At 42.5% G+C, this 124,767-nt stretch overlaps 8 protein-coding genes and 3 long non-coding RNA genes across 12 annotated transcripts in view; 4 read left to right on the top strand and 7 right to left on the bottom strand.

Moving 5' to 3' along the window:
* Positions 1 to 4,666: 4,666 nt before the first annotated feature.
* On the bottom strand, positions 4,667 to 5,955 carry LOC121399074. Its single transcript, XR_005964735.1, has 4 exons — positions 5,923 to 5,955; positions 5,506 to 5,587; positions 5,118 to 5,282; positions 4,667 to 5,003 (listed from the first exon to the last, which is right to left on the bottom strand). It is a non-coding gene; the product is annotated as an uncharacterized LOC121399074 (long non-coding RNA).
* Positions 5,956 to 5,998: 43 nt separating this feature from the next.
* Positions 5,999 to 15,654, bottom strand: LOC121393126 (probable serine/threonine-protein kinase mkcD). Its single transcript, XM_041578899.1, has 17 exons — positions 15,548 to 15,654; positions 14,553 to 14,618; positions 14,070 to 14,132; positions 13,143 to 13,202; positions 12,027 to 12,083; positions 11,814 to 11,843; positions 11,384 to 11,455; positions 10,792 to 10,872; positions 10,472 to 10,507; positions 10,004 to 10,051; positions 9,427 to 9,453; positions 8,947 to 9,012; positions 8,665 to 8,721; positions 8,022 to 8,147; positions 7,619 to 7,729; positions 6,950 to 7,040; positions 5,999 to 6,263 (listed from the first exon to the last, which is right to left on the bottom strand). Exons 1-17 carry the CDS (start codon positions 15,617 to 15,619, stop codon positions 6,112 to 6,114), a joined length of 1,215 nt encoding a protein of 404 aa, XP_041434833.1. The 5' UTR covers positions 15,620 to 15,654; the 3' UTR covers positions 5,999 to 6,111.
* A 14,325-nt stretch (positions 15,655 to 29,979) lies between these two features.
* Positions 29,980 to 42,970, bottom strand: LOC108702176 (misshapen-like kinase 1). The gene is made up of 25 exons (XM_041578984.1): positions 42,959 to 42,970; positions 42,713 to 42,775; positions 41,798 to 41,860; positions 41,017 to 41,079; positions 40,293 to 40,355; positions 40,009 to 40,068; positions 38,548 to 38,613; positions 38,264 to 38,323; positions 37,189 to 37,245; positions 36,939 to 36,968; positions 36,500 to 36,580; positions 36,180 to 36,215; positions 35,706 to 35,753; positions 35,136 to 35,162; positions 34,656 to 34,721; positions 34,374 to 34,430; positions 33,732 to 33,857; positions 33,328 to 33,438; positions 32,660 to 32,750; positions 31,841 to 31,971; positions 31,630 to 31,684; positions 31,215 to 31,296; positions 30,827 to 30,991; positions 30,567 to 30,711; positions 29,980 to 30,058 (listed from the first exon to the last, which is right to left on the bottom strand). Exons 1-23 carry the CDS (start codon positions 42,968 to 42,970, stop codon positions 30,832 to 30,834), a joined length of 1,608 nt encoding a protein of 535 aa, XP_041434918.1. The 3' UTR covers positions 29,980 to 30,058; positions 30,567 to 30,711; positions 30,827 to 30,831.
* Positions 42,971 to 43,472: 502 nt separating this feature from the next.
* On the bottom strand, positions 43,473 to 45,082 carry LOC121399191. The gene is made up of 3 exons (XR_005964805.1): positions 44,950 to 45,082; positions 43,958 to 44,023; positions 43,473 to 43,535 (listed from the first exon to the last, which is right to left on the bottom strand). It is a non-coding gene; the product is annotated as an uncharacterized LOC121399191 (long non-coding RNA).
* A 386-nt stretch (positions 45,083 to 45,468) lies between these two features.
* On the bottom strand, positions 45,469 to 48,967 carry LOC121398983. The gene is made up of 3 exons (XR_005964675.1): positions 48,674 to 48,967; positions 46,712 to 46,861; positions 45,469 to 45,793 (listed from the first exon to the last, which is right to left on the bottom strand). It is a non-coding gene; the product is annotated as an uncharacterized LOC121398983 (long non-coding RNA).
* A 3,879-nt stretch (positions 48,968 to 52,846) lies between these two features.
* On the top strand, positions 52,847 to 58,167 carry gip.S (gastric inhibitory polypeptide S homeolog). Its single transcript, NM_001097117.1, is given in 6 exon segments — positions 52,847 to 52,876; positions 53,242 to 53,340; positions 54,788 to 54,934; positions 56,217 to 56,354; positions 57,880 to 57,957; positions 58,043 to 58,167. Coding segments are annotated over 5 exon segments (453 nt in total). The 5' UTR covers positions 52,847 to 52,876; positions 53,242 to 53,260; the 3' UTR covers positions 58,053 to 58,167.
* Positions 58,168 to 62,086: 3,919 nt separating this feature from the next.
* Positions 62,087 to 69,560, top strand: snf8.S (SNF8, ESCRT-II complex subunit S homeolog). 2 transcript variants are annotated; one of them, NM_001193413.1, is given in 8 exon segments: positions 62,087 to 62,179; positions 64,310 to 64,360; positions 65,357 to 65,495; positions 65,579 to 65,683; positions 67,047 to 67,119; positions 67,198 to 67,339; positions 68,622 to 68,696; positions 68,952 to 69,560. In NM_001193413.1, coding segments are annotated over 8 exon segments (774 nt in total). In that variant the 5' UTR covers positions 62,087 to 62,125; the 3' UTR covers positions 69,087 to 69,560.
* A 3,298-nt stretch (positions 69,561 to 72,858) lies between these two features.
* On the bottom strand, positions 72,859 to 81,054 carry ube2z.S (ubiquitin conjugating enzyme E2Z S homeolog). The gene is given in 7 exon segments (NM_001086565.1): positions 72,859 to 74,797; positions 75,297 to 75,387; positions 76,877 to 76,989; positions 77,070 to 77,181; positions 78,097 to 78,284; positions 78,409 to 78,481; positions 80,786 to 81,054. Coding segments are annotated over 7 exon segments (942 nt in total). The 5' UTR covers positions 80,980 to 81,054; the 3' UTR covers positions 72,859 to 74,626.
* Positions 81,055 to 83,257: 2,203 nt separating this feature from the next.
* calcoco2.S (calcium binding and coiled-coil domain 2 S homeolog) lies at positions 83,258 to 100,399 on the bottom strand. The gene is made up of 14 exons (XM_018238035.2): positions 100,094 to 100,399; positions 97,508 to 97,595; positions 97,288 to 97,427; positions 95,494 to 95,535; positions 95,003 to 95,140; positions 93,610 to 93,728; positions 93,128 to 93,218; positions 90,186 to 90,248; positions 88,386 to 88,454; positions 87,811 to 87,888; positions 87,178 to 87,273; positions 86,713 to 86,812; positions 85,845 to 85,873; positions 83,258 to 85,637 (listed from the first exon to the last, which is right to left on the bottom strand). Exons 1-14 carry the CDS (start codon positions 100,265 to 100,267, stop codon positions 85,500 to 85,502), a joined length of 1,365 nt encoding a protein of 454 aa, XP_018093524.1. The 5' UTR covers positions 100,268 to 100,399; the 3' UTR covers positions 83,258 to 85,499.
* Positions 100,400 to 114,762: 14,363 nt separating this feature from the next.
* LOC108705753 (probable serine/threonine-protein kinase kinX) lies at positions 114,763 to 120,239 on the top strand. The gene is made up of 9 exons (XM_041578983.1): positions 114,763 to 114,792; positions 115,886 to 115,951; positions 116,176 to 116,235; positions 117,352 to 117,417; positions 117,642 to 117,701; positions 118,759 to 118,815; positions 119,016 to 119,045; positions 119,404 to 119,475; positions 119,985 to 120,239. The coding sequence occupies exons 1-9, from the start codon at positions 114,763 to 114,765 to the stop codon at positions 120,081 to 120,083; spliced, it is 540 nt and encodes a 179-aa protein (XP_041434917.1). The 3' UTR covers positions 120,084 to 120,239.
* Positions 120,240 to 122,773: 2,534 nt separating this feature from the next.
* LOC121399088 (serine/threonine-protein kinase 3-like) overlaps positions 122,774 to 124,767 on the top strand; it is a 3,943-nt gene continuing 1,949 nt past the window's right edge. The window contains exons 1-4 of the mRNA XM_041578921.1: positions 122,774 to 122,823; positions 123,117 to 123,227; positions 123,854 to 123,944; positions 124,575 to 124,705. Coding sequence (XP_041434855.1) covers positions 123,123 to 123,227; positions 123,854 to 123,944; positions 124,575 to 124,705 — 327 coding nt within the window. The 5' untranslated portion in view covers positions 122,774 to 122,823; positions 123,117 to 123,122. The remainder of the gene's footprint in view (positions 122,824 to 123,116; positions 123,228 to 123,853; positions 123,945 to 124,574; positions 124,706 to 124,767) is intronic.

The following is a 124,767-nucleotide window of genomic DNA, read 5'->3' as shown; positions in this document are numbered from 1 at the left end:
TCTATGGGATAAATATACTTTAGTGTGTCAGATGGGAATAATGCACAATTGTGACCCAGACAGAGGACCTTTCCCTCACATACCTCACAAGGTCGGTGATGTTCATTTCAGAAGTCTGCCACCTAGTGACTATGTCAAAATGAGTGAGGTGGAGCTCAGCGGGGCCCGTCTGGACACTACAACCGGCTATATGCATTTCATTCTGGAAATTAAACGCCTAGGACTTATTTGCTTTGCCAGTAAACCTAATGGCAAACCATAATCCAAAATGTTCCTTTCATTGGGTAAGAAAGAAGTAATTGCTGATTTGTCCCGTATCATTTATTGCCCATGGTGCAGATTTTGCCCGAGTGTTTCATAAATGAGGCCCACCCTGTGGCAAACTGGAACTGCAGAAGCATTGCACGTCGCCTAGGAAACTTTTATTGTTTTTTTATTACCCAATTGTAAAAGAAAAAGAAATGAGTCGGACCATTCCCCAAGAGCATGTAAAAAGTTGCATTGTTTGGTTCTATTACATCGAGGGCAGTGGTCGTGGGAGTTTCCCCAGCGTTTGAGCTAACTGGAGTTATATATTGTTGCTGAAAGAGTTTGTAGTGGATTAGTCTATCTCAATATTAAAGTAAGGGGTTTGTACATATGGCTCGGTGGCTTCATCTCATCGTCCTGGGACAGAGTAGGGAAGAATTCTGTCCATCACACTTGAGGCCAATGTAAAGGGTGAGGATGTTCCTACCGGAATGTTGCGCTAACCAGTTTGCAGTTAGTTTTGTGCGACTGTCCAATTGATCTTCCATGATCGTGGTGTTATTTTCTGAGAGGTGGTGTAGTAGATGAGGATTCCATGTGTGTCCTAAGTTGATGAAGGCGTCTCCATTTGAAAGTATCGGAATAAAGGTAATTGTTGTGTGATGGATCTCTGTTGTAGGGGCAGTATCAGAGGCAAAAGCTGGAGGTTCCTTGAGTATATGGACTCTTACTTAATTCATTGTAGTATTGCCTTTTTGTTAGTGTTATGCTCATGAAGGTTTCCGTTCTTCTATACACGGTATTACGTATTGTTCCAACCATTAGTAGGAAGAGAATCGGTAGAAGAGAGTGATTTTTTATTTTTGTATTACCAGGAGGTGTGGGGGCAGTCATGGTGGGTGGGATTGTCCAGATCTTGCCGAGAAGTGGTATGTGTATATTTCTTCAATAGCCTTCTAGGATCCTATTAGTAGAGATTGGAGAGTACATATTGGGGTATAGGGATCTGGGTGAAACCACAGAATAAGTATATTATATTGATTAGTATATTTGTGATGGCCACAGTATTACAGTATGATTGTTGTATGGTCATTAGCTGAGTCTCCTTCTTGTTTTATCTTTGTGCTTTGTATTCTAGTTCTCTTCCCATGGCCTCTCTAAGGATCTATTTCTTATGTTCCAAATGTTTCGTCAGTTAAGGTGCTTTTTTGGATTTGTAGTGTTCTTGAAACCAAGGTTATTGTTGGGCGTATGTAGATTGGGCATTGTGGAAAGGAGATGATAGGAATCGTCTGGAGGTTTTATCATCTTGATGAGATTAATATCGGCCCCACAGTGTTAATGGGCAGATTCACCCAAAGGTTCTGAGAATCAGACGAGAAGCGAGAGACCGCGGTTTCTAAAGTTGTGTGTTATGAATGGTTCGCGGTTAAGCGTGGATGGAATCTCCCAACTATTTATGTAGAGGAGGCCGAACAGTTAGAGAGTTGAGGGGTGTAGGGGGTCTCCGTCTATGGGAAGAGGATTCATTTGTCCCAGTTTGAATACGGAGGCCTGAGAAATTCTAACCATTTAATTAAGCTTTTAGAAGCATCTAATAAACACGCGTTTCTTAGTATGGTTCTTGTGCTTTTCTGTCTCTGTTTTTTAATGTGGTAGTTTTGATTCTGCATCGGGACGTGTGTAAAAGTCCTCCTCTTCTCACTAAAAGTATCGATATTGTAGGGGGGTGGGTGGTGAGCGACTGGGGCCTTTCATACGAGCGCTGGATCATGATTTGGGGTGAAAGACGCTGACAAGATTGTTGGGAAGTATTCTAATCACTTAACAATCTTATGTCTCTCTGGTGTGTGTGATACTTATTGAATAGCGCTATTCCATGGCTATAATTTGAAATAAAGTGTGAGGTGTGTTACTCTTTATAGTGAACTCCTCTACTTTTCCTGCTGCGATCATTAACCTCTTATTCATGCATTATGTACAGCCATTGTTGATGGATTTTTGATATTGCTAACTGTCATTTATATTGTCACTTTTATTATTTTAGTTTTCCTGTGTTTGTGATCGCTTTGTGATATTCGTTCCCACAAAAAAATAATAATTCACAACATGGACAAAGTAAAAATTTTATGCACTAGATTAGTTTTTGAATATGGAAACAATAATACACATAGTGTGATAGCAGATATATCAATAATTATTATGTTACGACCTGAATTATTTTGTTGGGTACCTGTCTAGACACAGCTTCCCCACTCAAGAGGTTTCGTAGGCTTTGCAGCAAATATCTCATTTGGGCCCTGCACAAACAACATTTCCTTCGGCGGGTGTCCTTCTTCTCCTCTTCTGCAGCCGGCCAGCCCCCAACCCACCGACCCATTTGCGCATGGCCGGGCCCCCATATGTTTGGAACCTGGGTGGGGCCCAAATGCTCCCATCCGACCCTGACAACGCAGAAAGCTTCTTGGAATTCTCCAAAGTGGCTCTTTTGGCAGCACAGCCTCCCCTTTAACCCAGAAATGCTGCTTCCTCCTTCTTCTCTGGAAGCAGGCTTCTTCTGCAGCGCGGCCCCCAACACCCTTTAAACCCCGCCCCGGAGTTGTGGAAAGGCCACCAAGGCCCAGGCCTAGGGTGGCATGGATAATATAGTGAAGTTCAGTTGAAAACCTTAAAGTCTATATTATAACTGCCTAACTGTCAGTTGAATCCAGAGGAAGGCGAAAAACCGCCCATCTGAAGCCTCTCCAATTTGCCTCAGGGGGGAAAAATTCCTTCCTGACTCCCAAAATGGCAATCGGGACAAGTCCCTGGATCAACTCAAACAGTGGGAATTTGAGGGAAATACAATTTCTTTCTTCCAGAACTGATTAAAATAAAGGGAAGGGGGCGCACGAACGACAAGCAGGCCTAGGGGCCCGCGCTATGTAAACCGCCCAAGTTCTAACGCAGAAATCGGCTTCTTTGGTTTTTTCTTACGGTCGCTTTTTCGTTTCTTCTCCGCCAGAGCGGCTCTTCTGCCAGCATGGCGACCCCCCCTCTACCCAGAAATGCCCCAGGCCTATAAGCCACTGTCGCCCCTGTGCCTCCCTGAGTGTAGACCCTTTCCCCACTGAGAACTAGGGTCGGACTTGGCCGGCAGGGCACCGGGAAAAAACCCTGTGGGCCTGCCCCCTTTGTCTGAGGTTGCGGGAAAAAGCGGAAGCGCACAACGCACAGCTCCGCGCGCATGCACACGAACGCAACTGCAACATGCGGCACGGCAGAGGAGGTCGTGGGTGTCCTTCCTTCTCCTCTTCTGCAGCACGCCAGGCCCCCCGCCCCCAACCGCATTCGCGCATGCGCTCGGGCCCCCATATGTTTGGAACCTGGTGGGGCCCAAATGCTCCCGTCCGACCCTGACACCGCAGAAGCTTCTTAGGAATTCTCCAAAGTGGCTTCTTTGGCAGCACAGCCTCCCCCCTTTAACCCAGAAATCTGCTTCCTCCTTCTTCTCTGGAGCAGCTTCTTCTGCAGCGCGGCCCCCAACACTCTTTAACCCCAGGCCCGGAGTTGTGGAAAGGCCACCAAGGCCCAGGCCTAGGGTGGCAGGATAATATAGTAAGTTCAGATGAAAACCTTAAGTCTATATATAACCTGCCTAACTGACAGTTGATCCAGAGGAAGGCGAAAAACCCCATCTGAAGCCTCTCCAATTTGCCTCAGTGGGGGAAAAATTCCTTCCTGACTCCAAAATGGCAATCGGACAAGTCCCTGGATCAACTCAAACAGTGGGAATTTGAGGGAAATACAATTTCTTGTGTGCCAATCCCCAGAACTGATTAAAATAAAGGGAAGGGGGCGACGAACGACAGCAGGCCTAGGGGCACCCGCTATGTAAATCCGCCCAAGTTCTACGCACAAATCGCTTCTTTGTTTTTTCTTCGGTTCGGCTTTTTCGTTTCTTCTCCAGAGCGGCTCCTTCTGCAGCATGGCCGACCCCCCCTTCTACCCAGAAATCCCCCAGGCCTATAACCACTGTCGCCCCTGTGCCTCCCTGACCCTTTCCCCACTGGAACTAGGGTCGGACTGGGCCGGCAGGGCACCGGGAAAAAACCCTGTGGGCCCTGCCTCCCTTTGTCTGAGGTTGCGGGAAAGCGGAAGCGCACAACCACAGCTCCGCGCACATGCACACGAACGCACTGCACACGCCGGTACGGCAAGGGGGTCGGTGGGGGGCCCTGGGGCAGCAGCCCCGATGGGCTCTGGGCCCCCCAGTCCGACCCTGACTGGAACCATCATGGCTGCGGATCGCTAGGATACCATAAAGGATCATCCATGACTGTAGCTGGAAATAACAAAGAAAATTTGTCAGGAAACGTTATTCATAAGAAACCTTATTGCCCCTGCTCCCTATTTAGTAATGAGCCTAGATACTAAAGATATGACTAGATCCCTACATTCTTACAAGATCTAAGTAAGAAATGCGACAAAATGAGTGGCCCCTGGGGATGGTCAGTGACAGGCAGGAGGCGGGGCCAAGTAGTTTTGCCTTGGACACCAACAGATATTACTGAGCCAATTGTAGGGGACTATTATATCAATACTGACACCTGCACTGAAAGCAACTGCCAATGACATGATATAAAGACTTGTCTAAGTGTGAGAAGGGCAATTTCTGGATACTAATTGCCATGTTTTTTTGGTGACTAAAGGTGACTAAAGGCACATCTTTCGATCTTTCCCATTTCTCTAGACTTGATTGTGATTGTCCAGGGCTATAATAGAAGGAGACAAGCGAAAAAAATGTTTTTTTTATCTTCAATAATTCCAATGTGACTGTGATATGTTTAAAACACACATTAAACAGTTGAATTATTAAATACTCTTACCGGGATTATTCAACGGTTTTGGCATATTCTGTTAACGCATATTTGACCTGATCAGCCTCTGGTTGTTCCATTATAAAAGGATGGCCAAGAAGTTGTGTGGCTGTTGGTCTTTTCTTAGGTGATCTAATCAGGCATTGGCCTAAGAAATCCACAAAATCGTAGCTCCTGAAATACAGATACAAATAGAGTAAATATTCATCTTTAATGTTATCAAGAATCTATTGCTTTTCTGATAGATTATAAGCCTTGCCCCTGTGTGTGTAATACTTCTACATACTCTTGCCAATAGCAATCCTTTATCACAATGATGGAATATAATATAATACGTATCAGTCTTTGACAACAGATTCAAGTAAAATGACATAGGGAGGTTTGTAGAATAACTTACCACATGTGTTCACGTTTGAGACGTGGGGGTTCGCCTGTGAAAATGTGTTCCATGGCTTTAGTCCTGCCGAATCTCTCGTAAGCTAAAGGAGGTAAAACAGAGTATTAAAGGCACTGATGATAAAATGTTACTGTATATAGCGGAGAAGCAGAAATACTATTCTGTGTAAAGCTGCTCAAAGTAATACCAACCCTAATACAACCGGCCTGGAACCCTGCCTGCTCCCCAATACCCACCCCCCTCTATAGCTTATTAGAGAGCAGCGGGTGCAAAGCAGCCAGGTGGATAAATAAATGTCATATCTGGAAACAAAGTTGCCGAATATGACGATTTGTAAAAATGTATTTGAATTAGTAGACTCTGAGGCAAAGCAATAGGCAAATAAAGGCATAGCTGCAATATTTGTGGTTTACTTACGTGACTGTCCATCTGCCATCTCTATGAGGGTAATGCAAATGACCAGATGTCGCACTGGAAATAAACAAAGAAAATGGATTGGTGACTTATATACAATCTACAACTGTAGGGGCTGATGAATTAGATATCGCAGTCGTACATGTTCCAGACTAAAGTCAATGAACACTAGGGCCACTGAATGCAAATTATTTACAGAACCAATGAACGTACCTTGAAGTTGTAGGTCTGTCGCCAGTTGTATCTGCAGCCAATGACTTCGGGCGCCATCCAACAGGTAGTTCCGCGGGCACCTATGATTTTCTTGTCTATTCTTTCCAACTGCACGGCCAATCCGAAATCAACTGAAATAGCAGCACACATAACATAGTTCTGTTAGTATGGGAAACATTATAAAGCATATCCTTATCATTTCCCAAGGGAGTTGAGTAGCTCAGCTCTGACTTCCACAGAGCAAGGGCTGAATTTAGAAATCTAGACCCCGGTCTCCTCCTTAACAAGAGTTGGGGATCATTCCATAGAAATATGTTTGTTTGTTGATCAGAAGAAGATGTGGTGTCTTAAGTTGGCCATAGACACAAAGATACGATCGTAACGAATCCTCGATTTCAGACCGTGTGTGGAGAGTCCCAACATTTTTCGTCCCATGGAGTTTTGTCGTTTGGACGATCAGCCAGGTTAAAAGACTTCAGACGGCTGACGTAATATCTCTGCGTGATATCGCTGTGAGCTTCCCAATAGAATCTGTCGCCATACTTTTGCACGATTGCTGTGACGGGCAGGACATCGGCTGGTTTGTTCTCTTTGCTGCTTTATTTTATCTGATTGGTTAGGGGCAGGTCGGGAAATGGCACCGACCAATCATTCGTCCGACATTCTGCTTGTCTATGGCCAGCTTTAGTCTTATTACAACTAGAGTATATAGAACCCCCACTTGATATCCCCCCGCACAGGAAGAGTCAGGATACAAGTGATTTACTATAGCAACACCCACCCTCACTCCACACAAAGAATATAAAATTTTACTTACTGATCTTGAAGGTCCCACGACGGTTTAGTGTGATATTCGGTGATTTGATATCACAGTGGACAACACATTTATGGTGCATGTAGTGCAAGCCCTAAAAAGATAAGTGAGAACAACAATCATGTGATGAGACTCCATTAAGAAATCAATAAACTGTTTAATCTCAAAACAGACATTAAAATGGGGGAACCATATAAATAGGCCCACGTTTGTGTTAAAGGGAGGCGTTCTACCAGTTACAACTTCTGGACTGGGCAAGAGATGCCAAGGGCTGTCCAATTCTTAAAATCCACCCTCATTTTGAATTAAGTGTATGTGTGGGGGCGGGGCACAGACCACTGCCTGTCCCCTGGTTTTGATTTTTAAGATGGCCATACATAGGCCGAAAAAATCTGGTGAAAGACCAAGTCTGGAGCTTATTGGCCCGTGTATGGGGCCCTCAGAAGGGCTTCCCCGATCAAAATCTGGTTGAGAGTCGGGCAGATGTTGATCGGACCAGCCCGATATCACCCAACTCGTATCGTGAGAGATCCGCTCATTTGGTGGCACTGGCCAAGCGACTGGATCTCTCTGTGTACGACCACCAAAATAATTTCTGCACCTCACCATGAATGATTGATATAAATATGAGTGAAAGCAACATTAGGGCTGATGATGGTTAAACAGGCTTACCTCTAGCACTTCTCTAGCGATGTACCGGATACAGACCTCTGAGAGGGAGTTATTAACTGCTCCTTCAATTAGTTTCATCAAAGATCCCCCCCTACAATATTCCATCGTGAACTAGAATAAATAAAAGAATGAAGAACAAATAGAATGTCACCAGCTTGACTACAAATATAATACATCACCTACACACACACCTCTTCCTATTTTGTCTTTAATTTACCCCCTAGTGCTTTACTGGATTTATAGTATTTCCCCTGTCAGTAGCTCAATCAAACTTCATTTACATTGGAGCAAAAGTACAATTTTATTTCTAAATCTGCCAAACCCACTTTTTATACAAATAGACTGTTCTTAGTCGGTTGTACCTTTACTTTGCTAGAACGATGTATTATGAATATTCTCTTACCCATAATTGGCTTCTTTCTGGAGTGACGTAGATCATTGCGCTGAATTGTTTCACAATGTTTTTGTGACCCGAGAGTTTCTTCAAGATCTCAACCTCCTGCAATTCCCAGATCTTCTCGGCGTCTCTCTATAGAACAAGAGAATACGTTTAGAAAAATAAAGATCCTTGTCGCGCATGGGCGTGTTACTTTTTTGGCTGCAGAAATGACTAAATAAAGGAAATGTATTTATTCTGAATAGATAAATATTTCTACAGAAACAGCTGTATGCGAATAAAACATATCAAAAGCCTAATATATATACATATCACTCCAACTCACAGTGCAGCAGTAAAGTGTCAACTGAGGTTTATCAGAGTGCAAGTCACATGACTTGGGGCAGCTGGGAAACTGACAATATGTCTAACCCCATGTCAAATTTCAAAATTAAATATAAAACAATCTGTTTGCTCTTTTGAAAAACGGATTTCAGTGCTGGAAGTCTGCCGGAGCAGCACTATTAACTGATGTGTTTTGAAAATAACATGTTTTCCTATGACAGTATCTCTTTAATAACAATAATAATGATAATTAGTATTAGCAGCTAATTGTTAATGTGTGCAATGCTTCTTCAGATAAACAGTACAATGAATTTAACTTTATTACCTTTTTGATTTCTGTGATTTTTAAGGCCACGGGGATCCGCGACTTTTGTTTCATGACCTGTAACACAATCAGAAACGGTTATTTTTGTCTTCAACTCAGAATTTCAGAGCTGTCAAATGGATCATAGGAAACGGCACGACACCCGTCTATAACTAAACGTTGGATTGGCTCTAATATTAAGGGATTTTGTTATTAAACCACCAGGTTTGAGTAAATTAGGGGTAACTGCATTTTCACAATAAACCATTTGACTTTATTGGAGCTTTCCCACAAGAGACTTACCTTAAACACAGTTCCAAATCCTCCCGCTCCAAGTTTCTTCCAGCCATAAAAATTGATTGATGGATCCTAAAACAAATATCGATATAGAACAGCATAAATATACAGGTGTAGGGATATGATGACTTTCTGTATAATAGTAAACGGAAAAGCAAGGAACGTGGGGATCAATAATACAGGATTTTGGGCTGCTTTTATTTACAATTATTGGCTCACTATTTTCTTAAGCAAAAAAAAAGATCTTACACTACAACTTATATGGATGAAGGAGCATTTTAAGGGTCTAATTATAATAACCCAAACAACCAATCAGATATTTGCTTTCAAACAGGTAAAAAGTAAAATCTGCTTGCTGATTGGTTGTAGGTATGCAATGGGTTAGCAGATCAGGTGCAGTTTGGTACTGCACTACTGATATCACATATAAATAATAATAATAATACACATTCTTTAATTCTAACATATAGGAAACATGTTACTTACTTTAAAAACCACTGGAATTCCTGCCAGCTGTTTATTCAAAAAGAGAAAACAAAACAAATTAGTATTTTTGCACAAAAGAACCACCCACATAATTATAGGGTTCCCGATAAATCTCTGCTGCTCAAACTTTTTATTAACCCATTATATATCCATCTTCTGAGTGAGGCCTGAGCCTTTAGCTACCTGCCTTTCTCATCAATACTGACTGATATGTTATATTTAGAGGCAGGAGGCTCAATCATGGGACTCCATTCATTACTCACTAGGGAATTTACAAGAAAAGTCACCCCAAATCTCTGACCTCTGATTATTCCATTATGAGAATGAGAGGAGCATATTGCTTACATTGGATTTCTAGAATCTGAGCCCTGACTTCCATCCCTACTCCTACAAATATAAACTATAACTAAAGCCATCAGCTGGGCCTCATACAAAAGGCCAATACATTTACATTACCCACTGGGGTTGAAGAGGCTCAGTTGGCAGCTTAAATGGGGCATGGTCAGGTTAAAAGATCTATATAAAATCCATAAGTTCCTATGATCCTGTGTTGGCTGTAGGAGGTTGGAATACTCACATAGTGACGAACTAGAGGTTGTGCCTCTTGCTCTGGAGGATCTTCAGCCTTAAAAGGAAAGGAAAATGCGTTTAGTCAGGTTTGTTACAAACATTAATGAGTAAATTATACATAAATGTACTATCCAAGCCCTTCTTTTATCTAAGCCCATAAAATCATTTGATTGGCCCATAACTTTGTAGTGTGATTAGGGCAGGCAGGGGACATAAGGAGGTTAAACAACAAAATGTCTGGCTTGTGATCATGATACCAAATGAGTATGTTGGGAGTAAACATCCATTTTTCCCATTTGGATCAGTGGCCACGATACTTTATATTTGGGATTAAAGTTGACCTGTGAATAGGCCATTTGCAGTTCTTGGACACATTTATGTGTTTTATTCATATAGTTTTGATCAGTAGATCTGCTTTTGCATTCCACCCTTCCCATCCCCAATGCAAGTTGTAGGGAATCCCTCTTTTACTTACATCTTCAGCTGTTAGAAATATCGAAGATTCGTTGTCCTTAAAGAAAAAGAGAAGTATAATTAGATTTATGCACGACAGGGCCATTTCTCATATAATGATAATGACTGGACGCATGCAACAAGTGATACAAAGGGATTAGTGCATGGCATTAAAGCACTAAGGAACTTGGCGCTATATAAATAAATGATGATTGTTTTACTGTAAGGGTTTGAGTTATAACTCAACTTCAAATAAAATCAAAGAATTGGCCAACAGCAAATCTAAAAAAGACGGTAAAGGATTTGAATGTTGAGATGCACTTTTTACTCTGTGCTACTTACATCATCACCATGTAGATGTTCTGATGTTTCTGATGATTCCGATGTTTCGGCCGATTTTCCGGATTCAGCTGAGCAAAAAACCTGTTGAGATTACAGCACAAAAGGACAGTGAACATCAGCAAAATGCAAATATCATACTGAAGTGATGTGCTATTCAAACTTGTGTCCCAGCACTTACAATACAACTAAACCACCCTCTCCACCCAAACTGAGGCCTGTTCTGGAATGAAGGGCACGAATGGCGCTGTGTAGAACTGAATGTCGGGAGAGGGGGTACTGGCCCGGCGGATGCCCATGAAGGTCAGAGCCCACCGGGTTTTTATCCCGGTGTCCCGCTGGGCCAGTCTGACCCTGGAAGTATAATCAGATTTATGCACGATAAGGCAATTTCTCATAAAAGACTTTACTGTGCTGGATACTAATGGCTGGGTGCGTGCAACAAGTGATACAAAATCATTAGTGCATCGCATTATTTTACTGTAAGGTTTTCACTTATGACTTCAACACAACAAAGAATTGGTCAACACTAAACCTAAAACACACGATAAAGGATTTCAATGTTGAGATGCAATTTTTACTCTGTGCTACTTACATCATCACCATGTAGAGGTTCTGATGTTTCCGATGTTTCCGCCAATTTTCCAGATTCAGCTGAGCAAAAAACCTGTTGAGATTACAGCACAAAAGGACAGTGAACATCAGATAAATGCAAATATCATACTGAATATGATATTATATGTCCCCCCACTAGCTGGACATGCTACTATATGGTTAGGGCAGACAGAGCCAGAGATTGAACTCTAAAACCCATTATTGAGAGTTGTCTTTCTATTGGATTGACCCACCAATGTCCTCCCTAGACCCTGCACTAAGATCTTTTATTCATTTCTTAGGGCATTAGTTATGATTTAGTGACATGAAATTATATTACGCAGGGTCTACTATAATGAATACTTATATAAAAAGCCAATAGGTTGTTGGAAAGCAATTCAGTTATTTTTATGTTACTCTCTTCTACTCACATCATCTTCATTTTCCGATGGTTCTTCTCTCTACAAAAAAAGACAGAGGTTATTAACCTTATGCGTCAAAGTCAACATTCTTGTAAAATTCTATTGTTTTTTAAGGTGCTTAGAATTACAATATACACATCCCCTTAAAAAAGGTGATGAGAGTTTTAGTTTATTACAGCAGTGTGTATTAGAAATACTATTTGCTCTTACGCCTCAACTTACACAATCAACAAACTGAGGTTGTGATGTTTCCTCCGGTGATTCTGAAGGTTTTTCATCCTAAAGAGATAAAGTATCTGATCAGTTTTATGCATAAAAAAAAAGCAGTCACAAAAATGCACAGACAGGGGGTCAAAATATTTGTTAGGCTGAGGCCACACTGGGCTGGTTTTCAGCCTGTGTATAAGATACAGTTGCCGCTATTACTACATGATAAGTCCAGGCAGAAGTGTGCCAATTGGCTTATGGCCGTATCATTTAGCTCAAAATAAAAAAATAAACATTCTAGTGATCCAGGTCAGTGGATCCAGAGCATTGCTCTATCTTTTCATTTAGATTTGTGCCCTGCTTTGGGGAAATGGAACCAAAACTTGCCTACAATCTAACATCGATGTCCAGCCCAACACAAAATGCTATAATTTCCTTCCTGCCCTTCATTCCCATGCCCATAATATATTCTCAAGGAATGAAAATATGTGGTAGCTTTATGTAGAACAGGATAATACCAAACCTAAACTTTCTAACCTAAAGTGAGTCCTAATGGGGTGGTGCTCCCTTCTTTGTTTTCCATCACTTGCTGGACATTCCATTGTTTTATTTACATAGTAACGTAGGAAGTTTGGTTGAAATAAGACACACACCCATCAAGTTCAACCTTTTAAGTCTATATAACCTGCCTAACTGCCAGTTGATCCAGAGGAAGCAAAAAAAAAACCCCAATTTGAAGCCTCTCCAATTTGGGGGAAAAAATTCCTTCCTCCAAGATGCAATGGGACCAGTCCCTGGATCAACTTGTACTATGAGCTATCTCCCATATCCCTGTATTCCCTCACTTGCTAAAAAGCCATCTAGAGCAGGTTCAACTCTAAAGCTACATCTACTCTATTCACATTGTGGCCTTGTCATGGCTTCTATCAATGGGACCTTTGTGGGAATATCACAATGTAAACACTAGGCATGTGGGGTTGATAAAAATGTTCATATATAACATCCCTTGGATTCCTAGATCCCCAGTCCTCCCCACCCATAGAAACAGAACCTTCTAGCAGGATGAGAGGAGCCAATACAAAATGATAGTAAAAGCAATGCAACAGTTCATCGTTTTCTTCAGCAGCTTACCTGAAGATGTTTCTCCGATTCTTCATTGTTCTCTTCTACAATGATTTCTTCAATGGGAATCTAACAAATGAAAGATTGAAATATTAAATCCAATATGGGATTTATTAGGGATACACACTGGCATGTGTGGTTGACAAAAATGTTCATATATAAGATCCAGGGGCAATTCTGGGACTGCTGCTGCCGAGCATGGCACACACAGGCAGAGCATGGCACAAACAGGCAGAGCAGGGCACACACAGGCAGAGCAGGGCAAACACAGGCAGAATATGTCACACACAGGCAGAGCATGGCACACACAGACAGAGAAGGGCATAAACAAGCAGAGCATGGCACACACAGACAGAGCATGGCACACACAGGCAGAGCATGGCACAAACAGGCAGAGCAGGGCACACAGGCAGAGCATGGCACACACAGGCAGCGCAGGGCACACACAGGCAGAGCATGGCACACACAGACAGAGAAGGGCATAAACAAGCAGAGCATGGCACAGACAGACAGAGCATGGCACACACAGGTAGAGTATGTCACACACAGGGAGCATAGGGAAGGCAGAACAGAGCAGGAGACAGGGAAACCTATCAGGACCACTCTAAGATGTACTACATACAGTGACACAGTGCTGGTGCCCCATTAGCATTTTGTATAAAGTGTGAACAGGTGAACAATGTGGGCAGTTTCAGTCTGGGTCTCGGGTGTGAACAGTACAGGGCATTAGAGGTGTCCCAGGTGTGAACAATATAGGGGATTAGTCTGAATTTGAGGTTTAAACAATCCAGGGGCCAGTTAATCTCTGTAGTGATACCATTTAAATTTTACACATGGTAAGCAAACACAGCAGGTAGGTGGGGGCCAAACAAGGGGGGTCGCGGGTCGCCAGTTGGACAGCCCTGCCCCTGTTCATTGTTTTCTTCAGCAGCTTACCTGAAGTTGTTTCTCAGATTCCTCATTGTTTTTCTGTTCTACAACAGGTTCTTCAATGCGAATCTAACAAAGGAAAGTTTCAAATATTAAAGCCAATATGAGATTTATTAGGGATACACTGAGGCATGTGTGATTGATAAAAATGTTCATATATAAGATCCAGGGGCAATTTTGGGGCTGCTGCTGCTTAAAAATAGCGCCAAAGCAGCTCAAAGGGAGGCAGCATCGCTAATCCAGTGAGCACAATACTCTCTGCACTAGCGGAGCCAAATTTCTGGGTTAAAACATAAAAAATCAGCTCTTAACATTACAAGAGGGGGCTTTTTGCTGCTCCTTAAAATAAGGGTCTCACTTTGCCTCATGGCAGGAGCAGCCCTGATAAGATCCCTTAGATTCCTAGATCCAAGAACTTTCTATCAGGATTAAGGAGCCAATACAAACTGATGGTAAAAGTAATGCCCCAGTTCATTGTCAGCAGCTTACCTGAAGATGTTTCTCAGACTCCGCATTGCTCTTCTGCTCTTCGATTACGCGTTCTTCAATGGAAATCTAACAAATTAAAGTTTCAAATATTAAAGCCAATATGGGATTTATTAGGGATACACTGAGGAATCAGCCGAATCCTACAAGTTGCACCAATTCTGCAGGATTTGGATTAGCTGAAGTATTTGGCAAACCATAACCCTTACGCTCATGTCACAACATGCAACAGTTTTTCTACCATTTTATCCAAAAAATCTAAATTTTTTAAAATAATTTCCTTTTTCACTGTAATAATAAAACAGTCGCTTGTATTGATCCCAACTAAGATATAATTAATCCTTATTGGAAGCAAAACCAGCCCATTGGGTTTATTTAATGTGTCCAGGATTTTCTAGTAGAGTTAGGCTATGAAGATCCAAATTACAGAAAGATCTGTTATCTGGAAAGCTCCAGGTCCCAAGCATTCTTGACAACAGGTCCCATACCTGTATTATTTGTAAAAGTAAGGGCAAGAATGGATTGTCCTGTTTTAGCAATTCAAGTGAATGGGAGGCAGCAGTGGTGATTTTTTTGGGTAATTTTCTGACACTTCCCATGTGCCCCCAATTTTTCATACTTTGCCACAGAGGATGATGACTTTTGGTTAAGTTGTACACTTCACAAGCATGTACCCAAATGATGTGATCTCATGGCGGCCACTGTTACCCATGATGCATTGCATTGTCTGCACTGCGAGATCACTAACTGTCAACTGCCGAAATCTTTAGTTATATTTAATGCCAATGAGGCATGATAGAATATCAGTATTATTTCCTACTTCAAGATTTCAAAAACATTCCTCATTTTATTATATTGTGAACTGCCCTCACATCAGTCATTTGCCCGTGTGCTGCTTTAATTATGGGAGGGTTGGGTAAGAACATTCTGCAGAACTTATGTGCACTCACAACATTTCACATTCAAACACAATAAACAAAGCACTGGCACCGCCTTACCTTGTTTTTTCTCTTTCGTCGAAGTCGTGGAAAACAACCACAAAATAAAGATTTTAGTCGTTTTGAAGCCATTCTTTTCTATAATCTCTAGACTGTTGGTTGAAATAATAAGGAGAGGAAAAAAAGTACAATTAATTTTTTGAGTATGCAAATGACTTTCCTGTAATATTACTGATGTTATTTGTAGGCTCGTATTGGTATTTGGCAGCTACCGATCAACTTTTATTCAAAATTAATAAAAATTTTATTTTATATTTAGTCGGTGTTGTTAGTGACTGACTGAATAATAAAATATGGGATAAATGGTATTTATGGCACACGGGCATATCGTACCACCTTCCCAAAATATTGAAGAAAATCTGTTTTTTTTTGTGTTATTTGTTGGCATTTTTCAGTTTAAAGGCAAAATGGAAACCAAATGCCATAATGATCAAAATGTAGGTTTATTGCAAGTTTGTATATAGTACATCCATGTCAAACATAATAAAGCGAGTTCTCTACAGTTATATAATAATGTTTTTTGTGTCATATATCTGTTTGGCTCAGAATATTGAGAAGAGAGAAAGTGATGTGCTTACCTCTCCTGGCTCCAACACGACTAAATAACCATTGGAATAACTGTTGGTCAGATACTAGATTATTAGTACTGTGATGTCATAATGGTTCTCTAGCAACAAGCTTTCCAGTTGGTGATGTCATAATGGTTCTCTAGCAAAAACAGCTGTCCAGTTGGTGATGTCATAATGGCTCTAACAATTTTCCAGTGTTTGTTGTCATAACGGTTTCCTAGCAACATCAGCTTCCCAGTTTTCTCTGATTCTTTTACCTTATAAGGAAATAAATGATAGTAAAGGGCCAATGAGCCGTTCCGCATGCAGAGGATGACATATTAAAGTGGGTAGAGGGTGGGATTAAGAAAGGATTTGTTACTGGGGACATGTATCTCCTCCAGGGCCCCCAGCTACGTCTCCCAAGCAAAACCTGTTTGTATGTGGCAGCCATATTTGTAGGCCAACAAGGAGTAGGCGGTTTATCCCTTATGGGTGGGGGTTTAGCATATCTGGGGGTGTCCTGGAAGGATCAAGGGCACAGCCTACAGTGTCCCAATGTATCAGTTGGGGGTGATGGGAGTTATGGTAAGGCCCAGTGGCTCAGCAGGGAGTTTAATGGCGTCACCCAGCACTGGGATAGTATAATCCAAACATTGCTTCCTGGTCTGATGGTTGGATCATCCTGATGTCACAGGGTTGGCAGATGAGTAGAAAACTGGTTTTACTCATGTCCTACCAGAACCAATGGGAATATAAGGCCAGTGCAGGGTGTAATGTAAAGCAACTGAGAGACCTACAGTAGAAACGGCTGCATAATCTGCTCATATATAACTAATGGGGGAGAAAAACAAGTCTGTTTTGTACCAGCCTCCCCTAAAAAGAACCCGGTGTGTCTCCTCTACTTCTAAACTGATGGAAAAACAGTCATGAAATACATTTTGTCCTGTTTCAAATATTTTATTAAAGTTTTACCATATGAAATACATTTTGTATTCTGAATTCATTCACATACAGAGGCTGGGAATTCTGAATAAATGAATAGCCAGGGGACAGACACGTTACATATTAACTTAATTAAAGTGGATAAAGGCGTCTTTAGATCACCCCCCCCCCCCGCCGCAGATGTTTCAAATGTCCATTGAAGGCAACAAATGGCCAGTAAGTAGAGTTCTCATCACATACAAGAGATCACAGTATCAGTATTACAGTTGGTACAGGGATAAATTCTTGCCCAATTGCCCCATAGTATCAATAAAGAAACACACGCTCTTCTGAGCTTCATTATGTTGATCTACATCTTGATCTACTAGTTCAGCTCGTTCTTATTATGTTGGTTTGAAGAAGCCAACATACTGTTCTACTAGTTCAGCTCGTTCTTATTATTATTAGCGCCCCCCCATTTTCTAAACGCTACTCCTCCTACAGTTTTAGGGGTACAAGCGGCAAACTTTCCACACCTATTCGCCTTATAGCAAAGTACGTAGCTTGTGCTTTAGTAAGTGATCCCACCCACTGCGCCCGTGCGGCGGACCACCGAAGACGCCTTTTTTCGTATTGACTTTGACAGGGAAAATTTTCAAATCGCTGCCGCTCGTACAGTTTTGAAGCGACACTCCCCAAACTCGGACCACATATTGTTGGTGCCACCCCGAATAAAAATATGTATTGTGGGGGGCACCCCAAAGTGGGCGGAGCTACCAACAGCCAATGAAATTTTAGCAATTTTATAAACGCTACTTCTCGCAGAGTTTTAGGAGTACAATTATGAAACGTTCATACCCGAATAGGTTGCTTGTGCTCTGTTAAGCAATCCCACCCTCCGTGGCCCTGTGGCGGCCCCCCAAAGACCCCATTTTTTCCCATTGACTTTTATTGGAAAATGTGAAACTTTTGCCACTCGTACAGCATTAAAGTTACACTCACCAAACTTGGGTCACTTAGTCATGGGGTCAACCTGAAAAGTTCTGTCACATTTTGGGGACTCCAAAAAGTGGGCGGAGCAACAAACAGCCAATCAGATTTTCCCTATTGACTTCAATGAGAAAATGTCAAACACTGTCATTCCCACAGTGTTAAAGCCAGAGACCCAAAACTTGGCACCATGGGTCACTGGGGTTACAATTTGGAAAAGTGGGCGGAGTCTACCACAGCCAATCAAATATAAGCCATTTGTTTCAATGGGAAAAATTAAAACTGTCGCCGCTCTTAGATTGTTCATGGGAGGGTCCTCAAACTTGGCCCAGTTGGTCTCTGGAGGGCCGGGATCAAAATCTGGAAAAGTGGGTGGAGCCAAAAACAACCAATCAGATTTCTTTGATGATTTAAATGGGAAAAATGAAAATTGCTGCCATTTGCACGTTATTGATGTCATGGACCTCGAATATCACAAATGTGCTCACTGGGTGTTTGCACTTCAAAGTTAGGAAAAGTGGGTGGAGCCACCAACAACCAATCAAATGTCATTCATTGATTTTCAATAGAAAAACATAAAATTGCTGCCATTTTTACAGGTTTAATGTCATGATTCCGAAACCTTAAAGTGTTAGACACTTGGTGACTCTGGTTCAGAATTAGGAAAAAAAGGGGACAGGGCAACAACAGCCAATGGGATTTCAGCCATCGACCTTAATGAAAAACGCCAAATTGCTGCTATTATTACGGCGTCAATGCCAAGTGTCCCAAACTCAGCACAATTACTCACTGGGTGACTGTGGTTAAAATTTAGGAAAAGTGGGTGGAGCCAATAACAGCCAATCAGATTTTACCTATTGACTTCAATGTAAAATTTTCAAATACTGCCATTCTCACAGTTTTAAAGCCAGAGGCCCCAAACTTGGTACAGACCATGACTGGGTGACAGGGGTTAAAATTCAGAAAACTGGGTGGAGCTTAAAACAGCCAATCAAATGTTACCTATTGCTAATCAATGTCAATATATAAGTTGCTGCCATTCTTTCACAGTTAATGGCAGGGACATCAAACTTGGCACAGTCGCTCACAGGGGGACTGGGATTCAAATTTTAAAAGTGGGTGGAGCCAAAAACAGCAATCAGGTTTTTTTGATTTTAATGGTACAATTTGATCTGCTTCAATTTTCACAGTTTTAAACCAGATTCTACCAACTTTGTGTACTCTCTATGCACCAGGGGCGACTGGCCCCAACACCTCTTGCGTTTCAAAGCCAACATCTTGTGGTTTCTTCAGAAACGACACCATCTAGTTTTATTTTGCTATTATGTACCCAGAGCTGTTTATATGTCACAATATGGAGTTGATTTTGGGAGAAACTGGATTGAGGGGTTAGAGGGACTGGATGTGAATATAAAGAGCAGTGGAGCAGCTGATAGTTACAGACACTGGGGTAAATGGGACAATATACTCACCGCCGACAACTCTTTCTCTCTGTGGGACCTTCAGAGAAGAGCCGGCACCTCCCTGGACTGTAACTCCAATACATTTGTAGGTCAACATGTTGTTCTGAGCCCATTGGCACCATCTTGTCACTGCTGCTGTGCTTAGATATTAGGCTAAACCTGGGCAGGACATGTATAATTAGCGGGGCTCAATAAAGGACAAAAACATTTTTTTATACTTACAGTGAATATAAGTATCATGTTATAATCAAATCCTAGTCACGATTATAACATGATACCCAGCTTATAGCATTGCTTCTGTATAACCCAAGGGGTAGGGCCTTTTGCAAGGTTATTCATAGATCCAGAAACCCTACCAGACCCGGTAACTGGTTAAACTACACAAACCCCCTACTAGTTGTTGTCCTGTTACCCTGGTTTTTGCTTATTTCTTGGGGTACTTTTGGACAACTCAACAGTATAAATCTGGCTGCTCATTGGAAACATCAGGGATAGTAAAAGAGAGATCGGAACAACAAAGGCAAATGATTGGGGTTGGAGAGAAGAGGACAAAGGAAGACAACGGGGTGGTGGAGAGGGAATGGCAGAAAGGAATTGTGTTTCAAGCCCTAATCTTTGTATAGATGTGTAGTTATTAGTCAGGAGGATTATCAGAGAATCCCAAGGAAATGGAAGAAGCAATAAGGGACATATAAGAGAAAGTAAACAAGCTGATGGGTATTGTGACCCCTTATAGTCTCTGGGAAGGGAGTGTGACTGTGGGATAGCAGGTATAGTAGGGAGAGATGGTGCCTATAGTAACAGTGGATAATAGTCTCTGGGAAGGGAGTGTGACTGTGGGATAGCAGGTATAGTAGGGAGAGATGATGCCTATAGTAACAGTGGATAATAGTCTCTGGGAAGGGAGTGTGACTGTGGGATAGCAGGTATAGTAGGGAGAGATGGTGCCTATAGTAACAGTGGATAATAGTCTCTGGGAAGGGAGTGTGACTGTGGGATATCAGGTATAGTAGGGAGAGATGTGTCTATAGTAACAGTGGATAATAGTCTCTGGGAAGGGAGTGTGACTGTGGGATAGCAGGTATAGTAGGGAGAGATGGTGCCTATAGTAACAGTGGATAATAGTCTCTGGAAGGGAGTGTGACTGTGGGATAGCAGGTATAGTAGGGAGAGATGGTGCCTATAGTAACAGTGGATAATAGTCTCTGGGAAGGGAGTGTGACTGTGGGATAGCAGGTATAGTAGGGAGAGATGGTGTCTATAGTAACAGTGGATAATAGTCTCTGGGAAGGAGTGTGACTGTGGGATAGCAGGTATAGTAGGGAGAGATGGTGCCTATAGTAACAGTGGATAATAGTCTCTGGGAAGGGAGTGTGACTGTGGGATAGCAGGTATAGTAGGGAGAGATGGTGCCTATAGTAACAGTGGATAATAGTCTCTGGGAAGGGAGTGTGACTGTGGGATAGCAGGTATAGTAGGGAGAGATGGTGTCTATAGTAAAACTGGCCATAGACACAAATATTCGATGGGTTGAATCCTCGAACAATCAGACTTCCCCATCTCCAGACCTGCCACTAACCATTCAGATCAAATAAAGTAGTAAAAGAACAGATGAGCCGATGTTCTGCCCCTGACAGTAATCGTATGAAAGTTTATGTCTGACAAAAAGTTGGTGACAGTCTCCCACTGAAGATCGTCAGATCGGCAATACAGACAGAGATATTATCGGGACAGAAATCTTCTAACCTGCCCAATTGTCCAAACGACCGATCTCCATGGGACGAAAAATGTCGGGATTCTCCACACACGGTCCGAAAATCGAGGATTTGTACGTTCGGCTCTTTTTGTCTATGAGATAATTATATACTGTAATGGGAAATGCACAATTGTGACCAGCAGAGGGAGCCCTTTCCTCACATACTCACAAGGTCAGTGATTGTTTTAGAAGATGCCTTAGTGACTGTACAATGAGTGTGAGCTCACGGGCCCCTCTGGACACTACAACCAGCTATAGTGCATTTCATTCTGGAAATTAACCCTTGGACTTATTTGCTTTTGGCCAGTAACCTATGGCAACCAATCAAATGTTTCCTTTCATTGGGTAGAAAGAAGTAAATTGCTGATTTGTCCGTATCATTTATTGCCAAGGTGCAGATTTGCCCAGTGTTCATAAATGAGCCCCCCTGTGGCAAACTGACTGCAGAGCTTGCACTCGCCTGGAAACTTTTTATTGTTTTTATTCCCAATTGTAAAGAAAAAGAAATGGTCGGCCATTCCCAGAGCATGTGGAAAAAGTTGGCTTGTTGGCTATTACATCGAGGGCAGTGGTCGTGGGGAGTTTTCCCCATGCGTTTGAGCTTAACTGGAGTTATATATTGTTGCTGAAAGAGTTTGTAGTGGATTAGTCTATCTCATATTGAAGTAAGGGGTTTGTACATATGCTCGGTGGCTTCATCTCAATCGTCCTGGGACAGAGTAGGTAAGAATTCTGTCCATCACACTTGAGCCAATGTAAAGGGTGAGGATGTTCCTACCGGAATGTTGCGCTACAGGTTTGCAGTTAGTTTTGTGCGACTGTCCATTGATCTTCCAGATTGGTAAGTGAGAGTGGGTGAGAGTGAGCCAAATGGTGTCCTAAAGAGGCGTCTCATTTGAAAGTATCGGAATAAGGGTAATTGTTGTGTGATGGATCTCTGTTGTAGGTATCAGAGGCAAAGCTGGAGTCCTGGATGAGGTCTCTTAGATATGTGATGCCTTGTAGGGCCAGTAGAAAAAGTCCTCTAATACACGGTATTGAGTTGCCCCATAGACGGAGAGACATGGTAAGAAGAGGGTTTTTTTGTAACCAGGAGGTGTGGGGGCAGTCATGGTGGGTGGGAGATTGTCCAGATCTGCCGGAGAGTGGTATGGTATATTTCTCATGCCTTCTAAGGATCCTATTAGTAGAGATTGGAGAGTCATATTGGGGTTATAGGGATCTGGGTGAAACCACCAGAATATGTATATTTGTGATGCCAAACAATACAGGTAGAAGTTAGGCAGAGCTAAGCCTCCCTCGTTGTATGGTGCTGTCAGTTCCTCCCATGCCTCTCTAGGGACTTTCTTGTTCCAAATGAATCGTAGTAGGTGCTGATTGATTTTTGAAACCAAGTTTTGGGGATGTAGATTGGGGCATTGTGGAAGAGATATAGGAATCCTGGAAGGTTTATCATCTTGATGAGATTAATACGGCCCCACAGTGTTAATGGCAGATTCGCCCAAGTTCTGAGATCGGACGAGAAGCGAGAGACCAGCGGTTCTAAGTTGTGGTTTATGAATTGTTCTGGGTTAGCGTGGATTGGAATTCCCAAGTATTTATAGGAGGAGGCCGAACAGAGAGGAGTTGAGGGGTGTAGGGGTCTCCGTCTAATGGGAAGAGGATCCATTTGTCCCAGTTGATACGGAGGCCTGAGAATTCTAACCATTAATTAACTTTTAGTCACTTAATAAACACGTTTTTAGTTGGTTTACTTTGTCTTTTATGTCTGTTTTTTTTAATTGGATTTTTATTCTGAATCGTGTGCCGTGAGTGTGTAAAAGTCTCTTTTTCCACTAAAAGTATCATTTGAGGGGGGTGGGTGGTGACACTGGGGGGCCTCATACAACGCTGGAATTTTGGGGTAAAACCGCTGCATTGTGGGAAGTATTCTCACTTAACATTCTTTGTCCCTTTGTTGGAAGATGCCTATATGGCTATAATTTGAATAAAGTGTGAGTGGTGTTACCATGTGACCCCTATTCCTGCTCATACCCAGCATGCCATTGGATGAATGCAAACTGTCATTTAATGATTTTATTCCCTGTGATGCTTTTCTTTCCACAAAAAATAATTCACAACATGGACAAAGTAAAAATTTTACAACTCTATTTCTTTAATATAAACATATATATAACAATAATACAATATACACATATATATATATACATATATACAATATAATCATAATATAACAATATATACCCTAAGACACTGCTTTCAGCAAATATGATTGGGCCCTGCACAACAACATTTCTGCGGGTGTCCTCTTCCTCCTCTTCTGATCTCTCTCGTGAATCGCTGCTGCTCGTACAGTTTTGAAGCGACACTCCCCAAACTCGGACCACATATTGTTGGTGCCACCCCGAATAAAAATATGTATTTTGGGGGGGCACCCCAAAGTGGGCGGAGCTACCAACAGCCAATGAAATTTTAGCAATTTTCTAAACGCTACTCCTCGCAGAGTTTTAGGATTCCAATTATGAAACTTTCATACCCGAATAGGTTGCTTATGCTCTGTTAAGCAATCCCACCCTCCGTGGCCCTGTGACGGCCCCCCAAAGACCCCATTTTTTCCCATTGACTTTTATTGGAAAATTTGAAACTTTTGCCACTCGTACAGCATTAAAGTTACACTCACCAAACTTGGGTCACTTAGTCATGGAGTCAACCTGAAAAGTTCTGTCACATTTTGGGGACTCCAAAAAGTGGGCGGAGCAACAAACAGCCAATCAGATTTTCCCTATTGACTTCAATGAGAAAATGTCAAACACTGTCATTCCCACAGTGTTAAAGCCAGAGACCCAAAACTTGGCACCATGGGTCACTGGGGTTACAATTTGGAAAAGTGGGCGGAGTCTACCACAGCCAATCAAATATTAGCCATTTGTTTCAATGGGAAAAGTTAAAACTGTCGCCTATTGCTAATTAATGTCAATATATAAGTTGCTGCCATTCTTTCACAGTTAATGGAAGGGACATCAAACTTGGCACAGTCGGTCACAGGGGGACTGGGATTCAAATTTTAAAAGTGGGTGGAGCCAAAAACAGCCAATCAGGTTTTTTGATTGATTTTAATGGTACAATTTGATCTGCTTCAATTTTCACAGTTTTAAACCAGATTCGACCAACTTTGTGTACTCTCTATGCACCAGGGGCGACTGGCCCCAACACCTCTTGCGTTTCAAAGCCAACATCTTGTGGTTTCTTCAGAAACAACACCATCTAGTTTTATTTTGCTATTCTGTACCCAGAGCTCTTTATATGTCACAATATGGAGTTGATTTTGGGAGAAACTGGATTGAGGGGTTAGAGGGACTGGATGTGAATATAAAGAGCAGTGGAGCAGCTGATAGTTACAGACACTGGGGTAAATGGGACAATATACTCACCGCCGACAACTCTTTCTCTCTGTGGGACCTTCAGAGAAGAGCCGGCACCTCCCTGGACTGTAACTCCAATACATTTGTAGGTCAACATGTTGTTCTGAGCCCATTGGCACCATCTTGTCGCTGCTGCTGTGCTTATTTATTAGGCGAAACCTGGGCAGGACATGTATAATTAGCGGGGCTCAATAAAGGACAAAAACATTTTTTTATACTTACAGTGAATATAAGTATCATGTTATAATCAAATCCTAGACACGATTATAACATGATACCCAGCTTATAGCATTGCTTCTGTATAACCCAAGGGGTAGGGCCTTTTGCAAGGTTATTCATAGATCCAGAAACCCTACCAGACCCGGTAACTGGTTAAACTACACAGACCCCCTACTAGTTGTTGTTGTCCTGTTACCCTGGTTTTTGCTTATTTCTTGGGGTACTTTTGGACAACTCAACAGTATAAATCTGGCTGCTCATTGGAAACATCAGGGATAATAAAAGAGAGATCGGAACAACAAAGGCAAATGATTGGGGTTGGAGAGAAGAGGACAAAGGAAGACAACGGGGTGGTGGAGAGGGAATGGCAGAAAGGAATTGTGTTTCAAGCCCTAATCTTTGTATAGATGTGTAGTTATTAGTCAGGAGGATTATCAGAGAATCCCAAGGAAATGGAAGAAGCAATAAGGGACATATAAGAGAAAGTAAACAAGCTGATGGGTATTGTGACCCCTTATAGTCTCTGGGAAGGGAGTGTGACTGTGGGATAGCAGATATAGTAGGGAGAGATGGTGCCTATAGTAACAGTGGATAATAGTCTCTGGGAAGGGAGTGTGACTGTGGGATACAGGTATAGTAGGGAGAGATGTGTCTATAGTAACAGTGGATAATAGTCTCTGGGAAGGGAGTGTGACTGTGGGATAGCAGGTATAGTAGGGAGAGATGGTGCCTATAGTAACAGTGGATAATAGTCTCTGGGAAGGGAGTGTGACTGTGGGATATCAGGTATAGTAGGGAGAGATGTGTCTATAGTAACAGTGGATAATAGTCTCTGGGAAGGGAGTGTGACTGTGGATAGCAGGTATAGTAGGGAGAGATGGTGCCTATAGTAACAGTGGATAATAGTCTCTGGGAAGGGAGTGTGACTGTGGATAGCAGGTATAGTAGGGAGAGATGATAGTAACAGTGGATAATAGATGTGACTGTCAGGTATAGTAGGGAGAGATGGTGTCTATAGGTGGATAATAGTCAAGTGTGACTCAGGATAGTAGGGAGAGATGTGTCTATAGTAACAGTGGATAATAGTCTGTGACTCAGGTATACTATAGTAACAGTGGATAATAGTCTCTGGGAAGGGAGTGTGACTGTGGGATAGCAGGTATAGTAGGAGAGATGGTGTCTATAGTAACAGTGGATAATAGTCTCTGGGAAGGGAGTGTGACTGTGGGATAGCAGGTATAGTAGGGAGAGATGGTGTCTATAGTAACAGTGGATAATAGTCTCTGGAAGGAGTGTGACTGTGGGATAGCAGGTATAGTAGGGAGAGATGGTGTCTATAGTAACAGTGGATAATAGTCCCTGGGAAGGGACTGTGACTGTGGGATAGCAGGTATAGTAGGAGAGATGGTGCCTATAGTAACAGTGGATAATAGTCTCTGGAAGGGAGTGACTGTGGGATAGCAGGTATAGTATATAGTAACAGTGGATAATAGTCTCTGGGAAGGGAGTGTGACTGTGGGATAGCAGGTATAGTAGGGAGAGATGGTGTCTATAGTAAAACTGGCCATAGACACAAATATTCGATGGGTTGAATCCTTGAACAATCGGACTTCCCCATCTCCAGACCTGCCACTAACCATTCAGATGAAATAAAGTAGTAAAAGAACAGATGAGCCGATGTTCTGCCCCTGACAGTAATCGTATGAAAGTTTATGTCTGACAAAAAGTTGGTGACAGTCTCCCACTGAAGATCATCAGATCGGCAATACAGACAGAGATATTATCGGGACAGAAATCTTTTAACCTGCCCAATCGTCCAAACGACCGATCTCCATGGGACGAAAAATGTCGGGATTCTCCACACACGGTCCGAAAATCGAGGATTTGTACGTTCGGCTCTTTTTGTCTATGGGATAATTATATACTGTAATGGGAAATGCACAATTGTGACCAGCAGAGGGAGCCCTTTCCTCACATACTCACAAGGTCAGTGATTGTTCATTTAGAAGTTGCCTTAGTGACTGTACAATGAGTGTGAGCTCACGGGGCCCCTCTGGACACTACAACCAGCTATAGTGCATTTCATTCTGGAAATTAACCCTAGGACTTATTTGCTTTTGGCCAGTAACCTATGGCAACCAATCAAATGTTTCCTTTCATTGGGTAGAAAGAAGTAAATTGCTGATTTGTCCGTATCATTTATTGCCCAGGTGCAGATTTGCCCAGTGTTCATAAATGAGCCCCCCTGTGGCAAACTGACTGCAGAGCTTGCACTCGCCTGGAAACTTTTTATTGTTTTTATTCCCAATTGTAAAGAAAAAGAAATGGTCGGCCATTCCCAGAGCATGTGGAAAAAGTTGGCTTGTTGGCTATTACATCGAGGGCAGTGGTCGTGGGGAGTTTTCCCCATGCGTTTGAGCTTAACTGGAGTTATATATTGTTGCTGAAAGAGTTTGTAGTGGATTAGTCTATCTCATATTGAAGTAAGGGGTTTGTACATATGCTCGGTGGCTTCATCTCAATCGTCCTGGGACAGAGTAGGTAAGAATTCTGTCCATCACACTTGAGCCAATGTAAAGGGTGAGGATGTTCCTACCGGAATGTTGCGCTACAGGTTTGCAGTTAGTTTTGTGCGACTGTCCATTGATCTTCCAGATTGGTAAGTGAGAGTGGGTGAGAGTGAGCCAAGTGGTGTCCTAAAGAGGCGTCTCATTTGAAAGTATCGGAATAAGGGTAATTGTTGTGTGATGGATCTCTGTTGTAGGGAAGTATCAGAGGCAAAGCTGGAGTCCTGGATGAGGTCTCTTAGATATGTGATGCCTTGTAGGGCCAGTAGAAAAAGTCCTCTAATACACGGTATTGAGTTGCCCCATAGACGGAGAGACATGGTAAGAAGAGGGTTTTTTTGTAACCAGGAGGTGTGGGGGCAGTCATGGTGGGTGGGAGATTGTCCAGATCTGCCGGAGAGTGGTATGGTATATTTCTCATGCCTTCTAAGGATCCTATTAGTAGAGATTGGAGAGTCATATTGGGGTTATAGGGATCTGGGTGAAACCACCAGAATAAGTATATTATATTATATAGTATATTTGTGATGCCAAACAATACAGGTAGAAGTTAGGCAGAGCTAAGCCTCCCTCGTTGTATGGTGCTGTCAGTTCCTCCCATGCCTCTCTAGGGACTTTCTTGTTCCAAATGAATCGTAGTAGGTGCTGATTGATTTTTGAAACCAAGTTTTGGGGATGTAGATTGGGGCATTGTGGAAGAGATATAGGAATCCTGGAAGGTTTATCATCTTGATGAGATTAATACGGCCCCACAGTGTTAATGGCAGATTCACCCAAGTTCTGAGATCGGACGAGAAGCGAGAGACCAGCGGTTCTAAGTTGTGGTTTATGAATTGTTCTGGGTTAGCGTGGATTGGAATTCCCAACTATTTATAGGAGGAGGCCGAACAGAGAGGAGTTGAGGGGTGTAGGGGTCTCCGTCTAATGGGAAGAGGATCCATTTGTCCCAGTTGATACGGAGGCCTGAGAATTCTAACCATTAATTAACTTTTAGACACTTAATAAACACGTTTTTAGTTGGTTTACTTTGTCTTTTATGTCTGTTTTTTTAATTGGATTTTTATTCTGCATCGAGTGTGTAAAAGTCTCCTCTTCCACTAAAAGTATCATTTGAGGGGGGTGGGTGGTGACACTGGGGGCCTCATACAACGCTGGAATTTTGGGGTAAAACCGCTGCATTGTGGGAAGTATTCTCACTTAACATTCTTTGTCCCTTTGTTGGAAGATGCCTATATGGCTATAATTTGAATAAAGTGTGAGTGGTGTTACCATGTGACCCCCTATTCCTGCTCATACCCAGCATGCCATTGGATGAATGCAAACTGTCATTTAATGATTTATATTCCCTTTTGTGATGCTGATTTTTCTTTCCACAAAAAAATAATAATTCACAACATGGACAAAGTAAAAATTTTACAACTATATTTTTTAATATAAACAATATACACAATGTATACAATATAAACAATATATACAATCCAATTTTGGGGACCCTAGACACTGCTTCCCCCACTCAGGGCTTTCAGCAAATATCATTGGGCCCTGCACAACAACATTTCCTTCTGCGGGTGTCCTTCTTCCTCCTCTTCTGCAGCACGGCCAGCCCCCAACCCACCGACCCATTTGCGCATGCGCTCGGGCCCCCATATGTTTGGAACCTGGTGGGGCCCAAATGCTCCCATCCGACCCTGACACCGCAGAAGCTTCTTAGGAATTCTCCAAAGTGGCTTCTTTGGCAGCACAGCCTCCCCCCTTTAACCCAGAAATCTGCTTCCTCCTTCTTCTCTGGAGCAGCTTCTTCTGCAGCGCGGCCCCCAACACTCTTTAACCCCAGGCCCGGAGTTGTGGAAAGGCCACCAAGGCCCAGGCCTAGGGTGGCAGGATAATATAGTAAGTTCAGATGAAAACCTTAAGTCTATATATAACCTGCCTAACTGACAGTTGATCCAGAGGAAGGCGAAAAAACCCCATCTGAAGCCTCTCCAATTTGCCCTCAGTGGGGAAAATTCCTTCCTGACTCCAAAATGGCAATCGGACAAGTCCCTGGATCAACTCAAACAGTGGGAATTTGAGGGAAATACAATTTCTTGTGTGCCAATCCCCAGAACTGATTAAAATAAAGGGAAGGGGGCGACGAACGACAGCAGGCCTAGGGGCACCCGCTATGTAAATCCGCCCAAGTTCTACGCACAAATCGCTTCTTTGTTTTTTCTTCGGTTCGGCTTTTTCGTTTCTTCTCCAGAGCGGCTCCTTCTGCAGCATGGCCGACCCCCCCTTCTACCCAGAAATCCCCCAGGCCTATAACCCACTGTCGCCCCTGTGCCTCCCTGACCCTTTTCCCCACTGGAACTAGGGTCGGACTGGGCCGGCAGGGCACCGGGAAAAAAACCCTGTGGGCCCTGCCTCCCTTTGTCTGAGGTTGCGGGAAAGCGGAAAGCGCACAACCACAAGCTCCGCGCGCATGCACACGAACGCACTGCACACGCCGCGGTACGGCAAGGGGGTCGGTGGGGGCCCTGGGGCAGCAGCCCCGATGGGCTCTGGCCCCCCAGTCCGACCCTGACTGGAACCATCATGGCTGCGGATCGCTAGGATACCATAAAGGATCATCCATGACTGTAGCTGGAAATAACAAAGAAAATTTGTCAGGAAATGCGTTTTTAAAACGTTATTCATAAGAAACCTTATGCCCCTGCTCCCTATTTAGTAATGAGCCTAGATACTAAAGATATGACTAGATCCCTACATTCTTACAAGATCTAAGTAAGAAATGCGACAAAATGAGTGGCCCCTGGGATGGTCAGTGACAGGCAGGAGGCGGGGCCAAGTAGTTTTGGCCTTGGACACCAAACAGATATTACTGAGCAATTGTAGGGGAACTATTATATCAATACTGACACCTGCACTGAAAGCAACTTGCCAATGACATGATATAAAGACTTGTCTAAGTGTGAGAAGGGCAATTTCTTGGATACTAATTGCCATGTTTTTTTCCAATAATGCCACGTTCCCCCCTAGAATTCAAAAAACTATAATATTACTCATTACTATCATAATATCACTAATAAACACATTTGAACTTAATAAACAAAATAGAATTAATAAGCTGAAGTTAAAATGATATACTTACCCTTTACTTGATGGTTGGGAGATGGACTGTAGCTCTGAGAAGGATGAATAAAATAAGATACGAGCTCTAGTTCAGATGAAAGGTGACTAAAGGCACATCTTTCGATCTTTCCCATTTCTCTAGACTTGATTGTGATTGTCCAGGGCTATAATAGAAGGAGACAAGCGAAATATAATGTTTTTTTTATCTTCAATAATTCCAATGTGACTGTGATATGTTTAAAACACACATTAAACAGTTGAATTATTAAATGCTCTTACCGGGATTATTCAACGGTTTTGGCATATTCTGTTAACGCGTATTTGACCTGATCAGCCTCTGGTTGTTCCATTATAAAAGGATGGCCAAGAAGTTGTGTGGCTGTTGGTCTTTTCTTAGGTGATCTAATCAGGCATTGGCCTAAGAAATCCACAAAATCGTAGCTCCTGAAATACAGATACAAATAGAGTAAATATTCATCTTTAATGTTATCAAGAATCTATTGCTTTTCTGATAGATTATAAGCCTTGCCCCTGTGTGTGTAACACTTCTACATACTCTTGCCAATAGCAATCCTTTATCACAATGATGGAATATAATATAATACGTATCAGTCTTTGACAACAGGTTCAAGTAAAATGACAAAGGGAGGTTTGTAGAATAACTTACCACATGTGTTCACGTTTGAGACGTGGGGGTTCGCCTGTGAAAATGTGTTCCATGGCTTTAGTCCTGCCGAATCTCTCGTAAGCTAAAGGAGGTAAAACAGAGTATTAAAGGCACTGATGATAAAATGTTACTGTATATAGCGGAGAAGCAGAAATACTATTCTGTGTAAAGCTGCTCAAAGTAATACCAACCCTAATACACCGGCCTGGAACCCTGCCTGCTCCCCAATACCCACCCCCCTCTATAGCTTATTAGAGAGCAAGCGGGTGCAAAGCAGCCAGGTGGATAAATAAATGTCATATCTGGAAACAAAGTTGCCGAATATGACGATTTGTAAAAATGTATTTGAATTAGTAGACTCTGAGCAAAGCAATAGCAATAAAGGCAATAGCTGCAATATTTGTGGTTTACTTACGTGACTGTCCATCTGCCATCTCTATGAGGGTAATGCCAAATGACCAGATGTCGCACTGGAAATAAACAAAGAAAATGGATTGGTGACTTATATACAATCTACAACTGTAGGGGCTGGTGAATTAGATATCGCAGTCGTACATGTTCCAGACTAAAGTCAATGAACACTAGGGCCACTGAATGCAAATTATTTACAGAACCAATGAACGTACCTTGAAGTTGTAGGTCTGTCGCCAGTTGTATCTGCAGCCAATGACTTCGGGCGCCATCCAACAGGTAGTTCCGCGGGCACCTATGATTTTCTTGTCTATTCTTTCCAACTGCACGGCCAATCCGAAATCAACTGAAATAGCAGCACACATAACATAGTTCTATTAGTATGGGAAACATTATAAAGCATATCCTTATCATTTCCCAAGGGAGTTGAGTAGCTCAGCTCTGACTTCCACAGAGCAAGGGCTGGATTTAGAAATCTAGACCCCGGTCTCCTCCTTAACAAGAGTTGGGGATCATTCCATAGAAATATGTTTGTTTGTTGATCAGAAGAAGATGTGGTGTCTTAAGTTGGCCATAGACACAAAGATACGATCGTACGAATCCTCGATTTTCAGACCGTGTGTGGAGAGTCCCAACATTTTTCGTCCCATGGAGTTTTGTCGTTTGGACGATCAGCCAGGTTAAAAGACTTCAGACGGCTGACGTAATATCTCTGCGTGATATCGCTGTGAGCTTCCCAATAGAATCTGTCGGCCATACTTTTGCACGATTGCTGTGACGGGCAGGACATCGGCTGGTTTGTTCTCTTTGCTGCTTTATTTTATCTGATTGGTTAGGGGCAGGTCGGGAAATGGCACCGACCAATCATTCGTCCGACATTCTGCTTGTCTATGGCCAGCTTTAGTCTTATTACAACTAGAGTATATAGACCCCCCACTTGATATCCCCCACGCACAGGAAGAGTCAGGATACAAGTGATTTACTATAGCAACACCCACCCTCACTCCACACAAAGAATATAAAATTTTACTTACTGATCTTGAATGTCCCATGACGGTTTAGTGTGATATTCGGTGATTTGATATCACGGTGGACAACACATTTATGGTGCATGTAGTGCAAGCCCTAAAAAGATAAGTGAGAACAACAATCATGTGATGAGACTCCATTAAGAAATCAATAAACTGTTTAATCTCAAAACAGACATTAAAATGGGGGAACCATATAAATAGGCCCACGTTTGTGTTAAAGGGAGGCGTTCTACCAGTTACAACTTCTGGACTGGGCAAGAGATGCCAAGGGCTGTCCAATTCTTAAAATCCACCCTCATTTCGAATTAAGTGTGTGTGTGGGGGCGGGGCACAGACCACTGCCTGTCCCCTGGTTTTGATTTTTAAGATTGCCATACATAGGCCGAAAAAATCTGGTGAAAGACCAAGTCTGGAGCTTATTGGCCCGTGTATGGGGCACTCAGAAGGGCTTCCCCGATCAAAATCTGGTTGAGAGTCGGGCAGATGTTGATCGGACCAGCCCGATATCACCCAACTCGTATCGTGAGAGATCCGCTCATTTGGTGGCACTGCCAAGCGACTGGATCTCTCTGTGTACGACCACCAAAATAATTTCTGCACCTCACCATGAATGATTGATATAAATATGAGTGAAAGCAACATTAGGGCTGATGATGGTTAAACAGGCTTACCTCTAGCACTTCTCTAGCGATGTACCGGATACAGACCTCTGAGAGGGAGTTATTAACTGCTCCTTCAATTAGTTTCATCAAAGATCCCCCCCTACAATATTCCATCGTGAACTAGAATAAATAAAAGAATGAAGAACAAATAGAATGTCACCAGCTTGACTACAAATATTATACATCACCTACACACACACCTCTTCCTATTTTGTCTTTAATTTACCCCCTAGTGCTTTACTGGATTTATAGTATTTCCCCTGTCAGTAGCTCAATCAAACTTCATTTACATTGGAGCAAAAGTACAATTTTATTTTCTAAATCTGCCAAACCCACTTTTTATACAAATAGACAGTTCTTAGTCGGTTGTACCTTTACTTTGCTAGAACGATGTATTATGAATATTCTCTTACCCATAATTGGCTTCTTTCTGGAGTGACGTAGATCATTGTGCTGAAATGTTTCACAATGTTTTTGTGACCCGAGAGTTTCTTCAAGATCTCAATCTCCTGCAATTCCCAGATCTTCTCGGCGTCTCTCTATAGAACAAGAGAATACGTTTAGAAAAATAAAGATCCTTGTCGCGCATGGGCGTGTTACTTTTTTGGCTGCAGAAATGACTAAATAAAGGAAATGTATTTATTCTGAATAGATAAATATTTCTACAGAAACAGCTGTATGAGAATAAAACATATCAAAGCCTAATATATATACATATCACTCCAACTCACAGTGCAGCAGTAAAGTGTCAACTGAGGTTTATCAGAGTGCAAGTCACATGACTTGGGGCAGCTGGGAAACTGACAATATGTCTAACCCCATGTCAAATTTCAAAATTAAATATAAAACAATCTGTTTGCTCTTTTGAAAAACGGATTTCAGTGCTGGAAGTCTGCCGGAGCAGCACTATTAACTGATGTGTTTTGAAAATAACATGTTTTCCTATGACAGTATCTCTTTAATAACAATAATAATGATAATTAGTATTAGCAGCTAATTGTTAATGTGTGCAATGCTTCTTCAGATAAACAGTACAATGAATTTAACTTTATTACCTTTTCGATTTCTGTGATTTTTAAGGCCACGGGGATCCGCGACTTCTGTTTCATGACCTGTAACACAATCAGAAACGGTTACTTTTGTCTTCAACTCAGAATTTCAGAGCTGTCAAATGGATCATAGGAAACGGCACGACACCCGTCTATAACTAAACGTTGGATTGGCTCTAATATTAAGGGATTTTGTTATTAAACCACCAGGTTTGAGTAAATTAGGGGTAACTGCATTTTCACAATAAACCATTTGACGTTATTGGAGCTTTCCCACAAGAGACTTACCTTAAACACAGTTCCAAATCCTCCCGCTCCAAGTTTCTTCCAGCCATAAAAATTGATTGATGGATCCTAAAACAAATATCAGATATAGAAGAGCATAAATATACAGGTGTAGGGATATGATGACTTTCTGTATAATAGTAACGGAAAGCAAGGAACGTGGGGGATCAATAATACAGGATTTTGGGCTGCTTTTATTTACAATTATTGGCTCACTATTTTCGTAAGCAAAATAAGACTCTTACACTACAACTTATATGGATGAAGGAGCATTTTAAGGGTCTAATTATAATAACCCAAAACAACCAATCAGATATTTGCTTTCAAACAGGTAAAAAGTAAATCCTGCTTGCTGATTGGTTGTAGGTATGCAATGGGTTAGCAGATCAGGTGCAGTTTGGTACTGCACTACTGATATCACATATAAATAATAATAATAATACACATTCTTTAATGTTAACGTATAGGAAACATGTTACTTACTTTAAAAACCACTGGAATTCCTGCCAGCTGTTTATTCAAAAAGAAAAAAAAAACAAATTAGTATTTTTGCATAAAAGAACCCCCCACATAATAATAGGGTTCCTGATAAATCTCTGCTGCTCAAACTTTTTATTAACCCATTATATATCCATCTTCTGAGTGAGGCCTGAGCCTTTAGCTACCTGCCTTCTCATCAATACTGACTGATATGTTATATTTAGAGCAGGAGGCTCAATCATGGGACTCCATTCATTACTCACTAGGGAATTTACAGAAAAGTCACCCAAATCTCTGACCTCTGATTATTCCATTATGAGAATGAGAGGAGCATATTGCTTACATTGGATTTCTAGAATCTGAGCCCTGACTTCCATCCCTACTCCTACAAATATAAACTATAACTAAGGCCATCAGCTGGGCCTCATACAAAGGCCAATACATTTACATTACCCACTGGGGTTGAAGAGGCTCAGTTGGCATCTTAAAATGGGGATGGTCAGGTTAAAAGATCTATATAAATCCATAAGTTCCTATGATCCTGTGTTGGCTGTAGGAGGTTGGAATACTCACATAGTGACAAACTAGAGGTTGTGCCTCTTGCTCTGGAGGATCTTCAGCCTTAAAGGAAAGGAAAATGCGTTTAGTCAGGTTTGTTACAAACATTAATGAGTAAATTATACATAAATGTACTATCCAACCCCTTCTTTTATCTAAGCCCATGAAATCATTTGATTGGCCCATAACTTCCATTTTTGTAGTGTGATTAGGGCAGGCAGGGGACATAAGGAGGTTAAACAACAAAATGTCTAGCTTGTGATCATGATACCAAATGAGTATGTTGGGAGTAACATCCATTTTTCCAATTTGGATCAGTGGCCACGCTACTTTATATTTTGGGATTAAAGTTGACCTGTGAATAGGCCATTTGCAGTTCTTGGACACATTTATGTGTTTTATTCATATAGTTTTGATCAGTAGATCTGCTTTTGCATTCCACCCTTCCCATCCCCAATGCAAGTTGTAGGGAATCCCTCTTTTACTTACATCTTCAGCTGTTAGAAATGTCGAAGATTCGTTGTCCTTAAAGAAAAAGAGAAGTATAATTAGATTTATGCACGACAGGGCCATTTCTCATATAATGATAATGACTGGGCGCATGTAACAAGTGATACAAAGGGATTAGTGCATGGCATTAAAGCACTGCGGAACTTGGCGCTATATAAATAAATGATGATCGTTTTACTATAAGGGTTTGAGTTATAACTCAACTTCAAATAAAATCAAACAATTGGCCAACAGCAAACCTTAAAAACACGATAAAGGATTTCAATATTGAGATGCACTTTTTACTCTGTGCTACTTACATCATCACCATGTAGAGGTTCTGATGTTTCTGATGATTCCGATGTTTCTGCAGATTTTCCAGATTCAGCTGAGCAAAAAACCTGTTGAGATTACAGCACAAAAGGACAGTGAACATCAGGAAAATGCAAATATCATACTGAATATGATATTATATGTCCCCCCACTAGCTGGACATGCTACTATATGGTTAGGGCAGACAGAGCCGGAGATTGAACTCTAAAACCCATTATTGAGAGTTGTCTTTCTATTGGATTGACCCACCAATGTCCTCCCTAGACCCTGCACTAAGATCTTTTATTCATTTCTTAGGGCATTAGTTATGAATTAATGACATGAAATTATATTACGCAGGGTCTCATATAATGAATACTTATATAAAAAGCCAATAGGTTGTTGGAAAGCAATTCAGTTATTTTTATGTTACTCTCTTCTACTCACATCATCTTCATTTTCCGATGGTTCTTCTCTCTACAAAAAAAGACAGAGGTTATTAACCTTATGATTCAAAGTCAACATTCTTGTAAAATTCTATTGTGTTTTAAAAGTGTTCAAAATCAGCAGAGAAAGTTAAAAGGTGCTTAGAATTACAATATGCACATCCCCTTAAAAAAGGTGATGAGAGTTTTAGTTTATTACAGCAGTGTGTATTAGAAATACTTATTTGCTCGTATCTTACGCCTCAACTTACACAATCAACAAACTGAGGTTGTGATGTTTCCTCCGGTGATTCTGAAGGCTTTTCATCCTAAAGAGATAAAGTATCTGATCAGTTTTATGCATAAAAAAAAGCAGTCACAAAAATGCACAGACAGGGGGTCAAAATATTTGTTAGGCTAAGGCCACACTGGGCTGGTTTTCGGCCTGTGTATAAGATACAGTTGCCGCTATTACTACATGATAAGTCCAGGCAGAAGTGTGCCAATTGGCTGATGGCCGTATCATTTAGCTCAAAATAAAAAAATAAACATTCTAGTGATCCAGGTCAGTGGGGAAATGGAACCAAAACTTGCCTACAATCTAACATCGATGTCCAGCCCAACACAAAATGCTATAATTTCCTTCCTGCCCTTCATTCCCATGCCCATAATATATTCTCGAGGAATGAAAATATGTGGTAGCTTTATGTAGAACAGGATAATACCAAACCTAAACTTTCTAACCTAAAGTGAGTCCTAATGGGGTGGTGCTCCCTTCTTTGTTTTCCATCACTTGCTGGACATTCCATTGTTTTATTTACATAGTAACGTAGTAAGTTTGGTTGAAATAAGACACACGCCCATCAAGTTCAACCTTTTAAGTCTATTTATAACCTGCCTAACTGCCAGTTGATCCAGAGGAAGCAAAAAAAAACATTTGAAGCCTCTCCAATTTGCCTCAGAGGGGGAAAAAATTCCTTCCTGACTCCAAGATGCAATGGGACCAGTCCCTGGATCAACTTGTACTATGAGCTATCTCCCATATCCCTGTATTCCCTCACTTGCTAAAAAGCCATCTAGAGCAGGTTCAACTCTAAAGCTACATCTACTCTATTCACATTGTGGCCTTGTCATGGCTTCTATCAATGGGACCTTTGTGGGAATATCACAATGTAAACACTAGGCATGTGGGGTTGATAAAAATGTTCATATATAACATCCCTTGGATTCCTAGATCCCCAGTCCTCCCCACCCATAGAAACAGAACCTTCTAGCAGGATGAGAGGAGCCAATATAAAATGATAGTAAAAGCAATGCAACAGTTCATCGTTTTCTTCAGCAGCTTACCTGAAGATGTTTCTCCGATTCTTCATTGTTCTCTTCTACAATGATTTCTTCAATGGGAATCTAACAAATGAAAGATTGAAATATTAAATCCAATATGGGATTTATTAGGGATACACACTGGCATGTGTGGTTGATAAAAATGTTTATAGAAAAGATCCCTTGGATTCCTAGATCCCCAGTCCTCCCCACCCAAAGCAATGGAACTTTCTAGCTGGATGAGAGGAGCCAATACAAACTGATGGTAAAAGTAATGCCCCAGTACATGGTTTTCTTCAGCAGCTTACCTGAAGATGTTTCTCAGATTCCTCATTGCTCTTCTGCTCTTCAATGACAGGTTCTTCAATTGGAACCTAAGAAATAAAATTTGAAATATTAAAGCCAATGTGAGATTTATTAGGGATACACTGAGGCATGTGTGGTTGATAAAAATGTTCATATATAAGATCCAGGGGCAATTCTGGGGCTGCTGCTTAAAAATAGCACGAAGCAACTCAAAGGTCCTTTGATCACAATACTCTCTGCACTAGCAGGGCCAAAGTTCTGGGTTTAAACACGGAAATCCAGCTTTTAAAGTAACAAGAGGGGGCTTTTTGCTGCTCCTTGTAACTGGCTGCCGCCTGAGATATGGGTCTCACTTTGCCTCATGGCAGGAGCAGCCCTGATAAGATCCATTGGATTACTAGATCCAAGAACTTTCTAGCAGGATTAAGGAGCCAATACAAACTGATGGTAAAAGAAATGCCCCAGTTCAGTGCTGTCCAACCACTGTGGTACAGAGGGCCGATAATGGAAGCCAGTGTTGACCACTCCCTTTTTAAACCACACCCACTTTAAACCACACCCACAAGATCATGTCCACATTAATGGTGGTAACACACAAAAAAAAACAAATGGTTGGTGCTCACTACAGGGATATGTGAAAAAAGTTGTCATATTAAGACATATCCTTAAATCCATATGCCTCCTCTTCCCCTTGGATAACACAGCATCCCCAGCACATGATTAAACACATTAGGGGCCCCTAACAATAATTTATTTTCAAATGCTAACAAACGCCCAGAACAAATACCAGACTTATACTCCACAGGCAGAGCAGGGCACACACAGGCAGAGTATGTCACACACAGGCAGAGTATGTCACACACAGACAGAGCAGGGCACACACAGGCAGAGTATGTCACACACAGGCAGAGTATGTCACACACAGACAGAGCAGGGCACACACAGGCAGAGTATGTCACACACAGACAGAGCAGGGCACACACAGGCAGAGTATGTCACACACAGGCAGAGTATGTCACACACAGACAGAGCAGGGCACACACAGGCAGAGTATGTCACACACAGACAGAGCAGGGCACACACAGGCAGAGTATGTCACACACAGGCAGAGTATGTCACACACAGGCAGAGCATGTCACACACAGGCAGAGTATGTCACACACAGGCAGAGTATGTCACACACAGGCAGAGTATGTCACACACAGGCAGAGCATGTCACATACAGGCAGAGCAGGGCACACACAGGCAGAGTATGTCACACACAGACAGAGCAGGGCACACACAGGCAGAGTATGTCACACACAGGCAGAGTATGTCACACACAGGCAGAGTATGTCACACACAGGCAGAGTATGTCACACACAGGCAGAGTATGTCACATACAGGCAGAGCAGGGCACACATAGGCAGAGTATGTTATAGTAAAAGCAATGCAACAGTTCATCGTTTTCTTCAGCAGCTTACCTGAAGATGTTTCTCCGATTCTTCATTGTTCTCTTCTACAATGATTTCTTCAATGGGAATCTAACAAATGAAAGATTGAAATATTAAATCCAATATGTGATTTATTAGGGATACACGGAGGCACGTGTGGTTAATAAATATATTTATATATAAGATCCCTTGGATTCCTAAGTCCCCAGTCCTCCCCACCCAAAGTAACAGAACTTTCTAGCTGGATGAGAGGAGCCAATACAAACTGATGGTAAAAGTAATGCCCCAGTACATGGTTTTCTTCAGCAGCTTACCTGAAGTTGTTTCTCAGATTCCTCACTGCTTTTCTGTTCTACAACAGGTTCTTCAATGGGAATCTAACAAATGAAAGTTTCAAATATTAAAGCCAATATGGATTTATTAGGGATACACTGAGGCATGTGTGGTTGATATATATAAGATCCAGGGGCAATTCTGGGCTGCTGCTTAAAAATAGCACGAAGCAGCTCAAAGGTCCTTTGATCACAATACTCTCTGCACTAACAGTATGTCACACACAGGCAGAGTATGTCACACACAGGCAGAGTATGGCACACACAGGCAAAGTAGGGCACACACAGGGATCGTTGGGCAGGCAGAACAGAGCAGGAGACAGGAATCAGGACCAGTCTAACATGTACTACATACAGTGACACAGTGCTGGTGCCCCATTAGCATTTTGTATAAAGTGTGAACAGGTGAACAATGTGGCAGTTTCAGTCTGGGTCTCAGGTACAGTACAGGGGCTTTAGGATATAAACAATAGAGGTGTCACAAATGTGAGCAATGCAGGGGGATCACAGGTGTGAATAATACAGGGGATTAGTTTGAATTTGAGGTTTAAACAATGTAAGGGCCAGTTAATCTCTGTAGTGATACTATTTAAATTTTACACATGGTAAGCAAACACAGCAGGTAGGTGGGGGCCACACAAGGGGGGGTCGCGGGTCGCCAGTTGGACAGCCCTGCCCCTGTTCATTGTTTTCTTTAGCAGCTTACCTGAAGTTGTTTCTCAGATTCCTCACTGTTCTTCTTTTCTACGACCGGTTCTTCAATGGGAATCTAACAAATGAAAGTTTCAAATATTAAAGCCAATATGGGATTTATAAGGAATACAAAGCCAATGTGAGATTTATTAGGGATACACTGAGGCATGTGTGGTTGATAAAAATGTTCATATATAAGATCCAGGGGCAATTCTGGGACTGCTGCTGCAGAGCATGGCACACACAGGCAGAGCATGGCACACACAGGCAGCGCAGGGCACACATAGACAGAGTATGTCACACACAGGCAGAGTATGTCACACACAGACAGAGCATGGCACACACAGGCAGAGTATGTCACACACAGGGATCGTAGGGCAGGCAAAACAGAACAGGAGACAGGGAAACCTATCAGGACCAGTCTAAGATGTACTACATACAGTGACACAGTGCTGGTGCCCCATTGGCATTTTGTATAAAGTGTGAACAGGTGAACAATGTGGCAGTTTCAGTCTGGGTCTCAGGTAGAACAGTACAGGGGCTTTAGGATATAAACAATAGAGGTGTCACAAATGTGAGCAATGCAGGGGGGGCCACAGGTGTGAACAATACAGGGGATTAGTCTGGATTTGAGGTTTAAACAATGCAGGGGCCAGTTAATCTCTGTAGTGATACCATTTAAATTTTACACATGGTAAGCAAACACAGCAGGTAGGTGGGGGCCACACAAGGGGAGTCGCGGGTCGCCAGTTGGACAGCCCTGCCCCTGTTCATTGTTTTCTTCAGCAGTTTACCTGAAGTTGTTTCTCAGATTCCTCACTGTTTTTCTGTTCTACAACAGGTTCTTCAATGGGAATCTAACAAATGAAAGTTTCAAATATTAAAGCCAATATGGGATTTATAAGGAATACAAAGCCAATATGGATTTATTAGGGATACACTGAGGCATGTGTGCTTGATAAAAATGTTCATATATAAGATCCAGGGACAATTCTGGGACTGCTGCTGCAGAGCATGGCACACACAGGCAGCGCAGGGCACACACAGGCAGTGCAGGGCACACACGGACAGAGTATGTCACACACGGGCAGAGCATGGCACACACAGACAGAGAAGGGCACACACAGACAGAGCATGGCACACACAGACAGAGCATGGCACACACAGGCAGAGCAGGGCACACAGGCAGAGCAGGGCACACACAGGCAGAGCAGGGCACACACAGGCAGAGTATGTCACACACAGGCAGAGTATGTCACACACAGGCAGAGTATGTCACACACAGGGATCGTAGGGCAGGCAGAACAGAACAGGAGACAGGGAAACCTATCAGGACCACTCTAAGATGTACTACATACAGTGACACAATGCTGGTGCCCCATTAGCATTTTGTGTAAAGTGTGAACAGGTGAACAATGTGGCAGTTTCAGTCTGGGTCTCAGGTAGAACAGTACATGGGCTTTAGGATATAAACAATAGAGGTGTCACAAATGTGAGCAATGCAGGGGGATCACAGGTGTGAATAATACAGGGGATTAGTCTGAATTTGAGGTTTAAACGATGCAGGGGCGAGTTAATCTCTGTAGTGATACCATTTAAATTTTACACATGGTAAGCAAACACAGCAGGTAGGTGGGGGCCACACAAGGGGGAACGGGTCGCCAGTTGGACAGCCCTGCCCCTGTTCATTGTTTTCTTCAGCAGCTTACCTGAAGTTGTTTCTCAGATTCCTCATTGTTTTTCTGTTCTACAACAGGTTCTTCAATGGGAATCTAACAAATGAAAGTTTCAAATATTAAAGCCAATATGGATTTATTAGGGATACACTGAGGCATGTGTGGTTGATAAAAATGTTCATATATAAGATCCAGGGGCAATTCTGGGACTGCTGCTGCAGAGCATGGCACACACAGGCAGAGCATGGCACAAACAGGCAGAGCAGGGCACACACAGACAGAGAAGGGCATAAACAAGCAGAGTATGGAACACACAGACAGAGCATGGCTGACACACAGGCACAGTATGTCACACACGGGCAGAGTATGTCACACACAGGCAGAGCAGGGCACACACGGGCAGAGTATGGCACACACAGGGAGCATAGGGAAGGCAGAACAGGAGACAGGGAAACCTATCAGGACCACTCTAAGATGACAGTGACACAGTGCTGGTGCCCCATTAGCATTTTGTATAAAGTGTAAACAGGTGAACAATGTGAGCAGTTTCAGTCTGGGTCTCGGGTGTGAACAGTACAGGGCTTTAGAGGTGTCCCAGGTGTGAACAATACAGGGGATTTGTCTGAATTTGAGGTTTAAACAATGCAGGGGCCAGTTAATCTCTGTAGTGATACCATTTAAATTTTACACATGGTAAGCAAACACAGCAGGTAGGTGGGGGCCACACAAGGGGGGTCGCGGGTCGCCAGTTGGACAGCCCTGCCCCTGTTCATTGTTTTCTTCAGCAGCTTACCTGAAGTTGTTTCTCAGATTCCTCATTGTTCTTCTGTTCTACGACAGGTTCTTCAATGGGAATCTAACAAAGGAAAGTTTCATATATTAAAGCCAATATGGGATTTATTAGGGATACACTGGGGCATGTGTGGTTGATAAAAATATTCATATATAAGATCGAGGGGCAATTTTGGGGCTGCTGCTGCTTAAAAATAGCGCCAAAGCAGCTCAAAGGGGGGCAGCATCGCTAATCCAGTGAGCACAATACTCTCTGCACTAGCGGAGCCAAATTTCTGGGTTAAAACACGGAAAATCAGCTCTTAACGTTTCAAGAGTAGGCTTTTTTTGCTGCTCCTTGAAATAAGGGTCTCACTTTGCCTCATGGCAGGAGCAGCCCTGATAAGATCCCTTAGATTCCTAGATCCAAGAACTTTCTATCAGGATTAAGGAGCCAATACAAACTGATGGTAAAAGTAATGCCCCAGTTCATTGTCAGCAGCTTACCTGAAGATGTTTCTCAGACTCCGCATTGCTCTTCTGCTCTTCGATTACGCGTTCTTCAATGGAAATCTAACAAATTAAAGTTTCAAATATTAAAGCCAATATGGGATTTATTAGGGATACACTGAGTATCAGCCAAATCCTACAAATTGCACCAATTCTGCAGGATTTGGATTAGCTGAAGTATTTGGCAAACCATAACCCTTACGCTCATGTCACAACATGCAACAGTTTTTCTACCATTTTCTCCAAAGAATCTAAATTTTTTAAAATAATTTCCTTTTTCACTGTAATAATAAAATAGTAGCTTGTATTGATCCCAACTAAGATATAATTAATCCTTATTGGAAGCAAAACCAGCCCATTGGGTTTATTTAATGTGTCCAGGATTTTCTAGTAGAGTTAGGCTATGAAGATCCAAATTACAGAAAGATCTGTTATCTGGAAAGCTCCAGGTCCCAAGCATTCTTGACAACAGGTCCCATACCTGTATTATTTGTAAAAGTAAGGGCAAGAATGGATTGTCCTGTTTTAGCAATTAAAGTGAATGGGAGGCAGCAGTGGTGATTTTTTTGGGTAATTTTCTGACACTTCCCATGTGCCCCCAATTTTTCATACTTTGCCACAGAGGATGATGACTTTTGGTTAAGTAGTACACTTCACAAGCATGTACCCAAATGATGTGATCTCATGGCGGCCACTGTTACCCATGATGCATTGCATTGTCTGCACTGCGAGATCACTAACTGTCAACTGACGAAATCTTTAGTTATATTTAATGCCAATGAGGCATGATAGAATATCAGTATTATTTCCTACTTCAAGATTTCAAAAACATTCATCATTTTATTAAATTGTGAACTGCCCTCACATCAGTCATTTGTCCGTGTGCTGCTTAATTATGGGAGGGTTGGTAAGAACATTCTGCAGAACTTATGTGCACTCACAACATTTCACATTCAAACACAATAAACAAAGCACTGGCACCGCCTTACCTTGTTTTTTCTCTTTCGTCGAAGTCGTGGAAAACAACCACAAAATAAAGATTTTAGTCGTTTTGAAGCCATTCTTTTCTATAATCTCTAGACTGTTGGTTGAAATAATAAGGAGAGGAGAAAAAGTACAATTAGTTTTTTGAGTAGGCAAATGACTTTCCTGTAATATTACTGATGTTATTTGTAGGCTCGTATTGGTATTTGGCAGCTACCGATCAATTTTTATTCAAAATTAAAAACATTTTTATTTTATATTTAGTCGGTGTTGTTAGTGACTGACTGAATAATAAAATATGGGATAAATGGTATTTATGGCACATGGGCATATCGTACTGATAGCCACCTTCCCAAAATATTGAAGAAAATCAGTTTTTTTTGTGTTATTTGGTGGCATTTTTCAGTTTACTTTAAAAAAAAAAGGCAAAATGGAAACCAAATGCCATAATGATCAAAATGTAGGTTTATTGCAAGTTTGTATATAGTACATCCATGTCAAACATAATAAAGCGAGTTCTCTACAGTTATATAATAATGTTTTTTGTGTCATATATCTGTTTGGCTCAGAATATTGAGAAGAGAGAAAGTGATGTGCTTACCTCTCCTGGCTCCAACACGACTAAATAACCATTGGACTAACTGTTGGTCAGATACTAGATTATTAGTACTGTGATGTCATAATGGTTCTCTAGCAACAAGCTTTCCTGTTGGTGATGTCATAATGGTTCTCTAGCAAAAACAGCTGTCCAGTTGGTGATGTCATAATGGCTCTAACAATTTTCCAGTGTTTGTTGTCATAACGGTTTCCTAGCAACATCAGCTTCCCAGTTTTCTCTGATTCTTTTACCTTATAAGGAAATAAATGATAGTAAAGGGCCAATGAGCCGTTCCGCATGCAGAGGATGACATATTAAAGTGGGTAGAGGGTGGGATTAAGAAAGGATTTGTTACTGGGGACATGTATCTCCTCCAGGGCCCCCAGCTACGTCTCCCAAGCAAAACCTGATTGTATGTGGCAGCCATATTTGCAGGCCAACAAGGAGTAGGCGGTTTATCCCTTATGGGTGGGGGTTAAGCATATCTGGGGGTGTCCTGGAAGGATCAAGGGCACAGCCTACAGTGTCCCAATGTATCAGTTGGGGGTGATGGGAGTTATGGTAAGGCTCAGTGGCTCAGCAGGGAGTTTAATGGCGTCACCCAGCACTGGGATAGTATAATCCAAACATTGCTTCCTGGTCTGATGGTTGGATCATCCTGATGTCACAGGGTTGGCAGATGAGTAGAAAACTGGTATATGAAATACATTTTGTATTCTGAATTCATTCACATACAGAGGCTGGGAATTCTGAATAAATGAATAGCCAGGGGACAGACACGTTACATATTAACTTAATTAAAGTGGATAAAGGCGTCTTTAGATCACCCCCCCCCCCCCCGCCGCAGATGTTTCAAATGTCCATTGAAGGCAACAAATGGCCAGTAAGTAGAGTTCTCATCACATACAAGAGATCACAGTATCAGTATTACAGTTGGTACAGGGATAAATTCTTGCCCAATTGCCCCATAGTATCAATAAAGAAACACACGCTCTTCTGAGCTTCATTTTATTTTGCTATTCTGTACCCAGAGCTGTTTATATGTCACAATATGGAGTTGATTTTGGGAGAAACTGGATTGAGGGGTTAGAGGGACTGGATGTGAATATAAAGAGCAGTGGAGCAGCTGATAGTTACAGACACTGGGGTAAATGGGACAATATACTCACCGCCGACAACTCTTTCTCTCTGTGGGACCTTCAGAGAAGAGCCGGCACCTCCCTGGACTGTAACTCCAATACATTTGTAGGTCAACACGTTGTTCTGAGCCCATTGGCACCATCTTGTCGCTGCTGCTGTGCTTAGATATTAGGCTAAACCTGGGCAGGACATGTATAATTAGCGGGGCTCAATAAAGGACACATTTAAAAAAAAGTGCAGTTTTGGTCACGGAAATGTGGCTGCAGCCATTGTGTGAATACAGGCCATTTATTCAAGTGTATATTCAGAAAAAACAACATTTTGTAGGTACAGACCCATAGGACAAACTCTGTGCAATTTTAAATACAATAGTCACGTTTACCCCCCAATGTAGCATTTCCCCCTGACTCTGGGAAGGAAGGGGGGGGGGAAGATGCACCAAATCTAACCCCAATATGATCTCAAAATTAATTTTCCGCTTTATGGCAGCTACTAAAAAAGCCCTGTTTCTGTTCTAGATTTTAGAGTTTACCCCTCCATAAATCAATTTTAACACAATTAACCCTATGCTGGCAAGAGGCCATAAAAACGAAATCAGAAGAACCACATCTTAAACTAAGGTTTACTGATAATTAGTCTCTTTATTTCCATCAAGTGGACCCTCGGCACAAATCTAAAATTTTGGAGCTGTTACAGGTTTAACTGTTTTTTTTCTTGGGCAGCTTTAGTGGCTGTGTGTCAACATAAAACTTTTTGATCATGTAATTCCACCATGCGAGGTTTGATTTTCTGTTGTTCTGGTTATTTAATTTCACTTTATGGGTTTATTGGCTCATTATCCTGCTATAATGTAGTTCCGGTGCTTATATTTATATAATGTTATATACTCTTGTCATATAGGCTACATGACTTATGCATTTATGTAATCTTATTGTGCTTAATATGATCTGTTAAAACGTAATTCTTTTATGTTTAGGAAAACCCAATAAAAATGATGAAACACAGAGAAGATGAGCCAGATACAATTGCCGGCAATGTGTTGCACTTAAAGGGGTTGTTCATCTTTAAATGAACTGTTAGTAGGATGTAGGGAGGGATATTCTGAGACAATTTGCAATTGGTCTTTATTTTTATTATTTAGCTTTTTATTCAGCAGCTCTCCAGTTTGCAATTTCAGCCATCTAGTTGCTACTAGGGATGCACCGAATCCAGGATTCGGTTCGCCATTCGGCCTTTTTAAGCAGGATTCGGATTCGGCCGAATCCTTCTGGCTGGCTGAACCAAATCCGACTCCTAACTTGCATATGCAAATTAGGGATGGGGAGAGAAATCGCGTGACTTTTTGTCACAAAACAAGGAATTAAAAAATGTTTTCTCCTTCCCACAGGGTTCGGATTCGGTTCGGTATTCGGCCAAATCTTTTGTGAAGGATTCGGGGGTTCGTCCGAATCCAAAATAGTGGATTCAGTGCATCCCTAGTTGCTAGGGTCCAAAGTCCCCTAGCAACCATGCATTGATGTAAATAAGAGACTGGAATATGAATAGGAGAGGCCTGAATAGAAAGATGAGGAATAAAAAGTTAAAGGGGTTGTTCACCTTTAAATGAACTGTTAGTAGGATGTAGGGAGGGATATTCTGAGACCATTTGCAATTGGTTTTCATAGAAATGTACTGAGAAGCTGGAGGGCAATATTGGGGCAGATTTAGAGGAGGAGGGGCTGGAGGGCCCAAACAAGTGAGAGGCAGTTCCACTGCTCCATAACCCACTTTAGCCAACACAAATGGTCACAGATCATTTAGATACATCCTTTTTTTTTTAAGCTAAACGTTCCAGATACAATTCCTGGTTATTTGTACTACAGACAAAAAATGTCCACATTTTGCAATTTTCTTAGAATGCCACTTCTAAATCAAAACTAAAAGTATATTTTCAAGGTGAACTGGCCCTTTGTGTGAGGAAGGTGGTCTCATTGTTAGTTCTAAAGAAGTACCTGCCAAAGCATCAGCTTTTCCATTTACAAAATCCTTCCTGGCAGTATTTGCGGCGGCCATGTTTGTATTTGCTGTCCCACCTACTGACCCTGGGCATCGTCACTGAAAGGGGCCGAGTGCAAGCTGTCTGATCCAGTCTGTGCCTGAAATAAAAGACTTAAACAAGGAGAAGAGTGAAAGTGGCTGCTGACAGTATCACCTAGAGCAGTGATCCCCAACCAGTAGCTCATGAGTAACATGTTGCTCCCCAGCTCCTTGGATGTTGCTCCCAGTGGCCTCAAAGCAGGTGATTATTATTGAATTCCAATTTTTGGAGCATAAAATCCAGGTGTACTGCTAAACTGAGTCTCCTGTAGCTACCAGTCCATATAGGGGCTACCAATAGCCAATCACAGTCCTTATTTGTCACCCCTAAGGACTTTTTTCATGCTTGTGTTGCTCTCCAATTCTTTTTACACTGAATGTGGCTCCTGGTTAAAACAGGTTGGGGGCCCCTGATCTAGAGCAAAGAAACTTCCAGCCAGTGTGCAGCAGCCTGGCCCCTGACTGGCTGGCCCCTGTGGCTAGTGCCCCAGTCCCTCTGGACGGCAGTTACCAGACATTACTTTTTATCTAAAGAGGCTGTTCAATAAACTGTCGACCACGGGAACAAATCACATTAGTGGAAGGCACCTTGTTTTATGACACTTTCTGCATTTAGTTGGCTAATGATATGGGTCTTTATGAGAGGGCCGCATTAGCTGCCAGGAAGCACCTCACTTCGTTAGACGCGTGCAATTAAACAGCTAATAAAACCTTTCATTAAAGCACTGCACTCGCTACAGCCACACGTCGGAGCATTTCCATGAGCAGCAACAGGAAAATCTTATTGATAAGCCTCTATAATATTTTTACTGATTGGCCTGGTGCCCTTTAAATAATATTTGCTCAATACATTTATCGTTTTTTGATCCTTCAAGAACAGAACAGGAGGGTTTATTAATGTGAACCTGCCAGAACATAAGAGGATCCGTCACTTGCACTGAAAGTTTATAAAAGATAGAAGTTTAGAAAAAGTTATGAAACACAATCCAATATTATATGAGATTTCTGTGAAAGATTTCCCTGCAAAATGAAGGGGGATAAATAAACCTATATGTGCAAAGGCTGGGAGACGGGGAGTGATATAAAAAGAAAGTGGTATATATATTACAATAAATTATTGAGTTTTGGAAACGGAGTGCTGGTCCTCTTTACAATTATTTATATATATATATATATATATATATATATATATAAAGAGATCAGGGCAGGGGTATATATATATATATATATATATATATATATATATATATATATAGATATATATATATATATATATAGATAGATACATATACAGATCAGGGAAGGGGTTTATATATATATATATATATATATATATATATATATATATATACACACACACAGTGGCGGAACTACCGGGGGAGCAGGGGGTGCGAGTGGGCCAGGGCCCGCACCCCCTCAGGGCCCCCCGGCAGTCCGTTCGCCGCTAAAAATGCGGCCATACGGAGGGGGGCTGGGCCCGGCTGCGCGTCACGCACCAGGGCCCGTACCCCTCTAGGATCGCTACTGTATTTATATATATATATATATATATATATATATATATATAGACAAATACAAGATACCTCTGCACTCAACCCATTATCAATATATTTAAGACAGAGACATTTTGTGCTACTGCTACTGAAAAATGCCTTACCCTTTAAACAAAACAGGGATTGTTTGTCCATATATTGCAATATATTTAAGCTGAACAACTACGTCAAAGTCATCCCATATCTGGCCAGTCCTACGCTCAATTTTCATCTGATTCATTAAGAATTCTATGGTTTAATTATACATTTTATAAAAGGGACGAATACGTTTTACCTGCAACTTACTTGCTGCTTTCAAAGTAAAACTCCCAAACTTGGCTGCCCTTTTATTAGACACCAGTGGGATCACCTGACTATAGTTGGAGAGGGTGGGAGCTACAACATAGAGCTGGTCACTGCTCCTGTAGAACTATAACAAACAAGGGAAACTTGTGCTCACCACTAGTTTTTAAAAACATTAGGCGGGGGTGCAATGAGGGTGTGACCACAAAATACATATAGACAAATACAAGACACCTCTGCACTCAACCCATTATCAATATATTTAAGACAGAGACATTTTGTGCTACTGCTACTGAAAAATGCCTTACCCTTTAAACAAAACAGGGATTGTTTGTCCATATATTGCAATATATTTAAGCTGAACAACTACGTCAAAGTCATCCCATATCTGGCCAGTCCTATGCTCAATTTTCATCTGATTCATTAAGAATTCTATGGTTTAATTATACATTTTATAAAAGGGACGAATACGTTTTACCTGCAACTTACTAGCTGCTTTCAATATATATACATATATACACAGATAATACCAAGGAAAGCCAGCACTCTCGAATAGAAAGTTCATATGCCTGGGTCAGGCCCGGACTGACAATCTGTGGGTTCTGGCAAATGCCAGAGGGGCTGCTATAAGGTGCCATAGAAAGTCAGTATTTAGTGGGCTGGTGGGGGCTGTTTGGGCTTCTATGTGGGCTGATTGTAACCCTGTGTACCTGAAATGCCAGGGCCTATTTAAATTCTCAGTCCGGACCTGGCCTGGGTGCAGTATCCATAATTGTATCCACAAGAAATCCAAGAAGATCCACACTCAAAGGTCTTACTATTGAAATAAAAATGTTTTTCAAGGCCGAAACGTTAGGCTGTAAGCTCTGCAATAAAACCATTTTTATTTAAGTAGTAAGACCTGTGAGTGCAGATCTTCTTGGATTTCTTATATACACAGATACATATACAGATCAGGACAGGGGTATATATATATATATATATATATATATATATACAGTATACACACACACATATATACAGATACATATACAGATCAGGGGTATATAGTTATATAAAGGCAAAGTTAAAGGGCAACAAAAGCACCCTGATGTCTTAAAGTGACTAAAACAAGACTTCATAATATTACTGTACATTAAAAGTTACCTATAGGTCATATTGATAGTTTTCACTAATATATCTTCTTTTGTAAGTAATTGTTACTTGAAGTTCCTAAACCTGACTGTTTTACAAATCTGCTGCTGCAGAAATATGGCAGCCCCTTATATAGGAACATGGGCGATCCAAAAGGTAATGTAAAAACATTGGGAAAGCAAAATTACGATAGATTTGAAAGGTTTAAAAAAGGTTTGAATTCTGGAGTCAGTATCTCTTTAAGGGAGCTAGCACACAGGCAGATTCGGGGAGATTTAATTGCCTCTTCTGCGGGGCGACAATCTCCCCGAACTGCGTTCCCCTGCTATAATGAGAAAACGCGGCGCTTCGTTTTCCGAAGTCGCCCGAAGTGTCCTCGTGAGGCAACTTCGGAAATCGAAGCGCCGCGAGTGCATTGGCGCTGGCGTTTTCTCATTGTAGCAGGGGGAAGGCAGTTTGGGGAGATTGTCGCACCGCAGAAGAGGCGATTATTCGCCAGGCGACTAAATCTTCCCGAATCTGCCCCTGTGCTTGAATCCTAAGAACAGTGGTTTCTAAGGCGGGGAGGATAAACAAATTTTGGGGGGCCCAAGTGCAACTGTCTATAGACTTGTGGTTTAGGGAATGCCCACCACGAGGCATGCAGGAGAGTTCTTGTCAAGGATTCTGGCATTTGTGGAGACAAGTTATAGTTTCCAAAACCATAAAAAAGACCCGGGAGTCTAGTGATGTGGCCGTACCAGTCTCCTAGTGTTACTTAACTGCACAATTGAGCTCTAATCTGGCAAATGAAGTGGAAAATTGGTGTGATTGACTGATCATTGTGCCGGTAAGATTAGGAATGGCTTTTTTTTTCCCCCTCGGGTCATTTCATTTCAAGATAGGTTGTTATCAGGAGCCGGCTCCACGTTCAGCAAGTCCACTCCATAAACACAAGCCTTTCCATGTTCCTACAATTAATAAATTGATGTTAATTAGAACACAGCAATGTGTGTTTTCCACCAGATCAGCTCAATGGGGCCTAATGAAGCGAGGGAGCATGGAGAGCTGGCGTGCTTCTGGGAGCCAATAGGAACTCTCGGCTGTGCATATAAAACCAGGCTCCATGTTTATGAAATGGATCTGAACCGGTTCTGGACACAGCTAGAAGTAAGTAATGGGTTTTGGGAACATTAAGTCTGTTTTTGTGCATTACCTCCAGTTGATTGACAGCTACATGAACACTAGGAGGGACCTATAGATCAGTTCGTAGGCATAGGGACATGAACGAGAGCCCCCTCTTATTCCATTTATATATATATATCAATGACAGTATAATGGCACACTCACAATGTCACTGACATAATAGATATTGATGACGTACCTTAAGTAGGAACCCCAAAACTTTGTACGGGCACCCCTTTTCTAAGAATCCGCTGTCATCAGGGTGGCTCCATATCCGGTGTTTAGGGTATCAGACGTTGCATCTAAGGTTCAAAAGTTACAGTTTAACTATGACATTTTTTCGTTTGCAGTTTTCGAAAAAAAAAGAAAATGAGGACCCTGAAATATGCCGCTTTCCTTTTAACATTTATAACATTCAATACTGCCCAAGCCGATGAAAATAAAATGAGGTAAGTGATCTCACCAGTGTTTGTTCCCCTTTAAATGAACTGTTAGTATGATGTAGAGAGGGATATTCTGAGACAATTTGCAATTGGTTTTCATTTTTTATGGTTTTTCAGTTTTCTGAGACAATTTGCAATTGGTTTTCATTTTTTATGGTTTTCCAGTTTTCTGAGACAATTGGTTTTCATTTTTTATTATTTGTGGTTTTTCAGTTTGTTAAGCAGCTCTCCAGTTTGCAGTTTCAGGAATATGGTTGCTAGGGTCCAAATAACCCTAGCAACCATGCATTGATTTAAATAAGAGGCTGGAATATGTATAGGAGAGGCCTGAATACAAAGGTGAGGAATACAAAGTATCAATAACAACAAATGTGTGGACTTACAGAGCATTTGTTTTTTACATGGGGTCAGTGACCCCAATTTGAAAGACGGAGAGAGAAGGCGGCAAATGATTAAAAGATTCTAAAAAAAAGAATAAATGAAGGCCGGTTAAAGAGTTGTTTAGAAGTAGCCATTCTATAACATACTAAAAGTTAACTTAAAGGACCAGTAACATCAAATTTTTTAAAAAAAAAATGTATTTGTATACTACAAAAAAAAACACCAACTCATATTAAACTTTAAAATCGCAAAGTTTTTATTTAGATATAACTTACTGAATCTCCGCTTGCGCTCCTCTTCAGAAAAGGCGATTGGACGATCCATCGTGTGGCGCTTGATTTCTCCTCCCTGCCTTCCTTATAGGAGATATCCAGGGAGAAGAAATCGAGCGCCGCACGATGGATCACCCAATCGCCTTTTCTGAAGAGGAGCCCAAGCGGAGATTCGGTAAGTTATTTCTAAATAAAGACTTTGTGATTTTAAAGTTTAATATGTGTTGGTGGGTTTTTTTTTCCGTAGTATACAAACAAGTTGTTTTTTTGTTTTTTTTTTAAATTGTTTGATGTTACTGATCCTTTAAAGGTGAACCGTGCCTTTAATGAATTCACATGAATCCTCCAGTGCCTGTTCTTCATCTAGAGACCTCTTCTCCTCTCATAATATCTCTACATATGTAAATAAGTGATATCTGCTTTGCCTGTTCTTACCCAGGGATCCTGGGCCTGCCATAGGAATATGTAACTCCGCTTCCTTTCATAGGAGTTCATACAATAAGACAATATGGATGACAGTTTGAAACTGCCACCCAGTTAGTCTGTGTTCCTCCTTAAAAGGGGAAGCATTGCTTTGAAAAGAAGATTGACTGGCAATGCCTCAAGCAAGAGAATATGCCAACGCTCAGTAAAAATGTGGTTAATTACAGTAATAGACCATAAAACAAATGATAACACTACAAACGGCTGCAGCTCTAGAAAAAGCAAAACTTAAACACACCATCATCACCGCGCAAGACGAGAACTCCGCGGCTCTGAGCTGATCCCCCCCAATTTCTCTCTTTCTTTTTTTTTGGCAGAGCGACTGTAGATAACGAGAGGCCGCAGCCGTTACAGAGGAGATACTCGGAGGCCATCCTCGCCAGCGATTACAGCAGATCCGTGGATAATATGCTCAAGAAGAACTTTGTCGACTGGTTACTTGCCAGAAGAGAGAAGAAAAGCGAGTAAGATTCATATCTATCAATATACGGTATATATGTAACATGAAGAAAGAAGCACATTGTATTCTATGCAATATATCAATATACTCAAAGCTGATGTGAGGATCTGCTTTTAAAGGGGTTAGTTCACCTTTAACTTAACCTGTATTCTGTTACAGAATGGCCAACTTTCAATTGGGCTTACCTTTTAATCGTTTCTGAATTATTTAGATAGGTATAAGAAGGGGTTGGATGGTGTTTAGCAAGTGAGGGAATACAGGGATATGGGAGAGAGCTCATAGTACAAGATGATCCAGGGACTGGTCCCATTGCCATTTTGGAGTCAGGAAGGAATTTAGAAATTGAAGAGGCTTCAGGTGGGGTCTTTCACCTTCTTCTGAATCAACTGGCAGTTAGGCAGGTTATATATAGACTTAAGCTTGAACCTGATGGATGTGTGTCTTTTTTAGGGATGCACCGAATCCACTATTTTGAATCCCCTAAAACTTGGTGAAAGATTCGGCTGAATACCGAACCGAATCCTAATTTGCATATTCAAATTAGGTGCAGGAAAGGGAAAAAGTGGAAAAAATTCTTCTTTTGTGCCGATAACTCATGTGCTTTCCCTACCCGCCCCTAATTTACATATGCAAATTAGGATTTGGTTCAGCTAGACACAAGGATTCGGCCGAATCCCTGAAAACTTGGTGAAAGATGCATATGCAAATTAGGCACAGGCCAGGCTCAAGGATTCGGCCGAATCCCGAACCAAATCCTGGATATTTTTTTCAACCTAACTTACTATGTTACTATGTATTTGCCTTTTGACTCTTTACACCAATCAAATGGGGGTCACTGACCCAATCTAAAGCTCTGCAAGGCGACAAATGTATTGTTTTTTTCTACTATTTATCCCTCCTCTTTCTATTCAGGCCTCTCCCATTCATATTCCAGTCTCTTATTTAAATCAATGCATGGTCGCAAAGAGTCACAAGAAAAAGGCAAATAAAAACCAATAGAAAAGTTGCTTCGAATTGACCATTCTATAACATACTAAAAGTTACCTTAAAGGTAAACCACGCCTTTAATAAAGAAGTGTACTATACTGAGAGTACTTGTTGCTTTAGACAAAACACAGTCGGGCCTGCTCCAAAGGCACCAAAAAGCAGACGAGTAAAAACATAATAGTCAACAAGAGAATGATTGTGCTCCGGTACCACTGATGTTGGTAGGAGAGAGGATGAATGTGCTCCTTTTTTCCAGTCCCTCCCAGTCATAAATCTGCCCTTTTATTTGTATGACGCAGTAATACGTCTGAAGCCACCAAACGAGAGGCAGATTTTCAGCTTCCGGATGGGGATATGAAAGAAAAAGAAGCTCAGGAAGGATTTGAGAGGAACGTAAACTACTTCACTGGGCTGATGAGGAACAAGCACAGAGAAAGGTGACCAATCAGGGTTTCTTAACCATTCTTATTTCCGTAGTCCCAAATGAAGCCAGAGACTCAGGGGGTTATTGATTATGCTCCGAATATTCGAATCATTCGTAGTTTTCGGACTAAAAAAATTTATTAAAGCCTCATCTCAAAGCTCTCGAGGTCCTGCATAAGTCAATGGGGAAGGTCCCAGTGTCTGTGCTGATGTCTGTACCGGTATCCGATGATTTCGGGGATTCGGAGCAAAAAACTCAGAAAAATCTTAGTTGTTGAGGAAAACGCCAAACAATTCAGAGTTTTCGGGGAAAGCTCTGAAGTTTTCCCAACCCTATTTTTTCAGGCTTTTTTTTCTTCATAAATAAGGTCCATTCGGGCAGGCAGATCGGATTTTTAAGGGTAGGACTACATGGACGTTTTCGGCGTGATCGGACAAAACGCATGCAACAATAATAAGGTAAGTGAATGCATTGTCGCATGGTGTTGCAGCGTTGATCCAATGCGACACGACTGTGAGATGCTGCGTCTGCATCTGACAGTCTCGTCAGATCAACGATGCGACAATACATTCACTTACCTTATGTCGGATCGCTCCGAAAACCTCCATGTAGTCCTACCCTAAGTTAGACATACTTAGAAAATTCGGACCTTGATAAATAACCCCCAGTGTAGAACTGACCGAGCACCTGCTATTATCTACAGGGATGGGATCCGGAAACCCATTATCCAGAAAGCTTCGATTTACAGAAAGGCCGTCTCCCATAGACACTATTTTAACCATTTTTTTTCTGTGTAATAATAAAACAGTAGCTTGTACTTGATCCCAACTAAGATATAATTAATCCTTATTGGAAGCAAAACCAGCCGATTGGGTTTTATTTAAATTGTACATGATTTTCTAGTAGACTTAAGGTATGAAGATCCAAATTACAGAAAGATCTGTTATCTGGAAAGTCCCAGCTTACAAGCATTCTGGATAACAGGTCCCATATCTGTACTACAGAAAGAAACCACTCATTAAAGGAGATCATGGGACCCACTATAAGTGCCTGGGGACCAATTAATGGGACTAGAGCAAAAAGAACCCCCCCGAAAGAGATTCTGCATATCAGCTAAATGTCACATCTGCAGTAACCACACTATGTCGGTATCTACTATACCTGCAATGATTCACAGGACACAGTTATTATACCCTCCACACAATATTTGTGTGACTCCCATTTGCCCGTGACTTGGGCAAATCTCAAATCGAAATCTGGATAGAGCAAATCGGTAGCTAGAGTACACACCCCAAACAAATGGGTAACTATACATCAGTAACTAAAGTACAGCAATGTGATAGGTCAACCAGTTCTATAGGGCAAGATATGAATGAAGCAGGTGAAGCCTCTGCTCTTCCTCCACGTCACTCTGAGAAACAGGAGCAAAGCAAAAACATGGAGGACCCCCGTGTCTGCAACAAATGGTAAAATAATATCGAATTACCTCTAAATCCATGCACGATTCCTTTCTAAGTCTTCTTCTCGTCAACATGCAGCGTCTACAATGAAGCCAAGATGATGTTGAACCAGCAATTAGTGGATTTACTGATGTTAACGGATCTATGCAAACAGAGGTGCGTATCATTATGATCCCCAAAAACATTCAGCCCCAACTGCTGCTATATTGTGTCCAATGAACTGATCCTCTTGTCATCGCAGGTTTTCTTAATCGTCTCTGGACCTCGGTGGGTATAGATGGAGAATCCACGGGCACATACACAGAAGCAGTAGTTATCTATTTTCATTACTGATTCCCAATGAAACAAATAAAATACATTTCAGAACTCACCTCGTGTTGCTGTTTGTGTGCATATTGTAGATACTTCTCTAGTTCCGAGCTGTAGAAATTGATAATGTCCTGCTACATCAATGGGGACGTTTCAGCAATCCAACTGTAAGAGAACTACCAATTCCTTGAAGCCGGTGGTTGTTGGACCTTTTCAGTTCAAGCCGTTTTCCTTTGTTAGCTCATAAAAAAGTCACAATTATGTTCCAATCATTGCTAGAGACAACATCTAGGAGAACAGGAGATCGTTGCCCCTGCTCCAAGACTCCCCAATGGGCCACAGCCAGAGTTTAGAAACCCCAATGGCAAATGATTCCCATTTTGAGCTTTCCAACATTTCTATTTGATTCATTTAGAATTTGCCCATAGTATTTGCTGTAATCACTACAGAGCAGATGAGATTAACGTGCACAAGGAGCTGGCATTGAAACTGTAAAAATAAGAGCAACAAAGGGGGAGGATGTGCTCAAAATTCCAAACACTCTCATACAGAAAAAGGGTGTGATCGGACATTACATTTAAAGGGGTTGTTCACCTTTGAGATAACTTTTAGTATGATGTAGAGTGATATACTGAGATCATTTGCAATTTATTTGATTTTTTTATTATTGAAGGTTTTTGAGTTATTAAGCTTTTTATTCAGCAGCTCTTCAATTAGCATTTTAAGCAGTCTGGTAACTAGGGCCCGAATTCCCCTAGCAACCATGCACTGATTTGAATAAGAGACTGGAATATGAAAAGGAGAGGCCTAGGATCAGTAATAAAAAGTAACAAGAACAATACAGTTGTAGCCTTACAGAGCATTTGTTTTTTTTTATTAGGGAGTCAGCAACGCCCATTTGAAAGCTACAAAGAGAAGAAAAAGGCAAATAACTATAAAAATAATGAAAACCAATTGAAAAGTTGCTTAGAATTGGTCGTTCTATAACATAATAAAAGTTACTTTAAACGTGAACCACCCCTTAAATCCTTTAAACATGTCATTGAAATTAGGCAAATGCTCTAAAAAAAAAAAAACAATTTCCAAATAATTCTGTTGGGGTAAGGTCACACCTGGAGATTCGGAGTCGCCCGGCGACTAATCGCCTCTTCTATGGGGAGACTATTCTCCCCGAACTGTTTCCCCCTGTCTTCCGCCTGCTAGAATAAAAAAAAAAACAGGCAACTTCCTGAGGCATCTTTGGGCGACTTTGGAAAATGAAGCTCAGCGAGTGCCATGCCACAGGCGTTTTTTCATTCTAGCAGGCGGAAGCAGTTCTTGGAGATTAGTCTCCCCAAAGAAGAGGCGATTAGTCGCCAGGCGACTAAATCTCCCCGAATCTCCAGGTGTGACCTTACCCTTAGTAAACTGATCACATAGTAGAAGACCCAGAAAAGGTTTGTAATCAAAAGTCTAAGATTGAGGCCTACAAAGGCTCAGGGTGCAGAAGCTGCGGCACAAAAGAAGCTTCAGAAGTTTTCAAAAAACTCATGAGGCATGACCCCGATTTTGTGACCATAATAGACTAAAACAGAGCTTTTTAGCCAAGGATCAATACAATATGAATGGTAATGCTCCTCGTACCTTGTAAGACATCATGCCAGATATAAGCTGATAGAAAAAATCACAAGCAGGCAATAGACGTCTATTTAAAGCAAAGGGAACAATATAAAGCTTATATGGGTTTTTATGGAAGGGCAGAGGCAAACGTACCAGACCTACATTGCCATGTAAAGCGCCAGTTGGGGAGTGTGCAAAGGTCAGCATTACTAGACTCTGGAGCAGTGGAAACACCTTCCCTGATTTAGGCGTGGACATCACCACCCTCCCTTGGCCCTGCCCGATATGTTTGGCGGGAAAAGGTGCCAACCCCACACATGGGTGTTTCGGTGCTCCTTGTCGCCCTCCCCCTCACACTTGGCTCATACCATTTCCAGTGCCAGAGTGGGGTGTGGGGGGCACATCGTACACTGCAATTGTGCTCTCCCACTAGCAGGGCCTTGATTCCGATTTAAAGCTACCAGGTTTGGCTTTCTTACTACTAGGCTTGCCACCTTTTCTGTGAAATAATATTTCACAGAAATAAAATATTTTTATTCCTATTAATAACATTGGGATCATATCACTGGCCTTCCTATATATTTATCTTTATTCCCTATTAATTCCCTGGCCTTCCTATATATTTATATTTATTCCCTATTAATAACATTGGGATCACTGACCTTCCTATATATTTATCTTTATTCCCTATTAATAACATTGGGATCACTGACCTTCCTATATATTTATCTTTATTCCCTATTAATAACATTGGGATCACTGACCTTCCTATATATTTATCTTTATTCCCTATTAATAACATTGGGATCACTGACCTTCCTATATATTTATCTTTATTCCCTATTAATAACATTGGGATCACTGACCTTCCTATATATTTATCTTTATTCCCTATTAATAACATTGGGATCACTGACCTTCCTATATATTTATCTTTATTCCCTATTAATAACATTGGGATCACTGACCTTCCTATATATTTATCTTTATTCCCTATTAATAACATTGAGATCACTGACCTTCCTATATATTTATCTTTATTCCCTATTAATAACATTGGGATCACTGACCTTCCTATATATTTATCTTTATTCCCTATTAATAACATTGGGATCACTGACCTTCCTATATATTTATCTTTATTCCCTATTAATAACATTGGGATCACTGACCTTCCTATATATTTATCTTTATTCCCTATTAATAACATTGGGATCACTGACCTTCCTATATATTTATCTTTATTCCCTATTAATAACATTGGGATCACTGGCCTTCCTATATATTTATCTTTATTCCCTATTAATAACATTGGGATCACTGACCTTCCTATATATTTATCTTTATTCCCTATTAATAACATTGGGATCACTGACCTTCCTATATATTTATCTTTATTCCCTATTAATAACATTGGCATCACTGACCTTCCTATATATTTATCTTTATTCCCTATTAATAACATTGGGATCAACCATCATTTTTACCGACGAGGCCTATAAAATACCGACCCTACTTGTGGGCCACTAACTCGTGGGCTGTTGTTGCCTGAATCAAGTTTCTGAAGTCTCCTCACAGCAGCATAATAATAAAATAAATATTATTAGCAGCAATGCCCCTGGCTAGGAATGTGTGAATTTGACCCGTTTCGCTTTGCCATAAATTCGCCAAAATGCATTAAAGTCTTTTGGCGTCAAATTTTTTTTGAGGCGTGGGGAATTCTTGCCAACGCCATGCAGGTGTATGGGCTTCATTTTAGTGGCCAAACACACCGAAATAATTGGCTCAGCCCTACACAGAGGCCGCTGATAAAGCATTACTCCTACTTTGGCCACTTTTCCAATTAATACAGGCCTGAGAATCAGAATAGGCCCCGGCATTTGAGTTCCACACAGGCCCAAACAATCCCCCATGTCAGGCCCAGTTTCCACAGAAGCAGAAGCCCCTGCCCATAAGGTGGAAGGGCAACTAAGAGTGAGGGAACACTACAGGCAACTCATTCAGTACAAATAAACAAAAATAGTTGAGTAAGAAAAATGACTTTGTTCCAAACTCAACTTTATGAGAAACATGGAAACTTTCTGAGGGAAAAAACGCCATTTTTACACACAAAAACTAGACAGGCCTCGAGGCCGTTGTTTGTATCGGTCAGTGACTCAGTACAGTCTCCCATTTGTCTGACAAAGCTAATAAATAACTTTTCATTATCCAGTAGGGACATTCCCCTGTCAGACACAACCTCACAGACAAACTGACTGAAATGCAAATGGAGTCTTTGGCAAATGAAGTCATCAGGGGCGGAGCTACACGAGCAGGCGCGTGATACGTCGGCGCACGAATGTGACGATTGACGCCGGTCTATCTCGTATGACGTGTTGCTGCTGCTACTGCGGAAGTGCCGATTTTGGAGCCAACCATGCACCGGAGAGGGGTGGGCGCGGGGGCTATCGCCAAGAAGAAACTGGCCGAGGTGACTAGAGCTTTTGTTCCACTTCCCAGTGAGGAGCTTCTGCTTTGTAAACTTACCCTACAGCTGGGAACTTGTCCCTAGTTGGGCTGCACTTAAACTACATTTCCCATCAGCGGCTTATTGTCTCCTCAGGGATTGTGGGAATTGTACTCACTACTGAGCTGAGCCTGGGGATCACGTGACAGATCTATTGCTTAGACTTCCTGCAGCAGCCAATAGATTTCTTGTTCTTATTCTATCGTTCTTGTTCTTATTGTATCATTCTTGCTGCTGCTGCTGACAGGGGTGAACTGGGAATCTGTGGGAGGTGACAAATGAAATGACAGGGGGAGGGGAAGTCTCAAACACATTTATTGGTTAGTTCCAGAGTCAGGGCTGTTCTTATTTACTAAAGAAACACTTCCCTCTAGGCTCCTCCCCTTCCCCCAATGACTCCTATATTCTTTCCTTCTATTGTGTACTCATGGGCTTCTGTATCAGACTAACTGTTTTCAGCTTAAACCTCCAGGGCTTGAGCATGCTCAGTTTGCTCCTCTCTCCCTCCCTCCTCCCATCCCTGCTGTAATCTGAGCTAGGGCTTGAGCATGCTCAGTTTGCTCCTCTCTCCCTGCTGTAATCTGAGCTCAGAGCTATGAGTGAGCAGGGAGAGATTCAGGCAGGAAGTGATGTCACACCAAGCTAATATGGCAGCTGCTATCCTAAACAAACAGAGAGAGCTTCTAGAGCTGTTTACTCCGATATGGTAAAGCATTCTGCAGAATAAATATAGTGTGATAGCTTGTACTGTTGTGGCTAATCTATTGGCAATAAAATGCCTCCGTAGCTATCCTTCTCCTTTAAAGGAGAACTAAACCCCCTTTCTTATAAAAACCCCTACCCTACACAGTCCCTGCTCCCCCCGCACAGGAGTTCTTCAGGTCTTTTTCCGGCACTTCGGTAATTGTCATCATTTTTGGAGCACGCACAGTTATAGCGAACCAGGAAAATGTTCCAACTGCGCATGCGCCGATACAGAGCTTCCTTATTGAGATTACCAAAGCGGCAAAAGATGCCCCCCCCCCGTGAGCTCCGCTTCACTGACTCTGCAACAAGGTGTAATTACCGTTTTAGGGGTATTTACTTGTTGTAACTCCTGTGCGGGCGGGGGGGGGGCTATGTAGGGTAGGGGTTTTTATTAGAAAGGAGGTTTAGTTCTCCTTTAAAGGGCAAGTTTACCAGCAAACGATCCACCACACTTCGCCAGGCACAAATTCACGACCATTACGATAATTCACCAAAATGTGAAATTGCGTCTCTGCAGCTGAATGCGGGTGAAGTTTCGCTAGTGTTAATTCGTCAGCACGAGCATTTCATGGGGAGCGTTCGCTAGCGTTCATTTCTGCCTAGAAAAACTTTGTTTGTACTCTTACACTTGGGTCAATTTGAATATATATATATATACGTCTTTATTTATTTTTTATGTCCAAGGAAGCAAAATAAAGACAAAAGACCCTCTAATGCCCTAGACATGAGCCCACCCTAAAATAAATGTGGAATAAGCCTCAAATGGTTGGGAAAGAAATGTTAACACAAAAATCTTTTAGTTAGGACTTTTTAAGGATGCACCAAATCCACAATTTTGGATTCGGCCGAATCCTTCGCGAAAGATTCGGCCAAATACCAAACCAAATTTGCATATGCAAATTAGGATTCGGGTTCTGCCGGGCAGAAGGATTCGCCCGAATCCTGGTGAAAAAGGCCGAATCCTGAACCTAATCCTGGATCCCTAGTACTTTTGAAGGCAATCCCGCTTTAAAATATGAAAAAAACGTAAACGTTTTAAAGAGCTTTTATGCGTTTCCAGCATACAGGATATGATGTCACTGACGTAAGATCGAAGAGGAAGTAGCTTCATCTTAGTTCGCCAGGTCTGATGCGATGAAGGAAACTAGCGAAAGAGGCAACATTCTGTAAAATTCGCACTTTAGAGTAACGATTATTCGTGTGAGCGAAATTCGCCTGGTGATAGGGCGAAAATACGCTAGCGACTGTTTCTTTCGTTAGCGAATTGTCCTCTACGCCTGTTAGTAATGGCGAATTTTGGCAGTAAATGGATCTGAAGAGTAAATGCATTTGAATTTGTGATTTCAGGCCAAGTACAAGGAGCGGGGAACGGTTCTTGCTGAAGATCAGCTGCTTCAGGTGGGTCCAGTGAAGGCTTTGGTGCTGAAGGACATGACTAACCCGAAAATGTGTTTTATCTCGTTCTATATCTTCTCTCTCTCCCCAGAGTCTGTTATTGATGTGGCTGAGATGTGCCGTCAGTTCAGCTTAAAGGAGAACCAAACCCTTTATATTAAATCCCGCTACCCTACATCGACCCTCCAGCCTTGGTGTTACCCTCGGTAAATGCCCCTAACTCTTTACTTACCCCTCATTGCTGATTCAGGGAATCGGAGTTCACTCTTCAGTAATCTTCGTGAATTAAGCGCCGTACCAGCGCATGCGCAGTTGGAGCGGCCTGCCGCTTTTTTAACAACTGCGCATGTCGCCTGTGAACTCCGATGCGCTGAATCTGCAACGACGGGTAAGTAAAGAGTTAGGGGCTTCTTACCAAGGGTAACACCTAGGCTGGGGGTCTATGTAGGGTAGGGGATTTTAATATAAAGGGTTCGGTTCTCCTTTAAAGGGGTGGTTCAACTTTAAGTTAACTTTTAGTATACTATAGAATGGCTAATTATAAGCAACTTTACAATTGGTCTTCATTAGTTATTTATTGTTTTTGAATAATTTGCCTTCTTCTTCTGACTCTTTCCTGATTTTAAATGAGGGTCACTGACCCCCATCTAAAAACAAATGCTTTGCTGGACTACCATTGTATTGAGATTGTCTTTATTTGCCTCATCTTTCGATTCACAATCCGGTCTCTAATTTAGAAACTGTGCATGGTTGCTAGGGGAATTTGGACCCTAGCAACCAGACGGCTGAAATTGCTGAATAAAAAGCTAAATAAGTCAAAATCCACAAATAATAAAAAATGAAAACCAATTGCAAGTTGTCTCAGAATGTCGCTCTCTACATCCTACTAACAGTTCATTTAAAGGGGAACAACCCCTTTCAGGGACATGGTTATCCCTATAAATAATAAGTCCAATATTGGTGCAGGACTTGTAAAGGTCTCGCCCTGTTCTTTTTCAGATGTCCAAGCAGTTGGAGATGTTCAAAACCAACCTGGAAGAGTTTGCCAGTAAACACAAGCAAGAGATCCGTAAAAACCCTCAGTTCAGAGTCCAGTTCCAGGATATGTGCGCCACCATTGGGGTGGATCCTCTGGCCTGTAAGATATTCCTATTTATTCTCTTATCAACCTCTACATTGGCCATTGTTGTCCCAGTAACATCTCGCTGTCTGACTTTACAGCCGGCAAAGGGTTCTGGTCGGAGATGCTGGGCGTTGGAGACTTTTATTACGAGCTCGGGGTTCAGATAATCGAAGTGTGTCTGGCGCTCAAACACCACAATGGAGGTCAGTAAAAAAGGAGGATATTTTATTTGTTTAAAGGGATGGTTCATATTTAAGTTAACTTTTAGTTTATTATAGAGAGGCTGATTCTTAGCAACTTTTCAGTTATAGTTTTTTAATAATTTGCCTTCTTTTGCTAGGGGAATGTGGACCCTAGCAACCAGATTCCTGCTGAAATCTTTCATCTTTCTATTCAGGCCTCTCCTATTCATATTCCAGTCTCTCATTCAAATCAATGCATGGTTGCTAGGGGAATGTGGACCCTAGCAACCAGATTCCTGCTGAAATCTTTCATCTTTCTATTCAGGCCTCTCCTATTCATATTCCAGTCTCTTATTCAAATCAGTGCATGGTTACTAGGGGAATTTGGGCCTTAGCAACCAGCTACCTGCTGAAATCTTTCTATTCAGGCCTCTCCTATTCATATTCCAGTCTCTCATTCAAATCAATGCATGGTTACTAGGGGAATGTGGACCCTAGCAACCAGATTCCTGCTGAAATCTTTCATCTTTCTATTCAGGCCTCTCCTATTCATATTCCAGTCTCTTATTCAAATCTATGCATGGTTGCTAGGGGAATGTAGACCTTAGCTACCTGAGTGTCTATAATGCAGATTGAGGAGTTGCTGAATAAAAAGCAAAATAACTCAAACATTAAATAAAAAATGAAAACCAATTGCAAATTGTCTCAGAATATCCCTCTCTACATCCTACTAACAGTTAACTCAAAGGTGAACAACCCCTTTAATGCCAGAGGCAAAAACTGAAACTAAAAAAAATATAATGAAGACCCATTGCAAAGTTGCTAGAAACAGGATATTGTAGAACATACTAAAAGTTAACTAACTTCAAATCGGGGTCACTGACCCCATCTAAAAAACAAATGCTCTGTAAGGCTACCAATGTTTTATTATTGTTACTTTTTATTTCTCATCTTTCTATTCAGGCCTCTCCTATTCATATTCAAATCAATGGATGGTTGCTATGGTAATTTGGACCCTAGCAACCAGATGGCTGAAATTGCCAACTGGAGAGTTGCTGAATGAAAAGCTAAATAACACAAAAAACACAAATAATATAAAATGAAAACCAATTGCAAATTGTCTCAGAATATCTTTCCCTACGTCATACTGACAGTTCATTTAAAGGGGAACAACAGAAATAAATAAAAATGTAGCACCAGCTCAAGGCATTCTGCGCAATTGCTAGCTCAATGGTGCAAATAAAATATGGGTGCACCTAGAGAAATGCGAGTGGTGTGTAGGCATTTTAGCTTCTCGAGTCTCGTTTCGTCTTGCCAACGGATAGACCTGTAGTTCAGCAACACATAAATAGCCCAACACTGACTGTAGCTTGTTTCCTTCTAGGTCTGATCACACTGGCTGAGCTCCACCAGCAGGTACTGAAAGGCCGAGGGAAACTGGCTCAGGACGTCAGTCAGTGAGTATCATGAAATCTCATTAACAACAGACAGAGCTGCGCTAAAGCACAACGAGCTGAGCCGACGTTCTTTTTCAGGGATGACATCATTCGCGCAATTAAAAAGCTGAAAGTTCTCGGTAACGGATTTGGGATTATCCCAGTGGGAGGTTCTTATCTGGTCCAGTCGGTTCCCGCTGAGCTCAACATGGATCACACGGTTGTCCTGCAGCTCGCAGAGGTAAGTGACACTGCTGATCAGCGGCGCCACCACGATTGGGCGTTTCTCCTTCTTTAAAGGGGAACTATCGCGAAAATAAAAATGTAATATAGGCTTCCTCGTACTGAAATAAGAAACTTTCTAAATACAATCAATTAAATATTCTGTATTGTTTCTGAAATAATCAAGTTTATGTTCACTATTCCTCTCTCAGCATCTGTTTCTCTTCATTCTCTCTTCATGCTGCAGTTGGGTGTCAGATATTCATTGACAGTAAGATCCAATATATCTTATTAGGGATGCACTGAATCCAGGATTCGGCCTTTTTCAGCAGGATTCAGATTTGGCCGAATCCTTCTACCCGGCCGATCCGAATCTGCAAATTAGGGGTGGGGAGGGAAATCGTTTTTGTGACAAAACAAGGAAGTAAAGAATGTTTTCCCCTTCCCATTCCTAATTTGCATTTGCAAATTAGGATTCAGTTCGGTATTCGGCCGAATCCAAAATAGTGGATTCGGTGCATCCCTATAGGGGGGCTTCCTTTCCTAGCAGATGAATTAGAGGTCACTCAAATAACTGATTCCAGTACAAACAAAATCTAACAAAATAACTGCCTTTTGCACAAATCCTGCATGTAGAGAGACATGATGTCTGGTGAGTTTAATAGAGTGACCTCTAATACATCTTCTAGGCAAAAGGAGCCCCCCTATAAGATATATTGGATGTAACTGTCAGTGAATATGTGACACCCAACTGCTGCATGAAGACAAAATGAAGAGAAACAGATGCTGAGAGAGGGATAGTGACGATAAACTTGATTATTTCAGAAATGGTATAGAATATTTGATTGTATTAAGAAAGTTCAGTGTGATGGAGCTTATATTACATTTCCATTTCCACGATAGTTCTCCTTAAGGGCTCTTACAGACGAGCGTTTTTACCTGCGTTCCGTTTTTCTGCATTCAGCCGCAGGGGAGCGCAGGAATAGACGCATTACATTTTTTCCAATAGGGCTGTACTCACACAGGCGCGTGTAGGCGCTGAACGCAGGTTGAGACGCAATATGCTGCATTTTTCCTGCGTTCGGCGCCTACACGCGCCTGTGTGAGTACAGCCCCATTGGAAAAAATGTAATGCGTCTATTCCTGCGCTCCCCTGTGGCTGAACGCAGAAAAACGGAGCGCAGGTAAAAACGCTCGTCTGTAAGAGCCCTTAAAAATACGCCACGTGTCGTGAGCCTAAAGGTTATCCAATAGCTGTGAGGAGATTCTCTCTTTAACTTCTCTGTTTTTTTTCTCTGCAGAAAAAGGGATTTGTGACGGTTGGTGAAATTAAATCAAGTTTAAACTGGGAAACGGAAAGAGCTAAACACGTTCTGGTGAGTATAATAATCTTCAGTATAAACCAGTGCTGGGGTCTCAATGTCTCCTCCGCACTGCACAGTGGCACAGAGCGTCATTTAATTCAATTGCCCCAATTTTACCCATGAAATTGAACAAGCTCCAAATTCACTTGCAAGATGCGGCTGTGCATAGTGGGGGGCCTCATGGGCAGCAGCTGCTAAACGGGAAAAGCCCAACATTGGGAGTATTTCGGCACTTTCCTGATAACCACTTTCCTTGTACCGATCCAGGAGCACTTACTAAAGGAAGGTCTGGCTTGGATAGACTCTCAGGCTCAAGGTGAAGCCCAGTATTGGCTACCAGCTCTCTTTACTGCACTTTATTCTCAAGAAATTAATATGGAAGAAAACGGAGGACCTTCTTGATCTGCTGTGGGCCGTTTTACTGAAGTCGCTTTTACTACACTGGTCTCTTCTACAGAAAAAGCCTCTTTGGGGAAAATCAGTCACCTGGGAGGACTGGAGAAATTCATAACTTCTACTTGTTCATACGCTGCAGATCTTTAGCCTCTTCTTTTTCTCTCTCCTCCTGTCACACGGTTTCCCCATATCGTACCCACCTGGTGAGTTTAAGGAGATCAGTTGCAGGCCTTGTTCTATAGACTAAGCTTTGGGAAAGTATCAGCTCCTAGGCTCAATGTCTGCTGGGGTTGCTGTTGGATTAGTAGGACAATACTCCTATCCATGGCTACAGCTGAAACCCATCATGGACTTTTTTTTTTTTTTTCTTTTTTAGAAATGTTCGGATTTTGATGTCAGACTGTACAGGTTCTGCTTTAGTCATGGTGAGAGTACAAATAAAAAGCTTCTCTTTCTGGAATAAAAACCTTTTAATAGACACACTGCAGCCGGTTTATATTTAACTTTAACCCTTTATGCCAGCGAGTAACTAACTAGGGTCTTTAAGTTTTCTGTTTCTGGATGAAAAACTAAAAACAGTAACATTCCTCAAACATTGTCGCATGCTGTGGATTCTTGGTCTGAGTATAAACACAGCCCCATAATCTGCTCCTAAACCCCAAAAAGAATTGTGATGTACCGGCACCTGGAGTTAGAGTCCTGCAACGGGTCGGGTTACCCACAAAAACCTGCCGGTTGGAGATAGAAGTTTCAGGAGCGGGTACAAACGTGGGTCGTGGTTCTCTGGGTTTGCGGGTCTTCTCAATAGCGAGTTTTACTCCTTTTTTCTGATCACGCCTACTTCCAATGATGTCACTTCCGGTTTACGACAGCACTTCCTGTTTCTTGATGGTCAGCGGATGGGTTTGCAGATAAGGTACTTGCGGTTAAGGTTGCGTTTATCAAATTCAGCGCAGGACTCTACCCGGAGCATCAGGCCACGTGCCGACATAGGGAGCACAATTTGGCACCGAAATGCACACTCACGCGGTTAACACTATAAATTCAAAGCATTTTGGGGCACAATTGCTGTAGACGGATGATCTTTCTCATGGAAATGAGCCATTATCAGAAAAAGGATCTGAGCTAAAGAATCCGATATACCTCCCAGTGTTTTGGTATGATTGAGAAACCAAATTGCTTTATTACAAAACTATATATGCAAAAAGGTAAATTACATAGTCAATTGCAGATACACATTCGTCTCACACAAATGCAGCGTTTATGGAAACAACACACGTTGCACCACCGCACTCACCTCTAAGCGCTCAGTTGTTTAGTAGAATCCGGTGCATTAAATGGAGCAACATAAATCACTAGTAATCACTGCACAGCCCGGTGCTGCGGGTACTTTCTAGTAACACAAGCTCATCCATCTACTACTCAACTCAATGGGGTGCTGAGTTCCGCTAATAGTGTGGCAGCAATAAGGAGTCTGTAGGGAAGTGAAAGGCAGATGCAATTAAAGAGCAGACCAGAAACCATTATAGCACAGGACTATGAAGATCAAGGTATATCTAGTATAAGTGATTCTAGAGCAACCAGACTTTACCGAGTAATCGTTGAAGATGATTTGCTGCTCCTATGAGTAGTGAAATGTCTTCAATGATAACCGCAAAGTCCAGTTGCTCTAGACATAGTACATAGTTCAGTGTTCACTGAAGCGATTAAAGGAAAAAATTAGGGATGCACCCAATCCACTATTTTGGATTCCGCGAACCCTCGAATCCTTAGAAAGATTTGGCCGAATACCGAACCCTAATTTGCGAATGCAAATTAGGGGTGGGAAGTAGAAAACATTTTTTACTTCCTTGTTTTGTGAGTCACGCGATTTCCCTTCCGCAACTTATTTGCATATGCAAATTAGGATTCAGATCCGGTTTGGCTGGGCAGAAGGATGCGACAAATCCGAATCCCGCTGGAAAAGGTCGAATCCCGTAACGAATCCTGGATTCGGTGCATCCCTAGAAAAAATATACGCCAGCTTGTAGGGAAAGATGTAGATATTGATGTTCTGAGACAGTTTGCAGTTGGTCATTATTATTTTTGTGGTTATCAGTGCGGCAGCTTTTCAGTCTGGTATTTCAGCGGCTGATCTTATTCACCCTAACAACCAGGCAGGGATTGAATGACAGACTGGAATAGAATTAGGCGAAGGAGTAGTAATAGCAATAATATCGTAGCCTCGTGGAGCAATGGTTATTTGTCTGTTATCCCTCATCTTAAAGAGGTTTAAACAACCTTGTAGTAATAGAATGGCCAATGCTAAACAACTTTTCCATTGGTTTTCATTATTTATTTATTTGCTTTTTTCTTCTGACTTTTTCCAGCTTTCAAATGGGCGTCGCTGACCCCATCTAAAAAGCTCTGAAAGGCTGCACATTTATTTTGTTGCTAATTTGTATTAGTCCTCTTTCTATTCAGGCCTCTCCTATTCATATTCCAGTCTCTTATTCACATCAGTGCATGGTTGCTAGGGGAATGTAGACCCTAGCTACCAGAGTGTTTATTGAGGAGCTTCTGAATAAAAAGCTAAATAACTCAAACATTAAATAATAAAAAATGAAAACCAATTGCAAATTGTCTCAGAATATCCCTCTTTACATCATACTGACAGTTAGGCAAACAACCCCTTTAACGCAAGAGGCAAATACTGAAACTATAAAAAAATAATGAAGACCAATTGCAATTTTGCTAGAAACAGGATATTCTAGAACAAAGTAAAAGTTAACTAAACGGGTGAAAAACCCCTTTAAAGGGGTTGTTCACCTTCCAAACCCCTTTTTTTTTTAGTTGTTTTTAGATTGTTCCCCAGAAATAACGACTTTTTCAATTACTGTCCATTATTTATTTTTTACTGTTTTTCCAAAATCTTAAAGTTTATCTCTGGTGTTTGAGTCTGACAGCTCAATAATTCTAATGCAGACTCTAAACTGTTATAATTTTGCAACATTTAGTTATAATTAGTTGCTACAATTAGTTGATCCATTTCTCAGCAGCATCTCTGGAGTATCAGCAACTATTGTATCAACTCTAACAGCTGCCTGTAATGAAACCCAGAGATTCTGCTCAGCGGGGACAAAAATAAGAAATGGATCAACTAAATGTATCCATTTAGAACAGTTTACAGGGTCGGCGACCCCCCCCCCCCATTTTTCAGAAGGTGAAAAATGACACTTTACACTTCAATATTAGAAAAACGGTCACAAATAAGACAGTCGTTATATCTGCTGATATATCTGAAAACAACTCGTTCTTTGAAAGTGAACCTTTAACAGGTTACAGATGTCTGTATTTAGATTTAGGAACAGTTCTGGCAACAAATGCTGCAATTCTATCCCCGCATTAAATGTGCTTGAGTATGTTACGCAGGCTCCAGTCTGTGCTTTACAGTAATGAGACTGAGCAACTAGAGCAAGCACATCCGTCATTTTATAATACAGAAGGACTATAAAGTATTATTTAAACTTGCATTAAAGGGGAAGTATATTGTTACTAAAACTGCAGCGTAGTTCCACCGCTACAGCAATTGTCACACATTTGCCCTTGACACAAAAAGGCCTCAGACTGTAACTAGGAAACAGTCCAACTGTCACCTGCAGTGCTGCCAGTATAGGTCGCCCAGAGTTTCCCCCGTGGGATTTTAGGCTTTAAAGTGGCTTATTTTAAAGATCGTGATTGGATTTAGGGCTAGGACACATGATTTAACCCTTTACATACAGACATGTAAGCAAAAAAAAAAGATCCAACATTTAATTCTGTGATCTGGGCCACTGCAAAGCCACGTCCACATTTATAATTTGTAACCAAAACAATGACATGCTTTAAAAAAAAAAGGACCAGAGACAAAATCAAGGTTTCTGATCCAAAATCCCTTTGTTTTCTTTTAGAAGAGAAACCCCTAAATGCTCCTTGTCCCCATATCTCCGATGTAGAATTGCATTAGGCTGACACAAAGACAGAAAACAGGCTGAACACACTCACTGCCAGCTCTAGTCAACCCATCACAAAGGATTGCAAGCTCAATGGAAACACCACCCTAATTGTAGCAATATTAAAGGGGGGGTGGTTCACCTTTGAGGTAACTTTTAGTATATTATAGAATGTCCAATTCGTAGCTACTTTACAATTGGGCTTCATTATTTATAGGGATGCACCAAATCCAGGATTCGGCCTTTTTCAGCAGGGTTTGGATTCAGCCAAATCCTTCTGCCCAGCTGAACCGGATCCTAATTTGCATATGTAAATTATGGGCGGGGAAGGAAATTGCGCAAGTTTTTGTCACGTTTTTGGCAATGTTTCCCCTTCCCACCCCTAATTTGCATATGCAAATTAGGAATCGGATTTAGTTCGGTATCCGGCCGAATCGTGAAGGATTCGGGGGATCGGCCGAATTCAAAATAGTGGATTCTAATTATTTATGTGTTATACTTTTTGAGTTATTTTCTTCTGATTCTTTCCAGCCTTCAAATCAAATGCTCTATAAGACTACAGATTTAATGTTATTGCTTCTTTTTATTCCTCATCTTTCTATTCAGGCCTCTCCTATTCATATTCCAGTCTCTTATTCAAATCAGTGCATGGTTGCTAGGGGAATTTGGTCCTTAGCAACCAGATATCTTTCATCTTTCTATTCAGGCCTCTCCTATTCATATTCCAGTCTCTTATTCAAATCAGTGCATAGTTGCTAGGGGAATTTGAACCCTAACAACCAGATGCCTGCTGAAATCTTTCATCTTTCTATTCTGGCCTCTCCTATTCATATTCCAGTCTCTTATTCAAATCAGTGTATGGTTGCTAGGGGAATTTGAACCCTAGCAACCAGATTTCTGAAACGGCAAACTAAAAAGCTGCTGAATAAAAAGCTAAAGTCGAAAACCACAAATAATAAAAAATGAAAACCAATTGCAAATAGTCTCAGAATATCGCTATCTACATCATACTAACAGTTACTTTAAAGGTGAACAACCCCTTTATGACTTTAGAAGCCTTGGCTGATTCCCATAGCAAACATCTACGTACAACATCTATATAGACAAAGCCCAGAGGGCACAAGACAAAGTGCATTTCTTTTCGTGGGGGTGAAAAAGCAAATTAAAAAGTAGTGGATTCTGGCAAATCTGACAAAAAAAAAAAAAAAAGGCATTTGTCGCGCGCTTGAGATCACGTGGCTGGATCCTGCTCTCCCACCGTCAAACTCTTTGGCTTGTGGGGAGCAACACATGAGTATTCTGCAGAGAGGAGAGAAGAATCTCATATTATAACAAAGTGCTGCAGCTCTGGTGAGCAATCCAAATGCCATGATTCGGAATCCGTTCCACAAAAGCTTTATCCCCCCGCCATTGTCTCCGTAACAATTAGAGTGTTCGCTCTTCGCTGCGTCCGTACAGCATCCAAGGCAATGAGGCTCCGTGTAACAACAAGGTCCTATCTTGTCATGATACTCGCTAAAATAACAGTCTGAAGTGAGGACACAGCAAGTGCTACACAGTGACGTCCCCGTAGATTTAAGGGTTTGAGCTTCCCTGTGTGTCTGTTTCTGTCTCTGAGGAGCTGGAGTCAGAGTCTATATCCACAGTCTCTCTCCGGTGCTTCTCCCTCACTCTCTGGTGAATGGTCTGCAGGCGGCTCAGCAAAGACTGATAATCAAAGTGACCTCGCTTCTCTCCAAATGGATCCTGAAACGGCAGCAAAGACAATAAACACAGACAATAGGGCGCTTTGTTGTTGGAAAACAAAGCGCTTCAAGTGCCATCCCGCCAGTGATTTAGATTCTAGGAGGCAGTTTAGGGAGATGTCGCCCCGAAGAAGAGGAGATTTGTCCCCGGGCGACTAATCTCCCCAAACTGCCTCCTGCCAGCTAGAATCTAAATCGATGGCTGGATGGCACTTGTAACTCTTTGTTTTTCAAAGTTGCCTCACGAGGAAACTTCAGGCGACTACAGAAAACTAAGCGCTCCGCTCACATTTGGGGAGATTAGTCGCCTGGCGACAAATCTCCTTTTCTTCAGGGCGACTAATCACCACCCGAACTGCCTCCCGCCAGCTAGAATCTAAATCGATGGCTGGAGGCAGTTCGGGTGGTGATTAGTCGTCCTGAAGAAAAGGAGATTTGTCGCCGGGCGACTAATCTCGCCAAATGTGAGCGTGTGCCCTTACAGGCCAGAAAGAAATTACCTGCATGTTTTGCCCTTGTAGGTGAAATCTATCTTTGCAAACTGCTTCATAAAAGTCATAATATTCCATAAATGATTTTTCCATTACACTCCTATGAGAGAGAGAATAGAGATGGTCAATGTAGTCATGGTTATTGCCTATAGACAATACTTACACAATATAAATGATTATTTCATGGTCACTACTATAACAGAGGAGAACTGCCTGTTCCTTGGATGTTCTATATTTCCAACCGCCAGGATACCAGAGCAGCTTTCATCTATAGGTGTAAATGTGCTGCAGTGGTGCATGGCAGTTATTCCTTAGTGGGTTGTACATCAGACACAAATGCCATTATTAATTCCACATGCAGCAAGTGACGCCATTCAGACACAAAAGGTGGCGGGACCATGTGCAGAAACCATTGTCGGACACCAAAACTTATTTGCACCCATATTGGCGGAATTCATTTAGAGTATGTGTCAACAATTATAATGGAATTCTAGAAAAGCTGCTGATCTCTTATTTGGAAGGATAAGCCTCCCTCAGCCTTTATTATTTTTCAGCTATGAGTGCACAGAGTTTCCATAGCCAGGGGGGGGGTCCTGCAGAAAGAAATGTAAGTAGGGAAGTGAAAGGCTTTGAAGGTTTATCCATATGCATAAAGGGGTGGTTTGTCTTTAAATTAACCTTTATTATGTTATAGAACAGCCAATTCTAAGCAACTCTTCAATTGGTTTTCATTATTTTTTTATAGTTTTATAGTTATTTGCCTTTTTTTTCTGACTCTTTGCAGCTTTCAAATGGGCGTCGCTGACCCCATCTAAAAAATGTTATTGTTACTTTTTATTACTGATCCTTCTACTCAGGCCTCTCCGATTCATATTCCAGTCTCTTATTCAAATCAATGCATGGTTGCTAGGGGAATTTAGACCCTAGTTACCAGATTGCTTAAGATGCAAATTGAAGAGCTGCTGAATAAAAAGCTAAATAACTCAAACATTAAATAAAAAATGAAAACCAATTGCAAATTGTCTCAGAATATCCCTCTCTACGTCATACTTAAAGTTATCTCAAAGGTGAACAACCCCTTTAACAAGGTGCCCAACAGCGGATTGTACCTTAAAGGGCATCTGTTGGGCAAAAATAGTATCCCCAACCAAAGGTGTGGGCTAATAGAGCTAATAAAGCCTGCACTCTGGTTGGGGGGTAACAGTATTTGTTTCTTTTATTATGTTGCCCCCTGTCAGTGCTAGGCCACCCTATCTGGGGGGGAGCTCCAGGCACAAGCAGCTATATTGGGGCACACACATGTGCATAATGAGCAAATGCTGCAACTAATGTGCATGAATTCAGAAGCGCATTATGTGCATGCGCTTTACAAGGCCGCTTGCACCAGGAACTCCCCCCTGGATGAAGTGTCCTATCGCCGGTGGGGGGGCAAATTAAAAAAAACTACTGTTACCCCCCAACTGGATTGCAGGCTCTATTAGCTCTATTAGCAAGCACCTTTGGGTGGGAATAACATTTTTACCCAACAGTTATCCATACTAAACTTTGTAACACTGTAAGAAATACACATTTCTGCAAATGCAACAAACCTTAATGCATCAGGACACTGGCACTTGCCCTCCAGCATCTCACAAACCGCTACCCGAATGGTCTCATGCCGAATGCACTCATTGTAGTTCTTGCTGTCCCCCGAGTGCCTCTCCTTAAAATGCAAGTGAAACGGTGGGTCAGTCACCAGTATGAGAACCAACAATCCTGCCGCAGTGAAACAAAAGCTTTTACCTGCTCAAAGCCCGGCTCATTGTGATAGGGATTCTCCGTCATGAGAGACTGGATAGAAATGAGCACTGACGACAGACTCTGAGCTGGACTCCATGCAGGTCCTGTCCAAGTTCTGCAATGTCAATCCAAGTCATTATTTTTCCCATGTGAAAAGGGAATTCATGCAAATACTTTGAAGGTTCAATAGCACGTTAATCACAGAGGCTTTGCTCTAAATTCAGCATCTTCATTTTAAAGCAGAAATTTAAAGGATAGTGACACATTCCACATTTAGCAGGAAAACTTCAATATACCTTTAATATGTATATTCAGTGGTTGGGGGGGGATCAGTGGTTGGGGGGGATCAGTGGTTGGGGGGGATCAGTGGTTGGGGGGGATCAGTGGTTGGGGGGGATCAGTGGTTGGGGGGGATCAGTGGTTGGGGGGGGATCAGTGGTTGGGGGGGATCAGTGGTTGGGGGGGGATCAGTGGTTGGGGGGGATCAGTGGTTGGGGGGGATCAGTGGTTGGGGGGGGGGATCAGTGGTTGGGGGGGATCAGTGGTTGGGGATCAATGTTGTAGAGAGTTAGTAATGGGCATGAAGGGATATGTCCTGACAGCCCCACTGTGGGGAGGAGGCAAAATAGGAAAGCACAGGGTCACGGGTACAGGGACACTAAATAAGTTAAGTCTCCCTATCCCCTTGATGACATTTGTAGTCTGTTGTCCCCAGCATATGTGAATTAAACATATACAGGTATGGGACCGGTTATCCAGAATGCTCAGGACCTGGGGTTTACTGGATAACGTATCTTTTCTTAATTTGGATCTTCATACCTTAAGTCTACTAGAAAATCATGTAAACATTAAATAAACCCAATAGACTGGTTCTGCTTCCAATAAGGATTAATTGTTTAGATTAATTGTTAATTGGGATCATGGTTTTATTATTACAGGTAAAAAAATGGGAGAGAACCTTTCTTTAATAAGGAGCTTTCTGGATTACGGATCCCACACCTGTACTAATATTCTGCCTGCCAGCACTTACCCTAGAATACTCAGGCAGACCTTGCCATTGCGGTAGAAATTGGGGTTAAACCTCACGGTATTATTCCCCGTTGTCATCAGCTTAACCCGGGGTGGGTGTATTGGGTAGTCTGGGGGACAGCGGAACAGGAACAAGAAGAAACCACCTTCATAAGGGGTGTCAAACGGGCCAGTGATGAGCGCATGGATCTGGGGAAAAACAACAGAGAGCCTCAGAGACACAGTAAAGTTGCTTCTATTCATATATTTGAATGTATATTGAATGCAATATAAAATAATAAAATTAAAGAATCCAGTTCAAATAAAACACTACCTTTGTCATGTCGTGAGGATCAGGCACCACAAACATCCCAGGGGGCGGCTCTTTATAAATGGACATGATATCCCTAGAATAAAAGAGAAAGGAAGGGAGAGGTTATTGAGCTTTGCTGAAAAACATGAAACGAAAGTAAAAGGAACACGGGATTGTGAAACAAGGAAGGGAGTTCCCAGCTTCACCACAAAGTCACAACAATCCACAGTATAAATATATAATTAGACGTGGCTGATCAGCAATGAAGAGAGAAATGACATGGCAGCACAGAAACCAGTGTATCCTGCATTAGAATCCATTAGGAGCTAAGGACACATTTAGTGTAAAATTCAACATTTCTAGGCAAATTTTTTTTGGGCTTTAACTCTCCTTTAGGTAATAAAAAATAATCTTGGGTTAAAAATATCTACCTATTCTTTCATTTAAAAAAAAAAAAACATTATATGTCTGTTTGTTTTGATGGAGACAACGAGCTGTGTATAAACAAACCCCTCCCAGATGCAGTTTGCCAGTTAAAGAGAAGCTTGATATATACAGAGGCTTGTCTGGGGACGGCCTTACTTTGCTCCTCCCACAACTGCTCTTGGGAACCAAGGAAGCTGGAAAGTGAAGTCGCTTTCATTGTCCCAAACCCATGGACATTCCTTCATTCAAGCAACAGGCCAAAGGGATTCTCAGTAATAACTGGGCACAGAAGGAAGAGGGTCCCTTTACTTTCTCATTAGCCACTCGTTTGGCTTGTGAGTGTTCAAACCTGACTGATGAAGGAACTGAGTGATACTCGTTGTACAGAGACACTGGCTCAGGTCATTGGCCAACACACACTCACCAATAATCATTCCAATAAATCAGCACATACACATACATATATATATATACATACACATACATATATACATACAGTACATATATACACACATACACACAGTACATATATATATATATATATACACATACACATACACACATACACACAGTACATACAGTACATATATATATACATACACATACATATATACACATACACACAGTACATACAGTACATATATATATACATACACATACATATATACACATACATACAGTACATATATACACACATACACACAGTACATACACATACATATATACACATACACACAGTACATACACATACATATATACACATACACACAGTACACACAGTACATATATATATATATATAATACACAAAAGCCATGAATATCTTGTAAATTATATCCTTATAAACGGTGAGTAGTGATGTCATCAGTTATAAACGGTGAGTAGTGATGTAATTTCTGTCACATGACTCACTAAAATTTGTGTATTATAATAAATAAAGTACCCCCAGTTGTAAAATATGAGGATATTATAAGTTACCTCGGAGTTCCATGACCTGTATAAATACACTCGGCCTTCGGCCTCGTACTTTTATATGGTCATGAAACTCCTCGGTAACTTATAATATCCTTATATTTTACAAGAGGGGGTACTTTATTCACTATATATACACATACATACAGTACATACAGTACATATATACACACACACACCTTTACATGTAAATGCTTCTGACTGTACATCCCTAATTAATATGCTCATCACCCCCAGATGTGGCCACTGCCGTGCTGCATTGCCATTGGTCTGTGAACCCCCTTATTTACATGCCCTCCAGATCCTCATGTGGCCCCTGTCATCCTGCGTTGTTAGCTCTGTCTGTGAACCCCGATTTATATGCCCCCTCCCCCAGATGTGGGACCTACCCTCCTGCACTGCCAATTCTGAGAACCCCCTGATTCATATGCCCCCCTCCCCTAGATTTAGTCTTTGCATCCCGCGCTGTCAGCCCCATCAGACGTCCCCGCTTTATACGGCACCTGCATTGCCTGTGAACCCCAAGATTTATATGACTTCACCTGCACTGCCAGCTCTGTCTGAGATCCCCCTAATGTATGCCCCCCTCCCCCACGTGTGGCCCCTCTCATCCTGCGCTGTCAGCTCTATAAATCCCCTCATTTCTACGTCTCCCCAGATGTGGCCCCTGACATCAGTCAGTGAACCCCCAGATCCTATGTCCCTCCCACTGGATGTGGCCCCAGTCACCCTGCAGTGTCAGAGAACCCCCTAATGTATATGCCCCTCCCCCTAATGTATATGCCCCTCCCCCACATGTGGCCCCTCACATTCAGCACTGACAGCTCTATCAACCCCCTCATTTCTACGTGTCCCCTGATTGATATGCTCCCCTCCCCCATGTGTGGCCCCTGTTATCAGTCAGTGAACCCCCAGAAGTCTCTGTCCCTCCCATTGGATGTGGCCCCTGTCAGGGAGAGAGAGAACCCCTATTTGTTTGGCTCCTCCCCCAGCCTCTGTCACCTCTTTATCCGCAGCACACACTGAGTGGAAGCCCTCTCATTATCCCAGTCAGCGCTGGCCGAGGGGTCCCACACGGAGGAGGTGGTTAGAAGAGACGTCCCGGGTGTCTGGAGGCCGCTCAGATGAGGAACGACCCCGCCGCCTGCCGCAGCCCCTGGGAGAATAATCGCTTCAGCCGCTGGACTTTCCGCCATTCCGCTTCGCACTTACTTCCGGGACTCCGGGGCAACGAGACAACGGGGGAAAGAAAGTACTGCCGACATAGAGACAACAAACCAGAGCGTCAGAGTCGGAAGTTGTAATGGGCGAGGTTATAGCGCGTAGGTTGAGCTGTGGGAGAGAGCGGGGAGCTTCCTGCCATTAGGCTCATCCTATTGGTGCGTAATTATCGCTCAGAAACTGTCGCTGGCTGGGCTGGAAGCAGCCATTTTGTTGGTTTGTATCGTCCCCCTGGCTGAACCCCAAGTCACTACGGTGGTGGCGCAGATAAACTGCTTGGGTTTGTCTGATGTCCTTGTCCTGTGGGGTCGGGAAAGACCTGGTTCTAAATGTGGGTGTCCCCCTTTAAATTAACTGTCAGTATGAAGTAGAGAGGGATATTCTGAGACAATTTGCAATTGGTTTTTATTATTTGTGGGTTTTGACGTATTTAGCTTTTTATTCAGCTGCTCTCCAGATTGCAAATTCAGCCGTATGGTTGCTAGGGTACCAATTCCCCTAGCAACCATGCACTGATTTGAATAAGAGACGGGAATATGAATAGGAGAGGCCTGAATAGAAAGATGAAAGATTTCAGCAGGTATCTGGTTGCTAGGGTCCACATTCCCCTAGCAACCATGCATTGATTTGAATAAGAGACTGGAATATGAATAGGAGAGGCCTGAATAGAAAGATGAGCAATAGAAAAGATGGGGTCAGCGACCCCCGTTTGAAAGTTGGAAAGAGTCAGAAGAATGAATTCAAAAACTCTAAAAAAATAAATAATTTTCCAATTGAAAAGTTTCCTAGAATGGGCCGTTCTGTAACAGACTTAACATGATCTTAGAGCTGAACCACTCCCTTTAAATGCTCTGTGACCGCTTGGCATAAGAATTAAAGGAGACAATTGTGTAAAAAATAAGAATGTACCAGTACATTATACTCATTAAGATATAGAAGAATTGAGCTTAAAAAAGTAATGTTTCAGGCTGATTTATTGAATATTTCTGCAAAACCGATAATAATCCCTCCCTTCTCTTCCACTTGCTGCTCCCTGAATTCCCAGGCTGTGCACTCAGCTCACTGCACTGTAGGACAGGAACCAATCAGCAGCTAGCAGGACCTGATAGGGAACTGAAGCCTGTCTGTGCTTGTGTGACTGCAGGGCTGTGATTGGCTGTCCCCTCCTAGACACGCCCACCCCTCATTTGAAACAGGGACCAGTGAACATCTATAGGGAGCTCTAATAAAGGGGCTATTTTTAAAGAGAATATTAATTTTTAGCACCATATAAAAGCAACTCCATATATTATTTATAATTGGCTACACAATTAGGCTTTTTCATTTGTCTCCTTTAAAGGACGAGGAAATCTCCCCAAACCAGATTGTCCTGTTCAGATTCAAACAGGATTCAGTGAACCTTTACAGGGTGTTTAAACCCCGGGCCAGTGGTTTTCTATAGTAAGAATGTGCCTATTTGCTGTAGACTCTCATTATTTGTTGAGTTTACTTCTGAAAATATGAGCACCTGGACTCCCATCACCAGCCCGCTGAGGATTCTGGGAGTTGTAGTGTAACAGCTGGAGAGCAATCTTTTAAATTTAACGGTTTCTCCTACCCACACAGGCATTCTGCCCCTTTCAGAACCAGAGACTCCGACAAGGACACCCATCAGTCTGTGGCTCCGTAGCTACAGCCAAATATAAATAATTATATCTCAGTTGGGATCAAGTTCAAACAACTGTTTTATTATTACACAGAAAAAGGAAATCAGTTTTAAACATTTGGATCAAATAGAGACGGCCTTTCCGTATTTCAGATCTCTCACGGGTTTCCGGTATTGATGTGCGGGTCTGATTTTGCCCGACCCTAACCCGTCCTCCCTCAGCTCACATCCGACTTCCAGGTCCCTTTTTTATACCCCGCCGATGATGTCACAAAAGGGGCGGGGCAAGCAGGAGTGCGGCTATAGGTGGCGGGCAGGGATAGGAGGAGAAGAGCTCAACCAGCACCCGCCCCTCACCTGCAAAGAGGAATGCGAGGTCGGCCCGAACCCGCAGGTATTGGGTCCGCCCAAACATCAGTAGTTTCCGGATAACGGATCCCATACCTGTAGTATATAAAGTCTCTTAGCTAACTGCATCTTTGATTTGGGGTTTGGTGACTGGTGCAGATCCCTGAAGTCGTCAATAGGGGTCCCCCATGCACTTTTGCTCCCCGTGCAATGGAGACAGACGCCATTACTAAAGAAATAAAACGGCAAGAAGCTAATAGTCGTATTTAAATAATTGTTATTTATTCGTTTAAACATTCCAACAAGTCATAACGGATACAACGTTGAGGGCAAAGCTTCAGCAAAACAAACACATATTGATAATCACTTGCTCAATGTTGTTTCATTTCCAAACCGAAATGTACGTTCATCTACAATTGATGCCGTTTAAAAACACAGGAGCGTTCGGCTACGAAACCAGCCCCAAAACTAGCCAAGAGGCGCTTCCAATAGTAGCCGAAAAATAGTAAAATACGTGCAGGGAAAAAAAGTCAAAAAAATAAATGAATTTGTGAAAATTCGCCCTTTTTCAAATTTTCGCTGTTTCGCAAAATTTTTTAATGAAGCAAAATGAGACATTCGTCCTTGGGGGCCCAGGAGGTATAGGGGTCCAATAAGGATAATTTCAGAATGGGGTACAGAGCCCAAAATTTCCGACTTCAACACAAGTCAGTCCCATTGCATGCTGGGTGTTGTAGTCTTACATTCAACTTGGCCGTCGGCAAATTGTTAAACAAAAACTACATTACCCAACATGCATTGGGAGACGCAGGCTCGGCACATCAAGAAAACTACAAACCAGACAAAGACCCAAACAGTAGCCCAAATCTCTACCTTGGTTAGTTTGTACTTTCAAAACCCTCCTTGGTTTTAAATTAGTAGCCCAATTTGGCTGAAAAACCTTCAACCCGGCAACCCTGGTGTCTGGTTTACGTTGCGTTTCGAAAAACAAGTGTAAATACGCCAGTGAAACCACAAGCGCATGATAATGTGCCGTTAGTTTTCTTTTCCCAACATGCGTTTCTGGTGTTTCTCGTTTGCCCCATAATTCCGTTCGGGAGAATTTTATTAAACTTTTGTGAAAAAAAAAAGCAAAATGGCGCCGGACTGAAATGTGCAAGAGTTTGTCCGCCATATTGAAAAATACACTGCATATTTCAACGAGGTCTTTTCCCAAAACTGTGGATTGCATAGTGCTGAATAATATGCCATTTCTGCTGAAAAACACAAAATCTGGCAGATGTAGTCTAGCAAACGCCCAAAGGGAATTGCTTTAGCACTTATTCCATTGTTTTCAGCTCAACCGTGCATATTTAAAGACACCCAGTGTGACATCGCCCTAAGAGCCCAACCCAAAGTTTCCCGTCTTTTATTCAACTGTCCCTTGATACAGCAGCCGTGCTCCCTCCCATTATGAGAAAAGAAATGTCCGTCTGTTCTTGGAGTGTGCGAGAAAACCGGAGTCCCTTGAGGAAACAGATATGGGGTCTCCATGCAAATATTGTCCTGTTCAGGTTAGAACTCAGGACCTACAGTTCCAACTACTGCTTAATAGGAACAAGCTCCTTTTTATCCAACTGTTTTCTTCCAAAACAGAAAATCAGAAGAGAAGACTCAACGGGCAGATTGATATCCCTCAGTAAAGCAGTAAAGAGAGACTGAAGTTCAGTCAGTGACTGGGGGCAGCTAGGAAACTGACAATATGTCTAGCCCCGTGTCAGATTTCAAAATTAAATAGAAAAAAAAATCTGTTTGCTCTTTTGAAAAACAGATTTCAGTGCAGAATTCTGCCAAAAGGATGCATTTTGAAAAAAACAAAAACATTTCCCATGACAGAATTTTTACCTACAGATACAATAAGGGGTGGGGGAGCAGTGCGTATGAAGGTCTGGAGTGTTTTGTACCCAGAGGTCACTTATAAAATGTATCCTATGGAATCAGGGTTGGGGGGGGGGGGGATCATGTTGAAGTTTACATGATTTAGGAAAGGAAAAGTACCCCGCTTGAATCACGTGATCACAAGAGATTACTATTGCACCTCAACCAATGACAAGGGACAATTGTGTGGATTCGACTCTTGGGGTGACCTGGATGTACAACCTGAGCTCAGCAAAAGGCCCAAGAGGGAGAGTATTTTGGGGACACCAAAGCATGAGTTAATGGCTGTACTCGCTCAGCATGAAACACACCTCAAACCCCGAACTCTAAGAGTACGATATACAAAGGATCCTCCTATCCCCACTTCAATGACCACTAGAAAGACACGCAAAGATAAAGAGTAAAGGCCCATAACAAGCATTGTCATTATACTGGACATCATCAGTCATCTTATATATTAATCACAAAGGAACTGGACATCAGAGTAAGAGGAGAGTAAGTGGGTGATCTGCACCTCTCTGCTCAGTCCCAATTGTAACCCTGTCAGTAGAGGGCTGGGGGGATTAGGAGACAGACTGCCTAAAGTTACCCCATGGACGCCAGGTCATGGCACATCACATGATCCTGAAAAACCTGAAAATCCTCAAACTCGGCGGCACACTCGGGGCACGTCATTTCTATTTGCTGCCCGCTGCCGCCTCCAGGAGCTTCTCCGTACTGGGGCTGTAAATAAAGCACAAAAAACACTTCAGTGTTTGAGCAACAGACGGCAGCCATTGTCTTTTTACTTAAATCTGGTGCAAACCACAATCTAAGGGTTCCGGTGGCCATACACAGGCCGACCCCTAAACTCCTCGGTGGGCTCAATGGACACATGTTCCCTCACACACTTGTATGTAGTGTAAAATGCAACCAATTACAATCACTTACCTCGTTACCAAAAGAAATCAGACTTTCTCCTGCAAAACATACAATGAATTTATTAGCTAATTATGTATATTGGGAAAAAACACAGTAATAAAGCGGCGAGAAAAAGAGCACTGAGTAACAAACACAAAGTGAGCCTCTGGCAGTGAGTAACATACACAGTGAGAGTCTGGCAGTGAGTAACATACACAGTGAGAGCCTGGCAGTGAGTAACATACACAGTGAGAGCCTGGCAGTGAGTAACATACACAGTGAGAGCCTGGCAGTGAGTAACATACACAGTGAGAGTCTGGCAGTGAGTAACATACACAGTGAGAGTCTGGCAGTCAGTAACAAACACAAAGTGAGCCTCTGGCAGTGAGTAACATACACAGTGAGAGTCTGACAGTGAGTAACATACACAGTGAGAGCCTGGCAGTGAGTAACATACACAGTGAGAGCCTGGCAGTGAGTAACATACACAGTGAGAGCCTGGCAGTGAGTAACATACACAGTGAGAGTCTGGCAGTCAGTAACAAACACAAAGTGAGCCTCTGGCAGTGAGTAACATACACAGTGAGAGTCTGACAGTGAGTAACATACACAGTGAGAGCCTGGCAGTGAGTAACATACACAGTGAGAGTCTGGCAGTGAGTAACATACACAGTGAGAGTCTGGCAGTGAGTAACATACACAGTGAGAGTCTGGCAGTCAGTAACAAACACAAAGTGAGCCTCTGGCAGTGAGTAACATACACAGTGAGAGTCTGACAGTGAGTAACATACACAGTGAGAGTCTGGCAGGACATACAGCATCAATCTTTCTGTGTGAATGAAATGTTGGAAGTTGTAATACAAGAACATGTAGAGGTTACACTGTTAGTAAGACTTACCTTCATGAGGGTTGTGGGAATAAAGGCCTTGGTGCCGGGGAGTGGGTAACGACCTCTGAGAGAGCAAACGGTTGAGCTGCTCAATCTCTTCACAATCTCTCTACAAAGAGCCAGACACAAAGGTCAGTTATAGCGTCAGGACTGGGTGCGGCTACTGGCCCAGCGGCTGGTCTGAGGGCTGGTTTGTAGCCATTCACATTGCACTGAACAGGGGGACAGAGCCAATCCGGCAAATATCCAGCACAGGGCAAATCAAGTTACACAATATAATAGTGACTGTGAGTAACATACACTCTGAGTAACATTGTGTGCACCAAAGTAGACACAGTCACACTCAGCACAGCAGGTCAAAGTTACACCAGCTCTAAAAGGGTTAACGTTGCGTTTCAGCCCTTCCCCCATTCCCATAAAGAACACATAGCCCAGCTCCAGTGAGACCCAGTAAGACTTGCAGGTCTCGCTTACCATGCGCTGTTCTTGCATATCACTGATTTCAGCCTTTCTCAGTTCCAACATGCACTTTACATCCTGAATTTGCTGCAGCAGCGATGCATTCTCTCTCTGAAACACAGTTTGTCTTCACATGAATAACTCCACATTGCATGGCCTTCCTTACTTCTCTCTCTTAAAGGGAACAATACCCCAACCCTTGTTTAGGCTCAACCCCTCCCTCACCTGCTTCCATGTCGACATGATGGATTTTGGGAGTGGAAGTCCCTCTGCTCTCCAGATAATCTGTGCACTGCCAGGGTCGGACTGGGCCAGCGGGACACTGGGAAAAAACCCGGTGGGACCCACCAACCCAGACCCGATCCCCACCAGATCCTTCAGGCCACTGATCTCCCTCCCCCGACGCGCTGAAGGTAATTTATTTGCACTTGAGGTAGGGCTAGTGGCCCCTGTAGGGGAACGATGGGAGTCCCTTGGCGGTAGCCGGGGCCCCTGGGACGGCAGCCCTTCTGTGCCCTTTACCCAGCGGCCCGACCCTGTGCATTGCCCACTATGGAACGCAGAAGGTCTTCAAAGTCTCAGAATTGATCAGATAGTAAGTCCGGAGGTGCCGCAACTCACTCCCCATTCACCAGTTATCAGTCGTACCTGCAGGGGATCCAACTGCTTCTCCGTGGTCTCCACAGCCTTCATCTTCTTCTCCAGGTTCTGCCTCAGACCAGCCACCTTTTTAAGCCAGAAGAACATGTCATTTCATTAGTTTTGTATGGACAAATACCTAAACTCTTAAAGCAGAACCAATATTTAAAGGGATACAGTCATGGGAAATCATGTTTTCCTCAGTTAATAGCGCGGCTCCAGCAGAATTCGGCACTGAAATCCGTTTTTCAAAACAGATTTTTTTTTTGTATTTCATTTTGAAATCTGACACGGGGCTAGACATATTGTCAGTTTCCCAAGTGCCCCCAGTCATGTGACTTGTGCTCTGATAAACTTCAGTCACTCTTTACTGCTGCACTGCAAGTTGGAGTCATATCACACCCATTCCTTCCCCCCAGCAGCCCATCAGCAGAACAATAGAATCAATAGTAAAAATCCATGTCCCACTCAGACTCCTTCAGTTACATTGAGCAGGAAAACAACAGCCTGCCAGAAAGAGGGTGAAAGTAAATTCCAGGCTTTAGTTTGCAAGCAGCGCACACCCACAAACACTCTATTCTCACCTCTTTAGTCAGCAAGTCTATTGAAAACTTATCCTTCTTCCTCTCCATCTGTATTTCTTGCAACTGCTCCTAATATAAAAGATATGTGAATAAATGCTCAGTGCAGAGACAATGCTATGGGCACACACGTCCCACCCAAAGGCACCACCAACTGGCTTTTTATTCTTCTTTATTCTATATGGCAATCTAAATATTCGTCTATGAAAAGACTTATTGGTGTAAATATATCTGCAGCGTCTGCTTTCGCTAATAATATAAACCCGCTCATTCATGCCGAATAGTGGGGTACACTGCCCCTTTAAGAACGGCTCCAGTCCTGCAGACCACCATTTATTTACTCGGACCGGCTTTCGTGATTTAGAACAGGGGTCCCCAACTTTTTTTGGCCCAGGGACAAAAAAAAGGGGACAATTTTTTTTCCCAGGACTGGGGGGGGTTCTTTGAGGGGGTCGGTGTCAAATTCCGCGCGTTTAATTGTTCGGCGGCCCAGTTCCGGACTGTCCATGGCCCGGCGGTTGGGGACCCCTGATTTAGAATGACTCCCCGGAAAGCTTTACATGAGGTCAAAACCGAAATAACTGTTTTATGCACAATGATAGAAAATGTTATTGTTAGCAACGTTACCGTTTCTCAATGTTTTTCAGCATGACGGTATGATTTGCAGCAAAAAAAAGGTTAACTGTCATGGTATCAGTTAATAGCGCGGCTCCAGCAGAATTCTGCACGTAAATCGATTTTTTTTCTATTCAATTTTGAAATATGACATGGCGCTAGACATATTGCTAGTTTCCCAGGTGCCCCCAGTCATGTGACTTGTGCTCTGATAAACTTAAGTCACTCTTTACTGCTGTACTGCAAGTTGGACTGATATCACCCCCTCCCTTTCGCCCCCAGCAGCCAAACAAAAGAACAATGGGAAGGTAACCAGATAGCAGCTCCCTAACACAAGATAACAGCTGCCTGGTAGATCTAAGAACAACACTCAATAGTAAAATCCAAGTCCCACTGAGACACATTCAGTTACACTCTTTACTGCTGTACTGCAAATAAGAGTGATATCACCCCCTCCCTTTCCCCCCAGCAGCCAAACAACAGAACAATGGGAAGGTAACCAGATAACAGCTCCCTAACACAAGATAACAGCTGCCTGGTAGATCTAAGAACAACACTCAATAGTAAAATCCAGGTCCCACTGAGACACATTCAGTTACATTGAGTAGGAGAAACAACAGCCTGCCAGAAAGCAGTTCCATCCTAAAGTGCTGGCTCTTTCTGAAATCACATGACCAGGCAAAATGAGCTGAGATGCACCTACACCCCAATATTACAACTAAATACACTTGCTGCTTCAGGAATGACAATTTATATTGTAGAGAGAATTATTTGCAGTGTAATTTAGAAATAAAAACTACACCATAAATATCATGACAGAATCCCTTTAAGTTATCTGTAATTGTAATTGCTAGTGAAAGTCTCTGCACTTGTGGTTCTGACTACGGAAACAATGTAGCAGAAGACAGCAAATGAACAGACCTGAGAGATAACAGACTTCTGGATAGAGCTTTCCGTTGAATGAATGTACGTTGAAAAATTTGCTTTTTATTCAAATTTATTTTATCATGCAAAAGGTTTTTGGTTAGAAATTCTCCTTTAAAAGTGAGGCTGAGTATAGAAGAGTGCCCCAAACCACCACCTCCTATTGACTGGAATGAGCAGTAAAAACTCAGTGGCACCACCTAAAGAATTCTGCCGAATGACAGGAACGATCTTTTTTAAAACAAGAGTTTATTGGTCAATTACCTGCAGCAGGTGATGTCCTTCCTCATTGTCCCTTAGCTTTCCCTTTAGCACTTGTGCCTCCTCCTAAGGAAACCAAGAGGGAAAGTACATTATTCAACAGGTACATGTTAATCATGGATATTAATGCTCTAGGGCTGTACAGAAACATGGCTTAAAGGAACAGTAACACAACAAAAATGCAAGCGTTTAAAAGCCGTGAAAATATAATGTAGTGTTGTTCTGCGCTGATACAACTGGGGTGTTTGTTTCAGAATAGTTTATATAAACAAGCTGCTGTGTAGCCATGGGGGCAGCCATTCAAGCACAGGATACACAGTAGATAACAGATAAGTACTACTATAGTTTATATAAACAAGCTGCTGTGTAGCCATGGGGGCAGCCATTCAAGCACAGGATACACGGTAGATAACAGATAAGTACTACTATAGTTTATATAAATAAGCTGCTGTGTAGCCATGGGGGCAGCCATTCAAGCACAGGATACATGGTAGATAACAGATAAGTACTACTATAGTTTATATAAACAAGCTGCTGTGTAGCCATGGGGGCAGCCATTCAAGCACAGGATACACGGTAGATAACAGATAAGTACTACTATAGTTTATATAAACAAGCTGCTGTGTAGCCATGGGGGCAGCCATTCAAGCACAGGATACACAGTAGATAACAGATAAGTACTACTATAGTTTATATAAACAAGCTGCTGTTTAGCCATGGGGGCAGCCATTCAAGCACAGGATACACAGTAGATAACAGATAAGTACTAGTATAGTTTATATAAACAAGCTGCTGTGTAGCCATGGGGGCAGCCATTCAAGCACAGGATACACGGTAGATAACAGATAAGTACTACTATAGTTTATATAAACAAGCTGCTGTGTAGCCATGGGGGCAGCCATTCAAGCACAGGATACACGGTAGATAACAGATAAGTACTACTATAGTTTATATAAACAAGCTGCTGTGTAGCCATGGGGGCAGCCATTCAAGCACAGGATACACGGTAGATAACAGATAAGTACTACTATAGTTTATATAAACAAGCTGCTGTGTAGCCATGGGGGCAGCCATTCAAGCACAGGATACACAGTAGATAACAGATAAGTACTACTATAGTTTATATAAACAAGCTGCTGTTTAGCCATGGGGGCAGCCATTCAAGCACAGGATACACAGTAGATAACAGATAAGTACTACTATAGTTTATATAAACAAGCTGCTGTTTAGCCATGGGGGCAGCCATTCAAGCACAGGATACACAGTAGATAACAGATAAGTACTACTATAGTTTATATAAACAAGCTGCTGTGTAGCCATGGGGGCAGCCATTCAAGCACAGGATACACAGTAGATAACAGATAAGTACTACTATAGTTTATATAAACACTCTGCTGTGTAGCCATGGGGGCAGCCATTCAAGCACAGGATACACAGTAGATAACAGATAAGTACTACTATAGTTTATATAAACAAGCTGCTGTGTAGCCATGGGGGCAGCCATTCAAGCACAGGATACGCAGTAGATAACAGATAAGTACTACTATAGTTTCTATAAACAAGCTGCTGTGTAGCCATGGGGGCAGCCATTCAAGCACAGGATACACAGTAGATAACAGATAAGTACTACTATAGTTTATATAAACAAGCTGCTGTGTAGCCATGGGGACAGCCATTCAAGCACAGGATACACAGTAGATAACAGATAAGTACTACTATAGTTTATATAAACAAGCTGCTGTGTAGCCATGGGGGCAGCCATTCAAGCACAGGATACACGGTAGATAACAGATAAGTACTACTATAGTTTATATAAACAAGCTGCTGTGTAGCCATGGGGGCAGCCATTCAAGCACAGGATACACGGTAGATAACAGATAAGTACTACTATAGTTTATATAAACAAGCTGCTGTGTGGCCATGGGGGCAGCCATTCAAGCACAGGATACACGGTAGATAACAGATAAGTACTACTATAGTTTATATAAACAAGCTGCTGTGTAGCCATGGGGGCAGCCATTCAAGCACAGGATACACAGTAGATAACAGATAAGTACTACTATAGTTTATATAAACAAGCTGCTGTGTAGCCATGGGGGCAGCCATTCAAGCACAGGATACACAGTAGATAACAGATAAGTACTACTATAGTTTATATAAACAAGCTGCTGTTTAGCCATGGGGGCAGCCATTCAAGCACAGGATACACAGTAGATAACAGATAAGTACTACTATAGTTATATAAACAAGCTGCTGTGTAGCCATGGGGGCAGCCATTCAAGCACAGGATACACAGTAGATAACAGATAAGTACTACTATAGTTTATATAAACAAGCTGCTGTGTAGCCATGAGGGCAGCCATTCAAGCACAGGATACACAGTAGATAACAGATAAGTACTACTATAGTTTCTATAAACAAGCTGCTGTGTAGCCATGGGGGCAGCCATTCAAGCACAGGATACACAGTAGATAACAGATAAGTACTACTATAGTTTATATAAACAAGCTGCTGTGTAGCCATGGGGGCAGCCATTCAAGCACAGGATACACCGTAGATAACAGATAAGTACTACTATAGTTTCTATAAACAAGCTGCTGTGTAGCCATGGGGGCAGCCATTCAAGCATGCCTTAAGTCTACTAGAAAATCATATAAACATGAAATAAACCCAATAGGCTGGTTTTGCCTCCAATAAGGATTAATTATATCTTAGTTGGGATCAAGTACAAGCGACTGTTTTATTATTACAGAGAAAAAGGAAATCATTTTTAAAGATGTGAATTATTTGATTATAATGGAGTCTATGGGAGATTGCCTTTCCGTAATTCGGAGCTTTCTGGAAAATGGGTTTTCAGATAAAGGATCCCACACCTGTACTAGCATTCCTTTAAAAAGCTTTCATTTGTAGGTGTTACTGTTCCTTTAATAGTGTGTTTTTACTACCTGGCTGTTTTTTGCTGCTTCGGAGTATTTCTTCAGTGACAACGCCATTTCTTTTATTTGTTCTTGAAGGTTCAGATTTTCTTCCTTAAACCTGGACATTGGGAGAGAATTAAATGAACAAGGTGTAGATGTGACGCCGGGACACAATACAGGTATAGGACCCGTTATCCAGAATGCTCAGGACCTGGGATTTTTCCATTTCCATAATTTGGATCTTCATCCCTTAAATCTACTAGAAAATCATATAAACATGAAATAAAGCCAATAGGCTGGTTTTGCTTCCAATAAGGATTAATTATATCTTAGTTGGGATCAAGTACAAGCGACTGTTTTATTATTACACAGAAAAAGGAAATCAGTTTTTTAAAAACGTGGATTATTTGATTATAATGGAGTCTATGGGAGATGGCCTTTCCGTAATTCAGAGCTTTCTGGATAACGGATCCCTGTGCTACATTCTCCCGGCTGATGTGACTACTCACTGGTTGTGCTCCACCTGCACAGATCGACTCTGGTTCTGCAGTCTCTTTTGCTCCTCTTCTGCCGTCTGGAGAAGAAACCTGTTCCTGCATCTCTCCTCTTCTAGCTCTTCCTCCAGCTCCTGAGAGACCAACACAAATACTAATTATTTTTTGAAAGAGAGAAAATCCTAACATTTGCCAAGATGTGGAAATCAAAGGTTTTCCCAACAGTACTTGATTTTTTTTTTAACATTCTTTTATTTGAGAGTTCCTTAAAGGGACACTGTCACGATTTTTATGGTGTCGTTTTTATTTCTAAATGCCACTCTTTACGCTGCAAATAATTCACTCTACGACATAAAATGTACTTCCTTGTTTTGTGGCAAAAACTCATGTGATTTCCCTACCCACCCCTAATTTGCATATGCAAATTAGGATTCTTATTTGGTTCGTCTGAATCCAAATCCTGAAAAGGGCTGAATCCCAAACCGAATACTGGATTCGGTGCATCCCCAGTAAAAAACAATCATGGGATATCACAGGAATATTTTAGGATAAGAGAGTCATTGGAATAGAGTTCCCTGCAGTAGGTCCCTTTGCTTTTCCTTTAAAACAAACAAACAAGGGTGGGGGGGGCTGTACTGGATTGTTTACAGAACAAATCTCTGATTTTCAATTTTTATTTAATAGCAGTACCATTAGCCAGATATTGGGATGTCTACATTTTTGCGTAAATGAAGAATTATCGTTTTTTTGTAATTGTGTAATAATTCCCTCTACAATATAACATGTCATTCGTGAAGCAGCAAGTGTATTTAGTTGTAATATTGGGGTGTAGGTGCATCTCAGCTCATTTTGCCTGGTCATGTGCTTTCAGAAAGAGCCAGCACTTTAGGATGGAACTGCTTTCTGGCAGCCTGTTGTTTCTCCTACTCAATGTAACTGAATGTGTCTCAGTGGGACCTGGATTTTACTATTGAGTGCTGTTCTTATATCTACCAGGCAGCTGTTATCTTGTGTTAGGGAGCTGCTATCTGGTTACCTTCCCATTGTTCTGTTGTTTGGCTGCTGGGGGGGAAAGGGAGGGGGTGATATGACTCCAACTTGCAGTACAGCAGTAAAGAGTGATTGAAGTTTATCAGAGCACAAGTCACATGACTGGGGCAGCTGGGAAACTGACAATATGTCTAGCCCTAAGTTGGATTTTAAAATGAAATATAAAAAACTCTGTTTGCTCTTCTGAAAAATGGATTTCAGTGCAGAATTCTGCTGGAGCAGCACTATTAACTGATGCGTTTTGAAAAGAAATCTGTTTTCCCATGACAGTATCCCTTTTTTTCCTGCTGCAAACAGTACAGTCATGCTGTGAGCCATAGTGGGTTAAACAACGGACACAACCGGTTAATGCCATTACCTGATTTTGTTGTTGCAGCCGGTCATTTCTCTTGGAACATTCCAACTGCTGAGCCGCCTTGTTCTCCAGTTCTAACTCCAGCTGTTTGCGCTCATCCCGCAGGCCGCACTTCTCCTTCTCCACCAGCGCAACTTTTGCCTAAAAGGGGTGATATGAAGTAAAAATTAGGGATGCACCGAATCCACTATATTGGATTCGACTGAACCCCCAAATCCTTTGCTAAAGATTTGTCAGAATTCCAAACCAAATCCTAATTTGCATATGCAAATTAGGGGTGGGAAGGGGAAACATGTTTTACTTCCTTATTTTGTGACAAAATGTCACGGGATTTCCCTCCCTGCCCCTAATTTGCAAATTAGGAGTCGGATTTGGTTCGGTCGAATCCAAATCCTGCTGAAAAAGGCCGAATCCAGGATTTGGTGCATCCCTAGTAAAAATGTATGGTGGAATATCACAGGAATATTTTAAGAGAGTCATTGGAATAGAGTTACCTGCAGCTGGAGAATCGTCTCCTGTAGGTCCCTTTGCTTTTCCTTTAAAAAACAAAAACAAACAAGGGTAAGGGGGGGGGGCTGTACTGGATCGTTTACAAAACAAATCTCTGATTTTCACTTTTTATTTAATAGCAGTACCATTAGCCAGATATTGGGATGTCTACATTTTTGTGTAAATGAAGAATTTTTGTTTTCTTCTACATCTGTATACAGATTGTAATTGTGTAATAATTGACTGTACAATATAAATTTAAATGTCATTCCTGAAGCAGCAAGTGTATTTAGTTGTAATATTGGTGTGTAGGTGCATCTCAGCTCATTTTGCCTGGTCATGTGATTTCAGAAAGAGCCAGCACTTTAGGATGGAACTGCTTTCTGGCAGCCTGTTGTTTCTCCTACTCAATGTAACTGAATGTGTCTCAGTGGGACCTGGATTTTACTATTGAGTGTTGTTCTTAGATCTACCAGGCAGCTGTTATCTTGTGTTAGGGAGCTGCTATCTGGTTACCTTCCCATTGTTCTGCTGCTGGGGGAGAGGAAGGGGGGGGGGTGATATTACTCCAACTTGCAGTAAAGAGTGACCAGTGGCGCAGGGGGTGCGATTGCACCAGGGCCAGCCGGAAGTTCGTACGTGCGCAAATCCGCTGCCAACTATAATTTCTGGAGGGGAATCCCGGCTGAACATGCTGCACATCCCTGCGTCCGATAGTTACAGTACTGAGAGTGACTGACGTTTATCAGAACACAAGTCACATCTCTGGGGGCACCTGGGAAACTGACAATATGTCTAGCCCCAAGTCAGATTTCAAAATTAAATATTAAAAAATCCATTTGCTCTTTTGAAAAACGGATTTCGGTGCAGAATTGTGCTGGAGCAGCACTATTAACTGACGCGTTTTGGGGAAAAAAACATGTTTTCCCATGCCAGTATCCCTTTAAGCTCGCCTGTAGAAAACCCCACGGGTCTGACAACTTGGAACAGATGAAGACATGGAATCATAAAAGGGCCGGATACTCTCTATGTAAAGTCTTTGTGGCACAAAAGCTCCAGGGAACGTGGAATTAATGTCGCCATTCCAAGTGCTGAGCAGGACTAGTTATAGAGAAGCACCCACAATGCTTAGCAGCTCATCCAACACATAAGCAACATCATTTAGGAGATGCCCTTGAACTTGTTCCCTTTGATTCCATGTGATTTCCAGTTCCCCTTCTGTATCATTATCCCTCCCAACATTTTGAAAATAAAAAGAGGGACAAAAAAGATTTGCGTTTTTTTGATCACGCCCATTTTATGGCCACACCCCCTAATTACCATGTCCATGTTACAAAATTTGGCAGGTTATGGAAAGTTTGAACACATTTCTGGGGGTTTTAGGGTCAGGTTTTGCTAATGAAGGTGAATTGCCCTTTAAGATGCAAGTCACAGTCCCCCCAAGAGACCGGCTTATCTTAAATAGTTACAATTGTTTCTTTGCTTAGCTTAAATTGTTACAAAAGTATCTAAGTGCAGCTGCCACGTAGTCTGGGCTCTCTGCCAAAAGCCAATGGGGTTTTAAAATCTTTGTATCTTTTTCTGGCTGTTCCGTGCAGGAGAACAAAGAGAAAGTCGGGACATTTCAGTAACAATCTGGGACTGTGGGTTGAGCTGTCAAAATCGGGAGTGTCCTGCAGAAAACGGCACAGTTGGGAGGTGTGTGCCACTATGAACTGAACAGTGAGAGTAGTTCCTGCGGGTATTGCCCCAGGGCAGGCAAATAGAATGTACCCACCACTGCTCCCTCATCTTCTCACCTCCGTGGTCACCAGGACAATGTCCTCCTCCAGGACTTTGTGGCAGAACTGGAAGGGGACGCTGACTCCCCGCACCTCGCCATTCTGATCCACGTAGCAAAACTGGTAATAGTCATCATTTTCCTTGGGCAAGTAATAAGCTGCAATAGAACAGCACCACACTGAGTATACGGAGTATACTGTCCCCGCGCAGCCCTAGAACCCACTGAAAATTACTGACCTTTGAAGGTGACGCGCTTCTCCGACCCCGGCTCACTGCAAACAGCCGAGATCCAGGTGTAGTATTCTCTGGTTGTCTTCCAGGACACCTGTGGGACATTATACAGTCAATAACATACCCCCTACTGTAAAATATAAGGATATTATAAGTCATGACCTTATAAGAGCACAGGTGAGTCTAGTGACAAAAATGACATCACCAATGACATCAATAAGAGTCACGGCCGAATCCAGGATTCGGTTTGGGATTCGGCCAGGATTCAACCTTTTTCAGCAGGATTCGGATTCGGCCAAATCCTTCTGCCCGGCCGAACCGAATCTGAATTTTTCAGTGCATCCCTACAATAAAGTACCCCCTACTGTAAAATATAAGGATATTATAAGTCACCGAGGAGTTTCATGACCTTATAAGAGCATAGGTGAGTCAAGTGACAAAAATGACATCACTGAGCTCAATTTATAACTGATGACATCACTAAGAGCTAGGGATGCACCGAATACAGGATTCGCCCTTTTTCAGCAGGATTCGAATTTGGCTGAATCTTTTCCAAATCTGCATATACAAATTAGGGACGGGGAAGGAAAAAGTGTGACTTTTTGTCATAAAACTTGGAAGTAACAAAATGTTTACCCCTTCCCACCCCTAATTTGCATATGCAATTTAGGATTCGATTCGGTATTCGGCAATATTCACCCGAATCCTTCTGCCCGGCTTAACCGAATCCAAATTTGCGTGACTTTTTGTCACAAAACAAGGGAATAAAAAATGTTTTCCCCTTCCCACCCCAATGTGCATATGCAAATTAGGATTCGGCCGAATCTTTCGCAAAGGATTCGGCCGAATCCAAAATAGTGAATTCGGTGCATCTCTACTAAGAGCCGATGATAAGGATATAACAGATCTTTAAGTAATTTGGATAAAATCCAAAAGAAAATCATATAAACATGAAATAAACCCAATAGGCTGGTTTTGCTTCCAATAAGGATTAATTATATCTTAGTTGGGATCAAATACAAGGTACAGGTATGGGACCTGTTATCCAGAATTCTCAGGACCTGGGGTTTTCTGGGTAACAGATCTTTCCATAATTTGGATCTTCATCCCTTAAGTCTACTAGAAAATCATATAAACATGAAATAAAGCCAATAGGCTGGTTTTGCCTCCAATAAAGATTAATTATATCTTAGTTGGGATCAAGTACAAGCGACTGTTTTATTATTACACAGAAAAAGGAAATCAGTTTTACAAATCTGGATAATTTGATTATAATTGTGTCGGTAATTCAGAGTTTTCTGGTTAATGGGTTTCTGGATAACGGATCCAAAACCTGTATATAAATATATATATATATATATATATATATATACACACACACACACTGGTTACATCAGGGCTGGGAAACTCCTATAACATAATACATAAGAGATATTTAAAGGGGGAGTTGATGGACTGGTTCATGCACAGGCCGCACAGTTATAGAGGAGGCAAGTGGAAAGTGCAGTCACTGTTGCCCTTTAAAGGGCTCGACTTGGTTCTTTCAGTGAGTCACCAGAGCCTGAGGCTCCAAGTCAATGTACTTTCACTTTCACAGCCGGGTGCTGGGAGTTCCAGTTCAACAACAGCTGCCTATTTGTATTACTGGTTCCATTTTGCATTGTTATAACCACCCCGATTGCTGCTCTGCCTGGAGACCACGGCAGCCCCAAACAGACACCTCTGGCTGAGGCATTTGACTTCTCGTGTAAGAACTAGAACCATTGTATTTGGCTGAGGCTAACTGTCACCTGCTGTGTAATAATGATCCGTACTTCCCAGTGTCAACATGAATGGCTGCCCCTATGGCTATGGCAGCAGCTTATATCTATAGAATACACACCGGGCCGGACTGGCCCACTGGGGCTGCCACATTAGGACCCCGCCCCCCAGTTGCAAGGCCCCCTCTGTCCCTCTTCCTCCCCCCAAATACCTGCTTCACATCTTCTTTATGAGATTGGGTGGGGTTGCCACCTTTTCGCCCCGTGGTATCCGGGCAGGGGCCGTGGCGTGCCAGGGGCGGGACCATAACATCAGGGGCAGGGCTATGATGCGTGATCACTGATTGGCCAGTCACAGCGTCAATTATTATTAGTATCCCTTAGTTTGGATTCGGCCGAACCCCGGAATCCTTCGCGAAAGATTCTGAACTGAATCAAATTTGCATATGCAAATTAAGGTCTGGGAATTCCATCCCGCCCATAATTTGCATATGCAAATTAGGATTTAGTTCGATCAGGAAGAGGGATTCGGCCGAATCCTGCTGAAAAAGGCAGAATCCCGAACTGAATCCTGGATTCGGTGCATCCCAATCAATTATAGGAAATCCTGCCCGGTCCTAATTCCGTAATTTGGAAAACCAGGCAGTCAGTTTTGACCAGGGCAGTCCTTCAAAAATCTGGGCAACCCTAGGGAGGGGAGGAAAGGAGCGCTAGCTCTGTGGAGCAGGTCTGGACAGGTGGGGCCCACTGGGTTATTTCCTGGTGGGCCCCAGTCCTACTCTGACCACAAACACATATATATATAGTACTGCTGAGTACTCCCAGGCCTTACCTTAAAGATGCCCACCCAGTCCTTCCTTTCCGGCTGAAACTCAGAAGTGAAGGTGAAGCAACAGTCGATATCAGCGCCGGGCTCATAGGACTTCTCCACTTTACTGAAGATCACCTGCGAGTAGTTTCTCTCCTCCGGCTGCAGCAGAGAAGTGGGGGGCGCGTCGGAGGCCATGGGGTCAGCTCTTTACATGGCACTGGGCTCAGTCACAATTGTAACGGGAGGCGACCGACGAACCTTTCTCCCGTTTCTTATAAAACGAAAGTGAATTTGTGTTTTTATAAAGTTACTTCCTTGTTCTCACTGCCACCTAGTGGTCAGCCTCACAACTAACGCCTTATTTATACCTGGACACCCGTTATCCAGAAAGCTCAGAATTACAGGAAGGAAAGTCCCATAGACTTCAGTTTTATACAAATAATCCCAATTTGTAAAAATGATTTCCTTTTTCTGTGTAATAATAAAACAGTCGCTTGTACTTGATCCCAACTAAGATATAATTAATCCTTATTGGAGGCAAAACCAGCCTATTGGGTTTATTTCATGTTTATATGATTTTCTTGTAGACTTAAGGTATGAAGATCCAAATTATGGAAAGATCTGTTATCTGGAAAACCCCAGGTCCTGAGCATTCTGGATAACAGGTCCCATAGCATTTTCATAAAAAACATGGCAATTAGTATACAAAATATAGGTGTCTTGCCATATTAATTCCACTTGTACTTACACAAAATTATAGCTTTGTAAGAGACAAGGGGGCCCCGTGAGCTCACACTCATTTTACAGTCACTAAGGCACCTTCTAAACTGAACAATCACTGACCTTGAGAATATGTGAGGAAAGGGCTCCCTCTGCTGGTCACAATTGTGCATTTCCCATTACAGTATATAATTATCTCACTGTTATACTGCCCATAGACAAAAAGAGCCGAACTTACAAATCCTGCTACACCATCTCTCCCTACTATACCTGCTATCCCACAGTCACACTCCCTTCCCAGAGACTATTATCCACTGTTACTATAGGCACCATCTCTCCCTACTATACCTGCTATCCCACAGTCACACTCCCTTCCCAGAGACTATTATCCACTGTTACTATAGGCACCATCTCTCCCTACTATACCTGCTATCCCACAGTCACACTCCCTTCCCAGAGACTATTATCCACTGTTACTATAGACACCATCTCTCCCTACTATACCTGCTATCCCACAGTCACACTCCCTTCCCAGAGACTATTATCCACTGTTACTATAGACACCATCTCTCCCTACTATACCTGCTATCCCACAGTCACACTCCCTTCCCAGAGACTATTATCCCCTGTTACTATAGACACATCTCTCCCTACTATACCTGCTATCCCACAGTCACACTCCCTTCCCAGAGACTATTATCTACTGTTACTATAGGCACCATCTCTCCCTACTATACCTGATATCCCACAGTCACACTCACTTCCCAGAGACTATTATCCACTGTTACTATAGGCACCATCTCTCCCTACTATACCTGATATCCCACAGTCACACTCACTTCCCAGAGACTATTATCCACTGTTACTATAGGCACCATCTCTCCCTACTATACCTGCTATCCCACAGTCACACTCCCTTCCCAGAGACTATTATCCACTGTTACTATAGGCACCATCTCTCCCTACTATACCTGCTATCCCACAGTCACACTCCCTTCCCAGAGACTATTATCCACTGTTACTATAGGCACCATCTCTCCCTACTATACCTGCTATCCCACAGTCACACTCCCTTCCCAGAGGACTATTATCCCACTGTTACTATAGGCACCATCTCTCCCTACTATACCTGCTATCCCACAGTCACACTCCCTTCCCAGAGACTATTATCCCACTGTTACTATAGGCACCATCTCTCCCTACTATACCTGCTATCCCACAGTCACACTCCCTTCCCAGAGACTATTATCCACTGTTACTATAGACACCATCTCTCCCTACTATACCTGCTATCCCACAGTCACACTCCCTTCCCAGAGACTATTATCCACTGTTACTATAGACACCATCTCTCCCTACTATACCTGCTATCCCACAGTCACACTCCCTTCCCAGAGACTATTATCCACTGTTACTATAGACACCATCTCTCCCTACTATACCTGCTATCCCACAGTCACACTCCCTTCCCAGAGGACTATTATCCACTGTTACTATAGACACCATCTCTCCCTAACTATACCTGCTATCCCACAGTCACCACTCCCTTCCCAGAGACTATTACCCCACTGTTACTATAGACACCATCTCTCCCTACTATACCTGCTATCCCACAGTCACACTCCCTTCCCAGAGACTATTATCCACTGTTACTATAGACACCATCTCTCCCTACTATACCTGCTATCCCCACAGTCACACTCCCTTCCCAGAGACTATTATCCCACTGTTACTATAGGCACCATCTCTCCCTACTATACCTGCTATCCCACAGTCACACTCCCTTCCCAGAGACTATTATCCACTGTTACTATAGACACCATCTCTCCCTACTATACCTGCTATCCCACAGTCACACTCCCTTCCCAGAGACTATTATCCACTGTTACTATAGACACATCTCTCCCTACTATACCTGCTATCCCACAGTCACACTCCCTTCCCAGAGACTATTATCCACTGTTACTATAGACACATCTCTCCCTACTATACCTGCTATCCCACAGTCACACTCCCTTCCCAGAGACTATTATCCCACTGTTACTATAGGCACCATCTCTCCCTACTATACCTGCTATCCCACAGTCACACTCCCTTCCCAGAGACTATTATCCACTGTTACTATAGACACCATCTCTCCCTACTATACCTGCTATCCCACAGTCACACTCCCTTCCCAGAGACTATTATCCACTGTTACTATAGGCACCATCTCTCCCTACTATACCTGCTATCCTACAGTCACACTCCCTTCCCAGAGACTATTATCCACTGTTACTATAGGCACCATCTCTCCCTACTATACCTGCTATCCCACAGTCACACTCCCTTCCCAGAGACTATTATCCACTGTTACTATAGACACATCTCTCCCTACTATACCTGCTATCCCACAGTCACACTCCCTTCCCAGAGACTATTATCCACTGTTACTATAGACACATCTCTCCCTACTATACCTGCTATCCCACAGTCACACTCCCTTCCCAGAGACTATTATCCACTGTTACTATAGACACATCTCTCCCTACTATACCTGCTATCCCACAGTCACACTCCCTTCCCAGAGACTATTATCCCACTGTTACTATAGGCACCATCTCTCCCTACTATACCTGCTATCCCCACAGTCACACTCCCTTCCCAGAGACTATTATCCACTGTTACTATAGACACCATCTCTCCCTACTATACCTGCTATCCCACAGTCACACTCCCTTCCCAGAGACTATTATCCACTGTTACTATAGGCACCATCTCTCCCTACTATACCTGCTATCCTACAGTCACACTCCCTTCCCAGAGACTATTATCCACTGTTACTATAGGCACCATCTCTCCCTACTATACCTGCTATCCCACAGTCACACTCCCTTCCCAGAGACTATTATCCACTGTTACTATAGACACCATCTCTCCCTACTATACCTGCTATCCCACAGTCACACTCCCCTTCCCCAGAGACTATTATCCACTGTTACTATAGGCACCCATCTCTCCCTACTATACCTGCTATCCCACAGTCACACTCACTTCCCAGAGACTATTATCCACTGTTACTATAGGCACCATCTCTCCCTACTATACCTGCTATCCCACAGTCACACTCCCTTCCCAGAGACTATTATCCACTGTTACTATAGGCACCATCTCTCCCTACTATACCTGCTATCCCACAGTCACACTCCCTTCCCAGAGACTATTATCCACTGTTACTATAGGCACCATCTCTCCCTACTATACCTGCTATCCCACAGTCACACTCCCTTCCCAGAGACTATTATCCCACTGTTACTATAGGCACCATCTCTCCCTACTATACCTGCTATCCCACAGTCACCACTCCCTTCCCAGAGACTATTATCCCACTGTTACTATAGGCACCATCTCTCCCTACTATCCTGCTATCCACAGTCACACTCCCTTCCCAGAGACTATTATCCACTGTTACTATAGACACCATCTCTCCCTACTATACCTGCTTATCCACACAGTCACACTCCCTTCCCAGAGACTATATCCACTGTTACTATAGACACCATCTCTCCTACTATACCTGCTATCCCACAGTCACACTCCCTTACCAGAGACTATTATCCACTGTTACTATAGACACCATCTCTCCCTACTATACCTGCTATCCCACAGTCACCACTCCCTTCCCAGAGGACTATTATCCACTGTTACTATAGACACCATCTCTCCCTACTATACCTGCTATCCCACAGTCACACTCCCTTCCCAGAGACTATTATCCCACTGTTACTATAGGCACCATCTCTCCCTCTATTACTGCTAATCCCACAGTCACACTCCCTTCCCAGAGACTATTATCCACTGTTACTAATAGACACCATCTCTCCCTACTATACCTCCCTACCCCACAGTCACACTCCCTTCCCAGAGACTATTATCCACTGTTACTATAGGCACCATCTCTCCCTACTAAAACCTGCTATCCTACAGTCACACTCCCTTCCCAGAGACTATTATCCACTGTTACTATAGGAAAACCATCTCTCCCTACTATACCTGCTATCCCACAGTCCACACTCCCTTCCCCGAGACTATTATTCCACTGTTACTATAGACACTTCTCTCCCTACTATACCTGCTATCCCAACAGTCACACTCCCTTCCCAGAGACTATTATCCACTGTTACTATAGACACACTTTTCCCCTACTATACCTGCTATCCCACAGTCACACTCCCTTCCCAGAGACTATTTCCACTGTTACTATAGACACATCTCTCCCTACTATACCTGCTATCCCACAGTCACACTCCCTTCCCAGAGACTATTATCCCACTGTTACTATAGGCACCATCTCTCCCTACTATACCTGCTATCCCACAGTCACACTCCCTTCCCAGAGACTATTATCCACTGTTACTATAGACACACCAAATCTCTCCCTACTATACCTGCTATCCCACAGTCACACTCCCTTCCCAGAGACTATTATCCACTGTTACTATAGGCACCATCTCCCCTACTATACCTGCTATCCTACAGTCAACACTCCCTTCCCAGAGACTATTTCCACTGTTACTATAGGCACCATCTCTCCCTACTATACCTGCTATCCCACAGTCACACTCCCTTCCCAGAGACTATTATCCCACTTTTTTACTATAGACACCCATCTCTCCCTACTATACCTGCTATCCCACAGTCACACTCCCTTCCCAGGGGACTATTATCCACTGTTACTATAGGCACCATCTCTCCCTACTATACCTGCTATCCCACAGTCACACTCCCTTCCCAGAGACTATTATCCACTGTTACTATAGACACATCTCTCCCTACTATACCTGCTATCCCACAGTCACACTCCCCTTCCCAGAGATTATTATCCACTGTTATTTATAGGCACCATCTCTCCCCTACTATACCTGCTGTTCCCACAGTCACACTCCCTTCCCAGAGACTATTATCCCACTGTTACTATAGGCACCATCTCTCCCTACTATACCTGCTATCCCACAGTCACACTCCCTTCCCAGAGACTATTATCCACTGTTACTATAAGACACCATCTCTCCCTACTATACCTGCTATCCCACAGTCACACTCCCTTCCCAGAGACTATTATCCACTGTTACTATAGACACATCTCTCCCTACTATACCTGCTATCCACAGTCACACCCCCTTTCCCCCAGAGACTATTATCCACTGTTTACTATAGGCACCATCTCTCCCTACTATATCTGCTATCCCACAGTCACACTCCCTTCCCAGAGACTATAAGGGGTCCCCAATACCCATCAGCTTGTTTACTTTCTCTTATATGTCCCTTATTGCTTCTTCCATTTCCTTGGGATTCTCTGATAATCCTCCTGACTAATAACTACACATCATACAAAGATTAGGGCTTGAAACACAATTCCTTTCTGCCATTCCCTCTCCACCACCCCGTTGTCTTCCTTTGTCCTCTTTCTCCCAACCCCAATCATTTGCCTTTGTTGTTCCGATCTCTCTTTTACTATCCCTGATGTTTCCAATGAGCAGGCCAGATTTATACTGTTGAGTTGTCCAAAAGTACCCCAAGAAATAAGCAAAAACCAGGGGTAACAGGACAACAACAACTAGTAAAGGGGGGGCTGTGTAGTTTAAACCTTCCGGGGGTTTTTGGTGGGTTTCGGTCATGTAATTGCAAAAGGCCCTCCCCTTGGGTTTATAAGAAAAAAATGCTATAAGCTGGGTATCATGTTTAATTGATGGGTTTGGGGTTTAACATTTTAAATTAATTCCTTAAGTATAAAAAAAAAGTTTTTTTCCTTTTTGACCCCGTAATTATCATTCCGGGCCCAGGTTCCCAATTCTACACAGCAAGCGAAAAGGTGCCAAGGGGTAGAAAAAACATGTTATAAAAAATGTTTGGAGTTACGCCAGGGAGGTGCCGGCTTTCTCTGAAGGCCCCAGAAAAAAGAGTTGTCGGCGGGGTTTTTAAAATTTTTTCCCATTTGCTAAAACCCCCACCCATAAAAATAAACCGGGGACTCCTTGTTGGCCGCAAATAGGCCTTTTCCCCATACAAAAAAAGGTTTTTTCTTGGGGGGAGTAGTGGGGGCCCCGGGGGAAACATGCCCCAGAAAAAAAACCTTTCTTAATCCCCCCCACCCCCTTTTTTAAGTTCCTCTGCTCGGAACCCATTCCCTTTCTACATTTTTTTTTATAAGTAAAAAAAACAAAAAAAAAAGGGAAGCTGAATTTTTAGGGAAAACCCTTTGACAACAAACCGGAAAAATTTTAGAGCCATTATGCCCCCCAATGGAAGGGTTTTTTTCTAGGAACTGGATTTAAAAAATGGCTTCAAAAGACTAAAATCTTTATTTTGTTTTTTTTCCCCACGCTTGAAAAAGAAAAAAAAAAGGTAAGGGGGGGCCCAGTCTTTTTTATTGGTTTGAATGTGAAATGTTGGAGTGCCATAAGTTCTGCGAATTTCTTACCAACCCCCTCCAAATTAAGCAGCACCGGCAAAATGATGTGAGGGCATTTCCCAAAAATAAAAAAATGAGGAAAGTTTTTGAAACTTAATAGCCAAGAGCCAAGAAGTAAAATAGAGCTTCTATTGGCAATGGCTGGGGCAAACGTTGGCCAAAAATTAATAAGGAAAATTAACATTTTTCGCCCTAAAGTGAAACCCATTGGGGAATCTAATAGTAGGAAGTTTTTTTTTACCCCCTCTAAAAAGACATCATTGGGGTTAACTAGTAGGAATTAAAAAATGTTCAGCTCCAAAGGACACACGGGGGGAGTTATCAGTGGGGGAAAATTGACAAGTTACTCCCAAAAGTGAGACACCAGGGGGGAAAGTCTAACCGTAGGCAAGTTAACTGTTAAGTCTCCAAAGTAGACATTTTGGGGGGTAGTTCAAAAAGGAAAGGTGACCTTATAGAATTAATGGAAAAGGGGCCCCCCCAGGGAAATTTTGTTGTCACATAATGAGCCAAAAAAAGCCTTATTTTTGGTCCCGGGATCCATTTTTGGTGATTTATAGTGGGGTTTCCTTTATGCTGAAAATTGACCCCCTTTTTTTTCCTTTTGAAAAAAAAACCGCAGAGTTTTCGGTGGATAGCAAGAATAGGAAATAATTGTTTTATCATCCTCATTGGATTAAATATAATGAAGATTTCGGCAGTTACGTTAATGATCTCGCAAAAAATGCATCATGGGGAACAATGGCCCCCAGAAATAAAACCATTTCATGCTTTTAAGTGTAAAATTTTAAAAGCCCATCATTCTGGGGCAAAGTTGAAAAATTGGGGGGCACATGGGAAGTGTCGAAAATTCCCAAAAAATCCCACTCTGCCCCCATTCCCCTTTTAAATTGCTAAAAAAAGGGCAATCCATTCTTGGGGCCCTTTCTTTTTCAAAAATACAGGTTTTTGGGCCTTTAAAAAGTTGGGCCGGGAGGTTTTTTCCGAAAAATTTTCGTAATTTTGGTTTTTAAAAGCCCTAAATCTACTAAAAAAAACCGGACCATTAAAAAGCCAATGGGTGGTTTTCTTCCCAAAAGGTTAATTATTCTTTTGGGATAAACAAAAATCTTTTTATTTTTAAGTAAAAAAGGAAATTTTTTAAAGTTTGTTTTTTGGATAAAGGAGAAAAAATGTTGTTTTGTGACATGAAAGGGTAAGGGATGGTTTTTCCAAATACTTAGCTAATCCAAAGAGAATTGGTTAATTGTTTTTGGCGATTCCTCGTGGTTCCCAAAAAATCCCCTTTCTTTAATTTTGAAAATTTTTAATTTGTTGATTTCCTTTTTAAAAGCGTTTAGAAAGAAAAAATGAGGAACTGAAAACAAATTCAGGAACTCGAAGAAAAAATGAACAGGGGCAGGGGTTCCAACTGGCGCCTGCGACCCCCCCCCCTTTTGTGGCCCCCAAAACCCCCCTTTTTTTTTTACCATGTTAAAATTTAAATGGTATTTACTACAAAAAATTAAATGGCCCCCTTCATTGTTTAAACCCCCAAAATTTAACTAAACCCCCGTATTTTCAACCTTGATCCCCCCGCCTTCCACATTTTAATTTTGTTTTACCCCAAAGCCCCCTTTCTTTCCCCCCGAGACCCCCAATGAAAATCCACTTTTTTTATTTTTCACATTTTAAAAAAAGCTAAAAACAACAGCACTGTTACTGTATTAGTCATTTAGAGTGGGCCGTTCCTTCCCGCCTGAAAATGCCCCCTGATCCCTGTTTGTAAACTCGCCTTGTGTCCATGCTTCCTTGTGTGGGCCCTGCCTGCCTTGTTGCCCAGCTCGCACCCGCATTTCCCGGGGAATTTTCCCCCCGGTCTTAATAGAAATTTTTTTCAACCCCCACTGCCATTTAAACCTAATAAACTAATTTGCAAAAAAATTTTAAACTTTATTTTTGATTCCCATTAAGAACCTGTTGGTAGAAAGAAAAAAAGTGAGGAACTGAGAAAAACTTCGGTAAGTGTGAAGAAAAATAACAGGGCAGGGGTGCCAATGGGACCCGCACCCCCCCTTTTGTGGCCCCCCACCACCCTGTGTTTGTTCCTGTGAAAAATTTAAAGGTATCACTACAAATTAACGGGCCCCCCAGTTTAAACTCAAATTGCAACCCCTTATTATTTTCACCTGTGACCCCCCCAAATTTTTCAATTTGGAACCTTATTTTTTAAATTTCAAAGCCCCTGATTTTACCTGAGACCCCCCTAAACTCCCATTTTTTCACCTGTTCACCCCTTTATACAAAAAGCCAAAATTGGGGGGACCACACGTGTATTTGTAGTACATCTTTTGATGGCCTGAAGGGGGTTCCCTGTCTCCTGTTTTTGTTCTGGGCCCGCCACGTCCCCGGTGGCATACTTTATGTGGTCCTGTGCCTGTGTTGCCCTCTCTGCCTGTGTGTACTTTCTGTTTTCTTCCTTGCTTGGGTAAAACTCTGCTTGTTTAAAAACCGCCTCCTGTTCTGCCTTTTTCTCGCCTGTTGTTCCGCCTGCTGGGTGCCCTCTTTTCCCGTTTTGGGCCCCTACTCTGCCTGTGTGTGACATACTCTGTCTGTGTGTGTCCTGCTCTGCTTGTGTGTGCCATACTCTGCTTGTTTATGCCCTGCTCTGCCTGTGTCTGCCCTGCTCTGCCTGTGTGTGTCCTGCTCTGCCTGTGTGTGACATACTATGACCGTGTGTGCCCTGCTCTGCCTGTGTGTGCCCTGCTCTGCCTGTGTCTGCCCTGCTCTGCCTGTGTGTGACACACTCTGCCTGTGTGTGCTCTGCTCTGCCTGTGTGTGACATACTCTGCCTATGTGTGTCCTGCTCTGCCTGTGTGTGACATACTCTGCCAGTGTGTCAGCCCTGCTCTGCCTGTGTGTTACATACTCTGCCCATGTGTCAGCCCTGCTCTGCCTATGTGTTACATACTCTGGCTTTGTGTGCCCTGCTCTACATGTGTGTGACATACTGTCATGTTTCAGCTTGCCTGTGTGTGACATACTCTGCCTATGTGTGCCATGCTGTGCCTGTGTGCCCTGCTCTGCCTGTGTGTGCCATGCTCTGCCTGTGTGTGCCCTGCTCTGTCTGTGTGTGCCCTGCTCTGCCTCTGTGTTCCATACTCTGCTTGTTTATCCCCTACTCTGCCTGTGTGTGCCCTGCTCTGCTTGTGTGTGACATACTCTGCCTGTGTTGCATACTCTGTCTGTGTGTGCAGTGCGCTGCCTGTGTGTGCCATGCTCTGCCTGTGTGTGCCATGCTCTGCAGCAGCAGTCCCAGAATTGCCCCTGGATCTTATATATGAACATTTCTATCAACCACACATGCCTCAGTGTATCCCTAATAAATCCATATTTGCTTTAATATTTGAAACTTTCATTTGTTAGATTCCCATTGAAGAACCTGTTGTAGAACAGAAAAACAGTGAGGAATCTGAGAAACAACTTCAGGTAAGCTGCTGAAGAAAACAATGAACAGGGGCAGGGCTGTCCAACTGGCGACCCGCAAACCCCCCTTTGTGTGCCCCACCTACCTGCTGTGTTTGCTTACTATGTGTAAAATTTAAAATGGTATCACTACAGAGATTAACTGGCCCCTGCATTGTTTAAACCTCAAATTCCAGACTAATCCCCTGTATTGTTCACACCTGTGATCCCCCTGCATTGCTCACATTTGTGACACTCTATTGTTTATTCCTAAAGCCCCTGTACTGTTTTACACCTGAAAACCCAGACTGAAACTGCCCCCCTTGTTCACCTGTTCACACCTTTTACAAAATGCCCCAATGGGACACCCAGCATGTGGCACTGTATGTAGTACATCGTAAAAGTGGTCCTGAAAAAGGTTTCCCTGTTCCCCCTGTTTCTTTTTTCTGCCTGCCCTACGATCCCTGTGTTTTGACATACTCTGCCTGTGTTGCCCTGCCTGTGCCTGTGTTGTTTCCCTGCCTCTGCCTGTTGTGTTTCCTGCTCTGATTGTGTGTGCCCTTTCTCTGACTGTGTGTGCCCTCTCTGACTTGTGTTGCCCGGGTCTGCCTGTGTGTGCCCTAACTCTTGCCTGTGTGTGACTTACTCTGTCTGTGTTTGTCCTGCCTGCTTGTGTGTTTCCATACTCTGCTTGTTTATGCCCTGCTCTTTCCTGTGTCTGCCCTGCTCTGCCTGTGGGGGTCCTGCTCGCCTGTTTGTTGACATACTCTGACCGGGGGGTTGCCCTGCTCTGCCTGTGTGTGCCCTGCTCTGCCTGTGTCTGCCCTGCTCTGCCTGTGTGTGACACCCCTCTGCCTGTTGGTGCTCTGCTCTGCCTGTGTGTGACATACTCTGCCTATGTGGTGTCCTGCTCTGCCTTTTGTGTGACATACTCTGCCTGTGTGTCAGCCCTGCTCTGCCTGTGTGTTACATACTCTGCCCATGTGTCAGCCCTGCTCTGCCTATGTGTTACATACTCTGGCTTTGTGTGCCCTGCTCTACATGTGTGTGACATACTGTGCCTATGTTTCAGCTTGCCTGTGTGTGACATACTCTGCCTATGTGTGCCATGCTGTGCCTGTGTGCCCTGCTCTGCCTGTGTGTGCCATGCTCTGCCTGTGTGTGCCCTGCTCTGTCTGTGTGTGCCCTGCTCTGCCTCTGTGTTCCATACTCTGCTTGTTTATCCCCTACTCTGCCTGTGTGTGCCCTGCTCTGCTTGTGTGTGACATACTCTGCCTGTGTTACATACTCTGTCTGTGTGTGCAGTGCGCTGCCTGTGTGTGCCATGCTCTGCCTGTGTGTGCCATGCTCTGCCTGTGTGTGCCATGCTCTGCAGCAGCAGTCCCAGAATTGCCCCTGGATCTTATATATGAACATTTTTATCAACCACACATGCCTCAGTGTATCCCTAATAAATCCATATTTGCTTTAATATTTGAAACTTTCATTTGTTAGATTCCCATTGAAGAACCTGTTGTAGAACAGAAAAACAGTGAGGAATCTGAGAAACAACTTCAGGTAAGCTGCTGAAGAAAACAATGAACAGGGGCAGGGCTGTCTAACTGGCGACCCGCAACCCCCCTTGTGTGGCCCCCACCTACCTGCTGTGTTTGCTTACCATGTGTAAAATTTAAATGGTATCACTACAGAGATTAACTGGCCCCTGCATTGTTTAAACCTCAAATTCAGACTAATCCCCTGTATTGTTCACACCTGTGATCCCCCTGCATTGCTCACATTTGTGACACCTCTATTGTTTATACCCTAAAGCCCCTGTACTGTTCACACCTGAGACCCAGACTGAAACTGCCACATTGTTCACCTGTTCACACTTTATACAAAATGTCAATGGGACACCAGCACTATGTCACTGTATGTAGTACATATTAGAGTGGTCCTGATAGGTTTCCCTGTCTCCTGTTCTGCCTGCCCCACGATCCCTGTGTGTGACATGCTCTGCCTGTGTGTGCCCTGCTCTACCTGTGTGTGCCCTGCCTGTGCCTGCGTGTGCCCTGCTCTGCCTGTGTGTGCCCTGATCTGCCTGTGTGTGTCCTGCTCTGCCTGTGTGTGCCCTGCTGTGCCTGTGTGTGCCCTACTCTGCCTGTGTGTGACATACTCTGTCTGTGTGTGTCCTAATCTGCCTGTGTGTGCCATACTCTGCTTGGTTATGCCCTGCTCTGCCTGTGTCTGCCCTGCTCTGCCTGTGTGTGTCCTGCTCTGCCTGTGTGTGACATACTCTGACTGTGTGTGCCCTGCCTGCTCTGCCTGTGTGTTCCCTGCTCTGCCTGTGTCTGCCCTGCTCTACCTGTGTCTGCCCTGCTCTGCCTGTGTGTGTCCTGCTCTGCCTGTGTGTGACATACTCTGACTGTGTGTGCCCTGCCTGCTCTGCCTGTGTGTTCCCTGCTCTGCCTGTGTCTGCCCTGCTCTACCTGTGTCTGCCCTGCTCTGCCTGTGTGTGTCCTGCTCTGCCTGTGTGTGCCCTGCTCTGCCTGTGTGTGCCCTGCTCTGCCTGTGTGTGCCCTGCTCTGACTGTGTGTGCCCTGCTCTGCCTGTGTGTGTCCTGCTCTGCCTGTGTGTGCCATACTCTGCTTGTTTATGCCCTGCTCTGCCTGTGTCTGCCCTGCTCCGCCTGTGTGTGCCCTGCTCTGCCTGTGTGTGACATACTCTGTCTGTGTGTGTCATGCTCTGCCTGTGTGTTCCATACTCTGCTTGTTTATACCCTGCTCTGCCTATGTCTGCCCTGCTCTGCCTGTGTGTGACATACCTGCCTGTTTGTGCCCTGCTCTGCCTGTGTGTGACATACTCTGCATATGTGTGTCCTGCTCTGCCTGTGTGTGACATACTCTGCCTGTGTGTCAGCCCTGCTCTGCCTGTGTGTTACATACTCTGCCTGTGTCTCAGCCCTGCTCTGCCTGTGTGTTACATACTCTGCCTGTGTGTGCCCTGCTCTACATGTGTGTGACATACTGTGCCTGTGTGTCAGCCTTCCTGTGTGTGACATACTCTGCCTATGGTGTGCCATGCTCTGCCTGTGTGTGACATACTCTGCCTGTGTGTCAGCCCTGCTCTGCCTGTGTGTTACATACTCTGCCTGTGTGTCAGCCCTGCTCTGCCTGTGTGTTACATACTCTGCCTGTGTGTGCCCTGCTCTACATGTGTGTGACATACTGTGCCTGTGTGTCAGCCTGCCTGTGTGTGACATACTCTGCCTATGTGTGCCATGCTGTGCCTGTGTGTGACATACTCTGCCTGTGTGTGCCATGCTGTGCCTGTGTATGCCCTGCTCTGCCTGTGGGTGCCATGCTGTGCCTGTGTGTGCCATGCTCTGCCTCTGTGTTCCATACTCTGCTTGTTTATCCCCTACTCTGTCTGTGTGTGCCCTGCTCTGAGTGTGTGTGACATACTCTGCCTGTGTGTGCCCTGCTCTGCTTGTGTGTGACATACTCTGCCTGTGTTACATACTCTGTCTGTGTGTGCAGTGCGCTGCCTGTGTGTGCCATGCTCTGCCTGTGTGTGCCATGCTCTGCAACAGCAGTCCCAGAATTGCCCCTGGATCTTATATATGAACATTTTTATCAACCACACATGCCTCAGTGTATCCCTAATAAATCTCACATTGGCTTTAATATTTGAAACTTTCATTTGTTAGATTCCCATTGAAGAACCGGTCGTAGAAGAGAAGAACAGTGAGGAATCTGAGAAACAACTTCAGGTAAGCTGCTGAAGAAAACAATGAACAGGGGCAGGGCTGTCCAACTGGCGACCCGTGACCCTCCTTGTGTGGCCCCCACCTACCTGCTGTGTTTGCTTACCATGTGTAAAATTTAAATGGTATCACTACAGAGATTAACTGGCCCCTACATTGTTTAAACCTCAAATTCAGACTAATCCCCTGTATTGTTCACACCTGTAATCCCCCCTGCATTGCTCACATTTGTGACACCTCTATTGTTTATATCCTAAAGCCCTGTACTGTTCACACCTGAGACCCAGACTGAAACTGCCACATTGTTCACCTGTTCACACTTTACACAAAATGCTAATGGGACACCAGCACTGGGTCACTGTATGTAGTACATATTAGAGTGGTCCTGATAGGTTTCCCTGTCTCCTGCTCTGTACTGCCTGCCCTACGATCCCTGTGTGTGACATACTCTGCCTGTGTGTGCCCTGTGTGTGCCCTGCCTGTGCCCTGCTCTGCCTGCCTGTGCCCTGCTCTACCTGTGTATGACATACTCTGCCTGTGTGTGCCCTGCTCTGCCTGTGTGTGACATACTCTGCCTGTGTGTGCCCTGCTCTGCCTGTGTGTGCCCTGCTCTGCCTGTGTGTGGCCTGCTCTGCCTGTGTGTGCTCTGCTCTGCCTGTGTGTGACATACTCTGACTGTGTGTGCCCTGCTCTGCCTGTGTGTGCCCTGCTCTGCCTGTGTGTGCCCTGCTCTGCCTGTGTGTGACATACTCTGCCTGTGTGTCCCCTGCTCTGTTTGTGTGTGACATACTCTGACTGTGTGTGCCCTGCTCTGCCTGTGTGTGCCCTGCTCTGCCTGTGTGTGCCCTGTTCTGTCTGTGTGTGCCATGCTCTGCCTGTTTGTTCCATACTCTGCTTGTTTATGCCCTGCTCTGCCTGTGTCTGCCCTGCTCTGCCTGTGTGTATCCTGCTCTGCCTGTGTGTGCCCTGCTCTGCCTGTGTGTGACATACTCTGCCTATGTGTTCCCTGCTCTGCCTGTGTGTGACATACTGTGCCTGTGTATCAGCCCTGCCTGTGTGTACCATGCTGTGCCTGTGTGTGACATACTCCGCCTGTGTGTGCCATGCTGTGCCTGTGTGTGACATACTCCGCCTGTGTGTGACATACTGTGCCTGTGTGTGCCCTGCTCTGCTTGTGTGTGCCATGCTCTGCCTGTGTGTGTCCTGCTCTGCCTGTGTGTGCCATGCTCTGTCTGTGTGTGACATACTCTGCCTATGTGTGTGACATACTGTTAGTGCTAGTGCAGAGAGTATTGTGATCAAGGACCTTTGAGCTGCTTCGTGCTATTTTTAAGCAGCAGCCCCAGAATTGCCCCTAGATCTTATATATGAACATTTTTATCAACCACACATGCCTCAGTGTATCCCTAATAAATCTCACATTGGCTTTAATATTTCAAATTTTATTTCTTAGGTTCCAATTGAAGAATCTGTCATTGAAGAGCAGAAAAGCAATGAGGAATCTGAGAAACATCTTCAGGTAAGCTGCTGAAGAAAACCATGTACTGGGGCATTACTTTTACCATCAGTTTGTATTGGCTCCTCTCATCCTGCTACAAAGTTCCATTACTTTGGGTGGGGAGGACTGGGGATCTAGGAATCCAAGGGATCTTTTCTATAAAGATTTTTATCAACCACACATGCCAGTGTGTATCCCTAATAAATCTCATATTGGATTTAATATTTCAATCTTCCATTTGTTAGATTCCCATTGAAGAAATCATTGTAGAAGAGAACAATGAAGAATCGGAGAAACATCTTCAGGTAAGCTGCTGAAGAAAACGATGAACTGTTGCATTGCTTTTACTATCATTTTGTATTGGCTCCTCTCATCCTGCTAGAAGGTTCTGTTTCTATGGGTGGGGAGGACTGGGGATCTAGGAATCCAAGGGATGTTATATATGAACATTTTTATCAACCCCACATGCCTAGTGTTTACATTAGGTATACTGTGCCTGTGTGCCCTGCCCTGCCTGTGTGTGACATACTCTGCCTGTGTGTGCCCTGCTCTGCCTATGTGTGCCCTGCTCTGCGTGTGTGACATACTCTGCCTGTGTGTGACATGCTCTGCCTGTGTGTGACATACTCTGCCTGTGTGTGACATACTCTGCCTGTGTGTGACATACTCTGCCTGTGTGTGCCCTGCTCTGCCTGTGGAGTATAAGTCTGGTATTTGTTCTGGGGGTTTGTTAGCATTTGAAAATAAATTATTGTTAGGGGCCCCTAATGTGTTTAATTATGTGCTGGGGATGCTGTGTTATCCAAGGGGAAGAGTAGGCATATGGATTTAATTATATGTCTTAATATGACAACTTTTTTCACATATCCCTGTAGTGAGCACCAACCATTTGGTTTTTTTTGTGTGTTACCACCATTAATGTGGACATGATCTTGTGGGTGTGGTTTAAAGTGGGTGTGGTTTAAAAAGGGAGTGGTCAACACTGGCTTCCATTATCGGCCCTCTGTACCACAGAGGTTGGACAGCACTGAACTGGGGCATTTCTTTTACCATCAGTTTGTATTGGCTCCTTAATCCTGCTAGAAAGTTCTTGGATCTAGTAATCCAATGGATCTTATCAGGGCTGCTCCTGCCATGAGGCAAAGTGAGACCCTTATCTCAGGCGGCAGCCAGTTACAAGGAGCAGCAAAAAGCCCCCTCTTGTTACTTTAAGAGCTGTATTTTCATGTTTAAACCCAGAACTTTGGCCCCGCTAGTGCAGAGAGTATTGTGATCAAAGGACCTTTGAGCTGCTTCGTGCTATTTTTAAGCAGCAGCCCAGAATTGCCCCTGGATCTTATATATGAACATTTTTATCAACCACACATGCCTCAGTGTATCCCTAATAAATCTCACATAATATTTGACATTTTATTTCTTAGGTTCCAATTGAAGAACCTGTCATTGAAGAGCAGAAGAGCAATGAGGAATCTGAGAAACATCTTCAGGTAAGCTGCTGAAGAAAACCATGTACTGGGACATTACTTTTACCATCAGTTTGTCTTGGCTCCTCTCATCCAGCTAGAAAGTTCCATTACTTTGGGTGGGGAGGACTGGGGATCTAGGAATCCAAGGGATCTTACATATGAATAGATTTATCAACCACACATGCCTCAGTGTATCCCTAATAAATCTCATATTGGATTTAATATTTCAATCTTTAATTTGTTAGATTCCCATTGAAGAAATCATTGTAGAAGAGAACAATGAAGAATCGGAGAAACATCTTCAGGTAAGCTGCTGAAGAAAACGATGAACTGTTGCATTGCTTTTACTATCATTTTGTATTGGCTCCTCTCATCCTGCTAGAAGGTTCTGTTTCTATGGGTGGGGAGGACTGGGGATCTAGGAATCCAAGGGATGTTATATATGAACATTTTTATCAACCCCACATGCCTAGTGTTTACATTGTGATATTCCCACAAAGGTCCCATTGATAGAAGCCACGACAAGGCCACAATGTGAATAGAGTAGATGTAGCTTTAGAGTTGAACCTGCTCTAGATGGCTTTTTAGCAAGTGAGGGAATACAGGGATATGGGAGATAGCTCATAGTACAAGTTGATCCAGGGACTGCTCCCATTACATCTTGGAGGAAGGAATTTTTTTCCCCCAAATTGGAGAGGCTTCAAATTGGGTTTTTTTTTTGCTTCCTCTGGATAAACTGGCAGTTAGGCAGGTTATATAGACTTAAAAGGTCGAACTTGATGGGTGTGTGTCTTATTTCAACCAAACTTCCTACGTTACTATGTAAATAAAACAATGGAATGTACAGCAAGTGATGGAAAACAAAGAAGGGAGCACCACCCCATTAGGACTCACTTTAGGTTAGAAAGTTTAGGTTTGGTATTATCCTGTTCTAAATAAAACTACAACATATTTTCATTCCTTGAGAATATATTATGGGCATGGGAATGAAGGGCAGGAAGGAAATTATAGCATTTTGTGTTGGGCTGGACATCGATGTTAGATTGTAGGCAAGTTTTGGTTCCATTTCCCCAAAGCAGGGCACAAATCTAAATGAAAAGATAGAGCAATGCTCTGGATCCACTGACCTGGATCACTAGAATGTTTATTTTTTTATTTTGAGCTAAATGATACGGCCATCAGCCAATTGGCACACTTCTGCCTGGACTTATCATGTAGTAATAGCGGCAACTGTATCTTATACACAGGCTGAAAACCAGCCCAGTGTGGCCTCAGCCTAACAAATATTTTGACCCCTGTCTGTGCATTTTTGTGACTGCTTTTTTTTATGCATAAAACTGATCAGATACTTTATCTCTTTAGGATGAAAAACCTTCAGAATCACCGGAGGAAACATCACAACCTCAGTTTGTTGATTGTGTAAGTTGAGGCGTAAGATACGAGCAAATAAGTATTTCTAATACGCACTCCTGTAATGAAGTTCCCTTAAACTAAAACTCTCATCACCTTTTTTAAGGGGATGTGTATATTGTAATTCTAAGCACCTTAAAAAACAATAGAATTTTACAAGAATGTTGACTTTGAATCATAAGGTTAATAACCTCTGTCTTTTTTTGTAGAGAGAAGAACCATCGGAAAATGAAGATGATGTGAGTAGAAGAGAGTAACATAAAAATAACTGAATTGCTTTCCAACAACCTATTGGCTTTTTATATAAGTATTCATTATAGTAGACCCTGCGTAATATAATTTCATGTCACTAAATCATAACTAATGCCCTAAGAAATGAATAAAAGATCTTAGTGCAGGGTCTAGGGAGGACATTGGTGGGTCAATCCAATAGAAAGACAACTCTCAATAATGGGTTTTACAGTTGAATCTCTGGCTCTGTCTGCCCTAACCATATAGTAGCATGTCCAGCTAGTGGGGGGACATATAATATCATATTCAGTATGATATTTGCATTTATCTGATGTTCACTGTCCTTTTGTGCTGTAATCTCAACAGGTTTTTTGCTCAGCTGAATCTGGAAAATTGGCGGAAACATCGGAAACATCAGAACCTCTACATGGTGATGATGTAAGTAGCACAGAGTAAAAAGTGCATCTCAACATTGAAATCCTTTATCGTGTGTTTTAGGTTTAGTGTTGACCAATTCTTTGTTGTGTTGAAGTCATAAGTGAAAACCTTACAGTAAAATAATGCGATGCACTAATGATTTTGTATCACTTGTTGCACGCACCCAGCCATTAGTATCCAGCACAGTAAAGTCTTTTATGAGAAATTGCCTTATCGTGCATAAATCTGATTATACTTCCAGGGTCAGACTGGCCCAGCGGGACACCGGATAAAAACCCGGTGGGCTCTGACCTTCATGGGCATCCGCCGGGTCAGACCCCCTCTCCCGACATTCAGTTCTACACAGCGCCATTCGTGCCCTTCATTCCAGAACAGGCCTCAGTTTGGGTGGAGAGGGTGGTTTAGTTGTATTGTAAGTGCTGGGACACAAGTTTGAATAGCACATCACTTCAGTATGATATTTGCATTTTGCTGATGTTCACTGTCCTTTTGTGCTGTAATCTCAACAGGTTTTTTGCTCAGCTGAATCGGGAAAATCGGCTGAAACATCGGAATCATCAGAAACATCAGAACCTCTACATGGTGATGATGTAAGTAGCACAGAGTAAAAAGTGCATCTCAATATTCAAATCCTGTACCGTGTTTTTTAGATTTGCTGTTGGCCAATTCTTTGATTTTTTTTGAAGTTGAGTTATAACTCAAACCCTTACAGTAAAACGATCATCATTTATTTATATAGCGCCAAGTTCCTTAGTGCTTTAATGCCATGCACTAATCCCTTTGTATCACTTGTTGCATGCGTCCAGTCATTATCATTATATGAGAAATGGCCCTGTCGTGCATAAATCTAATTATACTTCTCTTTTTCTTTAAGGACAACGAATCTTCCAAATTTCTAACAGCTGAAGATGTAAGTAAAAGAGGGATTCCCTACAACTTGCATTGGGGATGGGAAGGGTGGAATGCAAAAGCAGATCTACTGATCAAAACTATATGAATAAAACACATAAATGTGTCCAAGAACTGCAAATGGCCTATTCACAGGTCAACTTTAATCCCAAAATATAAATTATCGTGGCCACTGATCCAAATGGGAAAAATGGATGTTACTCCCAACATACTCATTTGGTATCATGATCACAAGCTAGACATTTTGTTGTTTAACCTCCTTATGTCCCCTGCCTGCCCTAATCACACTACAAAGTTATGGGCCAATCAAATGATTTTATGGGCTTAGATAAAAGAAGGGCTTGGATAGTACATTTATGTATAATTTACACATTAATGTTTGTAACAAACCTGACTAAATGCATTTTCCTTTCCTTTAAGGCTGAAGATCCTCCAGAGCAAGAGGCACAACCTCTAGTTCCTCACTATGTGAGTATTCCAACCTCCTACAGCCAACACAGGATCATAGGAACTTATGGATTTATATAGATCTTTTAACCTGACCATCCCCATTTTAAGCTGCCAACTGAGCCTCTTCAACCCCAGTGGGTAATGTAAATGTATTGGCCTTTGTATGAGGCCCAGCTGATGGCCTTAGTTATAGTTTATATTTGTAGGAGTAGGGATGGAAGTCAGGGCTCAGATTCTAGAAATCCAATGTAAGCAATATGCTCCTCTCATTCTCATAATGGAATATTCAGTAGGTCAGAGATTTGGGCGACTTTTCTGTAAATTCCCTAGTGAGTAATGAATGGAGTCCCATGATTGAGCCTCCTGCTCTAAATATAACATATCAGTCAGTATTGATGAGAAGGCAGGTAGCTAAAGGCTCAGGCCTCACTCAGAAGATGGATATATAATGGGTTAATAAAAAGTTTGAGCAGCAGAGATTTATCAGGAACCCTATTATTATGTGGGGGGTTCTTTTATGCAAAAATACTAATTTGTTTTGTTTTTTCTTTTTGAATAAACAGCTGGCAGGAATTCCAGTGGTTTATAAAGTAAGTAACATGTTTCCTATATGTTAACATTAAAGAATGTGTATTATTATTATTATTTATATGTGATATCAGTAGTGCAGTACCAAACTGCACCTGATCTGCTAACCCATTGCATACCTACAACCAATCAGCAAGCAGGATTTACTTTTTACCTGTTTGAAAGCAAATATCTGATTGGTTGTTTTGGGTTATTATAATTAGACCCTTAAAATGCTCCTTCATCCATATAAGTTGTAGTGTAAGAGTCTTATTTTGCTTACGAAAATAGTGAGCCAATAATTGTAAATAAAAGCAGCCCAAAATCCTGTATTATTGATCCCCCACGTTCCTTGCTTTCCGTTACTATTATACAGAAAGTCATCATATCCCTACACCTGTATATTTATGCTCTTCTATATCTGATATTTGTTTTAGGATCCATCAATCAATTTTTATGGCTGGAAGAAACTTGGAGCGGGAGGATTTGGAACTGTGTTTAAGGTAAGTCTCTTGTGGGAAAGCTCCAATAAAGTCAAATGGTTTATTGTGAAAATGCAGTTACCCCTAATTTACTCAAACCTGGTGGTTTAATAACAAAATCCCTTAATATTAGAGCCAATCCAACGTTTAGTTATAGACGGGTGTCGTGCCGTTTCCTATGATCCATTTGACAGCTCTGAAATTCTAAATTGAAGACAAAAATAACCGTTTCTGATTGTGTTACAGGTCATGAAACAGAAGTCGCGGATCCCCGTGGCCTTAAAAATCACAGAAATCGAAAAGGTAATAAAGTTAAATTCATTGTACTGTTTATCTGAAGAAGCATTGCACACATTAACAATTAGCTGCTGATACTAATTATCATTATTATTGTTATTAAAGAGATACTGTCATAGGAAAACATGTTATTTTCAAAACACATCAGTTAATAGTGCTGCTCCGGCAGACTTCCAGCACTGAAATCCGTTTTTCAAAAGAGCAAACAGATTGTTTTATATTTAATTTTGAAATCTGAAATGGGGTTAGACATATTGTCAGTTTCCCAGCTGCCCCCAGTCATGTGACTTGCACTCTGATAAACCTCAGTTGACACTTTACTGCTGCACTGTGAGTTGGAGTGATATGTATATATATTAGGCTTTGATATGTTTTATTCTCAGCTGTTTCTATAGAAATATTTATCTATTCAGAATAAATACATTTCCTTTATTTAGTCATTTCTGCAGCCAAAAAAGTAACACGCCCATGCGCGACAAGGATCTTTATTTTTCTAAACGTATTCTCTTGTTCTATAGAGAGACGCCGAGAAGATCTGGGAATTGCAGGAGGTTGAGATCTTGAAGAAACTCTCGGGTCACAAAAACATTGTGAAACAATTCAGCGCAATGATCTACGTCACTCCAGAAAGAGCCAATTATGGGTAAGAGAATATTCATAATACATCGTTCTAGCAAAGTAAAGGTACAACCGACTAAGAACAGTCTATTTGTATAAAAAGTGGGTTTGGCAGATTTAGAAAATAAAATTGTACTTTTGCTCCAATGTAAATGAAGTTTGATTGAGCTACTGACAGGGGAAATACTATAAATCCAGTAAAGCACTAGGGGGTAAATTAAAGACAAAATAGGAAGAGGTGTGTGTGTAGGTGATGTATAATATTTGTAGTCAAGCTGGTGACATTCTATTTGTTCTTCATTCTTTTATTTATTCTAGTTCACGATGGAATATTGTAGGGGGGGATCTTTGATGAAACTAATTGAAGGAGCAGTTAATAACTCCCTCTCAGAGGTCTGTATCCGGTACATCGCTAGAGAAGTGCTAGAGGTAAGCCTGTTTAACCATCATCAGCCCTAATGTTGCTTTCACTCATATTTATATCAATCATTCATGGTGAGGTGCAGAAATTATTTGTCACTTAAAAGTGTCACCAAACGAGCGGATCTCTCCCCAAAATGAGTTGGGTGATATCGGGCTGATCTGATTTTTGGGCCCTAACGGTCGGATCATAATGAAAGTTATATGGGAGGTCCGTCTGGATTTTTACCCCTGTCCGATCAACATCTGCCCGACTCTCAACCAGATTTTGATCGGGGAAGCCCTTCTGAGGGCCCCATACACGGGCCAATAAGCTCCAGACTTGGTCTTTCACCAGATTTTTTCGGCCTATGTATGGCCATCTTAAAAATCAAAACCAGGGGACAGGCAGTGGTCTGTGCCCCGCCCCCACACATACACTTAATTCGAAATGAGGGTGGATTTTAAGAATTGGACAGCCCTTGGCATCTCTTGCCCAGTCCAGAAGTTGTAACTGGTAGAACGCCTCCCTTTAACACAAACGTGGGCCTATTTATATGGTTCCCCCATTTTAATGTCTGTTTTGAGATTAAACAGTTTATTGATTTCTTAATGGAGTCTCATCACATGATTGTTGTTCTCACTTATCTTTTTAGGGCTTGCACTACATGCACCATAAATGTGTTGTCCACCGTGATATCAAATCACCGAATATCACACTAAACCGTCATGGGACATTCAAGATCAGTAAGTAAAATTTTATATTCTTTGTGTGGAGTGAGGGTGGGTGTTGCTATAGTAAATCACTGACTCTTCCTGTGCGGGGGGATATCAAGTGGGGGGTCTATATACTCTAGTTGTAATAAGACTAAAGCTGGCCATAGACAAGCAGAATGTCGGACGAATGATTGGTCGGTGCCATTTCCCGACCTGCCACTAACCAATCAGATAAAATAAAGCAGCAAAGAGAACAAACCAGCCGATGTCCTGCCCGAGATATTATCGACAGCCGCCAGAAATCTTTTAACCTGGCTGATCGTCCAAACGACAAAACTCCATGGGACGAAAAATGTCGGGACTCTCCACACACGGTCTGAAAATTGAGGATTCGTACGATCGTATCTTTGCGTCTATGGCCAACTTAAGACACCACATCTTCTTCTGATCAACAAACAAACATATTTCTATGGAATGATCCCCAACTCTTGTTAAGGAGGAGACAGGGGTTAACGTCTTCCTTACCCCAGATTTCTAAATTCAGCCCTTGCTCTGTGGAAGTCAGAGCTGAGCGTCTCAACTCCCTTGGGAAATGATAAGGATATGCTTTATAATGTTTCCCATACTAACAGAACTATGTTATGTGTGCTGCTATTTCAGTTGATTTCGGATTGGCCGTGCAGTTGGACAGAATAGACAAGAAAATCATAGGTGCCCGCGGAACTACCTGTTGGATGGCGCCCGAAGTCATTGGCTGCAGATACAACTGGCGACAGACCTACAACTTCAAGGTACGTTCATTGGTTCTGTAAATAATTTGCATTCAGTGGCCCTAGTGTTCATTGACTTTAGT

This window comes from Xenopus laevis, chromosome 9_10S (assembly GCF_017654675.1).
Source record: "Xenopus laevis strain J_2021 chromosome 9_10S, Xenopus_laevis_v10.1, whole genome shotgun sequence".
Taxonomy (NCBI): Eukaryota; Metazoa; Chordata; class Amphibia; order Anura; family Pipidae; genus Xenopus; species Xenopus laevis.
This window is presented reverse-complemented; position numbering and strand designations above follow the sequence as displayed.

Excerpts from the sequence above, each read along its gene's own strand:
- snf8.S (XM_018237086.2), top strand. The coding sequence starts at position 65,357 with ATGTCCAAGCAGTTGGAGATGTTCAAAACCAACCTGGAAGAGTTTGCC. Across the intron at positions 67,120-67,197 it reads CTGGCTCAGGACGTCAGTCA|GGATGACATCATTCGCGCAA; the intron begins GTGAGTATCATG and ends GTTCTTTTTCAG. Across the intron at positions 67,340-68,621 it reads TTGTCCTGCAGCTCGCAGAG|AAAAAGGGATTTGTGACGGT; the intron begins GTAAGTGACACT and ends TTTTCTCTGCAG.
- LOC108705753 (XM_041578983.1), top strand. The coding sequence starts at position 114,763 with ATGCTAATGGGACACCAGCACTGGGTCACT. Across the intron at positions 118,816-119,015 it reads AACCTCAGTTTGTTGATTGT|AGAGAAGAACCATCGGAAAA; the intron begins GTAAGTTGAGGC and ends CTTTTTTTGTAG. Across the intron at positions 119,476-119,984 it reads AACCTCTACATGGTGATGAT|GTTTTTTGCTCAGCTGAATC; the intron begins GTAAGTAGCACA and ends TAATCTCAACAG.
- calcoco2.S (XM_018238035.2), bottom strand. The coding sequence starts at position 100,267 with ATGGCCTCCGACGCGCCCCCCACTTCTCTGCTGCAGCCGGAGGAGAGA. Across the intron at positions 97,428-97,507 it reads GAAGCGCGTCACCTTCAAAG|CTTATTACTTGCCCAAGGAA; the intron begins GTCAGTAATTTT and ends GTTCTATTGCAG. Across the intron at positions 87,889-88,385 it reads TAGACTTGCTGACTAAAGAG|GTGGCTGGTCTGAGGCAGAA; the intron begins GTGAGAATAGAG and ends TGGCTTAAAAAG.
- LOC108702176 (XM_041578984.1), bottom strand. Across the intron at positions 35,163-35,705 it reads AACCTCTAGTTTGTCACTAT|CTGGCAGGAATTCCAGTGGT; the intron begins GTGAGTATTCCA and ends TTGAATAAACAG. Across the intron at positions 33,858-34,373 it reads AAATCACAGAAATCGAAAAG|AGAGACGCCGAGAAGATCTG; the intron begins GTAATAAAGTTA and ends CTTGTTCTATAG.
- LOC121393126 (XM_041578899.1), bottom strand. The coding sequence starts at position 15,619 with ATGGCTTCAAAACGACTAAAATCTTTATTTTGTGGTTGTTTTCCACGA. Across the intron at positions 10,873-11,383 it reads AACCTCTACATGGTGATGAT|GTTTTTTGCTCAGCTGAATC; the intron begins GTAAGTAGCACA and ends TAATCTCAACAG. Across the intron at positions 6,264-6,949 it reads TCGTGGGACCTTCAAGATCA|TTGATTTCGGATTGGCCGTG; the intron begins GTAAGTAAAATT and ends CTGCTATTTCAG.